At 43.0% G+C, this 144,179-nt stretch overlaps 1 protein-coding gene, 1 long non-coding RNA gene and 1 pseudogene across 12 annotated transcripts; 1 reads left to right on the top strand and 2 right to left on the bottom strand.

Moving 5' to 3' along the window:
- Positions 1-11,572: 11,572 nt before the first annotated feature.
- LOC116756274 lies at positions 11,573-13,096 on the bottom strand (annotated as a pseudogene).
- Positions 13,097-22,655: 9,559 nt separating this feature from the next.
- Positions 22,656-138,406, bottom strand: WIPF1 (WAS/WASL interacting protein family member 1). 8 transcript variants are annotated; one of them, XM_032637535.1, is made up of 9 exons: positions 138,255-138,393; positions 51,134-51,230; positions 48,059-48,147; positions 43,481-43,610; positions 37,955-38,083; positions 33,909-34,700; positions 29,987-30,199; positions 29,145-29,258; positions 22,656-25,756 (listed from the first exon to the last, which is right to left on the bottom strand). In XM_032637535.1, exons 3-9 carry the CDS (start codon positions 48,107-48,109, stop codon positions 25,701-25,703), a joined length of 1,485 nt encoding a protein of 494 aa, XP_032493426.1. In that variant the 5' UTR covers positions 48,110-48,147; positions 51,134-51,230; positions 138,255-138,393; the 3' UTR covers positions 22,656-25,700. The 8 variants fall into 8 exon arrangements, with proteins under 8 accessions (XP_032493426.1, XP_032493425.1, XP_032493421.1 ...); XM_032637534.1 differs by lacking the exon at positions 51,134-51,230 and adding an exon at positions 124,520-124,691 and having other exon boundaries at positions 138,255-138,325; XM_032637530.1 differs by lacking the exons at positions 51,134-51,230; positions 138,255-138,393 and adding exons at positions 49,163-49,249; positions 94,553-94,587.
- On the top strand, positions 94,680-116,730 carry LOC116756685. 4 transcript variants are annotated; one of them, XR_004350735.1, is made up of 5 exons: positions 94,680-94,805; positions 104,352-104,963; positions 105,845-110,981; positions 112,036-112,178; positions 116,552-116,730. It is a non-coding gene; the product is annotated as an uncharacterized LOC116756685 (long non-coding RNA). The 4 variants fall into 4 exon arrangements; XR_004350736.1 differs by lacking the exon at positions 116,552-116,730 and having other exon boundaries at positions 105,845-109,823; positions 110,460-110,981; positions 112,036-112,335; XR_004350737.1 differs by lacking the exon at positions 116,552-116,730 and having other exon boundaries at positions 109,707-110,981; positions 112,036-112,335.
- Positions 138,407-144,179: the final 5,773 nt, after the last annotated feature.

Here is a 144,179-nt window from a genome sequence, read left to right as displayed (position 1 = left end):
TTCTCTGTGTCTGCCTCTTTATTCCTACCCTGCAGCTAGGTTCATCAGACCATTGTTTTTTTTAGATTCCATGTATATGTGTTAGCATACGATATTTGTTTTTTCTCTTTCTTACTTCACACTATAGGTACATCTGTACCTATAGTAGGTACATCCACCTCACTACAAATAACTCAATTTTGTTTCTTTTTTTTTTTTTTTTTTTTGCAGTATGCGGGCCTCTCACTGTTGTGGCCTCTCCCATTGTGGAGCACAGGCTCGGGACATGCAGGCTCAGCGGCCATGGCTCACAGGCCCAGCCGCTCTGCGGCATGTGGGATCTTCCTGGACCGGGGCACGAATCCGTGTCCCCTGCATTGGCAGGCGGACTCTCAACCACTGCGCCACCAGGAAAGCCCTCAATTTTGTTTCTTTTTATGGCTGAGTAATATTCCATTGTATATATGTGCTACATCTTATTTATCCATTCATCTGTCGATGGACATTTAGGTTGCTTCCATGTCCTGGCTATTGTAAATAGAGCTACAATGAACATTGTGGTACATGTCTCTTTTTGAATTATGGTTTTCTTAGGATATATGCCCAGTAGTGGGATTGCTGGGTCATATGGTAGTTCTATTTTTAGTTTTTTAAGGAACCTTCATACTGTTCTCCATAGTGGTTATATCAATTTACATTCCCACCAACAGTGCAGGAGGTTTCCCTTTTCACCACACCCTTTCCAGCATTTATTGTTTCTAGGTTTTTTGATAATGGCCATTCTGACTGGCGTGGGGTCATCATAGTTTTGATTTGTATTTCTCTAATAATTAGTGATGCTGAATAACTTTTTATGTGCCTCTTGGCCATCTGTATGTCTTCTTGAAGAGATGTCTATTTAGGTCTTCTGCCCATGTTTTAACTGGATTGTTGGTTTTTTTTGATATTGAGCTCCATGAGCTTTTTGTGTATTTTAGAGATTAATCTTTTGTCTGTTGTTTCATTTGCAAATATTTTCTCCCATTCTGAGGGTTGTCTTTTTGTCTTGTCTTTGGTTTCCTTTGCTGTGCAAAAGCTTTCAAGTTTAATTAAGTCCCATTTGTTTATTTTTGTTTATATTTCTGTTACTCTAGGAGGTGGGTCAAAAAAGGTCTTGCTGTGGTTTATGTCAAAGAGTGTTTATCCTATGTTTTCCTCTAAGAGTTTTATAGTGTCTGATCTTACGTTTAAGTCTTTATTCCATTTGGAGTTTATTTTTGTGTATGGTGTTCAGTAGTGTTCTCATTTCATTCTTTTACATGGAACTGTCCAGTTTTCCCAGCACCACTTATTGAAGAGGCTGTCTTTCTCCATTGTATGTTCTTGCCTCCTTTGTCATAAATTAGGTGCCCACATGTGTGTGGGTTTATCTCTGGGCATTCTATCCTGTACCATTGATCTATATTCTGTTTTTTGTGCCAGTACCATACTTTCTTGATTACTGTAGCTTTGTGGTATAGTTTGAAGTAGGCGAGCCTGATTCCTCCAGCTCTGTTTTTCTTTCTCAAGATTGCTTTGGCTATTCGGGGTCTTTTGTGTTTCCATATGAATTGTAAGATTTTTTTTTTCTAATTCTGTGAAGAATGCCATTGGTAATTTGATAAGGATTGCATTGAATCTGTAGATTGCTTTGGGTAGTATAGTCATTTTCACAGTATTGATTCTTCCAATCCAAGAACATGGTATATTTCTCCATCTGTTTATGTCATCTTTGATTTCTTTCACCAGTGTTTTATAGTTTTCTGAGTACAAGTCTTTTCCCTCCTTAGGCAGGTTTATTCCTAGGTATTTTATTCTTTTTGTTGTCGTGGTAAATGCGAGTGTTTCCTTACTTTCTCTTTCTGATTTTTCATTGTTGGTGTATAGGAATGCCAGAGATTTCTGTGCATTAATTTTATATCTGCAACCTTAACCAAATTCATTTAGTTCTAGTAGTTTTCTGGTGGCATCCTTAGGATTTTCTATGTATAGTATCATGTCATCTGCAAACAGTTTTACTCCTTTTCCAATTTGTATTCCTTTTATTTCTTTTTGTTCTCTCATTGCTGTGGCTAGGACTTCCAAAATTATGTTGAATAAGAGTGGTAAAAGTCTTGTTCCTGATCTTAGTGGAAATGCTTTCAGTTTTTCACCATTGAGTGTGATGCTTGCTGTGGGTTTGTCATACATGGCCTTTATTATGTTGAGGTAGGTTCCCCCATGCCCGTTTTCTGCAGAGTTTTTATCGTAAATGGGTGTTGACTTTTGTCAAAAGATTTTTCTGCATCTATTGAGATGATCATACGGTTTTTATTCTTCAGTTTGTTAATATGGTGTATCACATTGATCGATTTGCATGTATTGAAGAATCCTTGCATCCCTGGGATACATCCCACTTGATCATGGTGTATGATCCTTTTAATGTGCTGTTGGAATTTGTTTGCTAGTATTTTGTTGAGGATTTTTGCATCTATATACATCAGTGATATTGGTCTATACTTTTCTTTTTTTGTGATATCTTTTTCTGGTTTTGGTATCAGGGTGATGGTAGCTTTGTAGAATGAATTTAGGAGTGTTCCTTCCTCCGCACTTTTTTGGAAGAGTTTGAGAAAGATTGGTGTTAGCTCTTCTCTAAATGTTTGATAGAATTCGCCTGTGAAGCCATCTGGTCCTGGACTTCTGTTTGTTGGAAGATTAATTACACTTTCAATTTCATTACTTGTGATAGGTCTGCTTATATTTTCTAATTCCTCCTGGTTCAATCGTGGAAAATTGTACCTTTTCAAGAGTTTGTCCATTTCTTTGTGGTTGTCCATTTTATTGGCATATAGTTGTGCATAGTAGTCTCTTAAAATCCTTTGTATTTCTGCAGTGTCATTTGTGATTTCTCCTTTTTCATTTCTAATTTTATTGATTTGAGTCCTCTCCCTTTTTTTCTTGATGAGTCTGGCTAAGGGTTTATCAATTTTGTTTATCTTCTCAAAGAACCAGCTTTTAGTTTTATTGATCTTTGCTTTTGTAGACTTCGTTTCTGTTTTGTTTATTTCTGATCTTTATGATTTGTTTCCTTCTACTGACTTTGGGTTTTCTTTGTTCTTCTTTCTCTAGTTGTTTTAAGTGTAGGGTTAGATTGTTTATTTGAGATTTTTCTTGTGTCTTGAGGTGAGATTGAATTGCTATAAACTTCCCTCTTAGAACTGCTTTTGCTATGTCCCACAGGTTTTGGGTTGTCGTGTTTTCATCGTCATTTGTTTCTGTGTATTTTTTAATTTCTTCTTTGATTTCTTCAGTGATCTCTTGGTTATTTAGTAGCACACTGTTTAGCCTCCATGTATTTGTGTTTTTTACGGTTTTTTTCATGCAATTGATTTCCAGTCTCATAGCGTTGTGGTCAGAGAAGATGCTTGATATGATTTCAGTTTTCTTAAATTTTCTGAGGCTTGACTTGTGACCCAAGATATGATCTATCTTGGAGAGTGTTCCATGTGCACTTGAGAAGAGAGTGTATTCTGCCACTTTTGAGTGGAATGTTCTATAAATATCAATTAGATCTATCTGGTCTATTGTGTCATTTAAAGCTTGTGTTTCCTTATTTATTTTCTGTTTGGATGATCTGTCTGTTGGTGTAGGTGGGGTGTTAAAGTCCCCTACTATTATTGTGTTATTGTTGATTTCTCCTTTCTTGGTCGTTAGCATTTGCCTTACGTATTGAGGTGCTCCTATGTTGGGTGCATGAACATTTATTAATGTTACATCTTATTCTTGGACTGATCCCTTGATCATTATGTAGTGTCCCTCCTTATCTCTTGTAACAGGCTTTATTTTAAAGTCTATTTTATCTGATATGAGTATTGCTACTCCAGCTTTCTTTTTTAAAAATTTTTATTTATTTATTTATTTATGGTTGTGTTGGGTCTTCGTTTCTGTGTGAGGGCTTTCTCTAGTTGTGGCAAGCGGGGGTCACTCTTCATCGCAGTGCACAGGCCTCTCACTATCGTGGCCTCTCTTGTTGCAGAGCACAGGCTCCAGATGTGCAGGCTCAGTAGTTGTGGCTCACGGGCCCAGCCACTCTGCGGCATGTGGGATCTTCCCAGACCAGGGCTTGAGCCCGTGTCCCCTGCATTGGCAGGCAGATTCTCAACCACTGTGCCACCAAGGAAAGCCTCCAGCTTTCTTTTGATTTCCGTTTGCATGGAATATCTTTTTCCATCCCTTCACTTTCAGTCTGTATGTGTCCCTAGGTCTGAAGTGGGTCTCTTGTAGACAGCATGTATAAGGGTCTTGTTTTTGTATCCATTCAGTGAGCCTGTGTCTTTTGGTGGGACATTTAATCCATTTACATGTGAGGTTATTATCGATACGTATGTTCCTATTTCCATTTTCTTAGTTTTGGGGGGTTTGTTTTTGTGGGTCTTTTTCTTCTCTTGTGTTTCCCACTTAGAGAAGTTTCTTTAGCATTTGTTGTAGAGCTGGTTTGGTGGTGCTGAATTCTCTTAGCTTTTGTTTGTCTGAAACGCTTTTGACTTCTCCATTGAATCTGAATGAGATCCTTGCTGGGTAATCTTGGTTGTAGGTTTTTCTCTTTCATCACTTTAAGTATATCCTGCCACTCCCTTCTGGCCTGCAGAGTTTCCACTGAAAACTCAGCTGATAACCTTATGGGAATATTCTTTGTGTGTTATTTTTTGTTTTTCCCTTGCTGCTTTTAATATTTTTTCTTTGAATTTAATTTTTGTTAGTTTGATTAATATGTGTGTTGGTGTGTTTTTCCTAGGTTTATCCTGTATGAGACTCTCTGTGCTTCCTGGACTTGGGTGACTATTTCCTTTTCCGTGTCAGGGAAGTTTTCAACTATAATCTCTTCAAATATTTTCTCAGACTGTTTCTTTTTCTCTTCTTCTTCTGGGACCCCTATAATTCGAATGTTGGTGCAATTAGTGTTGTCCCAGAAGTCTCTGAGACTATCTTCAATTCATTTCATTCCTTTTTCTTTATTCTGCTCCTCAGCAGTTATTTCCATCATTTTGTGTTCCAGCTCACTTATTTGTTCTTCTGCCTCAGTTTTTCTGTTATTGAATCCTTCTAGTGTATTTTTCATTTCAGTTATTGTGTTGTTCACCTGTGTTTGTTTGTTCTTTATTTCTTCTACATCTTTGTTAAACATTTCTTGTATTTTCTCAATCTGTGCTTCCATTCTATTTCCTAGATTCTGGATCATCTTTACTATCATTACTCTGAATCCTTTTTCAGGTGGATTGCCTATTTCCTTTTCATTTATTTGGTCTTGGAGTTTTTTACCTTGCTCCTTCATCTGTGACTTTTTTTGCCGTCTAATTTTTTTTTTTTAAATGAGTGGGATTGTGTTCCTGTCTTACTGGTTGTTTAGCCTGAGGCTTCCAACACTGGAGTTTGTAGGCTATTGGGTAGAGCTGGGTCTTGGTGCTGAGATGAGGAACTCCAGGAGACCTCACTCTGATGAGTATTCCCTTGGGTCTGAGGTTCTCCGTTAGTCCAGTGGTTTGGACTCGGAGCTCCCACTGCCGGAGCTTTGGCCCAACCGTGGGCTCGATAACCAAGATCCTGCAAGCTGCGTGGGGTGGCAAAAAGAGAAACAATATCAAAGTAAAAAATAAAATTAGACTAGGAAACTATCAGATATGTTAGAAAGAATGTAAAAATAAAAATATAGACAAATCAGGAACTGGAAGGTACATCAGTACCACAATAGGAAAAAAGAGGAGGAGGGAAAAGAAAAGAAAAAAAAAACAGGGGGAAAAGGCCTTGGCTGTGGAGGGTGGGGCCTAAGCAAGGTTGAGTTTTGGGCTGTGGGCAGGGCCAATGCTCAGGACCCACATGGCTGCAAAAGGCCCTGGGGACTGTGGGGGTTTGGGCTTAGGCTCAAGGAACAGAAGGTGCCCAGGCGAGACCCCCAGCCCTGGTGTCAGAGAGCAGGGGACCTCACTTGGGGCCCAGTAGGCTTCCTGGGCTTGAGTGGGCAGGGCATACTCCCTCCTCTCCTGCTCCTCTGGTCTGGGAGGGCCCCTCCCGGTTCCCTCTGCTGATCTCCCAGGCCTCCCTCCTATGCCCCCAGGACCAGTGCGGCCAGGGGGGAGGGGGAGGGCTTGGAGGGCCGGGGACTGGCCTGGGATCTCAGCAGGCTCCCTGTGCCCAAGTGGGCAGGGCAGTTTCCCTCCCTCCTCTCCTGTTCCTCAGGATGGCTCTTCCTGCCTGCCTCTTCTGATCACCCTGACCTCCATCCTATGCCCTCAAGTACTCACACGGCCTGGAGGGGGCCTTGGAGGGCCGGGGATCGACCTGGGAGCTCTGCAGGCTCCCCGGGCCCGAATGGGTGGGGCAATTGCCTTCGCTCCTCTCCCACTCTTTCCGGAGAGTTCCTTCCACCTGCCTCTTCTCATCTCCCCAGCCTCAGGGACGCCAATCCTGTCTGGCCTCCACTTTTCCTCCCCCCTCAGTGCCCCTACATCCTACTTGTTCACTTTGGGGTTCCTCCCACCTCCTTGGGCATCAGAGTTCCTCACCAGCGGCCGGCAGGCGCCCTAGTTGTGGGGAGACGATAACTCTGTGTCTTCCCACACTGCCATCTTGACTCCGCCTCCATTTTTAGTTTTTTGAGGAACCTTAATACTGTTTTCCATAGTGGCTGCACCAATTTACATTCCTACCAACAGTGTACAAGGGTTCCCTTTTCTCCACATACTCTCCAACATTTGTTGTTTGTAGACTTTTTGATGATAGCCATTCTGACAGGTGTGAGGTGATACCTCATTGTGGTTTTGATTTGCATTTCTCTAGTAATTAGTGGTGGTGAACATCTTTTCCTGTGCCGGTTAGCCATCTGTATGTCTTTTTTGGAAAAATATTCAGATCTTTCTGTTTTTTTGATTGGGTGTTTGTTTTTCTGATATTGAATTGTATTCTCTGTTTACATATTTTGGATATTAATCCCTTGTCAGTCACATCATTTGCAAATATTTTCTCCCATTCCATAGGTTGCTTTTCTGTTGTGTCCTTTGCTGTGCAAAAGCTTTTAAATTTAATTAGGTCTCATTTGTTTTTGCTATAATTTATATGGCAAAGAGTGTTCTGCCTCTGTTCTCTTCTAGGAGTTCTTTGGTTTTCATTCTTACATTTTGGTTTTTAAACCATTTTGAGTTTATTGTTTTATTTGGTGTGAGGGGATACTCTAATCTCATTGGTGGCTGTCCAGTTTTCCCAGCACCACTTGTTGAAGAGGTTGTCTTTCCTCTACTGTATATTCTTGCCTTCTTTGTTGTAGATTAATTGACTATAGGTGCATGGGTTTATTTCTGGGCTTTGTACTGTTCCATTGATTCACGGGTCTGTTTTTGTGCCAGTACCATACTTTTTTGATTACTGTAGCTATGTGGTATAGTCTGAAATCTGGGAGGGTTATGCCTCCAGCTTTGTTCTTTTTCCTCAAGATTATTTTCAGGGTCTTTTGTGGTTTCATACGAATTTTAGGATTATTTGTTCTACTTCTGTGAAAAATGTCATGGGTATTTTGATAGGGATTCCATTAAATCTGTAGATTGCTTTGGGCAGAATGGCCATTTTAACAGTATTCTTCCAATCCAAGAGCATGGGATATCTTTCCTCTTTATATCATCTTCAATTTCCTTCATCAAAACTTTTCAGAGTATAGGTCTTTCACCTCCTCCTTGGTTAAGTTTATTCCTAGGTATTTTATTCTCTGGTGAGATTTTAAATGAGATTTTTTTTTTTTTTTACTTTCTGATATTTTGTTATTAGTGTATAGAAATGTAACAGCTTTTTGTACATTAATCTTATATCCTGTGACCTTGCTGAATTCATTTATTAGTTCTAATGGTTTTTGGGTGGAAGCTTTAGGGTTTTCTATACAGAGTATCATGTCATCTGCAAATAGTGACAGCTTTACTTTTTTCCCTTCCAATTTGGATACCTTTTATTTCTTTTTCATGTCTTACTGTTGTGGCTAGGACTTCCAATTCTATGTTAAAAAGAAGTGGTGAGAGTGGGCATCCTTGTCTTGTTCCTGAGTTTAGTGGGAAGTTTAGTTTTCATCATTATGTATGATGTTGGTTGTGGCTTTGTTATAAATAGCCTTTATTATTTTGAGATATGCTCTTGTTATACCCACTTTGATGAGAGTTTTTCTCATGAATGGATGTTGGGTTTTATCAAATACTTTTTCTTGTCTATTGAGATGATCATGTGACTTTTATCCTTCCTTTTGTTATTGTGGTATATCATGTTGATTGATTTGGGAATATTGACCCTGGAATAAATCTAACTTGATCATGGTGTATGATCCTTTTTATGTATTGTTTGATTCAGTTTGCTAACATTTAGTTGAGGAACTTTGCATCTATATTCATCAAAGATATTAGCCAGTAATTTTCTTTTTTTGTAGTGTGTTTGGTTTTGGTATCAGGGTAATAGTGGCCTCATGGAATGAATTTGGGTATGTTCCATACTCTTCAATTTTTTTGGAATAGTTTGAGAAGGATATGTATTAGTTCTTCTTTATATTTTGGTGGAATTACCTGTGATGCTGTCCCATCGTGGACTTTTGTTTGCTGGGAGTTTTTGAATTACAAATTCAATTTCACTTCTAGTGATCATTATGTTCAAATTGTCTGTTTCCTCTTGATTCAGTTTTGGCAAGCCATATGTTTCTAGAAATTTGTCCATTTCTTCTAGGTTGTCCCATTTGTCGGCATGTAACTGTTTGTAGTATTCTGTTATGATTTTTTATATCTCTGTAGTATCAGTTGTAATTTCTCTTCTTATTCTGTTGGAGTCCTCTTTTCTTCCTGGTGAGCCTGGCTAAAGGTTTTTCAATTCTGTTTATCTTTTCAAAAACCCAGCTCTTAGTTTCACTGATCTTTTCTGTTGTTTTCTATCTCTCTTTATTTATTTCCTCTCTGATCTTTATTATTTCCTTCCTTTTGCTGACTTTGGGCTTTGTATTTTATTTTTCTAATTCTTTTAGGTGGTAGTTTAGGTTGATTATTTGAGATTTTTCTTGTTTATTTAGGAAGGCCTGTATTGCTATAAACTTTCCTCTTAGAACTGCTTTTGCTGCATCCCATAGATTTTGGAAAGCTGTGTTTCCATTTTCATTTGTCTTGGGGTATTTTCTGATTTCCTCTTTGATTTCATTGACCCATTGTTTTTTTAGTAGCATGTAGTTTAGTCCCCACATGTTTGTTCTTTTTCCATTTTTCTTTATGTAGTTGATTTCTAGTTTCATACCATTATAGTCAGAAAAAATGCTTGATATAATTTCTATCCTCTTAAATTTGTTGAGGCTTGTTTCGTGCCCTTGTATCCCAGTATGTTCTTCAGGATAGTATGTGGTCTATCTTGGAGAACATTGCATGTGCAGTTGAAAAGATTGTGTATTCTGCTGTTTGTGGATGAAATGTCTTGTAGGTAAATCTATTCAATCCAACTGGTCTATTTTTTTTTTTTTGTCGAATGGTTTTTAGTTTGCTTAAGTACCCCTCCATTTTTTTTTAACATCTTTATTGGAGTGTAATTGCTTTACAGTGGTGTGTTAGTTTCTGCTTTATAACAAAGTGATACAGTTACACATATACATATATCCCCATATCTCTTCCCTCTTGTGTCTCCCTCCCTCACACCCTCCCTATTCCACCCCTCTAGGTGGTCACAAAGCACCGAGCTGATCTCCCTGCCAACTGGTCTGTTGTGTCATTTAAGCGCTGTTGCCTTATTGCTGTTCTGTCTGGATGACCTGTCCATTGATCTAAGTGGAGTGTTAAAGTCCCCTACTATTATTGTATTATTGTCAGTTTCTCCCTTTATGTCTGTTAATATTTGCTTTAGGTGCTCCTATATTGGGTGCATATATGTTAAGAAGTGTAATGTCCTCTTCTTGTATTGATCCCTTTATCATTATATAATGCTCTTCTTTGTCTTTTGTTATAGCCTTTGTTTTAAAGTCTATTTTGTCTGATATGAGTATTGCTACCCCTGCTTTCTTGTCATTTCCATTCATGTGAAATATCTTTTTCCATCCCCTCACTTTCAGTCTATGTGTGTCTTTAGCCCTGAAGTAAGTCTCTTGTAGGCAACATGTTGAAGGGTCTTTTTTTTTTTAATCTAGTCAGCCACCATATGTCTTTTTTTTTTTTTTTTTTTTTTTGCGGTACGCAGGCCTCACACTGTTGTGGCCTCTCCCATTGCGGAGCACAGGCTCTGGATGCACAGGCTCAGTGGCCATGGCTCACGGGCCTAGCCGCTCTGCGGCATGTGGGATCTGCCCGGACCGGGGCACAAACTCGTGTCCCCTGCATCGGCAGGTGGACTCTCAACCACTGTGCCACCAGGGAAGCCCACCATATGTCTTTTGATTGGAGCATTTAGTCTGTTGATATTTAAAGTAATTGTTGATAGGAATGTACTTATTGCCATTTTATTATTTGTTTTCCACTTGTTTTTGTAGTCCTTTTCTGTTCATTTCTTCTTCTTTTTGTTTTTTCCCTTGTGGTTTGATAAATTTCTTTAGTAGTATGCTTCTGTTCCTTTCTTTATGTTTTTTTGTGTATTCATTGTAGGTTTTTCATTTGTGGTTACCATGGGGTTCATATATGTTGACCCATAATTATATCTAGTTGATTTAAACTTATGGTCATTTAAGTTCAAACACATTCTAAAACATCTACATTTTTTACTCTCCTTCCCCACATTTTGTTTTTTTAAATGTCATCTTCATGCTTATCCCTTTAACAGTTTGTTGTAGTTATAGTTGCTTTTACAATTTTTTGTGTTATAATCTACATACTGGCTTATTCAAGTAATCTTCAATTCTTGCTATATATCTGCCTTTCCTAATGAGATTTACCCTTTCCTCTAGATTCTTCTTTTCCATTTAGAGAAGATCCTTCAAGGTTTCTTTTAGGGTAGGTTTAGTATTGCTGAATTCTTTTAGTTTTTGCTTGTCTGAGAAGTTCTTTATCTCTCCTTCTATTCTAAAGGATAATCTTGCTGGGTAGATTATGCTAGGTTGCAGGTTTTTCCCTTTCAGGAGTTTGAATATATCATGCCACTCCCTTCTGGCCTGCAAAGTGTCTGCAGAGAAATCAGCTGATAACCTTATGGAAATTCCCTTGTACATGACTCTTTGGTTCTCTCCTGCTCTCTTTAGAATTCTCTTTATCTTTAATTTTTGCCATTTTAATTATGGTATGTCTTGATGTGGGTCTATTTGGTATCATCTTGTTTGGGACCCTCTGTGCCTCCTGTGACTAGATATATGTTTCCTTCTTTAGTTTTAGGAAGTTTTCAGCCATAATGTCTTCAAATACATTTTCTATACCGTTCTCTCTCTTATTCTGGAACCCCTATAGTGTGAATGTTGGTGGGTTTAATATTATTCCGGAGATCTCATATGTTACTTTCGTTTTTTTTCTTCTTCATTTGTTTTTCTGTCTGCTATTCTGATTGGGTGATTTTCATTATTTTATCTTCCAAATCACTTATGTGTTTTTCTGTGTCATTTAGTCTGATATTCATAGCTTCTAGAGTGTTTTTTTATTTCATATATTGAATTATCTATTTTTGATTGGGTCTTTTATATTTTCTAGTTCCTTGTTAAAATGATTTATGTTTAGATCAATTCTCTTCCCTAATTCGATTAGCATTTTTATTACTAATGTTTTGAACTTTTTTTTTAAAGGGACGACATATATTCCTTTTCCAGATGTTACAAGAAACATTGGAAGAAAATGGTTTTAGCAGCTAGAAAAAAAAAGGGTGGAAGAAAATGGTTTTAGCAGTTAGAAAAAAAAAGGTACACATCTGGAGTTTGGCCATTAAAAGTAATTTACAACACTGAGAGGGGAAAAAAAAAGACAAGAAATTGTTTCCCATTACAGACCTCCCCACAACCCCAAAGCTTAATACTTGCTTACCAAGTCAAAAAAGTGACAGTTGATTCACAAGCTGGAGGTTTGAACTTGAGTAAGGCATTTATAAAAACCCAGACAGGGGCAGTGTCCTCCCCAGCCCAGGGGCCACTAGGCACAGCACAAGAGATTACAAACTCAGCAGGGGAAGGCTGGACACTCAGGGTTTGGGAGTGTAGGCACCCCCACCTCTGGCTCAAGGATTTGGGGAGTAAACAAAACCTGCCTGGAAAAGAACTGGGGACGAAAACCAGCAATTGCCTTCTGCATGGATGGGGACAGGGAAGGAGGTAGGGCCAGGGGCAGGAGCATTTCACATCACTAACCTAACTTAGGAAACTGCAAGGGACCATCTTCAACTGCCCTAAGAGGAAGACCAGATGGATGATGGGAGAATCCACAAGAGGGAGAGGAGGAGAGGGAACGTGGCTAGGGGGCAACAGCCCCTTCCCTTCTGGGCACAGGAAGGCAACCAGGGCACCAGGTCCAGGCAGTGACCACAAGGACAGCAAGGAGAGCTTAGAGATCACCCATCTGCCCCCACCCAGCTACTCATTCTGCCTACCCGCTGGTATAGGGCCACTCTCCGGCCCGAGCAGTGGATGGCTCTGTGCCTGGGGCCCTGCCTCTTCTGTGTCTCCTCCCTTGGAGGCAGCACCAGCCTCTGCTCCTTTGGCCTGGGGCTCCTGGCTCTCGGGTAGCAGCAACCTTCCCTCCCTGGGCAGTGCCTTCCTCGCTGCAGGCACTGACTCCCCCCGCTCCTGCCCTTCCTCTGTGGGTGACGAGGCAGACAGATCATCCCCACCCCGGCTTCCAATTTCTCCTGAAGGCCAGGCCACTCAATTTGGAAGGCTTCTTGAAAGAGAATGTCTTCTTCTTCTTGGGAGTCTCCTCCCCCTTGGCCTCAGCGCCCTGGCTAGGGGGTGCTGGCTTGATGGTAGTGCCAGTGGCCCCAGCTGCCTCCTCTGTTCCATTCATGGGGGAGGGGGCGACTCCCCTTCACCTTTGCGGGATAAATCGCTGCTTTTCACGCAGCCGTTCTTGTGGCCGTTCTCCTGTCCATTGACCTTTGCGGGGGAAGTGCCTGCTGCCTTCTTGGCGGTTACATTGCCCTGGGGAGCCTTGGAGCTCTGGCTGCCCATGGTGGGGTTCTGCTGGAGGGGCGCCTGGAGCCACCCTGGGCTTGTGCCACAGGAGATAGTTTGGTCAGGTGGGCCTCACCGGTGGGGGGCGGGGATGGGGTGGGACTCGTGGCTGAGGGAAGGGGCCCCACTCCATGCCCCCCTCCCACTAGCTGTGCCGGCCCCACTCTGTGCCAGAATGCCACCCTGTTTTGAATTTTTTATCTGGTAAATTGTTTATTTCTGTTTCATTATTTTTTCAGGGGTTTTCTCTTGTTCTTTCAATTGAGAGTAGTTCCTCTTCCTTTTCATTTTACTTAACTTTCTCTGTCTATGAATTTAGGTAAACCATTACCTATTGTGGTCTTAAAGAGGTGTTCTCATGTGGAAGCCTCCCTATGCAGAGCGTGTGTGCCCAGTGCCTTTGGTGGGAAGGCTGGAAGTTATGTGGATGCCAGTCATGTCTTTCCTCAGGTTGTGCTGGTTGCTGTCACCTTGGTAGGCAGTGTGGCTGGTGATGGAGGAGCTAGAGCCTCACAGTTTGAGGTGAGACTTCCTCTCTGCTCGCTGGCTGTCATCGTCCTGTCAGGGGCGGGGTCTGATCCCTGGTTGCTGGAGCAGAAGCCCTGAGGGTCAGGCTTGCATTGGCTCTGTTCCATTTAAGTGTGTATTTTTCCTTCTCCCGCACTGGGACCTTTGCCCCGAAGGAGGGGAGTGCTGAAGCAGGTGGGGCTTGTGCTGTTCTAGAGGACCAGTGTGTTGCCTGTGTAGAAGTCTGCAGCTCTGCTCGATGCAGCCCATGATTGCATCTTTTCCCTGGTCTTGGCTGCCCCAGATCTAGTGCTGTGCTGCCATGGAGTGAGTGGGACTGGAGCGGGGCCAGAGCATTGGCTCAGCTTGGGCTGGGGCATGCAGTGAGGCAGCTGTGGAAAATCTGGACAGCCACGTTGCTGTCAGAAGTTTGAGCTGCTTCTGGAGTGCTGCTTTGAGTGAGCACCAACAGTGGCTGCCACTGCCCCACCTGGACTATGTCCTGGGCTGCCTCTAAGTCCTTAGCTCAAGTCTTTACCCAGGTCCTGACCACCCTAGATCCAGTGCCACACTGTGGAGTGGAGTGAGGAGGGTCAAGGTGTTTGCTTGAGTCTGTCTTTTTTTCTAAGATCAGGTCTTTCCTTGCTTTGGCTTATTAAAATGTCCTTGCTTCTATGAAATATAAGTATTTTTTAAAACTGGCAAAGAAAAAGTAGACAATGATATTATGTCTCCTCATTCAAATGTATTTACTCAGCCTTGAGTTTGACTTCTGGATCCATTCAAGATAAGTGGCTTGAGGTAAATTTCTAATTTTGATTTCACCACATGTAAAGTCACAGAGGTTCATAATAACACATGTAATATTTGCAAATAACATATGTAATATTTGCAAAGACCTTAGCACACTTTGTAGTACATAGTAGATGATCAATAATTTGTGGTAGTTATATGAAAAATAAAGACAATAGATAAGTGTCATCATCCAGATAAGTAAATTAAGAGGAGTGTCTTGATGGTATAAACTTACCATGTTTACACCACTGTGTTAGCTAAGTTTTTCCATTTTTCCACGGTGGCTTCATTTGGGACCTATCCATTCTTTTGGCTCCAAGAGTACGTCTAAGCAGTAAGCATCAAGGGGGAATTTTCCTTTCATGCACACAGCCAACCAAACAGACCTGTGTTAGCTGTGAGGAGCATTCCAGAACCAGTGGTAGAATGAAGTTGTGCCTACTGGCTGAAGTTCATGTTGGATCTAGAATTTAAACTCACCTCTTTGGTTCTAGGACTAGTATTTCCTATTGTACAATGCAGATCTTTGTATTTCCAATGCTTAATAAATCATAGTTTTTTTAAATTAATTTATTTTTGGCTACGTTGGATCTTCATTGCTGTGCGTGGGCTTTCTCTAGTTGAGGTGAGCGGGGCCTACTCTTTGTTGCAGCGCGCGGGCTTCTCATTGCGGTGGCTTCTCTTGTTGCAGAGCATGGGCTCCAGGCATGCGGGTTTCAGTAGTTGCAGCACACAGGCTTCAGTAGTTGCAGCTCGTGGGCTCACTAGTTGTGGTTCACGGGCTGTAGAGCACAGGCTCAATAGTTTCGGTGCACGTGGCATGTGGGATCTTCCCGGACCAGGGCTCGAACCTGTGTCCCCTGCATTGGCAGGCAGATTCTTAACCACTGCGCCACCAGGGAAGTCCAGTAAATCATAGTTTATCAGTGTTTGTTGATGATTTAAATGAATAAATATGAAAATGCACCTAGGGGAATACAGTAGGTCCATAAAGCATTAGGGTTTTCTCGATTATCTGCTGCTATTTGTTTCAGGGACCTATCTGAAATAGATAGCATTTTCACAGGTGACCTTTAACTTACTAACTTAAGAAAACAGAAAACAGGAAAAGGGTGGGAATTACTCTTGACTAAGACACATTTGTGTTAAGTCCATGATGGGTATTACAGGTATTCTGACAGGCATCTTCCTGATCAAGATTTAAGTTAAATTTGAGCTCGATGTCTAATAACATCCAGACTTGTTTCCCAGGCACCTCAAAAGTTGAACATGGGGGCCTCCCTGGTGGCGCAGTGGTTGGGAGTCCGCCTGCCGATGCGGAGGATGCGTGTTCGTGCCCTGGTCCAGGAGGATCCCACGTGCCGCGGAGCGGCTGGGCCTGAGCGTCCGGAGCCTGTGTGCCGCAGCGGGAGAGGCTGCAGGGGTAAGAGGCCCACGTACTGCAAAAAAAAAAAAAAAAAGTCGAACATGTTTTCCTAGATAGGTGACATTGTGGGACCTTTAACTGACAATAATGCAATGTGGGCAGTGCAATGACTGAATGATTTTAGAAATATTGATATCTATAGGCCACTCTATGAGTAGAGAGGAGGCAAACGCTTTTGCTGTCTCATATTTATCTGGGATTCTCATGTCACTCTTACGGAAAGCTGGTGGCTTAAAGTTTTTAAGACATCCACTTTGTTCAGGTTCTGCATCAGAAGCTAGGGAGAGTCATAATGCAAGGACAGATCCAGGTTTTTTTTTTTTTTTTTTTCAGATCCAGGTTTTGTGAGGCCTGAAGCTTTAGACAATTTAGGGTGCTCTATTGTTAAAAAAAACATACAATCATAAATTTAAATATTTGATATAAAAGTGAGTAATTAGAAGGGATCAGTCCTTGCAAGTAGAGGTCACAAAGCTGGTTTCATTAACTTCCTGTAAATGTGCCTCTGTAATACTGGAAGCAACATTTTAAGACAAAGGGATTTGTGATAGAATGTTGATGGGTGGGGCATTTCCAAACATTTACCAGTAAGAGACACATGTATATGCTAAATGTAGCTCCAGAGATAGACATTAAGTGCCAAGTGCTCAGAGTAGAGGGAAGATGGGTTGTAGGGAAGACAGCAGAGAAGGGGCCACTGTAAATTATGCATTCAGGAAGCCTTCAGTTAATTGGAATGCTTAGGGAGCTGGGAATCCTTGAGTTGACTTTTCAAATTAATCAAAAACAACAACAACAAAACCCCATCATTTATTGGCCATCAAAACTTTTTTAAAATACAGTCCTTTTCTTTTTTCCAATTTTCCTGTAGGTTTAAGAATTAAAAGGAAAAAATCAATCAATGTAATTTACCCACTGAGTTTAAGGAGAAAAGAAACCAAATAATTACTTAGAGGGGGAACATAAAGTATTCACTTCCCGCCTTAATAGAAAGTCCTCTGTTGCTTGGGTGACTGAAGTAGCACCCGTGCCTGGTGGGAACAGGAATGCTGGCCTCCTTAACTGCCTCTCAGAGATCATTTGACCGGTAGAATTATGGTGGGGACATTGGTTTGATTGTGGTGTAGCTGTAAGTGCTCAATAAAAATTCCTTGAATGGATGAATGAACCAAATGAATGGTTCCAGTTTGAACAGATAAGGACAGTTTTGAAAGCAGTTTTTATTCCTAAGAATTCTGTAATTAAATTTTATCAGACTCTTTTGAATGCACTGAAAATTCCTTCCTGAATATGGCCTAGGTTTGACAGCAAAAGGATTAGGAAATGGAACTTTCACTGAGTGCCTGACATATGCCAGATATTTTGCTGAGGTCTGTATATTTATTTAAGCCTTGTAACCATTTTGCAGTGGAGGAAAACTAGATCTTAGGACTAAAATAACTTGTTGGTGGCCTTCCAGGGAGCAAGTGGCAGAGCTAGGATTCAGATCCAAGTTTGTGTGTCCAGGGTTCATTCTCTGACTCTAACTTGTCATTTGACCTTTCCTTCCAGCAAATGTGAAAGACACATGAAACAGAGACTTTAGCTAGCGGGAGGAAGGATTATAAAGAAGGGAGTGTGGTGTGGTGCAGAGTTATGCTGCTTAGCCATTGGTAGTATGTGACTTGGGGTCTTAAATTACACATCTGTAAGATCAGAGGACTGGAGTTGATGACCTCTGAGTGGGGTGACCACATGGCCCAGTTTGCCAAGGCAGCCCTGATTTATACCAGTTGTACCAAGGTGACTATGATTAGCATGCCCTTCCACTTTCAAAAGTGTTCCACTGTGGATCGTAAAGTCTAAGGCTGCCCTATATATGAGATTGATTCCAGGTCTTAATTTCTATGATTTCAAATTGAATCTAATAGTTTCTTTGATTACTGAAGCAATAGGAATTTTCATTTCCCAGGCCCGTGAGGTGTGAGGGACTGATAGCACATCAAGTGACCTCTGTCTAGAGTTTGCTTTACATTTCTGATACAGATATTTTTTCTGATATTGCCCCTTTCCTTTAAAAGTACACTAGTTAGGGACTTCCTTGGTGGTGCAGTGGTTAAGAATCTGCCTGCCAATGCAGGGGACATGGGTTCGATCCCTGGTCCAGGAAGATCCCACATGCTGTGGAGCAACCAAGCCCGTGTGCCACAATGACTGAGCCCACGTGCCACAACTACTGAAACCTGTGCACCTAGAGCCCTGCTTCGCAACAAGAGAAGCCACTGCAACGAGAAGCCTGTGCTTTCCAACGAAGAGTAGCCCCTGCTCGCCGCAACTAGAGAAAGCCCGCACACAGCAACGAAGACCCAACTCAGCCAAAAATAAATAGTACACTAGTTCATCCCCTTCTGGTCAGTTTGGTTCCAGTTAATTTGGGATCATTATATAAATATTTATTTCTACTAATAGTGGCCATCACTTACTGAGTGCTTAGAATAAATCATTATTCTAAGCACTGATTACATTATCTCATTTAATGCACTTATAATATAGTTTCTCACCTTCTAGATAAGGAAATTGAGGCTTAGAGCAATTAAGTAACTTGAAGGAATAGGTGAAAGCAGGTATTCCTAATCTCTTAACCATTATACTATAGTAAGGTATGTATACAAACACAGAGCAGATAATTTAAAAAACTATCAGAGTTGGAGACACAATGGTGGGTAGAAGGACTTGAGCTCACCTTCTCTCATGAAAACACCAAAATCACAACTGACTGCTGAACAACCATTAACAAAAAAGATTCAAACCTATCAAAAAAGATATTCTTTTCAAAGACAAAGAAGAAGACACAAGGAGACAGTAGGAGGGGTGCTTTTGCAATATAATCAAAACCCATACCTGCTGGGTGGGTGACCCACAAACTGTAAAATAATTATATCACAGAGGTTCTCCCACAGGCATGAGAGTTCTGAGCCCCATGTCAAGCTCCCTAGCCTGGGGGTCTGGCATCAGGAGGAGGAGCCCCTAGAGCATTTGGCTTTGAAGGCTGGCTTAGTTTGAGTGCAGGAGATCCACAGGACAGGGGGAAACAGATTCCACCCTTGGAGAGCACACACAAGGTTTCATGTGCACTGGGACCCAAGGCAAAGCCATGATACCATAGGAGCCTGGGGCAGACCTACCTGCAAGTCTTGGAGGGTCTCCCGGGGAGGTGGGGGTCAACTGTAGCTCACTGGGGGGGCAAGGACACTGGTGGCGGACGCCCCAGGGAATACTCATTGGCGTGAGCTCTCCCAGAGGTTGCCATTTTAGCACTGAGACCTGGCTCCACCCAACAGCCTGCAGGCTCCAGTGCTGGGACACCTCAGGCCAAACAACCAGCAGGGTGGGAACACAGCCCCACCCATCAGCAGATAGACTGCCTAAAGTCATCCTGAGTTAACAGCTGCCTGACATGGCTCTGCCCACCAGAGCGACAAGACCCACCTCCACCCACCAGTGGGCAGGCACCAGTCCCTCCCACCAGCAAGCCTGCACAAGCCTCTGGACCAACTTCACCCACCAGGGGACAGACACCAGAACCAAGAAGAATTACAGTCCTGCAGCCTGAGGAAGAGAGACCACAAACACAGAAAGTTAGACAAAATGAGACAGCAGAGAAATATGTTCCAGATGAAGGAACAAGATAAAACCCCAGAAGAACAACTAAGTGAAGTGGAGATAAGCAATCTACCTGAAAAAGAATTCAGAGTAATGAAAGTAGATACGATCCAAGGTCTCAGAAAAAGAATGGAGGCACCAACTGAGAAGATACAAGACATGTTTCATAAAGAGCTAGAAGCTTTAAAGAATGAGCAACAGAGATGAGCAATACAGTAACTGAAATGAAAAACACACTAGAAGGAATCAAAGCAGAATAAATGAGGCAGAACAACGAATAAGTGAGTTGGAAGACAGATTGGTAGAAATCACTGCTGTGGAACAGAATAAAGAAAAAAAGAATGAAAAGAAGTGAGAACAGTCCAAGAGAACTCCGGGACAACATTAAATGTACCAACATTCGCATTAGAGGGGTCCCAGAAGAAGAAGACAGAGAGAGAGGGCCTGAGAAAATATTGAAGAGATAATAGCCGAAAACTTCACTAATATGGGAAAGGAAACACTCACGCAAATACAGGAAGCACAGAGAGGCCCATACAGAATAAACCCAAGGAGGAACACACTGAGATGCATATTAATCAAATTGACAAAAATTAAAGACAGAGAAAATATTAAAAGCAACAAGGGGAAAGCAACAAATAACATACAAGGGAATCCCTGTAAGGTTATCAGGTGATTTTTCAGCAGAAACTCCACAGGCCAGAAGGGAGTAGAACAATATATTTAAAGTGATGAAAGGGAAAAACCTGCAACCAAGAATACTCTACCCAGCGAGGCTCTCATTCAGATTATATGGAGAAAATCAAAAGCTTTACAGACTAGCAAAAGCTAAGAGAATTCAGCACCACCAAACCAGCTTTACAAGAAATGCTAAAGAGGGACTTTCCTGGTGGCACAGTGGATAAGAATCTGCCTGCCAATGCAGGGGACACGGGTTCGAGCCCTGGTCCGGGAAGATCCCACATGCCACAGAGCAACTAAGCCTGTGCGCCACAACTGCTGAGCTCGCATGCCACAACTACTAGAGCCCACGCTCCCCAACAAGAGAAGCCACTGCAATGAGAAGCCCACGCACCGCAACGAAGAGTAGCCCCTGCTCACCACAACTAGAGAAAGCCCGCGTGCAGCAATGAAGACCTGACATAGCCAAAAATAAAAATAAATAAATTTATAAAAAAAAAGAAATGCTAAAGAAACTTCTCTAAAAACCTTGCCGATAATCAAGTGTCCATAAAGACATGGAGCAAGAGGATGTCACATATGCTGCAGCATGGTAGAAATCAGTGCATCACCTATTAAAGTTGACCCGTCAATTCCATTCCTACACACTTATAGACACTAGCAAAATTCTTACACATGTACACCAGGAGACAAGTATACAATTATTTATAACAGCATTATGTGTAATAAATAAAAAGGCTGAAAACAACCTGAAATTTCCATCAACAGTGAAATGAATAAATGTGATATAGTCATAGCATGGACTAACAAATAGCCGTGGACAGCAGCATGAAGAAGTCTCAGTAATTTTTTTTTCTTTTTTAAATTTATTTTTGGCTGCGTTGGGTCTTTGTTGCTGCGTGTGGGCTTTCTCTAGTTGCGGCAAGCGGGGGCTACTCTTTGTTGCGGTGCATGGGCTTCTCATTGTGGTGGCTTCCCTTGTTGTAGAGCATGGGCTCTAGGCATGTGGGCTTCAGTAGCTGTGGGGCATGGGCTCAGTAATTGTGGCTTATGGGCTCTAGAGCGCAGGCTCAGTAGTTGTGGCACACGGGCTTATTTGCTCCATGGCATGTGGGATCTTCCCGGACCAGGGATTGAACCTGTGTCCCCTGCATTGGCAGGTGGATTCTTTTTTTTTTTTTTTCCGGTACGCGGGCCTCTCACTGTTGTGGCCTCTCCCGTTGCGAAGCATAGGCTCTGGACACGCAGGCTTAGTGGCCATGGCTCAGAGGCCTAGCTGCTCCGCAGCATGTGGGATCTTCCCAGACCAGGGCACGAACCCGTGTCCCCTGCATTGGCAGGCGGACTCTCAACCACTGCGCCACCAGGGAAGCCCAGCAGGTGGACTTTTAACCACTGCACCACCAGGGAAGTCCCTCAGTAATGTTGAGGCGGGTAAAGTAAGTCCCTGAAAAATATATTCAAGCAGTCAGCAAAAGATGAGATTTTGAAAACTGAGGAGTAAGTTAGACCAAGAGAAGAGAGGACATCATAGTCACAGAGACAAGGAACAGCAGATGCATACCACCTCCCCCACTGCATGTGTCCCTAATGCAGAATTCTGGTATACCTGAATTCACTTCTGGATACCTTTTTTTGAACCCTGAGAAATTCTCTAAGTGAATTAATTGCTTGTTGGGAATAGTTGCAGGAGAAGAGTGAGGTTGGAAAGCCAACAAAAGAGATAAAGTTAGGAAAGGAATAGAGATGTTTACAATTAATTCCTGTCTAGGAAGCCAGGTGAGGGAAATTATATCTTGTGCTTCTGCCTGCCCTCCAGTGGCATCCCCAAGGAAGAAAGGGGCAAAGGTCAAGTCAGTTATGCTTCAGTGTCAAGACTACCAAGACTGAAGGAAGCTACACTAACCTGGAGATTGGAGAGGGATTTTAAAAGTCAAAGACAACTAACTTAAGGTTTTCTCTGTGCTTTTTCCATCTCAAGCACTGAAGTAGGTTACTGTGTCTCTGAGATCACAATGGGAATGATCAATGGAGTTTTTAAAAGATAATTTTTGCGTCCAGAAAGAAAGGTTATTGTAGTAGAGCTTAGTACTGAATTTATTGAAGCTATAAATTAAGAATCTCAGTTTTTACAAATGTTTAAGTTCAGTTTGCAAATCATTTTTTTTTTATTTTAGAAATATAGTAATTGTCAAAAAAACCCCCCAAAACAGAAAAACTATCAGGCCTTCTAAATTCCCATTGGCCTTTCCTTATTTATCAGTGTCAGTGATAATCTTTGTAATTACATCTTCCATTGCTTCCACCATCCATCCTTTACTTCAGAGTAGAAGAAGCATTTGCCTCAAGTAAGCAGACTACAGATTTTGACTAAAATGCAAGTTCTCAGGAAATCAAGGGGATTAGAAAGTGGATGCACTGAATATTTACTTTGTGGATCTTCTTCTTCTTCTTTTTTTTTGAGTTTGTCTTTCTTTACCAGAGTATAAAGCAGAAAACAGACACTTGCTTTTTCATTTATTTATATTTGTATAGAGTACTTAAAATAAAACCCACCAGATGACAGTCTTATCATTCTGCATTTATTTATTGTCTGGCTAACTTACAAAGACACAGATGTCTAGGGTAGGTCCTACCCCACCATATAAACTACCCTGATGACATAGGTACCAAAATGTGCATGTTTACATAATGCAGTGGTATGAAAAACATTTTCTTTCTTTACAGCCCCTGACTATAAATAGGGAAAAATTAATTTCATGCCAGAAAATTTTGGGCACTTTAACAGTCATCACATTTCTGCTACTAAAATAACAAAATTGGTATTACAAGTTAAACTATAGAGGCCTAACAGTTCTTACAAATATGCAAATAATCTGCTACTTAGACATAAAAAGTCAATTTCTTGCAAATCACCAAGTAAGGCACCACTGGATTAAACATTTTTCTTGGTTTTTACTAAATAAAATGCATATTGAAATAAATACTGAACACTGAATTTTAATACTGTAATACATTTCATTATAAAATATGTGAATATTAAGATACTGTATTGCATCTTGAATACATTTATCTGGAAATTTTATGGAGAAAAAACATATGTAAGCTCTGGTTTCAGGGAAGTAACTATTAATTTTTGTGATCTGCCATAGTTGACGATTTTAGCATAGAACCTCATTCAAACTTTGGGATGTGATTAGGTTTCTAACTTTCAAAGAAAGGGTGTACATGTATTAATGGAATATTCACTTAAAAAATACATTTTAAAACATCTCTCTCCTGGATGAATAGCAACTTTGAGCTGTGACCCTGCTTCAAACTTAGGATGGTATCTGCAAAATTGGGATATATAAGGAAATTGGCCATACTTACTACACTTTACAAAATTCAGACCCATTTTCTTTGGGTCAGACTTTTCTCTGCCATATTTGCTAGGAAGGCCCAACTCCATCTTTTCTGAAGTGGGTCATTAGGCTTTATCATAGGGATTTTTACCAACTATTGATATCTGATCAAAGAATTCAAAATAAGATGATGCTGCTATATTACCAAAATATTAGAGATTAAAAACTTTTTTTGAAAATACTTTGCCAAGCTTGTTACACCTTTATGTTTCTTGATTTTCTTTGGGTAAAGGCCCCCAAGTGAACGTATGAAAGACAAATTAATGGTGGTGGGCGGGGAACCCAAATTCTCTAATGTACTTAATGTACTTAAGCCCAGGACTTTGGCAAGGAACGTTATAAAAATACAACAGATTCAAATGGGCAACTTCATAAGTTATTAGACATCCCATTATTAGAACTCTAAGTTCTTTTGCTTTTATATAAATGAAACATTTATTCTATAAATAGGAATGCTTCTTTCAAATTTTTCTTTGGATTGATTTCTTGTTAGCATCTCCCAGTAATACATGAACAATTCACTGAAACCATAATACAAAGTTTAGGTAGATATACATATACATATATAGCCGTGAACTTTAAAAAAATAAGTAATGGTAAATTTTAAACATAATTAACCATATAAAATATCTAAATGGAAATCTCTTTTTCCAAGTGTATAGCTAGATTTAAAAGTCCCAGTAAAGTTTTGTAAACAAAACCATACAAAAAGGGCAAGGCTGGCTCATCCCTATAGTCCTCTGGGGGAGCTTTATTTGCATAGATCCAAGGCAAATGATTCTCCCAGAAAGATTCAAAACAAGTTCCCTCCAATTTCCTGCAGCAGTCTCTTTCTCTCAACCCCATAATCACCAGATTTAGATTTTTAGAGTTTTGTCCATCAACTCAAAACTGTCCCCTTCTTCCACATTTCTGATTTGCTACCTTTCCCTGACTTTCCCCACAGCTATGGAGCCTATGAGCCTCCTGCCCTAAGGAGCACGCTGAGCTGGAGAGGAATGAAGCCACTTCCCATGCATAAGGCAGGAGGCCAACCGACAGATGAGCTCAAGGCAGCTGCTTCTAAGCCCCAGAGCCCCAACTGGCTTTCAGTTTCTCTCCAATGGCTTTATTCCACATGACTGTAAACCCTATTATATCAATTTCTGACCTTGGTACTGTGAAGCAACATCTGTATACAGATTTCCAGGGAAGAGGGAAAATAAGGGAGAAAAATCTAAGGAAAGCTGTTTGCCAAACAAGGTGTTGGGTCTTAACTTTATTTTTAGTTACCTCTTGAATTGCTAAAGCTCATCTTGCTTTTTTGCTTTTTAAACAAGAGGTTTTTGCACTAGCCTCTATCTTCTGGACCTGTGCTGTCCAACATGGAAGCCACCAACCATGTGTGGCTATTGAGCATTTGCAATGTGACAAGTCTGAATGGAGATGTGTTCTAAGTGTAAAATACATACCAGATTTTGAAGACTTAGTACCAAAAAAAGAATATAAAATATCTCATTAAAATTGTTATATTGATTGCAGGTTGAAATGATATTTTGGATGTCGGTTAAATAAAATATATTAAAGTTAATTTCACCTATTTTCCTTTTTAATGTGGCTACTAGAAATTGTAAAATTGTATATGTGGCTCACATTATATTTCTATTGGGCAGCTCTGTCCAAGACTGCCAAAGATTGGACAGCCTGTAACTGCAAACATTTCATATAAGCAACTTGCTTAGGTGGTCTGTGGTTCATGGAAACAGGAGGCCAAACATGCAAAAAAGGCATGGAAGCAAACAGCTCTCAGGGACCTTAATATCGTGATCTGTAGCAAAAAAGCAGTGAATGTTTGAATTTCATGGGTTGAAAGCTGGGACACAATTCATCGCTGCCTACTTGCCACAAAAGCCTATACTGATCCCCAAAGCAGCCAACAGGCTAGAGCTGAAGCAAGCAATAGCTTTAAGAATATACACAATATAAAAAGCGAGGTGCATTTCTTTACTGCATACACACCCTGCACACATGCATTCCCACATCACCTCCCTTCTTTCCTATTGCCATCATGAAGGGGACAAGGGAAGACAAGAGAAGGAGGGTGTGCGACTTGGACAGCAACAGCAGAAGGAGCTCTTGGGTTTGGGTGGAGAAGAGCAGGCAAGGATCACCTCGGGATAGGAGGAAGGGGTGGGGCACCCCTTTCTCTTCGGTTGGATCCACCTTGATGAAAAAATAGACAAAATATAAATTTTGGTTAGAAAGCTTATGTTCTCACTGTAAAACTTAAGAATGGCTGCAAAAGAACCCACTACACGGCCCCCGCCATGATCAAGGCTGTAAATAACCTGCACATGTGCATGAGAGATGAGGGGAAGAAGCAAGTAAGGATCTGAACAAATTTTACTAGAGAAGGATGACCTACCACTGGCTACCAAGTACTTGTGCGAACTTAAAGTTTTTAAAAAGTCACTTTTTTTCTCTTCACATAGTATGTGTGATTATACATTACATATAATATATATATTATAGATTGAGAAAATATGGATGAGAAAAACAAAACAAAAATTCACCAATGCTTTTACCACCCAGAGATAACCAATAACATTATATGTATATTTTCCATATATAAACAGTTCCCTTTTTCCTTCCAAAAACAGGATCATATATAGTCCATTTGAACATTTTTCAAAGTCATTACTCTTTACAAATATAATTAATTGTTAATGACACATTGCATTCTATTATATAAGTATACTGTAGTTTATTTATCTAATCATTCCCCTTTTTCTGGGCATTTAGGTATCTTCTCATTTCTAAACAATGCTTTTTTGATAGCAGCCATCCTAATAGGTGTAAAGTGGTAGTTTTATTTGTAGTTTTATTTGTGTTTTCCTAATGATTAGTGATGTTGAGCATCTTTTTATGTGCTTATTGGCAAACTGTATATCTTATTTCAAGAAATATCTATGCAAGTATTCAACCATTTAAAAAATTGGGTTGTTTTGTTGTTGAATTGTAGGAATTCTTTATGTATTCCAGATATTAACCTTTTATCAGATATATGATTTGCAAATATTTTATCCCATTTCATGGGTTTTCTCTTCACTCTATTGATAGTGTTCTTTTAAAAACTATGCATATTCATGGGCTGTCAGCATGCCATAATTAGGTTTAAAATCCATTCACAATTAAAAAATTCTTTTGTCCCATGCACATTTTGTTTTGAGGATCTAACTGGTGTTAGGCATGAAACCAGGTGCTCAGATGCTGTGAGTAGGTCTACCAGGGACTTGAGTCAATCAAGTAGGTCTGCTAAGGCCACAGTTCTGATACTCAGGTGGACTGGCATTGATGGATTCCTCAGCAGGCCACCACTTCCCTGACAGCAACCAAAGTAGCCCACTTAGGGATTCCTGAGTTAGAACAAATCTCTGAGCAAGGGGAGGAGTTAGAGGAAAACAGTGGCAGTCCATTACCTTGCCTCTTCCTGTTTTTATCCCAACCAAGTCTTTTCTTGGGCAGGGACCTGAGGAAAGACTCATCTGGATGTAAATCAGCTATCTGTCATGGAGACTTGACTGTCAATTGACACACCACAAATGTTGAGCAAAACAAGGGCTGGCCTTGTGCAAAGCTGCAATTAGGAGGCACTGTTCAGGGCTGTCTGGGTGCCCTACCAGGTAGTGGGCCTGGAGGCTGAGGCAGGTACAGGAGCAGGATAAAACCACTCCATAGTACTTTATTTGTGTTAGAGAGATGATCCATTATCATTATAAAATATTAAACATGCCCAATGCTAGAAATGTTTTTTTAAAGCTACAAAAACATTTTTGGAGGGCTGTGGAAATTAATTTACCGATCTAAGAAATATTTTTAAATGCTGCTGTATTTCAAGCTCTGTGCCATTTTCAGAAGATGCAGTAGTGAGCAGGGCCTAGTTCCAGTTCTCAAGCTGTGGACAGTCATAAAGACAGGAAGTTGGGGGGAAGGAATGTGTTCAGCTATTAAATTAAAAATCTAGAGGGGCTGGGGAGGATGGCTCTGTTATTGACGTAAATATACAAATAGCACAGAGTGGGGTGGGGGAAGAGAACTCGAGGATGCTGTTCCCACGTGAAGACTTTTTCACCAAAAATTTCAACCACCAACTCTTGTATGATAATTTTATTACAGTTATGCCTCTTTTATTAGGCATCATCTAGAATGCAGTATTCCACATAAATAAGTTTTTCTAGGAATTAAACTTGTCCTTTCAAGCAGCAATATTCTGTTTACTTCTGGCATTTTTTTCAGGGAAATTTTTCTAAAATATTTTCTGATCCTTTGAATTCTTCAACAGAAGCACAAAGCACAATTTGTCTTGTTCTTAATAACCCAACAGAAACAACTGTATTGTCCAGTGCTGTGATACCTAGCAGCGCTCTGTGTTCCTAGCTCCTCCTTTAACCCAGGACTGCCACCTATCTCTTCTCCCCGAAGTCAGTGATTTTGCTTCTAACCAACCTTGACTTCAGCTGATATTAATCTGCTCTAAGGCTGGGAACCAACCAAGCAAAAATTAAGAACTGTGTGTTAAGAAAGAGTCATTAGGCTCAGAGTACATGAAGGAGCTCTGCTGGGCAACGAGGACAAGGCTAGGATCATGTGACAGTTCTCTGACATGCTCAAACACTTTTTCTCCACTCATTTCTGGCTTGGGAGTTTGGTCTGAAGCTAAGGCTGTTACAAGATGGGGCCTCATCAGTGATATATGTATATTTCATGCTAATTCTTCCTTAGTTCTATACATTTATTGTGAAATATCAGTTTTTCTATTTCCTCTTCTTGTTCACGTATTTCTTTTCAGTAGGGGAAAACTGATTCACTTCTTTATGGTAGCATTACATCTATAAGGAAAAAAACAATCTAAATGTCCAATAATGGTAAACTAAATTATTATATGCTGACTTGATGGAATTCTGTAGAATAAAAACCATGTGATAAAATAGGGAAGTGTTTACTCAGCAATGTTATATAAATCTCATCAGCAAAACCCATACTCTATAATTATTAAACTATATAAATTAATCAGAATTAGATGGATAAAAATTAGAAGACAACCTAGTAAAATGAAAATATCTGTTATGTAGAGAGATTATGGGTATACTTAAAATTTTCATGTAATGTTCTGTAAAGTTATGATTATATTTAAACGATCAAGGCAGTTACAGTGAGTTTTTGTTATAATTAGACATTCTGCCAGTCTCAAAACTAGTAGGAAGAGAAGATGGCTCTAATTGTGCCATCTTAGGAAGATCAAAATGGGGAAAGATTGTCCAAACAAGCAAAATAATAAAATTTAACCTACTAGCAAACTAAAGGTATTTTGAGCTTGTAATGACACATTAAAATAATCATTTCTCATATGCATTCTGGATGTCTCCATTTTCCTCAATGAGTGTAGAAAGGGAGTTTACTAGAATTTATATGGTTCCAAATCCAGGACTGATTTCTCTGAAATCGCCCCACTCCAGGCAAGAGACCTGGATTTCCTATACAACCCTCAGTTGTGTATAACCCAGGCTACTCAAGTATGAAGGCATCCAATTGCCCTTGTAGAAATACTCACTCCGGCTTTCATTTCTTGCCAATTTACTGGGATAACTTTTGGTTGTTGGTACATATGGCTCTGGAGGTGGCAAATCAGAAATCGGATGGAAGAAGAATCTGCTTTCCCACTCATCTGAGGGAGAGAAACAAACAGTATCTTCAGTAACAGACCATCTTCTCTGAAGACTTATTATGTAACGAAAGGCACAGAATGAAATACAGAGAGAATGGCAGAGATCGCTTCTGGTTTTATGTCTAGAAGTCTAGAGAAAAGCCGGAAGTGCTACAAATGTCACTGATTAGCACAGCGATAAAATATAGTGGTCTGCATATCAAACCAAAGACAGATCCAGGTGACTTTAACTAGAGTGACTAGGACCCAGCCAGTCCCTCTCAGGAGCTGGGGACTAAGGTTTGGGATGCCTTTCTTAAGTATTCCTTCACCAGTGGAAGGAATAACTAGGACCCTCTGATAACAATGGCAGAGATAAGCTGCTTGATATCTGCAGGCCATTGGGCCTCTTACCCACCACGAACTGTTCAGAAAGGTAGGTACAAGGTTAGCTACAAAAATGGTTCTTTTCAGAATTCTGGAACCTCTGGAAAGTTAACCAAAATGAGACTCAAACAAGGAACAGAGAAAAATGATCTGCCTTTTTGGGGAGTCGAGGAAGGGGGATTACTATTTTTCATTAGAAATCATGGTGGGCCCTAGAGTGCTTAGATTAGTGCTGTGCAGTATGATAACAGTGAGGGTCACACAAACAAGAAATGTTAATGCAAACATACAAACACACCTGCCATTCAACTGCTGCCCTACTATAGCTTGTACATTTCCAAGGAGCCGGGACCACACCTCACCTTCACACGAAGAGTCTTGGAAGCCGTTTCTAATTGATGTCGATGGTGGAGGTGGGGGAGGCACCCCAGTGCCAGGCCTGTCGGGAGGAAGAGGAGGCCGGGGCCCACTTCTGGGACTGTCTGTTCCACTCCTGGATGGCAACTGAGGGGTGGCAGGCAGGGCCCGAGATGTGCTGCCATTTCTGTTCATTGGAGGAGGTGGTGGGAGAGGGCCTGGAGCAAAAGAAAAATGACATTTAGTGCTATACCTTACACTGTACATTACTATCATCATGGTCATCATCATGCAATTATTGAGTGCCTGCTGGATACATGCCCTTTTACTAGGGAATGTGGAGAAATGGTGGAGAGTTCCTAGGAGGTTTAGCCAAGAAATGATTAGACGCATAAAAGCACAGAAATGCACAAATGTACACACATACGTGGAACAAGTGCACATTGATAGCTAAATGGCTGTTTGGCTTTGAGTTGAGATTGGAGGTGATGCAGCTGCCAATGGTAATCATTTGTTTATATTGACAACTGTATACTTTAAAAAAACATTTAAAATTCCTTTTAAATAGCTGTTGAACTAATTACTGTGACATGTTACTTATTAAGTAAATGCTGTTTTAAAAATAAGATAGTTATGAACTTATTTTAGGTCTCCAGAGGGACTAAGTTCTTTAAATGCATAGTATTATTGCTAATTATACAAGCATGTTTCTGTGATGCATATGATCTATTTCCAGGCAGAAGCGGGATCAGGAAACCAAACATCAGTTATCCCGAGAACAGTAAGAGTTCCTTCTTGGTCCTTCCTCTCTGGGGAGTCAGATTAACAGAGGGAGTGACAATCAGCTAATCAATGTGCATGGCTATAAATGCTGGTGCAGTATCCTGACCCTGTGCAGGCTGGTTATCCTGTGGAACTTGATTTCCTGTCTATGAAAGAACACCTTTCTCACTGCACTGTTGCCAGAAATACTTAGTCAAAAAGCAAATAAAAAGTATTATATGGTATTTGAAACCATGTTTTAAAAATGCAGTGGTGTGGTATAATCAGAAAATTTTAAGTTCTTAGTAAGTAATTCAAAGTAAATTCTTCTTTTTGATAGTACGAAGGAACATATCTTGCTTTTCCCATCCTCCAAATGCAGAGGCTGTTTGGGTCATGAGTAAATTTTTAAAAAGAAAAAAAGAACTTGAGCATCTCTCATGCAAATCAAAATGGCCTTAGTAATTATTCCTGACCTTCAGTGGTGTGTTCCACTAGCAACATGCTGACATCTTTATGTAAACACAATGTCTTATGGTGCTATAAATATAAATATGTCTTGTTAATTACAGATTCAGAATCCAACTAGAGGACCTTAAAGTGAATGACCCACCCATCAAAGATATTCCTGTCTGGAAGTCTTGGCTCAGGTCTCTGATGGAGGTGGGAGGCATGCCCAGCCCTGGTTCGTCTCTCAAGGAGTCTTCAGTGCCTAATCTGGTAGGGTTTATTTATTGCCCCATCTGCTTCTCACTGCTGGAGTCCTAGTTAGTATGAGTAGATTTACTGGGGGGAGAAGTGGCTCACACGCTGTGGGCTTAATGGCAGTGGTAGTACCACCACATAACTGTCACTGAATGCAAACTAGACTTCCAATACTATGGGGCCTGGTACTATGTAACCTGATCAACTTGATCTCTCTCTCTTTTAAAGTAACTGTTCATGTTCCTTACTCTCCAACCTTCCAGCCCTCTGCTCCAAACCTAGGCAAGCATAACAAAAAACAGATTTCTATTTCCTGTTGGCAGTATAATAATGAAAACGATCATTTGTTGAATGCTACTACGTGCGGGGAAATAAGATAACCACTATACACACTGGTCTCATTTAATTCTTACAACAGCCCCGAGGAGCATCAGGACAGCAGGTGAGGCCTCAGAGGTGTTGGAAGGTTAAAGAGCCCAAATCAGTACACTAATGAGTGGAAGAATAGGATCTGACTCCATTCTGTCAAATTCTAAAACACTCCCCTAACAATGAAGCCAAGCCACCTCTCAAAATATAGATGGCCCTTGATGACTTCTCATAGGTTCCTTGTGGAAATGTAAATTGGTGGGAATTTTCTAGAGGCTAATTTGGCAATACCTATGAAATCCATAGTTTACTATGCACGTCCATTGTCCTAGAAATTCCATTCCTAGGAATTCATCCAAAAGAAATACACAGAGATGTGCACAAATATTTAGCTACAAGAATGTATCCCTGCATTATCTGCAATAGCAGAACTCTAGAAATGGCCTGTATGCCCACGTGACTAATAAATAAGCCAAGGTACTTTTGTGGGAGTTAATATCATGCAGCCATTAAAAGTCAGGTTGTAAAAGAAGAGTTAATCATATCAGAAAATAATGAGCTAAATTAAATAAAAAGAAAATTAGCAAACAATATATGTAGTATGATACTAATTTTGCAAACATGTATATATATGCATTTAAAAAAGACTGAAAGGGTATATAAACAATATTATATCTGGATGATGGTGGTGGCAGAATTATAGATGATTTTTATTTTCATTATACTTTTATATATTTTGTATAATAAACAGGTATGACTTAATGTAATTGAAAGAAACAACAAATATATATCACTGCCTATCCTATTTGGGGGAATATTTAATCTGTTGATTAAATCATTTGGTACAACCAAGCAAACAGCTCCTCAGCCATTTTGTGGGAAAATCCATACCTGTTGGATAAGAAGAAAATGATGCATTTCATTCATCTGACTACTTGTTCTTATTTGTTCATTGAAGCATACTTAATGAGATGCCACAATGTCTAGACTGAATAGACTACCAACTTTTTATATTTGTAGCTGACTCTCCCTGGCAAAGTGGTTTTCACTTTGTTACACGTTACAGTCACCGGGGAGCTTCCAAATATCCTGATGCCCAGTTTGTAACCCAGACCAATGAAACCAGAAATCCTGGGGTAGGAACCCAGGCATGGTGGTTTTTAAAGCTCCCAGGTGATTCCAGTATGTGGTCAAGTTTGAGGACTATTTTAAAAAAGTGTTTATTAGGTTCCTGAGGTCAGGGGGTCAAAAGTCAGTTAGCTTCTCACAGAGCAAAAAATGCCCATTTCCAGACATCCTGTAGGTATGGTAAGGTTAAATTCCAAAACTAGATAGTTCTTCTGAATCCATCAATAACAAACAGAAAACAAACAAGCACCTATTAAAAGTGGGAGAGAGAGTACAGACTCCTCACACTTCATTTCACACTGTGCAGGTTCTCCCCTTAGATCCAGGTTTCTCAGCCCTGGGTGGGGACACAGATGGGCTTCAGCAGGTCCTTCAATCCATGAAACAGCAGGCAATTTTGAGCTTATGAGCATTTTTATGGAGAGAAGGCCTTATTATATACCTTTATCTGATTCTCCAAGGGATCTATGTGTCAGAGATGTGAACAGACAGCAAAATGGACTCTAGTATGTGTCAAAACTTGACCGATGATGAGAAGTACAGGGGAAGTTCATTCACTCTTAAATAACTGCCCTTCTTGTTGGAATAATGGGCCCTCCTGCAGGAGATGGGTATTTAGTTCCCAGTTAAGACAGCAGAAATTCCCTTTCAGGAGATGTCAGGTAGAGTGGTGAGATGGAAGGTGAGTGAGTGGCCTGTTCTTTATTAACTCGCTTGGGATCATTTCACTTCATTGGTTACTTAGTCTCCTCACTTCTGAAACGTGGACAGAAGTATGGGTCCCACTCTCTTCAGAGGTTACGTGAGGCCAAGAGGAAATCATATGGGTTATGTGTCACTTCCAAGGTCAAAGCAGCCCGAGAGTTCACTTAAGCTTTTGTTGGGCTCTCTTCGTGTGCAGTTGGTAGTGACTTATGGGCTGGCTGGGTCACAGGGGCACAACTCACCGCGCTCTGGCCATACCTGATCTGCCCGGTGGGTCCCTCACTGGAGGAGGGGGTCTCTCGCTGGGCGGGGGAGGAAGAGGTCCCGACCGCCCAGGTGAAGGTAAGGGAGGCGCAGATGATGACGAAGACGAGGACGACGAGAGGGACAGGTTCCGCTGTGGGAGCCTCGGGATTTCGTCGCCGCCGCCCCCGCCACTGGACCCTGGGGGCACTGGGGGAGGGCCTGGCCGGCTGGGGGGCGGGGGCGGGGCCTGCGCGGAGGGGGAAGGCCGCGGGGTGGAGGGCACCGGGGGCTTGCTGTTCTGAGGAGGAGGCGGGGGGACGGCCTCCCTGTGGATGGAGGGCCTGCTGCCCACTGGAGGGGGCGGAGGAGGGGGTTTGTCATCCAAGGCCCTGCTCGGGGTAGGGGGGAGGGGAGGCCGGTTGGAGAAGGGTGAGGAGGAGCCTGATGGGGTCTGGCGGGTGGAGCCTCCCCCGAAAGCAGCCCCTCGGTTTCCGGGGAGAGGGGGAGGAGTCGGCCCGGGGCTGGGCTGCCTGGGGGCTCCGGGCACTAGGGTGGACCCCCGGTTGTGCAGACTTGACTGAACGGGTCTTGGAGTATTAGGCACTGGAGGCGGAATGTTATCAGGCTTCGCGCCCACGTCGGGCCTCGGGGGAGGCATTCGGTTCCTCTGAGGTTCTGGAGGTCCGCTTCTGTGGCCTGGAGAAGGCACAGGGAACCTCCCTGGGCCACTTGGGGGCGAGAAAGGTTTGGCAGATGTGGGTCTTCCTCCTGGTGGCAAAATCGGGGGTCGGCTCCCTCCAGAATCTGAAGAACAGAAAAAAAAAAAATCAAAGTTAGGAACCTTAAAGGCAATCAGAGAGCTAGAGTAAATTGCCAGCTCTTGGAAGCCCTTTCCTAGATGCTGCAAACGACAGGTAACTATTACTTATATAAACTAGGCTTTGTGTGTCCTTCCTGGAAGCAGCGGGACAGATCACAGCTCTCTGTTTCTCTTCTACTCCCAGATTCCACGACCCATCAGCTTTCAAAGGGATTCTGGAGAGCTCTCGGCATTATGGATGGACAAGAACCAGGATGAGGTTGGTAAGAGTTCTGGAGACATCCCTATTCATTACAAGAGGTCGAGAACAGGATGGCATTGGTACATGGGATTTCTGCTAATGATTTTCTTTTCTCCCCATCACTATCCCTGTCCCCCCACCCTGTACCTCTCAGGTTTGAAAAATAATGTAGATTTCTTAGATGAAGAAATTAGTTATCCCAATGTAAGTTTCTGTATGGGAGGGCTTACCTAGAACCTTTAAAGGTAAATTTCTAAGAGAGAATGGGAAAATATAGTGGAAGAGTTATGATTGAAATAAGAAACTGTCAAAGGAAAAAGAAACTGTCAAAGTTCAAAAGAGTTGACACCAGTGGATGGTCTTAATCTACAAACAAGTAGGCAACTATACAACGTTTTTCCCTACTAGGTCAGCTTCTACTTTAATACTGACAGGACAGAACAACCCTACTATTAATACATAATTAATATTCAACTACTTTGGTTCAACAAAGGGAAGAGCTAAAGAGGAACCAAAGTTATGGAAAAACCCAAACCACCACCCCAGAGTCTCTTAGAACCTAAACTAATTCTTGAAAAATGCTTAGTCTGAAAAAACTTGACCCAGTTCAACTATGAGCTAATTAATGTACCAAATATTAACCTGCTATACTATACGCCAGCCATTATTCTAGATGCTAGAGGCAGAGGAGTAAACAAAACAGAAAAGATCTGGCTCTCTTGTAGTTTATGTTCTTCTGGGGGAGATAAACAAAAAACCAGTAAACATAAATATTTTCAGATAGTTATAAGGACTAAAAAGAAACTAAAATAGGCTGATGAGATGAAGAATGCCCAGAGAGGCCAGGATAGATGGGGGTGGCCCTTCTGAGGATGTGACATTTGAGCTAAGGCCCACCATGGAGAGGAGGAAGAGAAGTGCTTCAGTCAGGGCCAGCAGGTGCAAAGACCCTGAGGTGGAAATGAGCTTCTAGCTCAAGTTAAAAAACCAAGGCTTTTATGTGTGTGGGGCACAGTGAGCATGGAGGAGAACCCTACGAAATGTAGCCTGAGTGGCTAGCAGGGGCCGGGTCATAAAGAGCCTTGTAGGCCAGAAGGCGTTCAGATTTTATCCAAGGCACAATGAGAGACATTTGGCTGGATTTATGAATAATGTGAACTCTAGAAAGAATTTTTTATTTTGACTTTAGCACTAGACATGAGCTATATTTTCCTTGACTGTGTGGTATAGTTCTATGTCACCAACTTGTGATAAGTTTTACCTTCCAAATTTGGATTAAAGGTGCAGTTACTATCCACATATATGTTACAGGGATGGGACCCATTATGCAGATAGTATACTATGCAAATACTGTAGCATTTTGTGTACTAACTTAAATTCCATCTTCATTTCGTTGTTTTACTTCCAGTTGTCTTTTGCCTGAATTTCTTCACCTACTGTTAAAAGTACTGAATGTATGCATTTGTCAGTTGCCTCAAGTCCTTTCAGTGGGTTTTAAATAAACAAATTTAAATGCAGGCCTGGCAAGATAGAATCTCTCATATTCTTGAGTCTCCTTCTAGATGTTGACAATCCAAAACTAAAATAGCCAGGTAACCCTGAGGATTCAGTGACTTTTTTTTTTTTTTTTTTTTTTTTTTTTTGCGGTACGCGGACCTCTCACTGTTGTGGCCTCTCCCGCTGCGGAGCACAGGCTCCGGACGCGCAGGCTCAGCGGCCATGGCTCACGGGCCCAGCCGCTCCGCGGCATGTGGGATCCCCCCGGACCGGGTCACGAACCCGTGTCCCCTGCACCGGCGGACGGACTCTCAACCACTGCGCCACCAGGGAAGCCCTCAGTGACTTTATCTTCATATGAATGTGACAGTTTCACACTTTCCCAGTGGACATTTTAAAAGACCATAGAATTAGAAATAAAATTCTTCTAACACAGTAAACATTAAAAAGTAAAGTTTCATGGGGAAATTTCTTGAGCTTCTGTCATAGTCAGGGGAGAGTCTCACACACTCTGTAAGGTTTTTTATTTAGGCATGACCAGGTTTAACTTTTTTCTGTGCCATCGTGTTCACAGACAATCCTGTAGGACTCATTTCCATGGCTTCCTGCAGAGAATACTTAGAATCACTAGCTCTGAAATGCCAAATGTCAGGCAAAACACCTTTTTAGATTTTGTGAGATATGTAATTATATTTCATATGACGTGCTCCATTGTGTATTTGAAAAGAGACCCACAAGTATTTACTACACTCAACAGGTGGGTCAGACTACCTCACAAAGAAAGCTGAATCTGCCAGGTCACCAGGCAGAGTTTCCAGGGGTGGCAAGTCCCATTTGCTCCTTCCTTTTCTTTCCACTCTAGCTTACCCTTTAGAAAAGTACAAAAAAGTACAAGTTACCCCAAGGACACTGGACAAGTATTTAACAGCTCGATGGAGCTGTCTGATCCTGATTTAAAAAGAAAAAGAAAGAAAAAAAAAAGATGCTAAATAGAGTCCCTCTTTTTGTAAAAAAATTATTTCATTTATTTTTGGTGGCGTTGGGTCTTTGTTGCTGTGCGCAGGGTTCCTCTAGTTGCGGCGAGCGGGGGCTACTCTTCGTTGTGGTGCGCAAACTTCTCATTGCAGAGCGGCTTCTCTTGTTGCGGAGCACAGGCTCTAGGTATGCGGGCTTCAGTAGTTGTGGGACGTGGGCTCAGTAGTTGTGGCTCGCAGGCTCTAGAGCACAGGCTCAGTAGTTGTGGAGAACGGGCTTAGTTGCTCTGTGGCATGTGGGATCTTCCTGGACCAGGGCTTGAACCCGTGTTCCCTGTGTTGGCAGGCAGATTCTTAACCACCGTGCCACCAGGAAAGTCCCTTGAGTCCCTCTTATAAAACAGTGTTAACATTTCAAGAAATCTAAAATGTTTCACAGGGCACAGTGCCTTAGAGGGGATGCCAAGTCTCAAAACCGCCAGACTCAGCCTGGTCTTCAGTAACTAAGGAAGGAAACTCTCCTTACCACTCTCCCTGTTGGCTGTGGATCTCAGCTTTGGCATCCCAGCCTGGAACAGTCCTCCCAAACCGGGTGGTCCACCCCCTCCAAAACTCCCACTGCCGCCTCCGCCACCACCACCAGCTCCTTTAGGTTCTGCAGAAGGAAGAAAACACAGCCTTTACACATGTATGAAGACACCACCAGAGAACTTTACCAGTCCTCGCCCAAGTAAACAATCACAATACAACAGGGAGCTGGCAGAACCTAAGCCCATGGTGGACACCTGGAATTTCATTAAAGGGTAGGACTTTAAGGATTCACCCTATCCTCCGTCAGAAAAGCAGAGAGTTATTTCTACTCCAGGGCAGTCGCAAGCCCAGAGGTAGAAGAATCAGTAATAGATAATGACTTTCCCCTGCTTGGCTGGCTGCCACATGAGTTAATATCTATTGTGTATCATAGGATTTGGTAAATGAAAGTATCTTCAAAGAAAGAAAGTCTTAAGGGAGGAGATGCAATAAAAGGTAAGAAGAAAGGAAACAGTAAAAATAAAGGAGAAGAAAATATAATATCCCATAATTTTGCTTCATTGAAATACCCACATTTTTGGTGTATTTTTTCCTGCCAGGTTTTGGTGGGTTTTGTTTTTTCATTTTACATATTTTTTCTCACGACCAAATTCACTACATAGTTTTCAGCCTGCTTTTTTCAGTCAACACTTTATTGTTAGCATTTCCCATGTCACTAAATATTTTTTGAAAACATGAGTTTAAAGGATTGCATTGTGTTTTAGAACACTGAATGTACTGTAATTTATTTATCCATCTACCTATTTGATGGCCTTCCAGGTTGATTTCAATTTTTTAATATCATAAAACCCAACAGTAGACTTTAACATTTTAAAAATTCTTTGCAACTTGAGACGATGCAAAGATTTTGTTTTATTTTGCATTTGTTGCCAAAAAACTGTGAAAGATTTCAAAATAGGCAAACAAGAAAAAAAAGGAAGAAGAAGAAAGAAGAAGATTACTAAGTATCCAGTCTAGCCTTCTGGGTTATTTCCCATTGCCTTTGAGCTAGTCTGCAACTCTATTAAATTGTACAAAACTGATAATAATGCAAATGATATTTGTCCATAGAAATGCATGTTGGTTGTGTTCAGTGTCATGCAATTGATTGACCTGTTTTGCACCTATCTGTAAATTCATTTCAACACTCACCTGCCTACATATGTGTGGTGCTTCGAATTCTCCTTTGAATCGATAACATTATATTAGTTCCCTCATTAATTAATGAGCTAAATAAAATCTTTGATATATGTTTATTTTATATCTGTATTAGAGCCATGATTATACCCTCTTTAAAAAATTGTCTCTTAACAATTTATGTATGTATATATGTTTTATGAGGTTAAGTCCTGTTTAAAGTTCTACCCCTGGAAAACCTTGTTGAGTCTTTAGTATTACACGAGATCTACAAATTAATCTGGGAGAACTGACACTTTCATGATATTTAGACTTTATGGAAACATGGTATATTTTCCCACGTCTTCTGATTTATTCAGTAAAGTTTTGTAATTTTCATGATGTGGGTCACCCATAGTTCTTTTAGAGTCACTTCAAATACATTTTTGTTTGCTGAAATTATGAAAGGAATGTTTTTCCTACTATATTTTGGACTTGGTTATTATTGGCATCAGGAAATTTCATTTGATGTCTAATAAATCACTTTCCTGCATTTTCAGAATTAAAATTTATTTTTTACCTTGGATTTTCTAGTAGACAAATGCTCTGCAAATAATAAAGGTAAGGTGTATGCCTTCTTTTCTAAGAGTTGTGTATCTTATTTCTGTTTTATATAAGAAATTACTTTGATGACTGAGCTTCCATAACAGTGTAAGTTATTAATGTTTTATTAATTTAAAGACAATTTATTTTAAAATAATTATAAAGAATATACATTTATATATTTATCTTAAACATAAATTATTAACGTTATTAGTATTTTAAAAATAAAGGAAATCATGTTTTGATTTTAATGAGAATGCCTCTAATGTTTCAAAGTTACATTTTTTAAAAAATAAATTTATTTGTTTATTTTTGGCTGCATTGGGTCTTTGTTGCTGTGTGCGGGCTTTCTCTAGTTGTGGCGAGCGGGGGCTACTCTTCATTGTGGTGCACGGGCTTCTCATTGGGGTGGCTTCTCTTGTTGTGGAGCACAGGCTCTAGAGCACAGGCTCAGTAGTTGTGGCGCACGGGCTTAGTTGTTCGGCGGCATGTGGGGTCTTCCTGGATCAGGGCTCGACTTCGTGTCCCCTGCATTGGCAGGCGGATTCTTAACCACTGCACCACCAGGGAAACCCCCAAGTTACATACTGACTGTTGGTTTGAAATAACTTTTTTTTCTAAGTATTCGTGGTTAGCAAGGATCCTTCCACTCTGGGTTTTTAAGACTTTCTTATGGCATGGAATTTTATCAAATGCCTATCCAGGATCTACTGAGATCATTATATGGTTTTCCTTATTTGATATGATGGATATACAGACTTTCTAACATTAAAAATGAGACAAACTCTGGATTTGGTGAATTATTTTTTTAACATACTATTGAATTAGAGTTTTTGGATTTTTAGTTAGTATCCTCTCGTCTGTGATCATAAGTGGTCTATAGTAGGGTTTCTTAGCCTTGGAACTACGGACATTTGGGGTCAGATAATTCTTTGTTGTGGGTGACCATCTTGTTCCCTGTAGAATGTTTACAGCATCCCTGGCCTCTACCCACTAGGTGTCAGTAGGAACCCTCCCTCACCAAGTTGTGATAAATAAAAATGCCTCCAGGCATTGCCACATGTCCCCTGAGACACTGATACACCAGCTTTCTTTCTGTATATATGCTGCCTTTGTCATGTTTTGATATTAAGATCATGCCAATCTCATTATACCTAACAGATAGCTTTCCATGTCTTCCTGCATTTAGGAATGATTTATATAGCATTTGAATTTGTTGTTTCTTACACTTTTTTTTTTTTTTTTTTTTTGCTGTACGCGGGCCTCTCACTGTTGTGGCCTCTCCCCGTTGCAGAGCACAGGCTCCGAATTTGTTGTTTCTTAAAATCTGAAATAATTTTCTGATAAAATCATCTGGCTCTAAAGCTTTTTAGAGAAAAAGTAATTTGATAAAGTTTTCAACTTTTTCCTTGCTCACTGAAGCTTCATGAATGATTTTTGGTAAATTTGTACTTTTCTTAAAAAGTTAAATTCTTTAAGAATAACTTCATTGTAGCATCCTTAATTTTAGAAAATCTGCTTTGAATCTTTTATTTAATCTGCTTTCTGAGCTCTATTTATTCATTTGTGTTTTCTTTTTTTCTGGGTTAGATTGATCATAAGTCTGTGTCAGCTCTGTATCTTTTCTAGGTGTGGAACTTTCTGGGATACTTATGGGAACTCTGCTGATAGAAGAAACAATCTGATACCGAACTCACAAGAATTACTTTGCCTAGTACGATATATCAAATTAGAATAACAATTTCTGGAAGTGCATGCAAAATTGCTTCCATACAAAATTTAAAAGTTTTACTCATTTAAATTATTGCCAATAATATTAATAATGCCCTTGACATTAAAACGTTATTGGTTGATGAACGATGCATTCTGCAATACTGCATTTCATAGGACACCTTTACCTGGTATTGAACATTCAAAGAGATCGATGAACTTGTTCTATCAGACATCGTCCACTAGTGTTCTTAACTTGCAACAGTTGTACAGCTTTCCGATAGAGAAGCTACACTAGTTGAGGACAGCTAACTGGCTCTAGGTCACTCTGCAAACAATTAAATTGGAGGACAAAGCTGACCTCAAGAGTTATATCCTGCATAACCATGGTCAACATTTTGACATAGAACCCAGGGAGGTTTCACCTGCAAACAAATACAAAATCATGGATGGACTTTGCCACTTGCAAAGAGCTTCTAACAACAGTGTTAGCGTCCAGTTAAGTTCATGGACAACAAGGGCATGCATTGGGTTGCATCTGGTGTCCACAAGGCAAAGTGCATTCTTAAACATCACTGAGCAGATGGGAGGGAGAACTAACACTCTTTTCCATTTAATGAGAGAAGTGTATCTTGAAGAATATAATGAACTTCCACTAGTGGATTCAGGACTAGGCCCCAGACTGTCCATTCTCCTTCAACATCTAGGGAATTCTCCAGAGCCTAGGCTCCCTCTCGTAGTGGAGAGAACCACTGGGCTCTGGTCTAGAGGTTGGCAGTTTGTGGAGTTCCTCTGGCCCCATCCCAGGCACCACGATTCAATGGCTATTGGACCAGAGCTCCCCAGAAAGAAGCGACTGGGCTGGGCAACCCCAGGGAGAACCTTGTGACACAGATCAGGAAAACTAAGCAATTGACTATACAATAACCACACCATTTTGTGGGCATTCTGACCCAGAGGTAAGACTTCGTCAAAAGTCAAAGACCCTCTAGTTCCACTGAGGTGTGGTGCATTCCATCTGCACCACCTTGCCTGGTAACAGAGCAAAACTCAAAGGCCTTTGTCTTGGTCTTCCTCTTTTCCACCTTCCTCCCTCACCAATGTTCTCACCCTAACGCTGATCTTTCTCTTCTACTCGTTAGGCACTTTTCCTAGAAATTCCTCCACTTGGCTAAAATCCTACATTGTTATTCACTTGTCTCCAAACTCCCTCTGGTGAGTTTAGGACAGTCTAATTCCTGTTGAGTCCAAGTGGCATCTGTGGTTGAGGATGAATTCTGGGCACATCTGGCTGGCAGTGGAAATGTGTGAGGAGTGTGAGATGATAGTCTTGAGGCCCAATAATTAACTTCCGGTAGATTCTAGCCATCTGTAATGTTTCATTCTGTTGTAAATGTTAACAAGTACCCACCTGTATGGTGGGTACTTGTTTGTTTACACATACCCTGCCTTGTTCCAGAAAGTATCTCAGATTTATGATGGGTCAATAAGCAAAGCTGTGATCTCATTTCCTCTCTCTCTAACCCCCTAATAATCATAACTACACTTGAATTATACATTCCAGGCAACAAAACACTTTCAGAAGCATTGTCTCATTTGATGCTCACAACAAACTTGTGAGGGTAGTAGAACAGGTATTATTCTCCATTTTACAAATGAAGACAAAGGGTTGGAGATGGTCAGGGCTCGAACCTACATCCTTTGATTCCAAGACTAGGGCTCTTTCCATATTTCATGCTGCCTTTTGCTCTGTGGTAAGATGAGCAAAGGGTTAATTTCCAGAAAGTGCTGTAAAGAGTTGTGAATAATTCAGAGAATTGCTGCTGTGTGTGTCTTGGACAAAGAATTATTATACTGGCTTCCTGCAGCATTAGAGGGAACCCAAGCCAGAGCCATGGCCTACAATGAGTGATACAGTCCCTTATTCTGCTAGCTTTGCAGCTGTTGTTAACCAAAAAAAAAAAAAAAAATTTTTTTTTTTGGTGGGAAGAGTAGAGTTGATTGTTAGGTCATAAACCATTTATCTCCATGGAAAATAACTTTTTTCACTTACTGTCCAATATCGGTGCACTTCTGTCATTGGTGACTGTCTTCTTTAGTTTCTTCCCTTTGTTGATGTCGGAGAGAAGAGCATTTCTCCCAGCCTGCTCTGACTTACTCAAGGTAGGCTTTTCTGTATTGGCCTGAAAGGAAACAGGCAAACTCGTATTCATCTTTTGAATTAAAATCATGTAGTACAACACTCGGTGGGGACAGCTAGCGCATCGGGAGCTTGTTATTAAGATTCTTGGCAATAGGCTGTAAATTCTCTACAAGTTTTAGACCCGATGTCACTCTTTTTAAGACCCAGACATTTGGGAGCAGATGCAGCAATACATTACATTCATTTTTAATGCAGGAAGAGTCACTCCCTGATAAAAGTCTCTGAAAATTCAGACCACAATCTGGCCGTAACCAACAGAGCAAGGGCTGGATAGCTAGAAACGAGAAGGGAATTTTAAGTCTGAGAGGAATTTGCAGGATACTGTGAGGCTTCATCCTCTAGAATGTTCTCTGAAGAACATCTCTTTCTTGTCTTTTGGAACTAACCTGGTGCAAGAGGAAAATTGTCTTTATCAAAAAGGGTCAGCTGTATTTTTTTTTAATCCAGCAAAATTTTAGAAAATAATTCCCTCTGGTTACACTGACAAGAGATTTTTTTCTTTTTAATTTAAGGCAGATTGGAGGTATAATTTACAAATAGTCAAATCACCCTTTTAGTGTACAGTCCTGTGAATTCTGACAAACATATACAATCGTGTAGCCACCGCCACAATCAAGATATATAACATTTCCATTACCCCCCAACTCCCTTCATGTTCCTCTGGGCTAAGGTGTTCCTGATGTTTAATCCCTTTAAAATTTTTTTTTATTTTTAAATTCTTTTCCATTATGGTTTATTACAGGATATTGAACATAGTTCCCTAATCCCTTTGAAAGCTTAGCCCACAGAGACTGCACAGCTGACAATGGTGCTGCTTTAAAACCTTTGGGGGGACTTCCCTGGCGGTCCAGTGGTCAAGACTCCGTGCTTCTACTGCAGGGGTGTGGGGTTGATCCCTGGTCGGGGAACTAAGATCCCACAAGCTGCGATGAGCAGCCAAAAAATAAAAAAATAAATAAAACCTTTGGGTATTTTCTATAATTTCAGAATTCCTGGGAAAGATTCTTACTGTGAAATTGGGATTTTGTTTTTTCAGGGTTCTTTTAGGGAGTGGGAACACTAAGACGCCAGCAAATGGACTCGGAAGTAGGCGTGTACCTGTGTCTGTCACACTTGGAAACTGGCTTGGTCTGGCCTGGTCCTGGGGAGAGTCGTCTTCCCCAAACCCAGTGGTACTTCTGGCAGCCGTGAGAGTCCTTTGAGGCTCGCCCCAGCCCTTCTGAAAGGCTCTGATTTCACAGATGCCAGCAAGGGCTACAAGGAGTAAACCTGGGCAAGTTTAGCTTGATACCTGACCCAGCTATTTATTAGAGGCAGAGGGAGAGCTAAGAAAAACCCTGAAGCAGGCTAAACAGAATCTCTGTGTATGAAACTGAAAGGGTCTTAATTAAATTACAAAGTAGTACTTGCTCACGATAATAACAGCTAACATTTATATAGCTTTTACTATGGGTCAGGCACCGTTTTTAGCATTTTAAGTATACTAATTCATCAACCCTGTGAGTCATGACTTTCATTTTAGAGTCAAGGAAACTGAGGCACAGGGAAGTTAAATCATCAACCCAGTTACCCAGCTGGTAAGAGGAGGAGCTCGGATTCAAAGCCTGGCAGCCTGACTCCGGAGCCTTCCCTATAACCTGACAGAAGGATAAACGCGGGGTCTAGAATGCCCTTCCCCGGAAATGGGGAGGTGTTAAAGGGTACAAACTTGCAACTAAAACATGAATAAGTTCTGGAAATCTAATGTACAGCATAGTGATTATAGTTAACAATGCTGTATTATATACTTCAAAGCTGTTAAGAGACCAGAACTTAGATGTTCTCACCACAAAAAAGAAATGATAATTATGTGATGTGATAGAGGCATTAGCTAAAACTATGGTGGTAATTATAATACATAAATGTATCAAATCAATGTGCTATCCACCTTAAATTTATACAATGTTATATGTCAATTATATCTCAGTTGAAAAAAAATTAATAAATAAAATGCCCTTTCCCCACTGGCCTCCAACCCTCCTCTGAAGCAAGCCTGTTAAGAGCTTCTTGGCAGTCAGTTCCAGAAAGGCTCTTTGCATATACAGTTCGCTTTTGCTAATGGGATCATCGTCTATTGCTCTGAAACTTGTTTTTATAACTTAACAACATGCCTTGGACATCTTAGAAAGAGCTTTTTGAATTACCTGTTGTCTTCGTTTTAAGGATGAAAAAACCTGAGGCGTCTAGAGGTTAAGTGCCATGTCCACGTTGGTTCTCTTTATGGTTTTGGATCAGCAACCCTCCCTGGCCTCCTGTTCTGCCTCAAAATTTATTTTGACACCTGACCTCCTTGGGTGCTGACTTATCTCTTGACTGTGCTGTTCCACTGGATGGTGTCCTACGATGGCCACCAACATTTCCCTTTTCTCATCTCTAGATCCTGTCTCTCTAGGATCTTGCTTTTAGTCAGGTAATAATGGATAGAAATGAGTGGATAGGATAAACCAGGGTGTCCCAAACTTCAACCATTCTGGTACAACTTTTGTGACTTTTGTCATCTTCTCATGCTACCTGTGTTATTATTTAATATTTTTCATTAAGTTAATTCACTATATTATTTACTATACTATTTCTCAGTGAACATTTCTTTTAAATTAACTCACTATTAAACCCTGGGTGTGCCAGTTATAACTTTTAGAATACATATTGGGGCTTCCCTGGTGGCGCAGTGGTTGAGAGTCCGCCTGCCGATGCAGCAGACATGGGTTCGTGCCCCGGTCCGGGAGGATCCCACATGCCGCAGAGCGGCTCGGCTCGTGAGCCATGGGCGCTGAGCCTGCGCGTCCGGAGCCTGTGCTCCGCCAACAGGAGAGGCCACAACAGTGAGAGGCCCGCGTACAAAAAAAAAAAACAAAAACAAAACCACTGCTAGAATACATATTAAACACAAGCATTAAAATTAAAAAAAAAAAAAATCAAGGCACATATGACTCAGCGGTGGTGCAGAACCTATACTTTTGGGTAAATATAAACTAGTCCTTCTATGTTAGCCAGATCACAGCTTTTCAAACTTATCTAAGGGAAGGACAAATTTTTTTTTTTTTTTTTTTTTTTTTTTTTGGGGTACGCGGGCCTCTCACTGCCGTGGCCTCTCCCGTTGCGGAGCACAGGCTCCGGACGCGCAGGCTCAGCGGCCATGGCTCACGAGCCCAGCCGCTCTGCGGCATGTGGGATCCCCCCGGACAGGGGCACGAACCCGTGTCCCCTGAATCGGCAGGCGGACTCCCAACCACTGCACCACCAGGGAAGCCCGGGAAGGACGAATTTTTAAGAAAAAAAATTCCAATCCGTCAGGGACCGATATTTTGTAAAATAACAATGACTTATTAGAAAAATGAATCAGTTTAAAAAAGACACACAAAATACAATCTTAGAAACAATAGACATAACACCACTATCAGATTGCTTTAAGTGTTTCTAAGCGCTTACTCTAAATTTCTGTACTTATTTTTTGGGGACTCTATCCAGGAGTTGGAGGATCACACTTGGAATAGCAATGAGCTAATCAATGGTCTCTTCTTCCAACTAGGTTCCAGCCTTAGCTGGGTTATAAAAAATGTGTACCATGGAAGCCTAGGCAAGAGACTTTTCCTCTCTGAGCTCCAGTTTCCTCAAGTGAAAAGTGAAGGCCCATCACAGGGAGGCTCCTTAGCAGCGAAGGCCTCACATACTGGGGGGGGGGGGGGGGGGGGGGTGCATCTGGGAGACCTTCCGTATCACTGCAGGGAGGGCTGCCGGCTTCCTGGAAGAGGGTGCACTAACTTCTGAGGATGGGTCCATCAGGGGGCCAGGATGAGCCCAGAGAAGAAATTCCTTAGGAAAGTACACATGGAACTGCGAGGATGGATTTAAAGGGCGAAGTAAGTGGGGGGGGGGGGGAGGAGTGGAAGATGGGGGTTATTTGTCAAAAACAGAGTGGGAAGAAAGATGGCGAAAGGCAGAGAAAAAGAAAGTGAGTCTGGAGGACACTTTAATGGATGCATTTTCAGACAGGCAGACTGGGTCTCTGGACTATCCTGCCCAGATGTTAAAGGCTAGAAGCTGAAAACAGTGCAGGCTGGGCAGAACCGCTCCTGCCAACCATCTTGGGCCAGCATGTTCAAATGAACAGGACGTGTCTCCTTGATGGACGAGGCAGAGGAAACCTAACTAATCCACATTCCATGCGTGTCCTATGCATCACATAAGACCATAGACTACAAAACATTTTCGTATTGTTATCTGCTGCATCTCAGGCTCTGGCTTATTTACTCCAGCACCTGGAAAGCTTACCGTATCATTCATATTTAAGCCAGAATGTGAATACACTGAAAACAAATACACGTGTGCCAGGTTCAAGTTTGTTTAGCTTGCTTCGTGCGTGGGCCATGGATGGGGAGAATCACTCACCAGAGAAAACGTGGGCGGTGGCGGGGGTGCTGGAGGGGGCGGTACGGGCATCCTGGATAGTTACGCTTTCAGCAGTCTGGCTGACAAATCTGTAAAAACAAAAAGAAACAAAGCACCATCACGTATTAGACTTCTTAGTAATACTCCATCCTAATCTTCCTTCCCGCTTTCCCGTCAAAGTGGCAGCTATTCACGAAGCCCACCTTTTATAAGAGGTGGAATTGCTTTATGGCATGGCTAGGATGTTACTATTCTGGAAGGAGGTCAGCGGGGAAGGCTTCTCAGCCAAAGTGCCTGGAGATACTGGAAGCAAAACTCAGTGCCTCCTGCTGCTCAATCCCACCACCACCAAAGCAGGTTGGGGGAAGGACCCTGGCCTGCCGCCCGAGTAAGCTGGGAGGTTATTAGGAAACGGCTAGAAACGTATCCTGGCCAAGTTCGATGTTCAAGTGGCTCCTCTTCCCTCATCTCCATGGCGCAGCCCTCCCGTTCTCCCCGCCCACTCCGTGCCCGCGCTTTTCTTCTCCAACATTCCTGACGTTTCTTCTCCACTCCGCTGCTTTTCTTCTCTGAGATTCCTGACATTTGTCTAGGTCTGGGTAGCACCCAGGAATGCAAAGATGAATCTATATTTCTATACTTGCCCTCAAAGCTCTTACAGTCCTCTGGGGAAAGGAGATGGGAATACGGGAAGATAAGATGGGCAAGGAGGCTGGATTCCTACCTCTATGCTACTTGGCATTTCCTTACAGGATCCAAGTGGGAAAAAAGAGGTGAAAAAAGAGAGGAGGAATCAAACCTCTGACTCTGGGCTGTTTACTACTAATAGGCTTCCTTAGAAAGGCTTTCTGCAGAGTCTGATTGCTCTGGGGACAAAGGAAAGGCCAGACTCCGTGGCGGTGAGACAGCGCAGGGAAGCCCTGGTGGGTAGCAGCGGCGAAGGGGGCAGCCTGGCAAACATCAGGGGCTGAAGAAACAACGGCGAGGACGTGCCCCCAGAGTTGTGCCAGCAATGAACCCTGTCTCCCTTTCCCCTAGTCCTCGGAGTCCCATCCCTGGGTCTAAGCAGAAGCCCCAGGCTGCAGCCCTCACCCACGTACTCACCCCTCCGTATACCAGCTTCTCCCACCCAGATCTTGCCACTCCTGGATCAGCAGCGCTCCCGGATTGGCAGCGGGGCATCACCCAGAGCTGTTAGAAACATCAAATCTCAGTCCCTCTGCCTGCACTGCATTTGTTTCAGCATTTTCACAAGATCCCTGGGTGATTCACATGCATTTGAGAAGCCTGGTGGTAGAGCCTTAAACCAAGTGAGCAGCCTGGAACACTGACCACCTGAATAACATTGTTTCTGTGGAACATGTGTCCTGAATTTCAAACCTCAGAATTATCTTTTATTTTCAATAGTCTCTTAATTGCAGAAAACAACCTCTTAGAATTTAAAGTATTAGGGAATTCCCTGGGGTTCCAGTGGTTAGGACTCTGCACTTCCACTGCCGGGGGCCCAGGTTCGATCCCTGGTCGGGAAACCAAGACCCCACAAGTCACGTGGCATGGCCAAAAGAAAAAACAATTTTAAGTATTAACTTAGTTCAACCACTGAAAGTTAACGTGGAAAACTTATACCTTGAAACAAATACAGATGACCCTTGAACAACGGGTCCACTTAGATGTGGATTGTTTTCAATAGTAAACATTATAGTACTACTATACCATCCATGGGTAGTTGAATCCGAGGATGCGGAATCTGGGTGCAGAGGACCCGTGGATACAGAGGGCTGACTGCGTGCAGAGGGTCGGTGCCCCTAACCCCCGCATCGTTCAAGGGTCAGCTGTTACTTTCTATAGAAGTTTTGCTGGATGGCTTGCTTTCTGTGACAGTAATGGAATGGAAAAGCTAGGAGGACATGGCCAAACTTGTCAAAGCTACTGGAAGACAGGAATCAAGAGAGCTTCTGACAGTTCTATTCTGAGTGCCATCTAGAAAATGAAATTTTAAAAACTCTAGAGCAGCAAGAGCTGCTCTCATCTATTAACAGTCAATTGGATGATAAAGGGCACTTTATTTCTGTCGTCTTGAATACTTATGACCACACTGCAAACTAGCATAATTCCGCTCATTTTACAGAGGAAGACGCTGGGACTCAGAGAAATTAATAACTCGCTAAAAGACCCGCGAAACTCATTCACATCAAGTCCTTTTGATCCCTGCTCTTCTTAGATAAGCATTTTTAGGCCGGTAAAGGGCTAACTAGTACTGCAGCTCACCTATAAACTCGGTCAGAATCCGGTTTTCAATAAGAGCCTGTCTCAGACAGGGGTTCTTTTAAAATCTGTTCCTTACATTGGTCTTTTCTGGGTGACACCAATCGGTCCCCCGTGGGGCTACGCGGGCAGTGTAATAAGGAGGGCTGGGGGGCCTGTGTTTGGAGGCCTATGAAGGGGGTGCTCCAGCTGCAGGGGCACCTCCAGAAGCCTCAGGGTTGTGTCCTAGGACCAGGAGGAAGGACGGGGATCTGAAACGGGATTCAGGCCCAACTAACTGTCAGAGCTGCTATGGCCAAAGCAATGGTCTAAACAGCTGAGGAGGGAGCTAACCAAGTAAGGGGTGGCCGGGTCCACCCAGAGGGCCCGAGAGATGGGCTCCATGGGACAGACTGTCCACGTGCTCAGTGGGTGAAAGGCCCCTCAACACTCCATTGTGTCAGGTTCTACACTCACCAGCTAACCTGCCATCCTGTTAATCCTAATACTGAGGAAGAAGTGGATTCTGATCAGCTACTGGGAACCTCTTACGGGTTTGGTTCTCATAAACAAGTCTGGCTGCAAAGATAAAATTGAACTTCTGTACGCCTTAGGGGCCAGATGATGGAACAGGGACACTCTCAGGGGACTGCCACCCTGTAAGGCCTCTTTAATCTAAGTATTTTACAGTTTTCTGTCGTTGCTATTATGGCTCTCTCTGTGCATTAACTGACTTATAAATAAACCTCTGGAGCACAGAGGCTGGGCCTGCCCCCGCCCCGCCCCCTCCGATAAACAACGGGGAGAGGATCTGCGGATGGGCGCTCTTACCGACACCTTGATCTTTGACTTCCGACCCCCAGAAATGTGAGATAACAAAATTCTGCTGTTCGAGCCACCCAGTCTGTGGTACTTTGATATGGCAGCCCTAGCAAATGATAAACACAGTTTTAACAATACACGTTATCTATCATGTCTGCTCTCCACAGTGAAAATTATAAGATAATAGCTTTTGAATAAAATCCATCAATTGATTTCTCACCCAAACTATCTCTGGATTCTCTGTCATACATTAAAGAAATTAAAAGTCAATCTGAGGGGGGACTTCCCTGGTGGTCCAGTGGTAAAGAACCTGCCTTCCAATGCAGGGGACGTGGGTTCGATCACTGGTAGGGGAACTAAGATCCCACATGCTGCGGGCCAACTAAGCCCGCATGCCACAACTACTGAGCTCCCCTGCCTCAACTGGAACCCACATGCCACAAACTACAGAACCCACATGCCCTGGAGCCCACATGCCACAACTAGAGAAGAGAAAATCGACGTGCCACAATGAACAGCCCACATGCCTCAACTAAGACCCAACACAGCCTAAATAAATAAATAAATAGGTAGATAGATAAATAAATAGATAAAACATATATTTAAAAAAACCTGAACCCTAGGGAACGTGAGTGATTACCAAAGTTTTATTTAATAACTGAATCCCTAAAAAAATCAACAAATTTTTGGTGGAAACTATTGAGATGAGGGGAGGGATCTACCAATAAACCTTTCATAATGGAATTGATTCTTTGGGTTGAGAGAACAGAGTAGAATATTTTACATAAATGACTTCAAAAATCCACTAATTGGGGCTTCCCTGGTGGTGCAGTGGTTGAGAATCTGCCTGCCAATGCAGGGGACACGGGTTCGAGCCCTGGTCTGCGAAGATCCCACATGCCGCGGAGCAACTGGGCCCGTGAGCCACAACTACTGAGCCTGCGCGTCTGGAGCCTGTGCTCCGCAACAGGAGAGGCCGCGATAAGTGAGAGGCCCACGCACCGCGATGAAGAGTGGCCCCCGCTTGCCACAACTAGAGAAAGCCCTCACACAGAAACAAAGACCCAACACAGCCATAAATAAATAAATTAATAAATTTTAAAAATCCACTAATTGGCTCTTCTTTGTCACCTACACACACGTACATATATGCACACAATATACATCAATATTTAGAAATTCTGGAATTTCCTAGTGCTGTGAGAGACATGGATGATTTTGTTGGTTTTACTACACTTCTAGTAGGTCAGCATCATGGTTTAATGATGCTGGACAGTGGACAGCATCACACACTGACCCTAGATCAACCAGGGTAGCTGGTGGCCCCGAGCCATCTGCTAAATGTGTAGTACTGGTTATGGGGAACACCTTGTGAGAAAGAGTGAATTGCTCCCCACCCTACTGTGACGTATTCCCCCAACAGCATGGACAACTAGACACTCAGTCAGAGCCCAGAGTTCAGTCCAGAGTTGCCCCAGGAAACTTATGCCTTCTTCTTCAATATGCTCATCTAAGAAAGCAGAATTATCTCTGAATGTAAAATGATCAAGAGAACTGGCAAGTTATTTAAATAAACTGTTTCTTAGTTTCTTCCAACCAATGTCAAATTCATTCTAGATTATGTCATGTGAGGCCCACACTATAGAATGACAGGAAGAGGGGAGAGATTTCCAGCACTGTCCAATGAAATAATCCTCAGAAGGCCGGCCTCTAATCCTGAAGACGTGGGTGTGAATCGGCCAAGTTCTAGCAGAGAAGATAAGAAGCAGGTTTATCCAGTTATGTTTTATCACAATTTTGGACCATTCAAAAATATAAAGCATTTTGCTATGCAAATCTTGCCAAAAGTCACCCTTAAATACTATTCTACCTAAAATGAATGGGAGAAAAGTAAACTTTTTGTTCAGAAAAGGTTGAATTCATCACTGTGTGTGTGTGTGTTGGGGAAAGGACATAATAGAAATAATACAACTGAAAAGATCCTAACGTTCAATGTTCTCTTGTCCTCATTACTTTCTATTCTCTATCTTATTTTTATTTATATTCCTTGATATTTTACTTTATATATAATGCTCTTAACTCCTTTTCATGTATATATTTCTTCTGTGCTCTTGGCGTCTTCAGGTTAGATTTTTGAGAATTTTTTTTCTGCTTCCAAAAGTAGCATATATTCATTTAGAAAATTATAAACAATATAAAAATACAAAGATGAAAATAAAACACGACAGTTGTATTTAACCATTGAAGGAAGCATTTGATAATAATTAAATATTAGGTGAAAAAGGGTTGGGGTTGATAATACCCAGAGATAATTCTTGTTAACTTTTTGATGTATATTTTTCCAGCTTTTATACACAAACACACACATACCTCTTTGTATCTATATAAATACACACATGCACAACTGTTTGACCAATAAATATTAACAGAAGGAAATTTATAATACATACAACTCGACAGTGTTTTAATAAGGAAAGGCCCTTAAATTCATATCGAGTTATTGCAGCCATAAAAAAAAGATTGCAAAGGCATTCATTATAAAGGTAATGAATCTACTCCAAGTTATACCGTTAAAATAAAATCATTTAGCAAAAACTCAAATTGCTGCTAACACTGGTAGTTTGGGGATTCCTACTCATTATTTTGGGTTCTATTCTTTAGAAACTCCTCCAAGAGACAAACTTAGTTGGATGTGTTTAAAATCTGCAAACCATCAGAACTAATTAAGATGAAGTTGGCTTTGTTCTTCAACTTCCTGTAAAAATGCTCAACAGGAAAACTGATGCTCACAGCAAACCACAGCCATCCTGTTTCTTTAGCAGTCTTTTCACAGCTGCAGTTGCCCGTAGTTTCTATTTTCTGATACCAGGCCCAGTGCAACAGCTCAGTGCCCCACCCCCAAGCCCGGCATGTCGTTTTTGGCCATTTTAGCAACTTTAATACATTTGCATAAAGTTTGTTTCTATTATTGTGACTCTTCCTCTCCTCAGTCCAAGCTCCAGAGGGCTGAAGGCAATGAGGCAATCAATGCAAGAGGAGAAGCAGAAAAGGCTGCTCAACCCAAGAAGAAGCCAAAGGTAGAGAAGAGAAACAAGCTTTCCTTTATAAGCAAAGCAACTGCCTCACCTAGTTCATGATCATTGTTTTTCTCAATCTGGGCTGTACACAGGACCCCTCATTTCTCAAAATGTACTTGCTCTTTTCTCCGTTGATCATCATTTAAGGCAATAGCTTAAGTGAATTCTGCTTACGGGCTGTCTTCTCAATGGTAAGGGTTTGTATCTCTGCTGTACTTGGAGGGTCCCTGGCTATTTCAGAAACACTTCTTTTAGATAAAGAGTTGGATGATTTGGGGAGTAGGGGGTATTTTTCAGAGAAGACATTTTGAAGCATCTACGATGTCATTACGATTAGAGGGGAGCTTGGACACAAACCCACAATTTTATTGTAAGAGTAACTGCTGGGGAAATAAAGGTTGCTATGAAGTAAAATTATTTTTTAATACACTGTCCTACATGTTTAATTGAAAAATTAGTGCAAATTCATAGACAGCTAAACCCTCTCAAAAAATGAGAAAATGAAGGTAAGTTGAATGACCCACCTACTTGTCCTTGTTTAACTATGGGAAAGGGAAGAGAAATCTTTTCTACTTTATCCACTTAACTAAAAAGTACCAATTTGCCTCCCACAACTTCCCATCTCTAACAAGTACTGGTGGTTGTTTTTTTTTTAGTACTCTCTTTAAGGGCCTCAAATCTCAAAACTACGTTTCCCTAAATCCTCAGCACCACATTTAGTTTTACCGGAGGATTAAGATCTGCCCCTCCCTGTTCTCCACTACACACACACACACACACACACACACACACACACACACATACACACACACACTCATGCACACATACTCACAGCATATAGGTTAACAAACTCAACATATTTTATTCATTTAACCATTGAACGTGTAGCCTTATAATATAAGCAGAAGAGTCACCACATTTACTTCTGAAAAGGTCAGAAGACTTAGAAAGGAAATGGTCTTACCTGAGATTATTCACTTAAAGATATTTACTGTGGCTGTGACATTTAAAACAAAGCATTTGTACAATCCCAGATTCTCGTGATTAGGAGAGGACATCTTGGGGCCTCCTAACTGTACTAACGAAAAAAGCTCTTGAAATTACAGTTAGTTGTTACTGGCCTTGGGCAAGCTGCTTAGCCTAAGTCCAGTTCCCATAATAAAATGGCGAGAAGGGTACCGACTCAACAGGACTATTCAAGAGTTAAATGAGGGGCTTCCCTGGTGGCGCAGTGGTTGAGAGTCTGCCTGCTGATGCGGGGGACGCGGGTTCGTGCCCCGGTCCGGGAAGATCCCACATGCCGTGGAGCGGCTGGGCCCGTGAGCCATGGCTGCTGAGCCTGCGCGTCCGGAGCCTGTGCTCCGCAACGGGAGAGGCCACAACGGTGAGAGGCCCGCGTACCGCAAAAAAAAAAAAAAAAAAAAAAAAAAAGTTAAATGAGGCAAGTGCTAAATAAGTATTACCATTTAAAAAAAAAAAAATAAGCAAAAGCCAAGAGCCTAACATACAGTGAGCGCTCAATAAACACTGTCTTTTCCTTTTTTTAACCATGAGAAAGAGAAACCACGAGCTGATGATGTAGCCTACATGTGCACACCCATGCAAACTTCTGCATTACAAATGAATGGCAAAGGGAGGTGCATGTAAAGTGCACTTTAAATTTCTCAGAAAAACACACTAACTAAGGCATTACTTATTCTAGTATTCTTTTTTTCAGTTTTAATTTTCAGGACTCAGGGTTGCAAAATACAGACAGAGAGGTATTTGATAGTCCAGCGGAAATGCTCTTTTCAACAATAAGTAAATGTATGACAATTTGGAAAAACAAAAATGAGTCAAACCTTAAAGCAGGAACGAATCACAATTTAAATAGCCAGAAACTCCCAACGAAAATGACGTGTTCATGAAATGTTAAGCAGACTTCAAAAGTGCGTAAAACTTGAAAGGTCCAGGAATTAGGTAGCTCACTTCCTCTTACATTTTTAGCACAGGTTGGGGAACTTCCAGCCTATAGGGAAGATCTAGAATTTGATTTCATCAACGATCAGAGTGAAATTGCTGCTGGACCCCAGGGAAAATTCTTCACCATGGGAAGGTCTCTGAATACTGCAGTTCATTCAGAGTATGTGTAATCCTTAAAAGTTTAGATATTAGAGTAATTGAAGAGCTGTGAGCAATTAACCAACAGGTGAACTTTTCAAAGAGCATCAGAAAACAACCTATGATTTTAGATAAATCATTTAACCTCTTTAGACTATAAAAGGAGAATTTCGACTAAATGATGTTCCAGTTCAGAAGCAACGTAACTTTATGAAGTTAACACATAATGCTAGACCCACAGCCCAAGTGACTAGTAAGGGTATGGTTTCCACACTAATGGACCTCAAAATCTTTTTCAGGCTTCTCATCTTCCTCTCTCACTATCCTGTCTTATTCTTTATCCTGCTCTCCCACTATCTTTCTCTCTACCAAGCTGTCCTACTTTTCTTAATTAGAACCCTCCTATAGTCTTTTCTTCGTTTTAACACTTGTCTGTTTTCTACTGTATACACTAGTTATGCCACTGAATTATTTAAAAGAACTTATACTTATTGACCAAAGTTGTGCCCTCTTAACTTTTTAAAGCTTTATTTTATATTTCTCCATGGGGTAAAAGGAATATAAGTCAAGTTGCTTTTTCATATATGCCCCAAAGGAAAAAAAAAAAGCATTTTTTTGGATACAAAAAAGTTTCCTTAATCCTGCTCTGTAGATCTCTGGGTACACCGTTTGAAATACGAAAATTACAATTATTTTATGTCAAAATATCAATCATATTAAATGTAACTAGTTACAATGAATGCTGCAGAATTTGATTAGCAATAGTGCATCGCACTGTTAGGATGTTGAACAGAATGATTCTAAAAGACAAACTGTCCTAAAAGACTCTGCTTAGAAATGGTTTGGGATCTGAACTTAAGTAACAGGTTTGTAGCAACAGACTGGCAAGAGCTTAGCTCCACGGTACTTTCCTTTGAAGCTTCCAGTGGCTCCTTTTGCTTGAAAAGCACTTACTGTTGTCGGCCAAAGTGACAATTCAAAGGCAGTCATGTGGACAATTGCACCATCCACCGAAAGGATACAGTTACTGACATAAACCCCCATTTTAAATGGCAGAAAAAATTCCTGTGGATCCAAGCTTGCCCAGTGGTCAGGAAAAATTCTCCTGAAAATCTCGCTTACATTTTGGTTCAAAACGCAAGTCCTAAATTGCCCACAATCACTATACCAGTGAAACTAGTCCTGTGTGCAACAGGACTCGACCACATGGTACTCTACTGAAAAATTAAACAACTTTATCTCAACATACTATGGTCCACCAAAAGCCATCGAGTCCTTCCCTCTAACTGAATAAAGGAAATACATTTAGTTTGAATATAATCTTTCTTACCGTTAAAGGCTACTGCAGGAAGGCATGATCAGGGACACAGGCAGACAGGGAGCAAGTAAGATATGAGAGAGAAAACCGTCCCTGAGAAAGGCATCATCTTCTAACGCAAACGTGGGGTCGTTTTTGGACAGCCATTTTGGACAAGCTCTGGCCTCTCGTTAAATGTGACACACTGAGTCAGAGGCAAACATCCTTCTGTGGTTATTCACTTCCTGCTGATTAATTTGTTGCTTGTTCCTCCTTTTATGCAGAAAAAGGCTAGATAGGCTTTACTTCAGAAGCAAGCAAGAAGAAACCCCTAAATTTGGAAAATTCGTTGTTTCTCCTTCCCACCAGGTGTAACATACCTTTTGGTACAAGAGGAGACAAGAGGGACAAGAGGAGATGAGCACCTCCATCTGGTCAACAGCCCAACTTTATTCTAGACACCTCCACAAAAACACCTGCTCACGGAACGTGAGATTCCTTCAAGAAATTCCATTTTAAAGCATCACTCTCGATATTGATGATAACATTTAGGATTAAGGGAAAGAGTCACTCAAGAACTAGAAGCTCTAAGCAGCACTAATAAATAACATAAGTGATCCTTCCTCATCTACAGAGCGGGGTAGGGAGTAAGTTATAAATGCAGGTGAAGAGAGCTAGTCAGGTGTAGGAAGGCAAATGAGTTTTGAAACGTGATTTTGGTGCCCAGGTCGGGATAAATGATATACAGGCAAACTCATTTTATTGTGCTTCGCTTTATTGTGCTTTGCAGATATTACATTTTATTTTATTTTTTTATTTTTTTTAAAGTACCAAAATTGTATTTATTTAAAATTCATATTACACTGAGAAAACTCTTACTTTCAAGGCATTTCAAATAATTTGGTTAATAACTTCAGTGCATCTCTTTGTAGTCCCACAAACTCTCATTAAATCCTGTCTCTCTCTTTAAACTGTTTGGAACGTGGAATTTTTAAACCTTGGCCCATCACTGGTTTGGCTCTATGGAAGTAATTTATTCTCTTGAGATTATGGTCTTCAGGGATTAAGTATGTCTAAGGACTTTCTAACAAAAGTCATAAATATTCACACACACAAATGCCCATTTTAATATTCTATCCATTATGGCTCTTGATATTTGTTTGTTTTCACTTCTACTGTTTGTATTGAGCAAAGTTATAAAAATCACTGGCACTTTATTGGTTTTGGCTTTCTTCCTCCAAACCTCATTATAAGGTAGAATATGGGTTAGTGTGGTTATTTGGTTCAATGTGTCTCTTTACATTTAGTGTCAAGCCTTTCTTTTTTTTCAGATTGTACATTTTATTATTTTTTAACAAATTGAAGGTCTGTGCCAACCCTGAGTCACGCAAGTCTATTGGCGCCATTTTTCCCAAAGTACTTGCTCACCTTGTGTCTCATTTTGATAATTCAAGCAACATTTCCAACTTCTTCATTATCATTATATTGGTTATGGTGATCTGTGATTACTGATCTTTGATGTTACTACCACGACTCGCTGAAGGCTCAGATGGTGATTACCACTTGAATGAAGTTTTTTAAAATTGAGGTATAGTTGATTTACAATAGCAATAAAGTCGTTTTTAATTAAGGTATGTACATTTTTTTTAGACATGATACTACTGCACACTTAATAGCCTACAGTAGAGTATAAGCGTAACTTGTACATGCACTGGGAAACCGAAAATATCGGTGTGACTTGCTTTATTGCGGTATTTGCTTTATGGCAGTAGCCTGGAATGGAATCTTCAGTATCTCCGAAGTAAGCCTGTACAGCTCAAGTCAGCTGAAGATCAGAGCTTTCTAAGCCAAAATGTTTCGTTTCCGTCCGCCACACTTAATGGGGTGACAATAACTCTCCCAGAGGATGCTTGACAGAAGCACAGAGATGATGAGTACACAAGGAGGAAACTCAGATTCCTCACTCTCAAAGGACTCTAAGAGGTGGGTAGGCAATGGAATATAGGCAAAAAATATTATACCGAAAGCTTGAGAAGTGTATAAAAATCTGAAATCGCTCATACTTTTTTCTCAATCCACCTGAAAGGTTCAGACTTATATTTGTGACACACACCATGTACCTCTGAGAAAACGGTATCAGCTGAAAGAATGAAAAACAGAGGCACATTTTGGAGAAGTACTGGGATAGCTGACGTCCAAGGTTCTTTTAACTCTCAACTCTTTGAGATACGAGTCTAGCCTCACAAGCAGTTTCATGATGCCAAGCCATGGCAGAATTCCTAGAAGTGGAGCTTCCAAGGATTAGTGACCTAGAGTCTTCTACTTTGCCTGGTGCCACTTGATGGTACAGACTTTATTCTTCTCAACTAACATAGGGCCTGGAGTCCAAGGGACACTCAATACACGAATAAATACATGCAGGCCTGAGGCTGGACAGAGGTGGAGGCCTGCAGCTATTATCTCCTTCGCTCTCCACTAACCTCGGGAAAACACAGAACTTGATCACCTACCAGGTAAATAAATGCCTGAGTGACTCTTTGGGGAAGTCTAACTATAGTTGGGTCTAAAAAGAGAACATGGGCAATAGGGTGATTTCTCTATGTATTTACAGAATCACTTTGAAGTTCTCTAATAAGTAATGTGCCCCAAACACACACACATACACACACCCTAGGACACTACAGTTCATGACTATTCTCACCCATTAGGAAAAACTCAACTAGAAGGGGGTATGTCACTTAGAAGTCTGGAGCCTGTGAGACACACAAGGGAGGAGTTGGTCTAGGGTTTGGGTCTATTTCATCTTTAATGAGAACTTGTAAGCACAGTCAACTTTGGATCCATTTATGAGGTGTCCACTATGCACCACAGGACATAAATCAGATAATGTTCCTCCCTGTTTAAAACCCTCCAATGGTTTCTCATTTCACTTTAAAAATCCAAGCTCTGCCTAGGCTCACAAGGACCCACAAGGTCTGCGTCCCCCCGCACACCCAGCTCTCTGACCTCATCTCAAGTAAACTCCCTCTTGCTAATTTCCTTCCAGGTCTTTCTGTTCCTTAAATGCACAAGCTCATTTGCATCCTGGCCCTGACACTTGTAAGCCCTCTCACCTGGTACACTCACCTCCCCGGTTCCTTTTCATTCTCCAGTTGTCAGCAAAAATGCCCCCTCTCATGTCCCATCTCTACTCCCATTTTCTTTTATACATTGCACATGTCACCACCTGACATTTTTTCATTTAATTGTTCATTTACTTGTACATCCCCTCCCCACTAGAATTCAAGCTCCATAGGACCTTGTGTCCTGCCGTCGCCTCAGCATCTAGAACAGCATCTGACTCCTGGTAGGTGCTCAATAAATATTATTTGTTGAATGAAAAAGAAAATCAATCTCTCTTAAAAATTCTACCAGAACATAACATTCGTTTAAGAGCCTAAGGCTGTTCCCCCTAAAGCAGTGACTAAGGAATGCCAAGGCTAGACTTGCACTTTCTTCTTGGGAAGGCTTAGGTTAAAGGGAAATCTGCCAGGGAAAGGACACTGGAGATGAGCAGTAAACCCTTTAGCCAACCGGGGGGCTTGGCAATGTGTGCAGAGTCTCATGCAGTGCAAGTGGCTCATGTCACTGGGCAGTGGGGAAGAGAAAAACGGGTCAGGAAAGTTAAAAACAAATAATCCAATCGGAAAGGAAGGGGAAGAAATTAAAAGATAAAGGAAATAAGGCAGGAAAAGATGGAGACAAAGGTGAGATCACATGGTGGGTGGGGGGCGGTTCCAACTGCATCACTGACAAAGCGGCCTCGGAGGCCACCCTCCACAGTGGGTGTAGGTGTTGGATGTGAAAGCGCTTTCTGCCCTTCCTCTGTGCCCAGGTGTTCCCAGATCTGCGTCAGTTTCTCCGAATAAGGAATTTTAGGGACGAATGAGACTGCAGAGATCAGAGTCCACACCATCATTTACAGAAGAGGAAACGGGGGTCCAGAGAGGTTAAGTGACCTGCCTCTGTCACACAGCAGGCAGCAGCAGAGCTGGTGCCAGAAGCCCGGTCTCTCTCTCCATGGTCCAGTGTCATTATGGCCTTAAGCCTCATTTTAAGTTCAGAGGAGGATTTCACTTAATTCCTCTCTATCAGCATAAGAAGAGGTGGAAGGAAGAGGGGTAGAGAGAAGGCTGTGATGTGGAGGGAAGCAGTTGAGGGTAGGGTTTGTGTTGCTGTTGGGGATGTTATTATAATCAAAGGCCGAAGAAAAGTGGATTGAGACCCCGAGGCGAATAAAGATAATTACAATCCTGGACTTCAAAGAGAATTTTAAATGCGTATATCACCCTATTCAATACATAGACCAGTCCCAGCCTAATGACAGAGTAAAACACTAATCAACAGTCTCCGGACCAATCAGATGAAGAATCCTCCATGTTAATCTACAGAAACAGAAAATGAAGGACGGACAGAGATTATAGTACAACACGGTGGTTCTCACCAGTCTGGGTAAAGCCGTAAAGAATCACAGCCAACGACCCTCCTATGGTGACCCCAAATCAACAGAGACTGAATAAGGGCAACAGTGACATGTATAAAATATAAGAACAATTGTTTTTTATAATTCTGGTTTTTCAAGTTGTGTTTCCATGACTACCTATTATGGTTCAGTATTTCCCTGTTAGTAGAAACATATTTTAGAATACTGTATTCCTTCCATTCTAAAACACCACCTTCTTCAATAGCAAAATACCCCCCTTATAGCTTTTTCGGGGGAAAAGGAAACCGTACCAAATTAAATGTATGCATTTATTGTAAGAGAAATTCTACGTGCAACTTGTTAAAATATGGGAATTATGTGATTTAAAAGAGCAGAAACAAAGGAATTAACTTCTTCCCCATAAACTTATCAGTACAGCTACATAGGGGGATGATCATTTAAAAATAATCTCAGAAACAGAGAAATTAAAAACAAATTTTGTACTATTCTATGTCCTGCTAATATAAATTGGTATAATTTTACTTGGGGAAATATTTGCAATACATTTCCTTATGTTTTGGCAGCTCAGCCTCCACTGACCCCACTTACAATGATGTCCTTCCGTTTTCGTTTGGAGACGCATCCCTCCCTCCCTCCCTCCCTCCCTCCCTCCTTCCCAGACCCTGTGGGTCCAGAGGAATTCACTCCCATTCCAGATACACGAAGAGCTGGCTCATAGGATCCTTGCATTCATGTGGCCCCAGAGACTTTTCTGGCGATGGCCTGTGACCTCATCAGAACCAAGGGAATTTGTGGCCAGAGGAGAGGACTCTTCCTGAGGGGTGAGACTGGAGTTGGATCTGTGAAGATGGAGGGGCTGGAATTGGCTCACTCATCCTCTCACCCGCATGGGGTTTGAAAATGAGACCAACAAAGTGGGGAGCTGGGGATGGAGAAAACCCAGCTGTTGACGTTGTTGGCTGAATCCATCTATACCTGAAGCTAGCTCTATTTTGGACTTTTAACTTACACTAGCAAATAAATTCTCTATTTTGTGTAAGCTAGTGTGATCAGGTTTTCTATCACTGGCAATACAAACACTCTTATGTGATACAGAAATCAGTACTAGAAGTGAATGTTGAATGTGATTAACCCTAAAATGTGCAACTGGCTGATTTAAGGTTGGACGACAGCTAGTGCAGGCTCTCCTGCGCTAGGAGGTTGACCATCCTGGCTGTGTGATGGCAACACTGCTGGTTATGGTGCCACCTATTGAATCCTGGGTCTAAGACCACGAGCCTCCTGAAGGTGCACCGTTAAAGGATTTGGAGATGAAATTTAGAAGGTTGGAGTGTGTCGGCTACTTGCAGCCTTCAGTGAGAGCCACAGGAAAGAGATAAACATAGGATGAAACTGATTGGAAGCCCAGAAGCAGGGTAAAAGGGCTTTGTTAATAGAGGCCTTTTTTTTTTTCCTGTGAGGTGCAACCAAGATGGTTGAAGAGTCAAATAATCTGGAGCTTTGTGGGTTTAAAAACCCAAATTCTCAACACTATGCTAACATTAGATAGAGCAAGGCCAGACGGTAAGAACAATATCAGGAAAGAAGCTTGAAACCTAGGAGAAGCCTGATTCCCCATCGTCTCTCCAAAGAGACTGTGGTCTCTCATCTGAGCAGAAGGCCCGTTACATTCATTGTGATACACTGGTTTCCATCTCAGGAGCGAGGAGTAAATTATTAGTGGCTTCACCACCTCAGGCCACTGTTTCAAACTGTACCTAATCAGAGGCCACAAAATTTGGGAGCAGAGGATGGTTCATTTGCTGGGAGACAGAAATGCCCAGGCTTGGCTTCACATTCAGAGAGTACGACTCAACGCAATCCTGAGTTTTGTTCACTAGCCCATGGAGTTCAGGCATTAGAGAATCCTACCACGTTTTTAAGTACTAGAGGATAAAGCCCCAGAATGGTCGAAAACAGTTTATGATTGCTCAAATCCTAAGTCAATCCCTAGATCCCCGAAGCCAGGAGAACAGGGTGTATGTAGGCCATGGAACAGGTGCAGCCCTGCTCTTAGAGACGGCTCTGAAGGCAACAGATAAGGAAGACCCACCCAGAGAGCAGGAGGTTAAGCCACTGGATGACCAAAGTCCTCGTTCTGTTGCCACACAGCTAGAATCTGTTCAGTGGGTTATAAAATATGCTAGAGTACAGGAGAGCAATGTCTCCGCTCCTTTCCCAAATGGAAGTTTAATTGTGAAATTCTTCTACTGCTCTCCCTCCACCATTGTATACTGGGTGTTAAATTTATAATTTAGCACTGGACCGTGAGATACTACATTCAGCACTGACGGATGAGACTGTGGAAAGCATGCACTCGGCGCTGGACTTGGACCTGGATTGGCCACCTATTTTGGGGAGGAGGGTGAGTGCGATTTATTATGTGGGAGCATTTTTGAAACTGTATGTGTGGGAAGATGTGTGTTGCATAGGTAAATAGAGTATACACTGGTTGCTTTGGGGCTGTCCAGCAGCCATTCTTCTGAATTACAGTAGAGCCTCAGATCTGGGGAGAGAGACATCCACTGATCTCTACCCCTGCTCTTCTGGCTTCAGTTGGGCTAACTCTACCCGGGCTCCAGGAATGGAAAGTGACCAGCCCTGGCCACTTAGAGCCTGCGGTTCCCTGGCTGCAGTGATTGGTTCAGAGATGAGCATATGACTACTTCGTACCAAGGAGATGCAATGAGACTTTTTCTAAGATGTGTGGGGCCGGGACTGGCGGTATGACAGCCACACTGTACACACACGGAGACTGAGAATGAAGCCCGTGCAGTGAACAAGCTGTGAGAGGAGCCTGAGACTAACGGATAAATTAGGAGTTTGGGATTAACAGATACACACTACTATATCCCACTCCTGGGCATATATCTGGAGAAAACTCTAATTCAAAAAGATACATGCACCCCAATGTTCACAGCAGCACTCTTTACAATAGTCAAGACATGGAAGCAACCTAAGTGTCCAGTGACAGAGGAATGGATGAAGAAGATGTGGTATGTATACACAATGGAATACTACTCAGCCATAAAAAAGAATGAAACGATGCCACCTGTAGCAACTTGGATGGACCTAGAGATTATCATACTAAGTGAATTAAGTCAGAGAAAGACAAATATCATATCACTTATGTGTGGAATCTTTTAAAAATGACACAAATGAACTTATTTACAAAACAGAAACAGACTCACAGACATAGAAAACAAACTTATGGTTACCCAAGGGGGAAGAGGGTTGGGGAGGGATAATCAGGAGTTTGGGATCAGCAGATACAAACTATTATATATAAAATAAAAAACAAGGTCCTATCTTATAGCACAGGGAACTATATTCAATATCCTGTAATATACCAAAATGGAAAAGAATATGAAAAAGAATATGTACATAAATATATAAAACTGAATCAGGGCTTCCCTGGTGGCGCAGCGGTTGAGAGTCCGCCTGCCGATGTAGGGGACACGGGTTCGTGCCCCGGTCCGGGAAGATCCCACGTGCCGCGAAGCGGCTGGGCCCATGAGCCATGGCCACTGAGCCTGCGCGTCCGGAGCCTGTGCTCCGCAATGGGAGGGGCCACAACAGTGAGAGGCCCGCGTACCACACACACAAAAAAATAAATAAAAGATTATTGCTAATTTTTAAGTATGATAATGTTATTGAGGTTATGTTGTTTTTTACAAAGAGTCCTTAAATTTTTCGAGATACATACTGAAATATTTGTGGATGGAAAGGTATGATGTCTAGGTTTGCCCTGAAGTGAAAAAGGGGGAAAATAGCTAAAGGTTTAAAGAAAACAAAATTGGCCAGAGATAATCATTCTTGAAGCTGCGTGAGGCATACGTGGCAGTTTGATATAATGTTCTGACTACTTTTCATATACATTTGAAATGTTTCTGTAATAAAAAGTTTAAACAGTAAAATAAAAATGACTCGAGGCTCACTCCCTTCTTCATCCACTAGAGGCTGTTAAAGGGGTTTGCTCACTCTGTTATAATCATGCTCAGACCTGGGAGTTACCGAAGTTACCTTTTTCTCCTCATAATGATCTCTTTGGTTGATAGATGAAATGGGACAGAGACTGAGGGCTCCCTTATACTGATTCAGAACCCAAGTAGCTCTTCCTAGAAAAGCATTCAACTCAAAATTGGAGACCCTCTTAATGGCAACAAAAAAGCAAAAATCTAATTTCCAACCAACCAACCAAAGAACAAAAGAAAGCAACGCTCCTCCTAGATCAGCACTGTGTAGTAGAAATAATTTGAGCTATATGTGCAGTTCTATATTTTCTACTAGCTACATTAAAAAGAAAGAAAGTGAAATACTAATAACATTTTATTTAACACCCTATTTCAAAAATATCATTACAACATGTACTCACATTAAAAAACCTATTAATTAGGCATTTTGCACTCTTTTTTCCTATTAAGTCTTCAAAAACAGGTGTGTATTTTACTATGGGTGACATTTCAAATGCTCAAGAACCGCTACCACACTGGACAACGCTTCTCTAGATGGTGAGGGCCTGGTGGGAAGGAGCCCCGTCTTATCCTAAATGATTTGATTAAAATGCATACATTTCCCAGGTGGTCACCAACATTCAATACAAGTGGCCCCCCAGGGGAAAAAACCACGTGAGATATAGAAAAATGTTTCTTACGACTCAAGGGGCCAATGGGTGGAAAGCCCTGTTTTTACATCCTGCCATGTATCTGCTTGCACACACACCCAGGGAGAAGCTGCTGGAATATGGATAGCTGTGTGTTCCTTCTGGCTGCTAATCTGGTTGCTAATCATTAGGTATGAAGCCCAGGATGGGGTCTCTATAATGATTTCTGGGGTGGGGACAACAGCTATATTGTTCCCTGTTCAGTCTTCTCTCCAGCCATATGGCTGGTTACTCAGTGTCTCCTGCTGGAGAATAGAACCATGTGGACAAGAAAGCCCTTCCCTGGGCTTCTCAGGAAAAAAGGCTCTATCCAGCTCTGCACCTTTGGGCCTGATGGCACTCATCTGAAGCCTGAAGGAAGGGCTCACTGACCCGAGACTCCCCCTGGTGCCCCCTGACTCCAAAGAAGCTGCGCCAGGCTAGTGCAGCTGCTATGTGGAGAAGCAGACCCAGATCCTCTGCACGGGGACAGGAAATGGGGGTGTTTGTGGGTGTCACAACAGGGAGGGCCCGTCTGGGATTCAGACCAAGGATGCTAGACAACCTGCAATGTACCAGACTGTCCCACTCAATAAAGAATTGACCCGCATAACCTACAGAGGTCCTGTTGGACACTGCTGTAGGTGAAAAAACTGCTTAGTTATCTGAGCCGAGAACTTAACTCCATTTTACACACAATTCAAAGTAATTATTGCACTGCTGTATTAGTCCCTGAATTTTCCAGTAATGCAACTGTCATATAAATGAAATACTATGTTTTGCTCAGCTTTTTACCCAGAGTTGCTCACCTCTGCTGAAAAATGTGTCCCAAGGTATCGCCACTTGCGGTACCTAAGTCTCTCTTACCCAAATTAGCCTGCAGTTACAGCTGTCCCACTCACAGTGATTATCAGTGTAGCTGCAAACCCATTTGCTAATCAGTTGTACCCGACCACTTACAAATTGAAGTTATTTTATAATAAATTACATTCCTTTCATTTCTCTTTTTAATTACAGATAAAGATTACATGGATCTGGGGGGACATGATGTGTGAGGTCAGATTATTTCCCCGGTGAAGGTTCACTGAAGCTTGTGAAGGGGGCATTAGAAAATACTGTTATTCAAAGTGAGCCCGGGGTCAGACAGGGCTGCAAGCCACCGCTTCTGTGCATACCCCTGACTGAGCTCCTTTAAAGTCAGGCACGGTAGTTTGATGGCTCTGCTTGTCCAGCCTGGGAAATAAAGAGAGGAACCCACGGGGACCGTCACAGCTGCTCACCTATAATCCTGGGAGGGAATCTCACACTTTGTTTCCCAACGGTCACAGCTGCATGTGGTGCTTCTTGCCCCTGTTTCTCAGCAGGCCCTGCTTCTCTCAGTGGCTTGGCTGAAACAATTTGTTCTACTCGAATGACCCCAGATTCCATCCGATTTTGCCACTTCAAGAACTTTCCGCCTCCCATTTGGCTGCTCTGGAATCTCCAAATGACTGACTGGGAAAACAGACTGTTGGAAAAACACCTCCAGGTTGTCTCTAAAGGGATGGCCGTCCTATCAGATGACGGAAATGCCTCCCGCTGTTCCCTCAACTCCAAATATAGGTCCAGGGGCAAGAGATCAGAAGAGGTGCGACCACAAGGTGATCTGCTCTACCATTTTGTGTGTGTGTTTTGCTTTATTGGGTTTTTTTGTTTTTGCTCAGTGCTGACTAAATGACTCTTTCCCTGCTGCATGGAAGCTGCTTAATTCAGTCTTGGATCATTTCATCCTGTTTGAGAACCATTCCAACAGAATGGACAGAATGATGGCTTACGTAAAAAGCAACTCCAGGACTATGTTTAAATATTGACTAGTTTGAGAAGAGCAAACCACAAAGACTTGAGGTGTAAAAACCACATGTGCTTTATGTTTTATAGGACATCCTCAGGAAGGTAAATGGACATAGTTAAAAAAAATCAAACTGGTTTCTCCCTCACCCTTACCTACAACCATTAAGAAATAAAAAACAAAATAAGACTAAACAGCAATTAAACAGAACCCAATCTGGGTGTTACTCTTGGCTTTGGGGTGGCAGCTCTGTCGAACAAGGCAAATATGTAGCTGTCTGGGTTCCACGGCTAAGGTCAAGCATAATGGCTGCCGGGGCCACAGCTCCTCCCAGCCCGGCCACCGCCCCTCTCGGTCATCACAGCTGCTTCCTTCCAGAGTCGCTTCTCCAACTCCAGCTCCTCTGGCCCCATGCTCAACCTCCTGGCCAGTCTTCTCCAACCAGAAAGAAAAACGCACAAAGAAGACTACTTCCTAGGAATCAATCTTCGATGATCTTTTACCTGCTCTCCCCATGTACCTGTCTCTGACCTCACGGCTGACTAGGGAGCCGGAACGCTGCGAGGGCTCCCAGGCAGTCACTCAACACTCAGTATCCACTGTGTGCCAAGTGCTGTTTTAGGTGTCGTGGACGCCACAGGGATCAGACAGGTGAGATCACACAGTGATCTCCACCCTCACAGAGCTCACGTTCGTATCTGAGTTGATGATGTGATGGAAGGAAAACAATTTACCCCCCGTTCCGTGCCGCACAGGTGTTACAGAGTACCCAGGTCACTGCCAGAGGAAGGGCTAATTCAGGCAGACTCTAGTGTAAACGTATAGTGCACCAAAGTCCTGGGGTAATCATTTCGATTTGAGAACCATTTCCATACAAACGTACTTGAGGGCGCACTGCCAGGCCAGCCCACAAAAGTCTATTTAATTCATAACATGACTAAACGAAAACTTTAGTTCCAATTCTTCAAGGGAGAGGACTCAGAAGTGATGCATGGGAGAGGGCTTCACGATTCTCTGCTGCGCCAGCCTCAGCCTCAGCCTCTGCCCCATCCCCAAGCCGGCCCTACACTTTCCCTTGACCGCACTCAGGACATAAGGGGCTCCTGTCCCTAAGTACTTCTTACCCAGAAGTCATAATTCCCCTCCACAGGGTAAGATGACCTCATCAAGATGTCAGGAGGAAATCGACTTGTTGCCTTTTATCTTTAAAGACAGAGGAGTTGTTAACCCAAACGACATTGAGTTAGTGGACATTTTGTTGAGAGAAAGGAAGCCATTTGGTTGGAGGGAGATGCTGTACAGTACAGTCACACTGTCTAGGGTAAACTTTCTTAAGTTTCTCCTACTTTTTATAGTTTTCTTCCTTCACTTAAATATATATATATTTTCTTATGAAAAAGTCATACATGAAAAGTTTAGAAAATAGGAATAATATAAGTTTTAAAGTGGCCCATTAGTACTCAGAGAAAACCAGTTACCATTTTGGAATTTCCTTCCAGTCTTTTTTCCTCTCTGTGTGTGCATCTGAAATGGAATCATCCTGTATATATATAGTTTCACACTCTCCTTTCTCACACTTCCCCGTGTTATTAAATATTATCCTAACACAATTTTAATAGTTGCATATTTCATTTTTATACATGTTCCATTACCTATGTAAATACTCTTCGTTGTTAGATATTTAAACTGCATCCAATTTATTATTACAAATCCTACTATGATTAATACACTTGTATCTAAATGTTTGTGGTCCTTTCAGATTATTTCCTTAGGATAAATTTATTAGAGTATAATTACTAGAATGGAAGATAGGAAGTCTTTCCTTTTTCCTCTTGATACATGTTGTTATACTGTTTTCTTAGTTTTTGCATTCATATTCTCACTAGCACCCATTTCATCTTTTCAACATTGCTTGTATCACTTTTCAAAATGTTCCAGTTTGATAGACAACAAAATTGTATGTATGAGCCATTTTAATTTTCGTTTCTTTGATTATTAATGAGGTTAACAATGTTTTATATATATTTATTGTCTTCTCCATTATTAGTATATCTTTCTCCATTAGTTATCTGGATTTTTTTTTTAAAGCACAGGGTTTTAATCTTTTCCCTTATTTCTTCCACTTTTGAATTTGAAGACCACCTAAAAGCTCCATGACTTTTCATAGACAAAATAAAATGTTCTGACCATTGGGGGACCGGGTGGATAGCAGTGACCATTTCTGTGTGTTTATAAATAAAATTTCATAAATCCAGAATCGCCCCTACTCCCAACAGATATACATTTACAAAAGAATTCCCTGAGATTGCAACTGTGGATAATTTTGTGCAGCCTCTGAGAATGTTCAACGTCTAAGAAATGTTTCCATCCCATACCGGGAGGAAGGAGCAGGACATCCGGGCACATCTGACCACGGTTCTTCCTGTCTCAAGAGCAGAAGTAGGAATACCCTGATTTATGCTACACACATGCAGACATGTGTAAACCTCTAAAGTCTGAGTACAGAAAACAACCATGATGACCCTGAGTGACCTTATTCCATTTTTCACAAGACCAAAGTTCCCAGGAACTAAGGAGTAATTTAGGCTGACCTAATGAGCATCCAAGCTTCTGTTATGTTTGCCATTTTCCTTAGTAATTCTGCAAATATTCTGAAAAAAGTAAAATCTAACTTAGAATTTTTTGATTGAAAACTTGGTGCTAAAAACCTTTCTGAGCCTAAGTCATTCAAAGTAACTACAGTTATCTATTTGATGATTCACCGGAGGACCTGGGCTGGAATGACATTCTCCGGTCTCCTTTCCACCTGTGTCTTCCCAAGTCAAGAGCTATTCCTTACTTGGTACAGTTTGCTCTCCTGGACTTAGAAGATGCTGGCACAACGCTAAACACTCAGCAACATCAGCTATCATTACTATTGTGAAGTGAGATAAACTTCTCCCCAGTTAGTGCTACTTGGTAAAAGAGGGAACACAACAGATGAAGTGGCTCTTTTTGTTTATAGAGGGATAATTCAATGTAATTTAAGAATAAAGAATTTACTCTGTGTCATAGTTGAGAAAACCTGGGTACTCGTAATTTCAGAGTCTCCATTTTATATTGGTTCTACAGCTCGTTTTCAAGTCTACTTAGGCCTATTTCAAAAAGATGGCATTGATCTACACAATTCTCTTTTATAAATGCCTCTGCTTTTTTGTGCAATTTCAAATATCACTAGACTTAATGAACACAAATTCAGAAAAAATGCCCCAGAAACTTCCTAAAAATACCATCTCTCCTAAAAGTTAAGGAGAAATAGGGATTCATAAATTGAGTTTATGTTCACTGCCTTGTTTTCATTTCACCTGGAGAGGCTCCCTGCCAACTCCAGGTGAGAGTTCCAGGAGGATGGGGACCCCAAATCCTCCACTTCAGAGAGCAGGCTTATCTTCAGTGCACTAAGAAAATGTCCCAAAGCCCTTGGGGACTGTCTCACCCAACTGGGAAATGGAAGAAAGAACTTCTTTTCCAGTCTGCTTTATTCTAGTGGTTGAGGAGTGCAGAAAGAACAGTAATGGTCTGTGAATGTTTTCAGAGGTGGCACATAATGAACTGAAAGAAAGCAGGCCTTGAGACGAGATCTGGGGTCTCTGAACAAGTGAGAAAACAAAATGATTGCTATCATTATGCCCAGGTTCAGCCACCACAAGATGAGGGACTCAGACGTGAAACACAGTTGTGCCCAGAGTCAAGTAAAGCTTCAGCAGAACTGAATACCACACAGAAAACGCTTTGCGGATCCAACTCTCGTTGGCAGGGAATTCACGGAAAATCAATATGAAGATCACCGGTGTGAAATTTTATTTTCCAAAGTACAGTACAGAACTTTCTAGTCGTCCTGGGTTTACTCCTACCTCGTGCAAAATACTCTGTAGGGGCACATTTCTAATACTCTTCATCAGTAGTGCCTACTGAATTCTCTTCAGCCTCTAATGCACCAATGCGGAGATTAGGTTTTCTTCCCTTGCTTTCCGCCCTCTCCCTATATCTTGCAAATACAGATGACAGTTTCTCAGAAACGCTGAGAGATACATAAAGTTGAGGTATCTCAAAGTCTTCATAGGCATAAAGACGCACAAGGTTGAACAATGGAGAACAACAACACATATTATACCCTGGATTCATTAACAATTACTTAAAAACAGTGTAAAAGGCAATGTACAATATATATTACTTAGGAAGTAACTGGGACCTGTTATTGCTTTGCTAGCATTTGGGCTTTTACAAAAATAAAGTCCACAGAAGGACTGGGTCAACTCAGTGGGTATTTTCCTTAAGTGTAACCCCTCCCACTCCCTCCCACACACAAGCAAGCAATTACATTTTAAAAAATATAAAATCAGAACTGGATGAAAGTCAAATCCGTTTTTTTTTTAATCCATAAATCTGGGAATATAAAATCACTATAAGTTTATCATGGTAATATATTTAAAATCTCTAGTTCTATTTTCCTCAGCATAAGTATAAAAGTACTGAAAGCTTTAGAATTTACTTGTAAGATAATGTAAAATATTACTGTCTTCATAACAAAAGAAATTCATGAATTTATGGAAAAGGGAATAATATTTATAAAACATGTTAGTAAAAGCACTTGCATATGTTTGCATATCAACATTTCAAAGTATTCAAAGGTCATTTATTTTAAAATATTGAGGACCTCCTTGGTGGTCCAGTGGTTAAGACTCCAGGCTTCCACTGCAGGGGGCGTGGGTTTGATCCCTGGTCAGGGAACTAAGATCTTGCATGCCATGTGGCGTATCCAAAAAAAAACCAAAAATTAAAGTATAATATTTAAAGTATAATTAAAGGAAAGTTAAGAATTGCTTTACTCAAACTTGCAGTTTCTAAAAATTTATCAGAACCAGAGAGCCCGGACGTATCAAAGATTAAGTAGAAACCCACATTCAAGAGAGTTCCATGGAATTCTCAGAAAGAGAGAGCAGGTAAAGGGTCATCTGAGGACATTATTTTAGCCTAAACTTTGAATATCATTCAAACAGGGGAGCCAATGCCTGATATTAACAAAATGCAGTTTTCTACTGGTAAGGTCAGGTGACAGCCCACCCTGTCTGCCAAAATTAGTGGATGAGGAATCATTTCATGAAGTCATACACAAAAATGAAATAGACTGTAAAGGTTTGCTGCCATCCCTCAATCATCGCTTTGCTTGGCTAGGCTGACTGCCGGCAGGAATACCTCCCTCTGCAAAACTGTTTCGAAGTAATGACTTGGAGGAAGTGGTGTGCTGATACCATGAAAAAAAAAATCCCTCAAACACAAAGATAGTTCAAAAAGCATCTGTATATGGCTCAGAGGAAACAAACAGCTCAGCTAATTTTCAACTCAAAATAAACCCAAGAGACCAGTTTACCTTGGCTATAACCACACACACACACACACACACACACACACACGCAGGAAAACTGAGGGTCAGCAATTATCCAGTGATTTTGTTCTATGCCAAAGGGAATGAAAGGGGAAGATTATCCATCCTGGGGCCAGGATGGAATAAGAGATGATACCCCACCCCACGTGGCTTCCCACACAGATTCACATGTATATAAGGGGACTTCACACCATTCTCTCCATGAGACCGGTGGGCCCTAGAATCTGACGTCCCTCCCCGAAGCCAGTAGTAGATCAGAAGCCATTCTGAGACTCTAACATATGGTCTCTCCATCACTGAAGCCTTTCCATGGGTTTTCCTTCCACAATGCTGTCCTTACAGAGCTAAGAAAGGAGCAGGGCACCTAAAACTTTTTTTTTTTTTTTGTCAACATTAGGCTGAAATACATCTACAATCTTTTAAAATGAACAATATTGAATTTTCAACTTTTGAGCATTTAAAAATATTCTTCAAATTAAGCCAACACATCAACAACAAAGATCACATTTATATTTGGTTTTGAAAACCATTTGGAATTTTCTGTAAAAGCAGCTACTTTTCTGACAGAATAGATGGAGATTGCTACCAAAATCTTAAAAAGATCCTTATTTTTATTTTCAAATAACTTTCATTTGAAAAGATCATGAGATATGTCAGCAAAAGTCTTTAAATTGTTTTTTCAATCCTGGTTTTGTACCACTACTTTGACGTCTTTCTTGCTGATAGGGTGAAGGAAGTTCCAAAAGCCCTTCAGCTCTGATCAGTTGAGGAAATTCATCTCACAGCTGAAGGCTTATTTATTTTATTTGATTTTCATTTTTGCGAGAGGAAGACAGGAAAAAGTGATTGAATTTTAATATCAGAAACGTGTCATTGACCGTCAACTAGGTAGTAAGATTTTTAGTTCAAAACTTTTAGTACCCAGGTCACATGTGGGGACAATGAAAGTATTTTAAAGGATGCTCTCCCTTCCCCTTCACAATATTCAGGCTGGGCGCAGGAAGCAGAGATTTTGTCTCAGCTCAGGAGCCCACCCACAAGAGCAGCTCCATGCTACAGTTTTCGACATTTGTCTTTCTAGGTGGAACACCCGTCAGCAATCCTCTGAAGCTCATAAAACCCAACATAACCTTTTGGGCTTCTCTGGTAAAAACACATTGAGTAATAAAGGACAGAATGCTTTCTGTTCATTTTCCTGTGCTATTCTCTGGCCAGAAGAAATATCAAATCATAGGCATCTGGAAAAGAGAGATGGCCCAGAAAAAACAATGGTCTTACACAGCCTGTGAGCGGTGACCCCCTAAAGGTTTGTCTCCTGCTGTCTGCTGCCTGTGGAGCTACAAGCATTGGAGCAAAGAGCCATTTCTATCAGACTTGACTCAAGTGATAGGGGGGACTTAAAGGGCAGTGGTCGACTTCTAGGGAGTGAAATGTTGTCTGATCACCGTGAGGATACAGGGAGTGGTGAAAAGATGCGGGTCCATGGCAGTGACAGTGAGAGAAGGAAGTGTGCGCCATGAGATTGCACACCATGTGATGTTAGTATCTTCCCTATGAGCTTTCCCAAAGGCATCATTCAGCTTTAGAAAACAATTAAAAGGCCCATCAACATCTCTATGTGTAGTTTACACATCATACGATGCTTTCTTGGCTGGTCCGTGGGCATAGAAAGAATTGAATAAGATCCCAGAAAGCAGACGAGCTACAATGTGAACTGATGCAGAGGAGGGAAGGGCATGACTTAGGAGGGCAAGGATTCAAAAAAGGTCTCTGAGGTTTCATTTCCACAGTTCTTAGTCACATAAATTTCCTTTCTGGATCTTACCAGTGACTAATGGGCCTTAGAAAATGAATGGGGTACTAGGTGGAAAATGCCAGAGGTCAACGGCTCTCTTCAACGGTGTTAAGCTTTTTTTTTAACACTTTCTTTATTCTAAAGTCCTCTTTTCAGAATAATTTAAAATTCCATAATTACAAGTGCTTCCCTTGTGCCTATGTTCCCCTTCTGAGACCAACTGCAGCTAGACCCACCCTAGCCATGGCCAGCTGGACGAGAGCAGGTCCCTGGCGGGGAGTGGCCAGTCTTCAGGCTGGAGAGCACACTGAGCCGGCCGGGCATGAAAAACTCTACTCACATAGGGCAGTCAGGTTCCTCCCAGTCTCAGAAGGATGAACTGGGAATCATGGAGAGGGAGGGGCAGTCAGCTGATGGCACCAGACAAGAGACAGAAAGGAACAGCTGAGCCAGTTAAGCAGTGGACATGAAGAGAGAGGAGATGATCCATCTCCTGGCACATCATGGTTTTTCAGGTCCCTAAACTGCATCCTCGTCTTCAACGATTTTAACAGTATTAACAGTAAGAAGAACAACAATACTAGCTAACATTCATTGCACGCTCACTTTACGTTAAGGAGCATTACAGGCCCTTTTACAAATACTAATCCAATCATTTTCACAATAATTTTATGAAGTAGATGATGATGATGATGTTGGCACTGAAGCACAGAGAATTAAGTAACTTGACCAAGGCTACACAGCTTTTAAGTGGTAGAGACACAACCTGAACTCAAATGGCCTGGCCCCAGAGTCCATGCTTCTAATCAACATGTGTCTCCCTGTGGGGCTAGTCCTGGGTGCCCTGTTTCCTTATTGACTTTCCTGCAATAAAGTCCCTCTGTTAGGGAGGCCTGACAGAGTGTCTATTTCTTGCTCCCCTATTGTCTCGAGATTAGCATTTTTCTTGGTGCCACTCATGAATCTCAGTAACTTAAGTATATATTTATTAATTCAAGAACCATTTAAGGCTTACTACGTGCCAGGAACTGCTATGAGCTCCGGAAGCTGTTCCAGCTCTCGGGAACCTTATCTTTGGTAGAAGGAGAGTTGGTCTGCAAACCCCACCCCACTAGAATGCGCTTCCACAGTGTCTACTCTGTAAGGTCACACTTCCATATATAACACGCATATATCACTTATGCATGATATGTATACTATGATATCCTATCTTTGTACATATTGTGTCTTATTTTTGCATAATACTATATTGTATCCTGAGCTCATTGATAAAATAATGTCTAATAAAAGCACATTTAAAAAATCACCAATCCTTGGGCTTCCCTGTTGGCGCAGTGGTTGAGAGTCCGCCTGCCGATGCAGGGGACACGGGTTCGTGCCCTGGTCTGGGAGGATCCCACGTGCCGCAGAGCGGGTAGGCCCGTGAGCCATGGCCGCTGAGCCTGCGCGTCCGGAGCCTCTGCTCCACAATGGGAGAGGCCACAACGGTGAGAGGCCCATGTACCACAAAAAAAAAAAAAAAAAAACACCAATCCTTAAAAAACTAAAAATAGAGTTACCATATAATCTTGCAATCCCACTCCTGGGCATATATCTGGGGAAAACTCTAATTCGAAAAGATACATGCACCCCAGTGTTCACAGCAGCACTATTTACAATAGCCAAGACATGGAAGCAACCTAAGTGTCCATTGACAGATGAATGGAAAGAAGATGTGGTACATATATACAATGGAATATTACTCAGCCATAAAAAAGAATGAAATAATGCCATTTGCAGCAACATGGATGGACACAGAGGTTATCATACCGTATTAAGTAAAGCCAGACAGAGAAAGACAAATATCATATGATATCACTTATATGTGGAATCTAAAAAAATGATGCAAATGAACTTATTTACAAAACAGAAATAGACTCACAGAAGCAGAAAACAAACTTATGGTTACCAAAGGGGATGGGGGAGTGGGGGTGGGGGAGAGATAAATTAGGAGTTTGGGACTAACATATACAAATTACTATATATAAAATAGATAACCAACAAGGACCTACTGTATAGCACAGGGAAAATATCTTGTAATAACCTATAATGGAAAAGAATCTGAAAAAGAATATACATACACACATGTATATGTATAACTGAATCACTTTGCTGTACACTTGAAACTAACATAATATTGTAAATCAACTATACTTCAACAAAAAAATGAAAAATAAATCACCAGAACAAAAACAGACATGTTGAAGATGGCTTCCCTCCTAGGATTTCAAACGTCCTTCCTAAGTTTCAGAGGTCTTCCCTTCCTAGGATTCCGGGTCAGAGGGAGCCTGTGGGGAGGGCAACAGTTATGCTCATGCTGGCTGGGACTCGCTCAGAATGAGTATGTGCCTGTAGGTGGGGCTGCCACGTTCCCCCAGACACTGCAGAGCAGCATCTCAGAAGTACGAACCACGGCCTTTTCTCCATCCTACCGAAGCTCAGGGTCGGCCACTTGTTCATGGTACGGGCCCCATCGCCGCTAAACGATGTTCATATATGTCTGTAGCACTTGCAAGGTGGGTGCTCCCAGACACCGGGTGTCACACTGTCTCATCTGTCGAACTCTACAGCAACCACAACCCTGCTCTGCATTGACAGGCCTTTAATACATTTTAAGTAATTGTCTTCCCCAAATTCCAAAGTCTACTGTGCAAACTGGTGAACATAAATAAGTTTAAAGAAGATCAATTACCTATAATCCTACTGGGTAGAAATATACATTTGTTAACTTTTTGGATTATTTCCTTCTGGCCTTGGTACATACATGAAATGTCTTAAAATTAGGATTGTGTTAACTTTTTGGATTATTTCCTTCTGGTCTTTGTACATACATGAAATGTCTTAAAATTAGGATTGTGATGTATGTAAGTTTGGAAACCAATTTTTGATTTTTAATGACTGCATGATATCCTACATCAAAATTTATTTAACATTCTTCTATTGCTGGTCATCTAGTTATCTCTTACTTTCCTTTTATAAGTGTGCCAATAACAATATCATTATATACAGATTCTTGTGCTCAGCTAGGATTATGCAATGGAATAAATTATAGAAACAGAAGTATTGGATCAAACAGTTTGAACAATTTAAACTCTCTTGATACACAGTGCATACACACATTGGGAAGGCTCACATTTCCTCCGGCATCATAAAGGAATGCCCCATTCACCGTACTCTTGCCAACGCTGAATATCACAGTTTTAGAAAAGCTATATCTTAATTTGGTTTCTTCAATGGGTCAGAACAGAGTATATATCGAAACTCTAGGCTCCAAAGTAAATTTCAGAAGAGCCACTTACAAACAAGAGTAAACTAAGCCTATGATCATCCGGCCCCAACTTCAAGCCCCTGGAGCCTTAAAATGCTGTCGAAATTTTATAAATGGAAATTACTTTAGGGATCAGTGAATAAACTGTTTTGGTTTATAAATAAGGTAACCAAAGCTCAGAGAGGTTAGGGACCTGGGCAATGTATTCGAGTTAGAACTAGAATCTAGTTGTCTTGCCCCATGAGTCATTTCTTTAGAACAGGTTGACAACCTAACAGAAGCAACAGAGTGAAAGTATAAAGGAAAAAAACAGCATACAATATTTGAAAAGGAAACCATTACTGATCTAAATTCTATTTTATCTTTGACATCAAGTCAGAATAACTTGTTTTATGGACAAAAGCAAAAGCTCACATCTAAGTACTACTCTGTTCTTAAGACCCTTGTTTAAATCTATAATAAGATTTTTTCCCCCACAAGCATTAAAATATTCAGCATTGATCTATTACCTTCTCATCCGACCAACATTCACTAAAAAGATACTGTGGCCAGGGGCTGTGCTAGGTGCTGGGGTAGCAGGGGGGGGAAGTGTCCCAAGGTAAGAAACGAGGGATTCATTCTTGGGGGGTGGGCAGGAAGACGTGAGCAAACAATCATAATCCACGTGACTGGGTGGTGACAGGAGTGCACGGGTGCTGTGGTGGTGGCAGAGCGATGGATGTGGAAGGCTTCACACAGGAGCTGGCCAGGAGTTGTGCTTGTACTTGAACGCAGTCTACTGAGTAGAGGAGGAGAGGAGCCTCCCAGGCAGTGAGAGAGTAAGGCTGCTGGTCAGATGCGGCTGAACCATGGTGACCTGGGGAGATGAGGCTGGAAAGGCATTCTGGGGTCGGGCAGTGTTCAGGAATTTGAACTCCCAAACTGGAGGTGCCTGGCCCACGAAAGACGTTTAAGCAGTGGTGCCATGGTCAAAGTTGTGCTTTATCAGCTCACTCTGATGGCAGCGAGGGGAAGGGCTGGAGTCTTGGAAGGCAGGAGACCTTATCTGCACTAGTCCAGCCCACAGGCTTTGAAGGTATAATTCAGGGAAGAGGCAGAGGAAACATAAAAGAGGACATGGAATCGAGTAATGCTGAATGTTATTTGAGAAATAACATGACACAGAGATTGATTAGACGGGGGTGCCATTAATGAGGTGGGGAAGGCAGGAGGAGGTCCAGGTTCTAGAGGGAAGGCATTTGCTCGCATTGACCTTGAGACCTGGCGAGATATCAGGTATACCCAGAAAGCAAATGGAAATACAATCTGGAGGTCAGGGAGGGACAAGCACAGGTCACAGGTCAGCATAAGCAGCATGGGCTAACCACCCCTCCCACTCCAACATCCCCCCACGTACACTCGCGTGCTTCCTCTCGCCTGCAGGCAGCACTGCCCGTTAGAAATATGCCAGCCATATACACAATCTACAGTTTTCTAGTAGACACATGAAAAACAGTGACAGGGGAAATTCACTTTAAGAATATGTTTTATTTAACCCCGTATATCTAAAATATCATTTCAAAATGAATCAATATAAAGATTACTAATGAGATATTTTACAGTCATCTTTTCATACTAAGTCTTCATATCCTACGTATCCTTTACACCTACAGCCCAGCCCGTATCAATTCCGATCAGCGACATTTCAAGGGGACTATATGCAGGACTAGATGGTGAACCGCAAGGGTGATTTAGGCACCAACATGACGTTTCTCTAGGCCTTGGAATTTGTGGAATTAAATTAAACAGAACTTAATTTTACAGATGAGAGAACAACGAGGAGCCTGTTGAGCCCCCCAGATCACTACCCACCACCCCCTTCTTGTGCTCTGAGAGGCAGTGGCAAAGGGGCAGCGTCACATGTGACGGAAGGTTGAAAGGGGTGAAGGATAGGGATTACCCCTCTAAACCTTACTTATTAGGTTATCAAACATCCGGGAAGCAATCTGATTGAACTCAGATCCACTTGAACTTGAACTGGTTATCTCTTAATCTGTATATGTGTCTGGTCTCCCAATAAGTTTCCTAAGGCAGTGGTTCCCAAATGTCAAACATTTGCAAACCGACTTCATAATTCTGGGATGGCTGCGTACCACCCAAATGGTATCATTTACTTAATATTTTTATTTAATTCAACTAACCTTAAAAAATTTGAATACATAATTTAGTGTCATCCTAAGTGACTAGATCCATGAAACCATGTATTTCATGTGTTGTTAGATATTTTTTCTAGCATACATGATAACTAGGGGAGAACCCACTTGCAAGCTCCCTCACATGTTGGCAGGACTCAGTTCCTCACTGGCTATTGGTCAAAGCCTCCCTCCATTCTGTGCCGTGTGGGTCTATGGGGGTAGTTCAGAACATGGTAGTTGGCTTCCCTCACAGCAACAGAGTGACAGAAAGCCCCCAAGATGGAAACCATAGTCTTTTATAATTAAATCTCAGAAGTGATATCCCATCCTCTCTGCTGCATCCTGTTCAATACAAATGAATCACTAAATCTAGCCCACGTGAAGGGGAGGGATTTAAATAAGGGTGTGAATTCCAGGAGGTGGGGATCCTTGGGGGCTATCTTAGAAGCTGCCTACCAGGTAATGATGTAAAATATCAATGACCTCTATTGGTGATGATGTCACAAGTGCTGTTAAAACGACTGCAGTTTGTTGGCTACATTCATACTTGTAGGACATGCAAATTTTCAGTTAGAGGTTCGTGAAAATAAAGGTGTATTATGTTCACAGACTTCAGCTTAAATCCCCTTGTGTTAAAGAACTCAGCATACCTCGCACCACCTAAAAATCAGTCTGATGCTTTGTGGATGGGCACAACGATTCCTCACATACCCCTGGAACCACCATGTGTGGGCATTTACCATGTTTGTGAAAGAATCCTTTTTTTTTTTTCCCTTAACCTTGTGGTACTGCTAGTCCAACTCAGAAATAAATCGACTTTGAAAACTGTTCCCACAGCTGCAAAAAGCAAGTGTTTGGCACTAATAAATCAGGATTAGTGGAGCTCAGCTTATAGTGAAACTTTCACCTTCTCTGGGCAGGAGGAGAAACATCTACTGGGACAAACAAGTCATGTTTCAAAGGGATAACCATTTTTCTAATGACAGGTAGGATCGGAGTAGAAAGCAAATAGAGGAGAGATGTTGTATTCCTAAAAAATCCGATCTTCTTAAACATGGGGCCCTCTGAAAACATGAATCAAAATTATATTTCTAAGGGCCCTGCCTGACCTCTGCTTATGACCTTTCCAGGCACAGCCACTGCAGGTATTTTCCTTCTAGATGGTGAAGAATAGCCCGGGCAGAGAACCAGTGACCTTTGTACACAATTATAGTTTCAATTTTGCCCTCCTGGACCCCAATCAAAACTCGTCATCGCCTGCTCACAGAAATGCCTAGGTGTTCCATTGTATTGGGGGTGAGACAGGAGTTATATTCAAAATAGTTAACAACCAATAAGGCACAGGCAATAACCAATCCAAACAATGTCTGATGCTGGAGCAGGGTCCCAGGGCACCCCCTGCTGTGCCAGGCATTAATCCTTAGTTGCTGAAATATGAGAGAGGTCTTAGGGGTGCTGGGGGTGTACTCGGGTGACTGAGGTTGGTGATGAGTCACCAACGGGTTTTGAAGCATCTCGGTATTTTAGTAACCAGCGCGGCTGCACCAGTGCTAACAGTCTGAATAGCATCTGCTGCAGTGGGGGGCTGCTCTTCCCAAGGGTGCCCATGGAGGGTTCCAGTGTGGGAGCTGACCCTATTGCCCTTCAGCGCTCTGTCTGGCCGGTACTGTGGGGACAGAGCCCAGCCCTTCTTTCTGCGCCTGGAGCTGAGGTCAGTGCCTCCAGGTCCTGGACCACTTCCAAGGCTCTCAGAACTCCCTGCTCATGTCTTCTCAGGGCTGGCTGGCTGCAGTCTCCCAGCTCCCAGGCACCTTCTAGGAGCAGCCTGGACAGCTGCTGGCAGCTGGCACCAATGGACTTCTACGCAAGAGAGGGCTGGGTGTTTCCTGTAAGTCTGACGGAGGGCATGTTCGTAGTCCACAGGCATCACACCACCCAAGCAGCCCCACCACCGTACGGGGCAGCGATGAAAAAAGAGACTTTTTTCGTGTACCCTCTCATTTCAAGGACTGGTTTAGCAACTACCTGAAATTCCTGAACGGAGCTCACGTTTCACTTTTTCATAAAAGAGGTCATTCTGCAGTGCCTCTTGGTCTATATTATTTTGCTAAAATGCTCTGGTTGGTCTACTTTGCTCTTGCTTCTGGTAAACAGAGTAGGGGAGGCTTTGGCTACAGGTAGCCCTGGGTCTGAATTCTGGCTCAGGGGACTGCAGCCCAGTCACTTCCCCTCTGAGGCAATGTAAAAACGTCTGTAAATGGGGCTCACACAGAGCCTGTCTTGTAGGCTGGTCGAGGGTCTGATGAGACAAAGACAAAACTGATAGATACTCTTATAAACTGAGCACAAGACTGAGAATAAAAACTTCTAGTCTCTGTTTGGGGTAGGAACTTCCAGTGTTACTCCAGTGTACCAATTTAAGTATTTCTTAAATAGGTCTTTTTTGTTCACTCAAGCTGACTAAAAAGCAGACAAAGGGCAAATTTAGAGGTCAAATGTATTCAGTAGGTTTGGCACAGACTTAGATCCAACCTATAAGAACTCAGCGTTCTCCCTACTGAATGAAGTTCACATACCTCCTTTGAAAACCAGGAAAATAGCTAACATACATTAATTCATTAATATTCGTATAACTAGCTAACATTTGTTTCAATCACAATAAATGCAATTTCAAATCAAGATAATATAAACATAAACATTAAAAGATGAAAAGAGAGAGGGTGTGGAGAAAAGGGAACACTCTTGCACTGCTGGTGGGAATGTGAATTGGTACAGCCACTATGGAGAACAGTATGGAGGTTCCTTAAAAAACTACAAATAGAACTACCATATGACCCAGCAATCCCACTACTGGGCATATACCCTGAGAAAACCAAAATTCAAAAAGAGTCATGTACCAAAATGTTCATTGCAGCTCTATTTACAATAGCCCGGAGATGGAAACAACCTAAGCGCCCATCATCAGATGAATGGATAAAGAAGATGTGGCACATATATACAATGGAATATTACTCAGCCATAAAAAGAAACAAAATTGAGCTATTTGTAATGAGGTGGATAGACCTAGAGTCTGTCACACAGAGTGAAGTAAGTCAGAAAGAGAAAGACAAATACTGTATGCTAACACATATATATGGAATTTAAGGGGAAAAAAATGTCATGAAGAACCTAGGGGTAAGACAGGAATAAAGACACAAACCTACTAGAGAATGGACTTGAGGATATGGGGAGGGGGAAGGGTAAGCTGTGACAAAGCGAGAGAGTGGCATAGACATATACACACTACCAAGCGTAAAATGGATAGCTAGTGGGAGGCAGACGCATAGCACAGGGAGATCAGCTCAGTGCTTTGTGACCACCTAGAGGGGTGGGACAGGGAGGGTGGGAGGGAGGGAGACGCAACAGGGAAGAGATATGGGAACATATGTATATGTATAACTGATTCACTTTGTTATAAAGCAGAAACTAACACACCATTGTAAAGCAACTATACTCCAATAAAGATGTAAAAAAAAAAAAGAAAAAATGCCATTTGCAGCAACATGGATGGACCTAGAGATTATCATACTAAGTGAAGTAAGTCAGACAGAGAAGGACAAATACCACATGCTATCACTTATATGTGGAATCTAAAATACAACACAAACGAACATATCTACAAAACAGACTCACAGACATAGAGAACAGACTTGTGGTTGCCAAGGGGGGAAGGGCAGGGGAGGGTTGGATGGGGAGTTTGGTACTAGCAGGTGCAAACTATTATATATAGAATGGGTAAACAACAAGGTCCTATCTTATAGCACAGGTAACTATATTCAATATCCTGTAATAAACCATAATGGAAAAGAACATGAACTTTGCTGTACACCCGAAACTAACACAACATTGTAGATCAATGAAACTCCAATTAAAAAACAAAACAACAGGCTCTGATTACTCCTCACCGTCACCTCTAGTGCTGCCACCCTGGTCCACGGCACCTTCATCTCTCACCAGAGTACTGGAATAGTCTCTCTCTTCAACTCTTACTCTCCTGTACGGTACTCTCAATACAGTAGCCAGAGGCATCCTTTAAAGAACAAAGCCAGATCATCGTCTCTCCATGGCTCAAAGCGATCCCAAAGCTCCCTCTCACTCTTTCTTTTTTTATGTTTTCAAATTCAGAGCCATAAAATCTCAAAATAATTGTGGCAATATGTTCTAATGTAAACCTTACTCAGCAGAATATTTTTTTTTTTTTTACATCTTTATTGGAGTATAATTGCTTTACAATGGTGTGTTAGTTTCTGCTGTATAACAAAGTGAATCAGTTATACATATACATATGTTCCCATATCTCGTCCCTCTTGCATCTCCCTCCCTCCCACCCTCCCTATCCCTCCCCTCTGGGTGGTCACAAAGCACCGAGCTGATCTCCCAAGCCAGAGTCCTACAAGGGCCTACCAGGCCCTCCAGGACTTCCCCCTACTTCCCTCCTCCTCACTTACTCTGCCTGGTCACACCAGCTCCTCCTTATTCCTTCAATATGCCAGGCTTGCTCCTGCCACAAGGCCCCTGTGCCTTTTCCCCAGTAACTGCAAGGCGAATTCTCTCACCTCTTCCAAGTCTTCACTCAAATGCCACCTTCTCCGTGACAGTCACCCTACCTGCCCCACTTAAATCCATACACCCACCCCTGCCTTGCCACTCTTCCTACCCTGCTGCACTCCTTCCACAGTCCTCGCTACTTTTAACCTTGTCCTATACCACGTGACGTACTATTTTATTAGGGTTATTGTTATTGTCCACATCCCCCACCTAGAATTTAAGATCTACATGGAAGGGGCTTGGTAAATATTTCTGAATTAAGTGAAAATGCCTCCCAAAGGGCAGATAAAAGACCCCATAAGATATCAAGAGTCCAAAAAAGGGCTTGTAATGTCCAACTGCAGGACCCACATATTATATTTCATTTTCTTCTTTTTTTCCTTTTTTTTTTGCGGTACGTGGGCCTCTCACTGTTGTGGCCTCTCCTGCTGCGGAGCACAGGCTCCAGATGCTCAGGCTCAGCGGCCATGGCTCACGGGCCCAGCCGCTCCGTGGCACGTGGGATCCTCCCAGACCGGGGCACGAACCCGTGTCCCCCGCATCGGCAGGCGGACTCTCAACCACTGCGCCACCAGGGAAGACCCATTTTCTTCTTTTCATAATGCTGTGGCATTTTAAAGAGGAGTGACAAAGAAGTAGGACTGACACTGAGGAAAGGATGCTGCTTGCCCAGGAAAGACCCTGTGGAGTGGCATTCCCGGGGAGGGGTAGATCACCACACTTCCATCACAGGGACTTCGCCATAGAGGTCCCCAAATCTCCTTTTTATCTGGGAGTCAGAGGGATCAGACTCAGAATGACCGACCCATCTTACAAATTCACGAGAGGCTCCCCGGCACACCAGAATTCACAAATGATGGCATTTCTTTCCAGTGACCATGGCCATTGTCCAGAATATACTCTTCTGAGACAGTGGTAGCAAGGAAGCTGATTTAATGTTCAGAAGGTGGTTCAGGGGTCTTGGAATCAGGGCTAAGGATGGGTAAGCCTCTTGAAGGCTGTTTAATCTGGGCCATGGTCACTGGAAAGGCTACTTAATCTGGGCCTGATCTTCAGCCACACTGCTCAACGGACAGCCCTCTCAATCCACAGTCATGTCCGCGAGATTGAGGGTCTCTTTTACTGGCCAATCCTGGGCAACTGCTGGGAATTTTTCCTTTCTGGGCTGTCATCTTCTTTGCTCCAAGGGGACCATCACCGTTCACTGCACACAAACTTTCTCCAGGTAGGACGGATTAGGTGTCTACTGGTAAGGTTACACCCATATTGCTGTGCCACCTTCCAGAAACAGAGGTCACTTGGCTGGAGTTTTGTGAGCTCATAAGCTCCTCAGTCGCTTGGCCTGCCCCTCTTAGGCATGGGTCTGGCCTCTGTAGATCCCAGAGGGGTAGAACATCCAGAGTCCAAGTCCTTGGGAGCTCTCAACATTGCAGCCCGTGATGGAGCCAGGAGCCAGGAGCCGTGACTGATGTTCACCACTCTCACTAATTAGCTCTTTTGGCCAAGACGAATCACCTAAACTTTCGGGGCCTCAGTTTCCAAATCTAAAAATGAGGGGAGGGTTACCCTGGTGGCGCAGTGGTTAAGAATCCACCTGCCAATGCAGGGGACACGGGTTCAAGTTCCGGTCCGGGAAGATCCCACGTGCCGCGGAACAACTAAGCCCGTGAGCCACAACTCCTGAGCCTGTGCTCTAGAGCCCGTGAGCCACAACTACTGAGCCTGTGTGCCACAACTACTCAAGCCCACACGCCTAGAGCCCATGCTCCGCAATGAGAAAAGCCACTGCAATGAGAAGCTCCTGCACTGCAACGAAGCGTAGCCTCCGCTCACCACAACTACAGAAAGCCCATGTGCAGCAGCGAAGACCCAATGCAGCCAAAACATAATTAATTAAAAAAATAAAAAAAGTAAAAATGAGGGGATTGAACCCTTGAAGATCCCTTCTATTTCTAAAAACCCAGAGTTCTATTTTTTACCTACCTCTTTAAGTTTTAAATAATGACAACAGCATCTGAAACCCTGTTTCCGAAACTTTTCCCAAGGCCAGATGTTCCTGGCACCGAAGTAGGAGAAAAAAATAGTTTTTGAATAACCTAACTATTTTGTCTTTTAGAGCAAATTATCCTCTGGCCTTTTCAATTCCCTTTCCCCTACTGCTACCTCCTTATGAATCCTTAAAAAAAGCTTTAAAAAGGGAAACTATCCACCCTTCCATATTCATCGGGATCTATCTCATAATAACATTATTCCCCCCGTCCTCCCCCCGCCAATTATTTTTCCTATGAAAAACCACACAAACGCTTTCATTGTGGCAACTATGCTCATCAGCCTTGATTTGTCCCTGTTTTGCAGGGAAGGGTATTAAATGCTCTGAGGAAGTGGAACACAAAGGTTAGAGGCAGGGCTGGGGGAGGAAGCAAGCTGTCCGCGCAGGTGAGTTCTGGTCTGTTTTCATGAGGTGATGGGCAGGAAGGGGGAACGCAAAGGGAAGGAGAGAAAGAGTGAAGGCACATGTTGTTTGCTTTGAAAGAGCTTTTAGGCGAAGCCCCGGTGGCAGCCCATCAAGAATGTTCAGTTGGTTAAATGGCTTCTGGAACTGGGACTTTCCTACGAAGTCACACCACAGTGAGAGGGCGGAGCTGGAACGCCAACTCCTGTCCTTTAGCAGCTCTCTCTGCGCATCTGTCTGCGTAGCAAGCTGGTGAGGTATTGGGCAGCTCCTCTACTGGTCCCACACCCAGTTTCCAGGAGCCAGGATCATTCTACAGGTCTCTAAAGCCTTTAAGGAAGACCACATCTTTCCGTAGCCATCCTGGAAATCAAAGATGCTCCAAACCACCACTTAATAACTCAGTGATTTATTGAAAGAAGAGCAATTCACTAGCAGACCCTCCAAACGAATCCATAGGTATAATACATGAATAACTGCCTAGCCTGAAGTTAGCAGCATATTCTAAATAATTGTAGGTGCCAAGATATCATCTAATGACTTTTAACTGACGAAGCATATGCCCTAAAGAATTTTTACGAGGGGTGGGTACATGCATGTGTGCAAACATGTATCCTACTATAAAAAAAAAAGTCTCTGTTTTTAAGTCACACTAGGATTACAAACCAATACAATGAGTGAACCTAAAGGTATGACATATTATTTAAACACAGGCAAAACAAAAGCAGAAAGCTGGCCTAATTCATACCAGAAAGTATCAAAAACAGACATTCTGGTAAGTATCTAGCTAATCTGACAGTCTCAAAGCAGTAACTTCGAATTAGTATGGAGAAATTACAATGTTGGTGTTGTATGAATACCTCTGGGTGGAACTGGCGTAGGACGTCATGTACACTAGGAAGAGGTGCCTCTGAAGTTTGTCGGTTTGTTGCATCATCACAGGGTTCCGCCTCCAGGACTCATATTTTCCCAGTTTATTCTGTTATTCTTTTCAAGACAAAGCTTTCTCTGTCCTTTCATCAACAAACAAATACACGCTACTGTTCTTGTCATTTCCTGATAGCTTGCTTTTTGGGGGGGGTTGTGGGAGAGGAGAGGAGGGACACTAAGGCTTTTTTTGCGGGGGGGTTGAAACAGCACCAACTTTGTAACTGATGAGGAAGTGGAGGGACATTGAAACGGCAGAGTGAAGAATCAGTCGGGCACACAGGCAATCACTTCCCTAACCACAATGATACTCCATTTAGAAGTAGCACCTCCAGCAAAAGCAGCCCTACCACAGCACTGTGCCCGCCTGTCCATCACATCTTCCCTACCAGTTCCTTCCTGAAAATCTGAAATCTACACAAATCCCCTGGCCACAGCTCCAGAAGGAGCTGTTCTTCGCTCCTTTTCCTGGGACAGCAGACCAAGTCCTCTTTGGGTCCTTACTACTCAAAGCAAAATACATTTTGCTTGAGGCATTCATGAAGGAAAATGATAATGGTTTCGTAATCTGAGGTGAATTCAAGTCTGTGGGTTTGGAGGGAGGGTGGTATAAGAAGACATAATTACTGGATGATTCTCAGAAAGTATGTTTCTTCTTGCACAGAGTCTAGTTTTAGTCAACAGAATTGAGGATAAGGCTTTCTCCTGACGTTTACATAGCTGAAAAAGTATAAATTATGGAAGGAATAAAAAGCATTACCCCAAGCTCTTCCCTTTCTTTTCCTTCTCTTCACCTTTGTCAGTTCTCAAAAACCAAACTGCTTATAAGCTGAAAATGACTGAGATTTTGTATAGCACTCCAGAGTTAGGATAAAAATCACACTGTTGGGAAAAAAAAAAACATATTATTGAAACTCATGCTCTTTCCCAAGGGTGTAGATCTCAGGAGGCAGCTGGTTCCTAGTAGATAATGTGAACATTAGAACCTGCACAAACAATACTTTAAAAATCTACAGTTCCCGGGCTTCCCTGGAGGCGCAGTGGTTGGGAGTCCGCCTGCCGATGCAGGGGACGTGGGTTCGTGCCCTGGTCCGGGAAGGTCACACATGCCGCGGAGCGACTGGGCCCGTGAGCCACGGCCGCTGAGCCTGTGCTCCGCAACGGGAGAGGCCACGACAGTGAGAGGCCCGCATACCGCATTAAAAAAAAAAAAAAATCTACAGTTCCCTAAATATTTAGAATACATAAAGAACCCTTAAAACTCAACAACAAAAAACCAAATAACCTCATTAAAAAATGGGCAAGGGGGCTTCCCTGGTGGCGCAGTGGTTGGGAGTCCGCCTGCCGATGCAGGGGACACGGGTTCGTGCCCCGGTCCGGGAGGATCCCACATGCCGCGGAGCGGCTGGACCCGTGGGCCATGGCCGCTGGGCCTGTGCATCCGGAGCCTGTGCTCCGCAGCGGGAGAGGCCACGGCGGTGAGAGGCCCGCGTACCGAAAAAAAAAAAAAAAAAAAATGGGCAAGGGACTTGAACTGACATTTCTCTAAAGAAGATATACAAACAACAAGCATATAAAAAGATGCTCAATGTCACTAATTGTTAGAAAAATGCAAATCAAAACTATATCATCTTACATCCATCAGGATGGCTGCTATAAAAAAAAAAAACAGAAAACAACACGTTATTAGCTAGGTTGTGGAGCAAATGAAACCCTTGGGCAGTGTTGGTGGGAATGTAAAAGGGTGTAGCTGCTATGGAAAACAGTATGGCAATTCCTCAAAAAATTAAAAATAGAACTACCATATGATCTACCAATACCGCTTTTGTATATATATACAGAAGAATTGAAAGCAGGGTCTCAAAGAGGTATTTGGACACCCACGTTCACAGCAGCATTAGTGACAAAAGCCAAAGGTGGAAGCAATGCAAATGTCATCCACAGATGAATGGATAAAGAAAATGTGGTCTATACGTATAATGGACTATTATTCAGCCTCAAAAAGGAAGGAGATTCTGACACACGCTATACCATGGTGAACCCTGAGGACACTATGCAAAGTGAAATAAAGCAGTTACAAGAAGACAAATACTGTATGCTTCCACTTATATGAAGTACCTAGAGCAGTCAATCTCATAGAAACAGAAAGTAGAATGTAGTTGCCAGGGGCTGGGGGAGGGCAAGTGGAGAGTTGTTGTTTCACGGCTATAGAGTTTCCATTTCACAAAATGAAAAAGTTCTGGAGTTTTACAACAACGTGAATATATTTAACGCTACTGAACTACACATTTAATAGTTAAGGTGGTCAATTTTATGTATATTTTACCACAGTTGAAAAAACCAAATCTATGGCTCCCAGTAAGCTAGTGATGTTAACAGTAACACCTCAGACACACCCAGGAACTTCTCTCTGAGAGGCCCAGAGGGCTGGCCTACAGACTTGCTGATGCCAACTCAAAAAGACGGCCGAGGATAAATTCAACTATATGGCTGCACTCATCAGAGTTTTATTTTTTCTTTTCTTTTTCTCCACTAACATGAATAGTTTGAATATCTCACCATTACACTCCTCTGAAACTCAGGCCACCCAAACATCAGTGGATGCTGATTCTGAAGTGCTACTCTGCATTATCTGGGATTCTGGGGAAAACAGGCCTGCCTAAATGTCAGGGTCCAGGAGAGGAGGGATATGTGAAGTCAACCCCCTTCCTCTTTTTTTTTTTTTTTTAAATTAATATTGTAAATTGGCATTCTGGTGTATAAATCAGGTTCCTCTGTGTTTGCTTAATATGAATTAGTTCCTCAAAGTTGTTTATTAATTAATTAATTTATTTTTGCTGTGTTGGGTCTTCGTTTCTGTGAGAGGGCTTTCTCTAGTTGTGGCAAGCGGGGGCCACTCTTCATCGCAGTGCGTGGGCCTCTCACTGTCGCGGCCTCTCTTGTTGCGGAGCGCAGGCTCCGGACGCGCAGGCTTAGCGGCCATGGTTCACGGGCCTAGTTGCTCCACGGCATGTGGGATCTTCCCAGACCAGGGCTCGAACCCGTGTCCCCTGCCTTAGCAGGCAGATTCTCAACCACTGCGCCACCAGGGAAGCCCCCTTCCTCTTCTTATTTAGAGAATTCAGTAACATGCCCATGCAGTCCCTCCCCATAAAATTCAGCATCTTTTCTCCAGATAAAAGATGACCACTTCTCTCTTTCTACTTTTGACCTTCACACTGAACTGGCAGTACTTCCTGTCTAAGAATTACACGTGAGATTAATATTCCAGGTGTTCTCCACCATCTAACACGATCTACCACCTTCTGCCATTCTGAGACCTCTTCTTTTTGTCTTTTTTCTTTTCCGGAACCACTTCCAGATTGGGGGATCAAAGGCGCTGCATAATAATGACACCTTATAAACCTTCTCTTGCATCTCAAACACAAAGGAGCACAGTGACGGTAGGAAGCTGGAGAAATGACTGGGGAGAGAACAGATTCCCCCAGGAGAAAGGGAAACAGCTTTTGGAAGGATGTGCTCCAAGAAAAAAGATGTCAGGTCCATCTGGAAAGTATTTAACAAAATAAAAAGCCCTTTTCTGCTATGAGCAGCAGATTAGCAGAATACAAAACTCCCTGAACAACAAACCTCTAGGACCAATTAAAAATCAAAACAAAACCGAAAGAAGAGCTCCTTCTAGGGATGTCCAGCCATGGCTAAGTTGTAAGCCTCTTTCTGGTGCTCAGGAGAGCTCCTGGTGCCATGTGCAAGAGACCTTTCCACTGCAGTGCTCCTCCATGTGTCTCCTCCAGGCATTTATTTGTGCAAAGGGCTCCAAACATCAAATAAAGTCCAATCTCCCCTCCAGCTCCAACCCCCAGTGGAAACGTGGGCTGCCTCAGTCAGAGCTAGTGCAGGGTTTCTGAAACCACCTGGGCTGAGAATTCCAACTTATAATCCTCCCATAGTCTGTCAGCTTCCTCCCCATCTTCTTGCATAACATGGTAGCAAAACATGAAATAAATGTGGCAATCTGAGGACATCATCAACAATGATGTTTTTCCTCTTGCCTCACAGTTTTGGTTATTTTGCAGTACGGGGACATAAACAACACACGGGTCCACTAACCCCTCACCCCACTGTCGTTCTGTTTTCCAGCACAGACACTTTGTAGTACACTTTGGAATGAAGAGAAGGAAACAAGAAGCTCCCAAACCTGGGCTCTTCTCTGCCTTTCTCTCCCTGCCTCTGTTAACACGTGAACAGCCACAGAAGAAGGCTAGTTCGTTTTCAAATGGCCCAGAAAAAAGCTCGGCAACCTCTCTGGCTAACCTGTTTTAGTGCTTAACGAGAGCCCAAGAAGGTGGTAACTTCCTTCCTCTCACTCAGATTTGAGACATTTTCCTTTGTCATACAGGTCTGAAAGCGGCAGGCCGTTGTGTAAGAGCCTTTTACTGAACTTCTTTATTAAACTGTCCCTCGAGGACCACAGGATGAATAATCTTGGGCCCTTTAGCTGTTTCTGGGCTCTAATTTCCAATGCTTTAACCATCTCTTGGGCTCTTCTCTAGACTCCTCAAATCTTCCTTTCTAGAGGAAGAACAAGCTGAAGACACAAAGCTCTAGTGACAGACCTCATGGCTTCTATACACCCTGCACATGACAGCCCCAGGCTGTGCTCTGAAACCCTGGGGCAGGGGGGAGGCAGGGGACTTCCTCATCCCACGTTCAAAAAGAACACAGAAAGGAAGAGGGCAGAAAAAATATATAAAAGACAAGGGAACTTAAGAATTTATAAAGATACAAGAAATTATTTTAACAGGAAATACAAGCCGAAAGGTTCGTTCTGCCAGGCAAAAAGTGCCTAAAAACAACAAACTTTTGCATGCAGCCTTGCAGCGAGTTTGTCCACACACTATTGCTGCATTTTCTACCGCCCTCTGAGCACCCAGCGTCTGCCTCCAAACACAAAATGATGTGTCCCAATGTACGCTAATAGGTAAACTCGAGGAGAGGCTTAGCTGGATTCCATGAAATAAGTAATTTAATGACCATCTGAAGGTTTGTTTTTTAGGGTACAGAAGTTCTGAATAGGGAAGCGGGAGGTTCTGATAATTTCATTTTCATAATAATGGCTTGCTGCTGGTTCCTCTAATAACGTGGCTACCAGCTACGCCCTGGCTCTCACATCCAAAGCCGGAGCAATTTCTCCACATTGCAAAGAGTTAAAGACGGTTTAAGGAAAGAGAACCAGTTAGGTATTTTAGAATGGCTATGAAAGATTTTTCAGGGGGAGAAAAAAAAGGCACTAACCTGTGTTGTTTTAATCCGCTGAAATGACCCAGGTTCTCAAGTTCCCCCTCTGTCTTCTGGCCAGCTTCCTGTAAGTGTGGCATGTGACATTATACTTCCTTACTGCACCTTCTCTGACTCGTTCAAGGAGCCGTCAGAGGCATGTGATAAGACCATCTCCCTGCCTGCTTCACGCTGGGGTAATCCTGTGTCTGAAGAAATGCTGTGTCCTCGCAGGGGTCCCCAGCTGGCTTCAGGCATCCCTAGGGCTCAGGTAAAGAGGAGAGAAGCAAAGCGGGTGGGGAGCCGGGGACAGTAGTATCCGGGCTCCTGGCTCTTCTGACTCCACAAGGAGGGAGGGGGAGAAAGGGAGAGACAGAGACTCTTGGGCCCCAGGCTGCCCATCTTGGGGTAGGGGCGTCTGAGCTCACTGGGGCTTAGGCGCTGTCCTATCACCAGGACAGGCAGGCCTTGGTGCTACTGCCCTGGGAACTGCTGAGGAAGGGCGGCCGTGGTGCTGCACCCAGGGTGTCCCCAGGATGCTCTCTGGAGGGCACCAGCCCGGAGGAGCACACCCAGGGCCTGGCTCGTGGTTCTGCACCCTGCAGCGACAGGGGCCACTCACCCTGAGTTTCTGGGGACAGTCTCAAGTTCACATCCAGTCTAGCTAGTCCTGCTGACGGACTGTGTGCCCTAATTCTGGGCTCAGCAAACAAAGCCCCAGTACTTCCTGCCTCCCAGGGCTAAATAACTGGCACACACTTCCCCCCTGCTGGTCTCCAAACTATGCCAGCCTTTTGGTTTCCCCTGAAAGGGCTGACTTTGTCTTCCTGTGGGATGGTGGGGGGTTCCTGGTGGCACGTGAGCCCTGGCCACGGGGGACCCTGATGCTGGCCCGGCAAGAGCACCTGGGAGAGGCCTGGAGCGGGGAGGCCTGGAGAAGAGCTGAGGCAGGACCAAGCAAGAAGTCCAGGGCTGCCATTCTAGCTTACTTGTTCCTGTGGTCAGTACCCGCCTCTTTCCTTTTATAATTCCTCTAGCTCTCTGGAGGTCCAACACACTGGAATTTGTGGATGCAGGAAGTGGTACGTGGGAGTAAAACGATGTCCTGGACAGAGGGGAGTATTCTGCACTTTGTGCAACTTGACTCAGTGCAGAAACCCCAAAGTTGCTTCTATTTGGCTACGCTGGCGCAATTCTTTTTTTAAAAAATGCTTTTAAAGGCATTTTTCAGTTGTTTTTTAGGAAGGTAACCGTAGACAAGCTCACTGTTCCAAGTCTTGAAAATATTACCCTATAATTCCCTCAAAGAATTTTTCCATGTGAGTTTCTACCGAGTAAGGGAACGAACCCCGGGAGTCAGAGCTCTGGAGAACACTAAAACTCTGAAGTCTCACCACATAATTACATTTCTGGCTTTGAAAACATGCATAACTGTTTTTACCATTTTGACAGTTGATGGCTGGTTTTCTGATTGAACGGTACAGTTAGATTAGCCAGTTGAGTGAGTCAAGATGGCTGAAAGCACGGCATTCGCTTTAAAATAGGAATAATGGTAAAACTTTGCCATCTTGGAAAAACAAAATACTCCATCGATGATAAATAATAATGAGTCCATTTAAATTTATTTAGAAGTGTCACATTCTGGGCTAAGCTGCCAGTTCCATTTTTTTCAACTAAGCAGTTACATATGTTCTGCTTCAGCCATGCTCTGTGTGGAATTTTTAAAGGTCTCAACAAAATGCCTTATAACTTCCTCTTAAACTCTAGAATCTGGCCTCCTGTCCATGAATTTTTTTTTTCTTTCTGTTCAGGCATTAAAAGAATTTTAATAGACTTTATCTTTTAGAACAGTTGTAATTATAGAAAAATCAAGAAGATAGTAGGGTTCCCACACATTCTGTATCCAATCTCCCCACTATTAAAATCTTACATTTAATATGATAGATAATTGAGAAACCCAATATTGACACATTATTATCAACTAAAGGCCGTAGGTTATTTAGATTTCCTTAATTTTTTTCCCCAGTGTCCTTCGTCTGTTCCAGGATCCCATCCAGGACACCATATTACGTTTGGTCATCAAGTCTCCTTAGACTCCTCTTGGCTGTGACGGTTTCTTAGACTTCCCCTGGTTCTGATGACCTTGGCAGTTCTGAGTACTGGTTAGGTATTTTGTAGAATGTCCCACAATTGGGATCTTTCTCATGATACTGGGGTGATGGGCTGTTTGGAGGAAGACCACAGAGGTAAACTGCCATTTTAATCACATCAGATCAAGCACGTATACTATCAACATAATTTAATACCGTTGACGTTGGCCTTGATCACCCGAGGTAGTGTTTGTCAGGTTTCTCCACTGGAAGGTCGCTCCTTACCCGCTTCCATACCATACACTTCGGAAGGAAAAGCTTGAGGGTGGAGTATCTATATAAATTATTTTGAATTCTTCTTCACGCGAGATTTATCTCTTCTCCCCATTCAACAATGTTTTCAACTGTTTATTTACATCAGTATGGCCTCACAGGTATTCATTTTATACTTTGGGTTCTAATTCAACACTATTTTACTAATTTTGTTGTTCAAATTGTTCTACCTTTGACTGGTGAGACCTCTTTCAGTTGGCTCCTGTGCTCCTTTGACATTCTCCCACCAATATTTTGTTTCTTGGTTTTTGTTTTTGAGCATTTCATTATTTTCTGGCACTAAAATATGCTCCACGCTTATCACGTATAGTACTGACCCAACTGTCCATGGCTTATTTTGTCTTGACAAGAGAATAAAAGAAAATAAATCTATGGGCCTGAGAAAATTTAAATTTGCCTTCAATTGTCATTAGTTCTGCCCCATGTATTAGTGAACATTTTAAAATTTGTTTTTATAAAATTAGTCCTATCCTCTACCAGCAAGAAAACACCAAAACATCAACTGTGTGAAATTCTGCATTTCCTTAATTCCAAGATGCATGTTTGTGTCGATAGTGCTTTTTGCCTTCATATTCTAACATTTCTGGAACCAAAGTATACATTTAATACCATGTCCTTGCCCCCGCCTCCTCACCTGTCATAAAGTTGATGGTGTCTTACAGCTGATGGTGTCTTGGGAATGGAGGAAGTAGAGCAGTCGATTAATTCTTGTTTGGACCGTAGACGTCATTTAACTACCTTCACTGATATTTTTCCCCCACTGAACAAATATTTTGCCTAAAGTGGTTTGATGTGTAGCATCTGCAGATTTTTACCTACTCCCAGACACATTCTAACTTTACCTCAAACCACATATGCTCATCAAGCATTAAATTCTCTTCAGTTTTTTATGGGTTTACTATCTGATTCCTTTTATGTTTACCATGTCACTTTTTCAAGATCTCAGAATCCATCATCACGCCTGAGGAGTCTGATGCTGACACTAAACGGTTGCAAGAACGATGTCTCACTCTTACAGATGAGGACTAAAAGTGCTTACTGGTCAGAAGCAGATCAGGAAGGGCTCCTTGGTCCCCCCCTTTCCTACTTGGGGAAGCCATCTGATTACATAATGGCAAAACTGGTCATTTCTTTCTCTGTGGCCAGGAACTCATGAACTGCCGCTGCTTTGGGAGTGTCATGCTTTATAGACTTTTTTCTTTTAATGGACAGAGACTCGTTTACCTAATCACCACGGGCATATTTCAAGACAGTCACAGATAAAATGCCCAGTCTTTGCACCCAGGCAGATAGAACTTGGGTACTCTAAACATCATTATGTGTCCTACTCCTGTGTAAAATATACTAAGATCCTGACTGTGCCCTAACCATCTCACCAGCATCCAGAAGAGATTGGAAGAGATGCCACACTGACTTTTTTTTGGCAGTCCTTACCACATGCACGGAGTTGTCCCTTGGTATCTGCAGGGGATTGGTACCAGGACCCCCCCCCCACACACACACACCAAAATCCACAGATGCTCAAGTCCCTTACAGTCAGCCCTGTGTATCCGAGGTTCCACTTCGCTGGATACAGAGGGCCCAGTGTACTTCAATTCTCACAGCAACCCTTTGAGGTAGGTACTGTGATCCCCACTTCACAGATAAGTAGCCAAGTCAGAGGAGCTAAATAACCATCCAGAGGCCCTTGATAGGCTTGAAGCCAGAGACTCAGAGCCTAATGCTTCCCTTTGCTATAGATGGTTTACCATCTGTAACTCACAAACGGGCACTTTATTGAATACAGTCTTGTCCTCTAATTATTTTTTTGCACACGCTTTTCACCTCAGCCAAACCTAAGTGACAGTGAGGACAGGGACAGTGTCTTTTAGCCCATTAACTCAGATTTCCAGCCTCATTCCAGCAGCTTTCCTGTTAACTCTGAACTTTTGCCTAACTGCCAATCAAATTTTTTTTCTTATTGGTAAAAATTCACAATTTTTCTCATAAAGGTAAATAATATAACATCATAATTTCCCTCCCCCTACTTTGTTGTTTAATTTTGTTTTTCATTTATTAGCTTCTTAAATTTTAAGCTTATTTTCTTTTCAGTCCTTTAAATAAAAGGCTTAACTTTTTATCTAACTATATTTTTAGTACAATCCCCATAATTCAGCACACTGCATTTTCGTTGTTAATTTTAAAATAGTCTATAGTTGCAGTAGTGATTTCCTTTTTGATCCAAGAATCATTTAAAAGGACCATATCTTAGTTTCCAAGTGCTTGGATGAAGGTAGGGGCAGGAGCCATCCTGTGTAACTTTCAATGCTATGTTATTGTTATATGTCTAATTTTTGGTTAGTTTAAGTTTCTTTGTGGTGTAGTATTTCATCAATTTTTGAAAATGATCCATGGTCTTTTAAAAAAACTGTGTATACTTCCTATTTGTTGAGTTAGGTTAATAATAATAACTATGTTATTCAAATCTTCTGTTCCTACTTAATTTTATTTACTTGATAAAATTCTGAAAGTATTTTGTTAAAGTCTCCCACTATGATTATGGAAAAGTTTATTTACACTTTAAATTTTTAAATTTATTTATATTTTTATTTGCATTATTTTGCTTGTATTTTTAACAAATTTTACTTTAATTCAGTGCAATGAAACATAAAGTTTCATTGTTATTGAATCTTGTTTGATTTATATCTATTCTTTTATGTCTCATTCAATATTTCTTTTTACATTGAATCCCACACTTTTTAGAATTAATATTACTATCCCTATTTTTGTTTTGTTAGTTAGAATTCACCAACCTATCCCTTTATTTTCTGCCTTTCTGTGTAATTTTGGTATACAAAGATTCCTAAAGACAGCATTTAGCTGGATTATCTTTTTAATCAATCTGAGAGTCACTGATTTTAATATAGGAATTTAACCTAGTCACACTTATTGTTATATGTTTATCTTATGCTTGCTATTTTATCATATGGTTTTCTTCTTACTTTTTTTCCCTCTTTTCTTGACCTTTGCTGATAGACTATGGTTTTTATTATTGTAGCACCCCTAGCTCTGTGTGTGTGTTTTAATATCTAATGGTTTAGAAATCCTACCTATATTTTTTTCTAAAGATCAAATACATGTGACCTTTCTTGGTGAACACCAGAGAACTGCATAGTAGGACCCTGTTAATTGGTAAGGTCAGTCCATTGCTTTGGGAAATTTAATGGTAGATTCATGTTAGTAGCAATAACAGATTTTGTGTATATATGGGAATGACACTACATAGGTATTAGAAACCCTTCTAAAAGAGTATGTGACCAGATCTCCATTCACTTCCCTTCTCCCTTCCTACAACAAGGACTGGCTACTACAGCTTTCACAAATCTTGTGGATGAGTGTGGGGTAGAGGGGCAGTCAAGAACCTAGTGGTTGGGATACAGCCAGGAACATCATAAGGAATGCTTCTGCAAATTCTGGACTCTGAGACATACATGCACTTTGGAGATCTGTAGAAGTATCTGTAGAAGGGAGGCTGTCAGGGTGAGTTTCCTGCTACTTCACTTCCAGTCTCTAGAAGTCATCATCAGCTGAGAAATCTAATCTAGAATTAGGTAAGAGTGCAACAGTAAGATCGCAAGAATGTAAACATACTCTCTAAAGAGGTGAAGAATCCAAATGAGAAAATAAATGTTGCTAGACCTGCTTAGGAGGCTAGAATTCTGAGTTTCTTAATGTCTAGTTAAGAAAGCTCAGTTATCAACAAGAATCCACCTTTTTTTTTCCCCTAAAAATGAGGTGGTTTCCACTTTTTTAAAACTTTGATATAGGTGCAGGGGTGATGGAGAAAATTCTGGCCATAAAATACCTATGTATGTGTATTCTTTGTATGTGTTTCTATAAGTGCATGTGTTTGAATAAAGGTTAACATTAAAATTCCATATTTAATTTTTCATGGAGAATCCCAGTGGGAGGGAGGGAATAGGGATAAAGGTGAAGCAACTGTTTGAAGACCTGCCATTAACTCTCAATTTACTGGACTGAGATCCTGGTTTGGATCACAAAGAAGTGATTAAATACCTTAAAAGAGTGTTTCTGTTCTAACATATTTTAAAAATTAATTTAGCCACATAAAATTTTATGAAGTAAATCTTTTTTTAAGCATTCTCATAATACAAAAGGGGAGACTAAGGGATTCCAAGAGTTGAAGGGATTTGTTCAAACAAGTAAATAAGTAATAGAACTGGGATTTAAACCCAAAGCTTCTGACTACAAGTCCAGTGTCATTTCCAACATACACCAAAACTTCTGTTTCAGAGAAAGCTAAACCCATGCACACCACATGCATGTTTTGCAGAGAGAAATTGCAGCAAGGCACACCCTTGGCAGTCAGTGCTTCACCATGTAGGTCAAACAGTCCAGCCGGACCCCAGAGCAATTGTTTCTACACTGACCCTCAGGGGTTTGGGGAGCATTATGTCATGCCAAAGGCTTTCCTCATTAGCAGTCATGCAAAAAGACACCATGCACCACATTTCTGAGCACTTGGAACAGCTAAAAAGAAGATGAAAAGTCAAGAAAGTTCTCTTGATGATGCACCGCACTCTGGTACATTTGACTATGCCATTGTAATGTAATCTAAGCCAGAATCATCAAGCACTCTGGCCAGCTGTCTTTAAAGCCAGAGCCCTACCTGACAGAGTCATTCTTTGGCATACTACGGGACCTGAGGCCAACAACCAAACTGGCTGTTTCCAATTTCACACAGTTTAATTCCAAATAACTAGGCCCCTCACTCATCTTTGTTGTTGATCAAAACATTGAAAGCATATGACAAATTCCCTCGTTCAAAAAAAGACTGGCTAGGGGCACACAGAAAGCCTTGACATTCACCCAGGATGAGTTTTAAGAAGCCTCATAAACTCAGAACTCCAGAGGTTGTAGACAATATTGAGAACCAAGACCGTCTCACACATTTCTTGCTCCTTTCTTTTAGGCTGAATAGAGAAAAGAAGAATATAAGGCAATCTTACAATTCAGAAGTGAACCAAGGTTACTGGGAGAGATCATGAGTGGGTATTACGCAGATCTGTAGCCCTGATTCAGGATTTGTGTTTTTCTCACACGTATACATAACATGGGACCAAGAGAACAGCTAACTAATTGCCTGTTTTCACAATCTTCCTACTCAGATGCATCCCTCCCTTCCACATTTAAGAGCACATCGAATACGGTAGAATGGGTAAACAAGCTCATGTCATTCCTAAAAGGAAGGATTCTGGAATCAAACTACCTGGGTTCAAATCCCAGATCCATCACTTACTAATTGCAGTGAATTACTTTATTCTTTGGGTCCCAGTTTACTCATCTGTAATATGCAGATAACCTTCTGAGTATTGAGTGTGATGCTGCATTCAAAGAGCTTAGCCACTGCAGTGCATAAATGGTGGCTCCTGTTACTGTTAGTAGGTGGAAATTTTATTAGGAAATTCTACATTAGAATTTCTTACAAGAAATGCAATCAGGGACTTCCCTGGTGGCACAGTGGTTAAGAATCCACCTGCCAGTGCAGGGGACACGGATTCGAGCCCTGATCCGGGAAGATCCCACATGCCACGGAGCAACTAAGCCTGCGTGCCACAACTACTGAAGCCCACACGCCTAGAGCCCGTGCTCCACAACAAGAGAAGCCACCGCGATGAGAAGCCCACGCACCGCAACGAAGAGTAGCCCCTGCTCGCGGCATCTAGAGAAAGCCCGCACGAGGCAACGAAGACCCAATGCAGCCAAAAATAAATAAATAAATAAACAAATAAATAAATTTATTAAAAAAGAAAAAGAAATACAATCAGAGTGAGGCAATGGGCTTTACTTCTGAGGGTGCTGGGTAAACAGGAAATAAAAGATATTCAGAAATCAGAGGCAGTGGAGCTACAGGTCCTCCAGTCATTCTAGAGAGGCACAGTCCATCCAGGAAGTAGAACAGGAAATCCATCTGCATACCCTAACTTTGGAAGTGGTGTAGCATTTATGCTTCTAAATTTGGAAGAGATGGATGTATTTGTGTCTGATCAAAAAATTAGGAGGAAAATGGTTTGTGAATTATATCTCCATTAAGTTTTTTTGAATGATGAAGGGTTGCATAGCCAGTGAAAAACTGTGGATGAGATAGACAGAGAGGTTTAGCAGTGGCCATGAGTGTAGGGGGAGGGACAGATGGCTACACAGAATTTTGGAGAAATTGTTTATGTGGTGCAAACTGTAACACCTTTAAGCCATGCCTTTTAGAAAACCTTAGATGAAAGAGATACATTACTCTTCAAGGCTTTCTGGCTTTCTGATGTTTTCTTTGAATGAGACTCCAAGCAGGATCTGGACCATGTGGGGCCTCTAGATTTATTCAGGTTACAATTAGAGTGTGGGTCACATCCAGCTGAGCAACATCAAACCCAACCACATGTGTTTAACACATATTTTCTGGATTATGATTTGGATTTTGAAGTGGCTGCAGACAGGCTGAATTACATGATTCTATAAAAGAGGTAAACTTTCAAAAGATAAACATCTCTCAAGATTTTATTAATTACTCACAGTCATTCTGAATGAGTAACAATATATTTTATATATAATTACCTATTATTTTCTTCACCTAGAAATAACGTTGGTGCTCTGAGAGGTACCCAAAATAAAACAAGGTGCTATTTGCTAAATTACTGTTGCACATCTCTCAGTGATATGCTTACTGTACTGAAAGCAACATAGCAGCTACAACTTCCAAGGACAAACGTATGTACAAAAATGATCAAACATCTCTGCATCTAATAACATAAGTGTACTTATTTAAATATGTTTCCTGAACATTTTATATAAACTGCATTTTAACCTTAGGGGCACTGTGGATCATTAATAACACTGCTTAAAGTATAGGCAGAATAGGAGTTAATGGAATATTATGATGAACTGTTTTAATAAATTATACTTCCCTCTTTACTGGAAAATGAACACCATGAACTGCAATATTCATCAAAATACATTGACATTTTTAGTAACTAGACTTCATAAGTGTAAAGCCTTCCTAAGCAATAAGGAATATGCAGGGGGAAGATAAGCTGTAACAAGTAGTGTGCTACTAAATGTACAAATAAATGTATAAATTCAGGTTAAAAATAATTCATTTCGCTTGATTAAGGACAAAGATTTAGGGTTACAAAAACAAAAACAAATAAAGCAAGGCAACACCAACACAACCCTGGGTTGTCATTAATGATAGACTGTCTTGCAATCCAATTTGCTATCCAAACTGTAAAGAAAAAAAATCTAGGAACTCACGACCAAACTGTGCTAACGGCGCACAGACACATCTTAGGATTATGTTCCATATTCGCGCAGTTGCAATAACAGGCATATTTTACTTACAGAAATCCAACTCTTTATGCTTGAAGGAAAAAGAGAGAAAAAACAATATACACAGTGACAGCCATTTCACTCACCATTCCGCGCAATGAGTGCGCCCTGAGTCTCCTGAGATGAGGGATGTGAATCTGTGGTTGTCACGGGCATGCCACACTGGGTATAATGCCCATCTTCAAAAACACATATTTTTCACACACCAGGGCTCATAAATGGCAACCAGCCAGTTCATGTCAACCAAGGAGACAGTGATCAAGAGTAATTCCGAATAGAGTAAATTGCTACCTTAGCCACAACTGTAAACGTCACTGAACTGCACTGGACCAGATACTTCTTTATCTCAACGTGGTTCCCCATCCTGACAATGGCGGCTCAGAAGCTCTGCTGCTGCAGTGACTCCAAGGCTCAGTTATAAACCACCGTTCCTTCTGGACAGTCCCTCCCTCACGTTCTCCTTATGCCAAGCTGATGAAGGAAAGATTTGAGATGGATTTTAAAAAACCAACAACAACCTTTTACTGTTGTCCTGTACCTGTGATAGTTTCATGTCTCTCAAAAGGAGACGGGAAGTTTGGAACATTACTGGCCCTTTTAAAGGAAAAGAGGAGGCATACCCAGAGGTGAGTGACTGTCCTAACACATGAGAATGTGCTAATGACATGCTCCCCACCGCAGTCTGCTTTATCAGCCCTTACAAAAAGTCTGGAACAGTATGTAGCGAAACAAAGAAATTACTTTCCATCTCTCAGTACATCTCTGAAGTAAAGAGTGAAACTTAAGGCAAAAAGCACCTCAAGAGAGAGGTGTTCTGTCTCCTGTGATGCCAATCTTGGCCTTGGGCGAAGGTCAGCCCCTTCCTCCCTCCCTCCCTTCCTTCCTTCCTTCTTCCTCTCAACCCTCTCAGTAGAGTCTCACTCCTTCACTCCACTGGACCAGTCATCCCCTAGACCACTCCTTACCAGTCCATCTGGAGGTTAGGGGAAAGAAAGGGGCTTGGCACCTTGCAGGTGTTTACTGAATGAATGAACGATCACTGCCTCCCCAAAACACAGAGGAATTCCTCATTCTCAAATCCACAGTCCAGTTTACCAGTTTTATAAACGGTCCACTCTGTGTATGCACAAAGTATAAAAGCTTGAAAACGAAAAATGCTGATTCCAATTTTAAGTTAACCTGCCTAGTAATTTATAGATCTTAAGGTGAAACTGGATATAAAATTCCCTTTGTCCCTCTTTCTACAATCTCCTGTACTAGTGTTTCTTGGACCTTCTACTTTCACTGAATCATAACACCATCTCGACTGCTCTCCTTAGCAGTCAAAAAAAAAATGAAATCTCCTAGCTTTTCAGTTTTCTCTCTAGGATTAAACATAAACAGTACACCTCCTGACAGTATTTTTAACAGAGCGGTGTCCAAACAAGATAGAAAGTCTTTGACAAATAGAAAGCCACCAATCTATCTTCAGGCATACCTGTGCTAGTGATCTTTGTTCTGGTTCAAGGTGCCCATGGGCTCTCTTCAGAAGGATGGGCAGTGAGAAATGGCCAAGCAGGTGCCTGCCATGAGGACTCACGTGTGATGGCCACACAAGCACACTTGAGACTAGCACTACGGTGAACTTAACGTGTCTAGAGACAGCCTGGTTTACTGGCATTGCATTGTGCTGTGAATTCGCTACCCCTGATCTAGGAATATGCATTTTGACCCACAAGGAGCTGGCTTTCTCTGTTGCTGGCTGGGCTGAAAAGGCAGCGATTAGAAAAAATAAAGATTTCTCCACACAGCCTCTCAGAAGGGATCTGCCCTGTGATCTGCCATACCCTGATTTTCAAAATTCAGACTGAAATCAGACTTTTCATAAAAAGACCACTAAACTAACTCCAAATGTAAGTACTAAGACTGTTACTACGGTTCAGCTGTTTCTGAAGCACATGCTACCTCAGGCCCTAATAGCCTAATTCTCCTGTATATGCTCAGATTGCTTTGTAAATGCTCTTAATAGCACAAACTATTAGCGTTATCCATTTACCTAAAATAATTATGACATTAAGTGTTTATATGTATTAACAATGTTTTTCTTTAAAAAAAAAACAAAAACCAAACCCTAAGTGCTTTTTAATGCATTGCCTAATCCATCATCATTGAAGAAAGCTGTTATTTCTACTTTAGAGGTGGTGACACGGACTTACTGCTAAATGAAAAACAATAACATAGTCCTCTGAGCAAGCTCTAAAATTGCAGAAGAGCTTGGTTTGTCACCTATTACTGGGTCTCAGTTCAGTACATATCTATTAACTGATTAGCTCACTCTCCCATGTTTATCTTGTATGGAAAAAACCTAGCAATAATATGGTACATTTTGATGGGACCAGGTGGTTCTTACAGTCAAGATCTTATAAACACAATGATGTGATACTGTAACTACCCCAGCTATACAGCCAGCCCACCATGGTGGGTGAGTGCTCTAGTTATCTACTGCTGTGTAACAAATGAGCCCAAAACTCAGCTTTGTAAAACCACCATTTCATTAGCCTCATGGATTCTGTGGGTCAGGAATTTAGAAAGGTCATGATGAAGACAACTCGTCTCTGTTCCATATTATCTGTGGTCTTAGCTGGGATCATTGATAACTTGGGGGCGAGAAGGCTAGGGCTGGAGAATCCACTTCCTTGATGGTTTCTTCATTTATGTCTGATGCAAGGCTGGGAAGGCTAAAGGATGGGCTCACCAAGACTGTCCACCACAGCACTTACATCTAGTTAGACTTCTTGCTTGGTGGCTCAAGTCTCTGTGTTCCCAGTGAACACGGCAGAAGTACGGCCTTTTCTGACCTAGCCTTGAAAGTCACATAGGGCCACTTCTGTCTTACTCTCTTAGTAAAAGAAGTACAATCCCCTTCCCCCACCAGAGTCAAAGGAAGGGGACATAGACCCACCTCTCAATGGGAGAAGTGTCAACATATTTGCAGCCATGATTTCAAATACCTAGAGTGAGCCTTCAGTTTCCCGTTGTCTGGTGCACCAATATTTGGAACTTGAACTTTTATTGATCAGCATTTGTGTTTTCAGAATATCAACCATAAATGCCTGCAATTATATTTCTGGATAATCAGATTCTGAATTGCCATGGAGGCAATAAAATACCTACATGGATGTTAGGAAAATATTAATTTGGAAGAACAACAAAGTATACAACTGGTAGATTTGTTGGCCTGTATTACCTTTAATTTTATCAAAATTATTCTGTTGGGAAAAAATTTTTTTTCCCTATTTCCACTAAGGCTATAGAGCAATCAGATGCCCCAAGCTAAATTAAAACACCTAAGGAAACTTAGGGGAAACCAATTTAACTTTATAGAACTAACTATTCAGTTTGAGGTGGCAAATTCAAACTTCTATCAGAGCTGGGCAAGTAGAGAAGTAAAAGCCAATGGAAATACTGCGGACTGGGGTTAACTGGAGCACATGTGTCCTTTGCCTTAAGGTATCTGAATTTGATTTTTAAAAAATACTGCATTTTCCAGAAATGGCTCTTAGACCACAGCTTACGATCTTTGATTGAGATTACATGGTGGATATTTCTTAGGTTTACAGTTTTTGTTCTGGTTCTATTGGTCTATTTTGCACTCCTCTGAGACCAGAAAATAAACCCTCAATATATAATTATGTAGTTAATAAACATGTATTGAGCATTTACTATGTTCCAGACACTGAGCTAAGCTACTGACATTTGTTCCTTATTTAGTGCTCAACAGTCCTTTGGGGTATTACTGAACCCATTTTACAAATAAGGAAATGGTGCTTCAAGGAGGTTAATTAACCTGACAAAGGTGATAAAGCTCCTGAGTGGTACACAGTGGTTCACACCCAGACAGGTCTGACCCCGATACTTGTGCTCTTAGCCACTGCATGTTATAATATGGTGCTTTTGATGAATGTGGCTCCCCTAAACCACAGGTGAGTGGTGTCCAAGAAGGGGGCAAGCCTTGGTCAACACTTCTTTGGTTATAACCCATCCAGTTACTCTAATTTGGGGATAGAAATGGAAGTTTACCTGAGGCACTGAATATGCAGAGACAGTTCCTCCTACACAGAATACTGGAAGTTTAAGACTGTATAAGGTCACTGTACTCCAACACCCAGACCACGTCTCTCTGGACACGAGGAAAGAGATCTGGAGTCTCAGCCTTCTAGAAGATGGGCAGTGCCTCCACCATTGATCACCTGATAGAATCCCACCCACTAGCAAGGCACAACTCACGTATTTATCAAAGGAGCACAAGATACGGGATCATGGAAATTGGTATTTCTGTGCTCAACACCCTCTCTCGGCAGACCATCACATGATTTTCCTTTTAAAAAATCTATTTTGAAAAATCCCCTTTAAAAAAAGAAATCCTCCTCTATTTCCTAGAAAAGTCAAATAGAGTTCTCATACATCAAACATATGACAGAGGCAGTTTTTAATCATTTAAATTATTTATCCTTCATTGTTTAATGCTTTATACCACTCCTCAATGCATAATTTATTATACCATTTACGTTTATTAAAAATTGATCACAGGGACATGCTCTCTCCCCATCTTCTCAGGCTACAGATATTTTTCTGTCAAATAGCTTGAGAATAGACAATAATTTTTAAAAATTGACTTTAATGGTTTGTATGCATGTCCCTTTCTTAGGGTTCCTTTTCTTCCACAAAAGGACTAGAGGTTACCTTAGTGTATTAACTGCTCATTTCCCTTTTTCATATATTACAAGAAAGCTTATCTGAAGGCCCACTGAGGCTTTCAGGAAAAAGGCTTATTTTACTTTTCTAACTTTTAGAATGTAGATATGAAAAGGAGGCATGAAAGAACAAGATTCTAGAGTCTTCCATGACAGAGGTCATAGCTGTGGGGCTGCCTCTTTCTCTTTGCTTTTTCTATTCTGTTCAGTATTTCCTCCTCAGATGATTCATTTTCCTTGCCGTAACTGGTGTATTTTTTTTTTTTCTCTTCTCCTTTTCCCAATTTTGTCCTAAATCCCCTCACCTTTGCACTTCTCAACCCTATGACCTGAGTTGCTCTCTGTAAGCTGCCTACCTCAAATCCTATAACTCTCCATCACCAGTGTTTCCAACCCACTGCCCTCAAAGTGAAAGGTTCAAGAAGGTGCCATCCTTGGACACTCCTGCTTCAGACCTGGTCATTCTACTCTTCCCCGTGGGAGGAAAGGAGAGAAGCAGAAAGCAACACAGTGGGTGAGAGAGGTGGGGGAGGGAAGCAGAAGAAGCAGGTTCTAATAAGGTTCTCACAACATGTTAGTCTGAAAAAGGTTTGCAGTGGACTAAAACCCAAAGGAATCAAACTTGGTATATTCCAGTTGGCTCTCCTTGCTACTTCCAGCCCACCTCGATGGGATCCAACCCTGCCTCTCTTCCAGGGCTCCCTACTGGAGCAGATGAGACTATCACTGGCCGCCCAAGCCAAAAACCTGAAGGTAACCCTCGCCTCTTCCCTCTCATTCACTCCTATAACCAATCAACCGATTACCAAGACTTGCAGATTCTACTTCCTAGTATCTCTGGACTCGTCCCCTGAGCCATCCACCACTCTCCCCTGCCTGGCCCCAGAACAGTTTCTTGGGGTCTCCAGGCCCAGGTCCTTCCATTCTCCATAGCTTCCATGATGTAGCTATGATCTCTCTGAAAGGCAAATCTGCTTAAAATTCTCTTCCTGTCACAACTGAAATCAAGTCTAGTCCAAACTTGGCTTACCAGGCTCTCAATAAGTGAGGAGGCTCCTGCTTAGTTCTTGGGCTTTTTGTTTGAACCCGAGGTGTGACTCCTCCCCTCCCCGCACCGAACATACCCACGCAGCTCTACCCTCCACACTCCACTCGCTAGCCACACAAAACTTCTTCAGCTCCATGGAAGAGCCATATTTTCTCTTGTCTCTTGGCCAGGGAGCATGCTGTTCTTTTCCCAGCAGCCCTCTCAGCCATCTCCACAGGATGCCTCCTCTGTCTTTCCATGAAGTCCAGGTGTGCTCCCAGGGCCCCTAGCATTCCTCCCATCCCAGCACTCAGCGCTGGCATGGTAATTTTCTGATTCCTCATTCCCTGTGCTCCCCACAGACTAATAAACTCCATAAGGGCAGAGACAAGGCTTTGCTTCTTCACCATTGTATGCTCACTGCCTGGTGCATGACATGCACTTGGTAAGTGTCATGTGATTGAAGAATGACTGTGGGGTAGTCTGTTCTACTGCTGGCCTCCAATGAAGCATGCCTCCTGGTATTCACACCTTGTGTAGTCCCCTCCCCTTGAACTGGGCGGTACCTGTGACTTGATTTAAAAAAAAGAAAGTGAAGAACCTGCTAGTTCTGGGCCTGAGCCTTAAGAAGGCCTGGCAGCTTCTGCTTTTCTGATTCTAACTACCATGTAAAAAGTCCAGCAATCCTGCTGAAGAGACCATATAGAAAGACTACTTGGAGAGGCCACTTGGAAAGTGAAAGGTCCTGACATTTCCTGGAGAAAAAGAGAAGCCCAGCTCAGTCCTGCCGCAGCTAACCTGCCATCTGAATGCAGCCCCAGACTGACCACAGGCAAGAATGGCAGAAGAGCTGCCCAGCTGAGCCCAGCCCAGATTGCAGAATTGTAAGCAATTAAATGATTGTGTTTTTAAGCCACTAAGTTTTGGGGTGGTTTGTTACATACCAACACATAACTATAATAAATTCAATATATAAATAAAATGGAATACAAAAATCACAGAATAACTTTTATGCAAAGACAAGTCGACGTTCCTAAAAGGCAGATCTAAGAAAAGAGCAACAGCATTAAAAGGATATCGAGGGCTTCCCTGGTGGCGCAGTGGTTGAGAGTCCGCCTGCCAATGCAGGGGACGCGGGTTCGTGCCCCGGTCCAGGAGGATCCCACATGCCACAGAGCGGCTGAGCCTGCGCGCCCGAGGCCTGTGCTCCGCAATGGTAGACGCCACGGCAGTGAGAGGCCCGCGTACGGCAAAAAAAAAAAAAAAAAAAAAAAGGATATCGAGGAACTCATACCACCAGCTTCCGCCTAAAATACATCACAATTTTCCTCTGTCGTTTTCTTTGGTTTTAAGATATTTTCCAATGAAAAGATTTCCCTACTTTGTTTTCTTAAAGGATTCCTGGTCTGACATTAAAAATTAAGGAGTCCAACCAAGGATGCAATGTGAACATTAAGACACTAATGGAAACTAGCAGGTGACCAGCCCATCCTGCTGTTCCACTTCCTCTTACTTACCAGTAGGGTAGATCCAAAGCTGTGGATGAGGGCATGGGGGCTGCTGTGTTCAGGGCAGACTGGAACATTGTAGGGGCTCCTGGCTTAGCTGGACTGAGCATCAGATGTTCAGTTCAGTGTGAAAAGTCACCCAAAGAACAAAACGGCCAATTTTGACTAGAAACTAAAATGATCATCACAAGTAAAACAGACAGCTACCCATGACTTTAGCCCAGGCATCCAATCACTTACACAAACACATACACACACACACTATACTGATGTCCCATGGAGACAGCTGAGGCACTATTACATAATCCAGGATATGGCTAGATTCTTTTTAAAGACCCACGGAGATAGGCAGAATGAAGAGAAAGTGCTAAATTTACAGCGGTTTGGTGGAACTTTGGATTGATGCTTCTCATAATTACTTCTCTTTCAGAAAGAAAAAGGATCATCGTAAAAGAAACACGGTCTAAGCTAAGTATCTGTCTTTCACAAAAACCAAAAAACAGAATGTCAAAAATATTTTCTAACAGTTCATACTGGACTAATGCTTTGACGTTTCTGAATGATCTATAGAAGGTAAGATTATCAACGTATTTTTGAGAATATATCATGTCTTCTATTTTATCATTATTTTTGGCTGCATTGGGTCTTCATTGCTGCATGCGGGCTTTCTCTAGTTGTGGCAAGCAGGGGCTACTCTTCGTTGCGGTGTGTGGGCTTCTCATTGTGGTGGCTTCTCTTGTTGCGGAGCACGGGCTCTAGGCACACGGGCTTCAGTAGTTGTGGCTCACGGGCTCTAGAGCGCAGGCTCAGTAGTTGTGGCACATGGGCTTAGTTGCTCCGCCGCCTATGGGATCTTCCCGGATCAGGGCTCGAACCCGTGTCCCCCGCACTGGCAGGCGGATTCTTAACCACTGTACTACCAGGGAAGTCCTATCATGTCTTTTAAAACTATCTCCAATTAATAAATCTTATCTGGTGGAGACTGAAGAAGTAGATTTAAGAAAAATCTGGCAGTATGTATGCTGCATGTTTTGAAAGAGAAGGATCAGTTCCCAGTGTGTGCAAAGCTCCAGACTCTAGGCAAGAGTAACAGAACCTTAAGCATAAACATAAACCTTCAGCATTTATTACATGTCCTGTCAGTTGGTGAGACTGGGCATTTAAACGCTGCTGAGAGAGAGCAAAATCTAGACTTAAAAAATAGGAACTATTTCCTGCTCTTTTTTTTCTCCTAGATAGCGGGGCTCTGTGAATAGAAGCCACTTAGCTGCTCCCTGCAACCCAGCAACCTCAGAGAATGGAAAGCTTGTTCTCTAAATTTTCCTCTTTTGGGGGGTAACTTCTGGTGGAGGCACACACTTGTGCTTTGACTGTGGGGAGAGGACAGGATACGCAGGCCATGACAATAAGCCAAGCACCCCATTTTTACCTTCGAGGGAAGAGAAAAGGCTGGCATAACAGCAATAGCGTTTCTCAAGAGACGGGACCTGGGAGATTGTCATGGGGAAGCCAGTCATCTCAGATACAAGGAAATGAAGGGGTACCAAGCTTTGTGGTAGGGATGGGAACTCATTTTCCTTATGTGCCAGTTGCTAGGCTGGGCCTTTTCACATGATTTTATTTAGTATGTACTTAATGTGTTTATTGGGTGGGTGGATGAATGACGAAGGCAGGCAAGTCCTATCCAGAAAGGCCACAGGAGTCTGTGAATGGTACAGGTGGGACTGGGATTCCGCAGAGCAAGGTGGAAAAACAGGGTGGAGAGGTTTATAACTGAGCCTTGGGGATTAGGGGAGGGGGGCGGGAAGGAGGCAGTCAAACCTCCTAGCAAAGACCGTGTCCGTGCAGCTGACACAAGCCCCCAGATGTTTGACCAGGTGACCGAGAATCACGGTGAAGCTTATTAAATGCAACAAGTTCATGTACAGTGAAACTGTGCCGAACCCCACAAGCACTCTATACCCTAGAAAAGGGCAAAACAGTGTGAGGCACCTTGGAAAAGTGCAGGGTTGTTCAAGCCATGCTCTGTGCGGGTTGCGGGGACCCCCTCACAGAGCACCATGGAAGGCACATACACTCGACTTTACCCAGAAAAACTTCCTTTCTTCTTGAAAAAAATGAGTTCTCTGCTAAAAAACTCAAACAAAGTGAGAACTACTGGTGCAGCACAGAAACTCTTAGATAAGGATCCTGCAGACGTGAATGTGAGTTGCAGCCCTACCACTAACCAGCTGTGCGCCCTCAGACCAGCCATTTCGTCTCCTTGAGCCTCTGTTTCAATATCCGGACAACAAAGACGACACCTATCTTACACGGCCATTTTGAGGATCTAATGTGATAAATTATGTGAAAACACTTTCAAATTATTTCAGAGGTACAGGTTTTAGGGAACAAAAAAGGCTTTCTTTCTTTTTTAAAAATAAAGAAATTTCTCAGTAAGTCAACAGGCACTTTCCTTGGAGGCCATTTTCTATCTCCTGTGTATCGACAAAATCCATGGCTGTCTCGGAGGAAAAGCATTATTTAAAGAAGATAATTAGTGCTCAGCACAGTTTCACTGACACCCCCAGAGTAGACAAGATAAGGGGATCTTACTCTCAAAATCTCCCTCTGGGGTTTGGCAAATAAGCTGGTAGAAGAGCTGCTAAACTGACAGAAAATGGGTTAAAACCTTCAAGTTCCATGTTCATGGCTTCAAAGTGAGAACTTAGACCTTTGCTTGTGTTGGGAAGGCTGACGTGGGATCAGAGATTTAGAACTAGAAGGGACTCCCGGGTGATCAACCTCTATTTCACAGACAAGAAAACAGTGAGCGTGAATGGGAGGTGACTCATCCAAGTTCACAGTGACAACTGTGGGACTTGACCTTACATCCAGCAGTTTTCCACTGGAAGAAGTCTGACTAATGGCAGACTCCTGAAACCTGATGTCCCATCAATAACGTATCTGTGTAAAGTTAGTTCAACTTCCCGATAATCCGCTTGAACAGAATGCTCAGAAGGCATGCCAAGTGGTGGCATTTCTGCTGTGGCCCGGGGGTAGGGAGAACCACTTCCTGGTTTGCCCAGGACAGTCCACATTTATGCCTGTTGTCCCAGCATAATTATTAATTGTGCTCCCTCGCCTCTCACAAGTATCTGGATTTGGATGGAGAATTACAAAGCACTCTTTGTGCTTTTCTGGGAGAAAGAAAGGGACTCAGGGTAGAACTGCTCCCTGAGAGCTTGGTGTGGTGGTTTGGAACCAAGAGAGATGTGATAGTTGTCTTCAAATACTGACAGGTCTGTCTTATGTTAATAAAATTAGACCATTCTGTGGGGCTTCCCTGGTGGCGCAGTGGTTGAGAGTCTGCCTGCCGATGCAGGGGACACGGGTTCGTGCCCGGTCCGGGAAGATCCCACATGCCGCGGAGCGGCTGGACCCGTGAGCCATGGCCACTGAGCCTGCGCGTCCGGAGCCTGTGCTCTGCAACGGGAGAGGCCACAACAGTGAGAGGCCCGCGTACCGCAAAAAAAAAAAATAATAAATTTAAAAAAATAAATAAGAATTGTACTCTGAAGGGTCTCCAGAGCCAACCTGCCTGGGTTCAAATCCTGGTTCTGCCATTTACTAGCTCTGTGACCTTAACCAGGGTGTGCTTTAGTTTCTCCATCGGTAAAATAAGAATTCCATAGGGAGTGCTCCGTAATCACTTGCTCCTATTACTATTCCTGACTGTTACTTGGCAGGTGGTGGATGTGCCCAGAGTGGGGTTTTCACAGGTGGACGAGGAAAGGGCTGTTGGGCTCCTCCTGGAGAGGACAGTCAGCACTGGCTTGGCTGAGGTTGGAGGTGCCGCCCTAACTCGGTGAACTCAACGGGTCTGCTGACGGCTTGAGGCTGAGTGTGTCAGCAGGGGGCATCTGGTGTCCCCAGTGAGGGCAGCACTCTGGGCTGAGCACTCTGGAAAAGGACCTCGTTCAGGACTGTCAGGCGACTGGGAAGGAACAGCCATCCCCACTGCATGTGGCAGTGGAATGTAGTGGTTTAGAACATGGGGCTATCAGACCATCTGCTTTGAATCCTGGCTCAACCACATGCTAGCTGGGGACTCTGGAAAAGTTACTTAACCTCTCTGTGCCTCAGTTTCCTCCACTGTAGAATGGGCATGACAACAGTGCCAGTCTCAGAGGAGTGAGTGTGATACAAGTACAGCCCAGCACAGAGGAGTCTGTCCAAGGTCTCACAGCCCAGTCAGCACCTCGCTCTCTTCTCTGCCCAGCGCTCAGTCCAGCTCGGGGAAGACTGACTCACCCACCCTCTGAATCCCCAGGCACGGTTGGTCAATTGGTGCTGGGGCTGCAGAAGTGACGGGCCTGAACGCGGGCAGCGGGCATGGGAGGGCCAGAGCCGGGCCAGGGCGCGGTGGGCAGAGCTGAGGGCACCCTAACCAACAAGCAGGGGTGAGTCAGGGTGTGAGGCCACGAGCTCAGAGCTGGGTGGAGATGGGATGGAGGCAAGAGTGATTTTCTTGAAACACAGCAGGCGGCATCACTCGATGGGATAAAACCCTATTAGATTACAGTATGGTCCTTGTAGAGTACCTGGCCAGGCCTGCATCTCTGACTTCGTCCCGTCCCCCTCTCCTCACAGCCCTCCTTCTTTCCCTGGGACCTGTCCAGCTTGTTCTCACCTCAGGGCTTTTGCATTTGCCATTCCCTCTGCCTGATGCACACTTCTCCCCAGATCTTCACGTCTGGCTCCTTGTCATTCATATCTCAACTCTCATAAACTTCCCTTAACAGCTGTACCTCAAGTAGCATCCCTACCATTCCATCCCATCATCCTGTCAGCCTTGTTTCATAGCCCTTATCACTACTAATCTACCTAAGTAATTAACTAAGCATTAATTATTGAAGCATTCATTAATTTGTCTGAGTTACTTGTTTGCTGTTTCTCCCTCCTAGAACATACATTCCACAGAGACAGGGAGCCTGCCTTCTGCAAGCTTCAACAGTGAGCACTGAGCAAATGTTTGCTGAGTGAAGAGATGAAGCAAAAACAGGCTGCAGGGCTTCCCTGGTGGCGCAGTGGTTGAGAGTCCGCCTGCGATGCAGGGGACACGGGTTCGTGCCCCGGTCCTGGAAGATCCCACACTGGGCCCGTGAGCCATGGCCGCTGAGCCTGCGCATCCGGAGCCTGTGCTCCGCAACGGGAGAGGCCACAACAGTGAGAGGCCCACGTACCGCAAGAAAAAAAAACCAAAAAAAACCCACCAGGCTGCAGAGTAGTAAGGAGGTTTGGGGGTGACCAACCTGGAGAGGTGGGTTCAACTGTATTGCTCAGTGAGAGCCTGGGGTCTGGGTGGGTGTGTCTGTGGCTGCATTAGAGACAAGAGGTTGCCTGGGAAGGGGAAGGAATCCCCGGAGGGAACGGACAGATGAACTGAATGGTCTTCACCTTCTCAGCAGAGCAGGGAGTGGCATCACTCTGGCTGGCACAGGTACCTAACCTGGCCCCGAGTTAATACTGCACATGTGTGTGGCAGGAACAGGCCTGCACTCAGTAACTCTTCTCCTGGAGTGTGGTTTCAGGCCCTCAGCACCTAGCACACAAGAGGCAGGTCGGTTGACGTTTTCTGAATAGGGCTGAGGAGAATCTAGCACAGAGTCCTGCAGAGATGGGGCTTAAAATAAACATTCCTGATTATGGTTCTATAGAGCGGCAAAGTTTAGCTGCTTTAAAACAAGCAAGAATCCCATGGGGGAAAATCTATGTGTGGAATCACCACCCTATTCACAGCCAAGCAGAGCTAATCTGAGCGTCCTGAAACAGGGCAGCCAGGCATGTGAGGTTCCCGCAAGTGTTTCTATCTTCACGTCATGTTTGATTTCTGGCCCTCCAGAGCAGCAATCCCAGATGAAGCAAACCAGAGCCGTAAACATGCTCTCTGAAGGGAAAAAGACGGCTGCTTTGACCAGAAGGCTCTAAGCTGGAGACCCAGCAAGAACAACAAAAAAGAATGTGGCTCCTGCTAAGAGTCTTTCGGCATTCATCAGCCTACTGTCTTGATTTTGAGAGTTTTTTCCAGAAAGTTATCTGGAGGTGGTACCCTGGATTGTTATGAGAACATACGAGAACATCGATGCGACAGTTTTAACAAGCGTTAAACGTTTATAGAGCTCTAATTACTCGAATTTCATACCTAGGAAGAATATCACTGCTTTACAGATTAAATTTTAACGTTGGTGGGGGATTGGGCAGTAGAGAAGTTAGAGACAAAATGAAAGGGGAACAAAAAGCACTTCTCTATAAACATGTCCTTTTCAGTAACCTTCTTTCCCAGGAATTAAGGTCAAGGGTGAGAGAGAGGAGGAGGAAATAAGGGTCTTAGGAACATCTATGGGGACCAGGACCACAGATGAGACTTTCTGAATAAGGTCGTGCCCTAGAAAAAGTCACTCTCCTGACCTAAATTCAGGAGCAAATGCCCCGTGCCTCTGGTTTACAGGTGAAAGAGCTACCGTTCAACCACTACCAAAACCCCTGAAGAGTTCAGAAGAGAAAGGTAAGTAAAGGGTTGGGCAGAAAAGGAACTAATCGAACATTTTCCCCTTCAAAGCACTTGGCTAATGTTTGCCAATTCAACTTCACAGAGAACCTTGAAAGCAGCCATTAATAGTCCTTATCAACAGACCGGAGAGAAAGATTACCATAAATGTGGGAACAAAACTCTGGAATTTGCACTCCTCCCCAGCCTCCGGCCATAAGCTTCCAGAGGGGAAAGGCAGAGGCCTTCGGCTTCAGGGGAGAAGCAGTGAACTCAACCCTCATTTAGTTTTGATTTTATCTGTGGAATGCCCCAAACCCACTGGCACACCCCTGAGATAGCACAGATAGGCAAATTGCATGGGGGATTCCAGATGTGAAAGTGTACGTAGGTAAGAGAACGCACACAAGGTTTTTTTCTCTTTTTCCACTTTCCACTGCCGAGCTCCTCTGTTTTGGTTGAGCTCAGCGGCACAAGTGCCTTGGATAATCTAGAAATTGCTTCCATATGTGGGCACAGGAAAGAATGTACTCATTGGCTGCCTGAGAAGGAAGCTCTGGCAGCCTCTCTCCTGCCAGAAAACGTGTCTCGGGCTGCAGAGAGCCACAGGGTGTTTGAGCTGAGGGAGATCTGAGGAAGTATCTCCAAATCCCCACTCCCCCTCAATTTACCCATGAGGACTCTTGAGGCCCAGTGTCACACAGACAGGGACAGAGCTGGAGCTAGAACCTGGGGCGCCGGGACTGCCTTTCTTATTTTTAATGCTCTTTTGCATTTAGATTTGGTTTTATCCAAGAACGTTTTTTATCTTAAATAGGTGTAAATAACTAGGCAAATTATTAAACACAGACGGAGTTTGCTAGGTGTACCTGCCATCCTGTGAAGCCCCTCACGCATCCAAGGTCCCAAGCCCATATTCAAGCTCCAGGGACAAAGGGCTACCTATTCTTTGTGACTGGTTCCTAGTTCCCGGTCATCCCTAACTATTCTCTCTGGGGTCGGGTCATGTAAAACTTGAATGAATGTCTAAAATGGACAGCAGTCACCCCGAGGTTAAATTTGTCTACTTTTACGGGTGTCTCCTTAGTCCAAGCTCAAGTGAGGTGACCTCATTTGGATGGAAACCATCCTTATTCAAGTATTTTTCTCAGGTCACATGTCTTTCCCTCTCCTCTCCTCACACCCCTGCTTCCCTGCCTACTCCCCACTCCCCCACTCTTCGCCCCACAATTGCTTGAAAGAAGGACCTGTAGCTAATTCAGTGTAGCAGCAGGATGGCAGGTTGGGGTCTAGACCAACAGGCCCAGCTACATACTGAAGGCTGGCCCTAGGGGCTGGACCCTTACAGGAAGCTCAGCTCAGAGGGCGCCAGGGAACTCCTCCCACTGTACAGTGGCACCCACACTAGGGTCTCCATGGGTCCTGACCACTTCAGAGCCTTAATGCCCGGTTAGTGCTGGGTTGGTCCAGAACTTGAAACAAAGACTCCATTTAGGACCCGACAGAGAGTGGTCTGCAAGCATCTTCCTCTCTCCAGAAACCTACCACCCAGAACCTTGGGTGATTTAGGCCTGAATCACATCATCTTGAACTGCTTGACCCGAGTGGGCAGACGCAGCCGTTTCAGATGCGTAGGGGTGGAAAGTCAGTAGGCACTCCTGCCTGTGTTCCCTGCTTGGCCAGGGGCAACTTGCGCCTCACGGCTTTGACTTCTCACCTCCAGAGCAACTTGTCCCAAGACCCACCAATGAGTCGCCCACACCTACAAGTCAGGGCAGAAAAACCTCAACTTTTTAAAGGCTTGCTATGCGGAGGACCTGAAGCCTGGGTGGGGTTCAGCAGTTCTGCTCTTTAACCTCAACTTCTTGGGGTCTTTTTAAACTGTCCTGTCCCTTCTTATGCTCCATTATGAATCACGTGTCTTAAAGTGCCCTTCAAAAACGTTTTCTTAATATTACCATAGATAATTAGGATTATTACTAGTCTCATTGCAAGTATTAATTAGATAACATGGTCTTTCAATAAATATTTATTGAATACTTATTATATGTGAGACACAGAACTAGGGATGTAACACTGAATATACCCTTCCCTGTAACATGGCTCCTCCATTTAGGGAACTCGGAACGAAGGGACTTCAGCTGCCCTGTATCATCCTGTTTATGCTTCCATTTCACTATAAACCGTGTTGGATGGTGATGAGTGTACACTTAATCAACTGTGAGCACCCTTACAGAACAAGCAGGGTCTGTCTTATCTGCGCCAGGACAAGGCATCAGGGACACTCAGTGTTCTCTGTATGAGCAGAATTAAAACTCAGCTTCGTCTCCTCCCTTCCTTGGTCCTCCATCTCCATCACCATCTCACCAACTTCCAGCGATTGGAAGCGCGAGGAAAACCTCTTCAAGGACTACAAGGCCTGTTACTGGATCTCCTTCTGCAGAGATCTGCCAGAGCTACAACGAGAATTGGTTTCTACACGCCTGATACATTTCTGTTTAAATCAGTATTTTTCAAACTGCAAATTGTTGCCTATTCTCTGGCTGTCAAATCCATTTAATGGGTTACAACCAGCTGTTGCTTCTTTTTAAAAAATAGTAATAATATACTGCACATGGTAAGGATGGGAATTGTTTTATAAAGCTTTGTTTCTATTGTCAATCTATCTATCTATACTGGATCTCAAAGAAGAATACATTTCTTACTGTGGGTCACGGTCAAAAGAGGTTTTGAAACGCTAGTTTAGATAATGCTTCTTTACATGGAGTACTCACTGTTCACAGCGAGATTTCTTTTCAAATATCGCCCAGATGCCATCTGGCATCTGATATTGTGATCTGTCACATCTGTCATTCAAGGAATAAGGCACTCTAAGCATGCTTCTTTTTGCTGTTTTTTTAAAATTTAAACCACGTGTAGTCTCTTAAATTCCCAGACCCCAGAATCTTCACAGTACAAGGTTCCTGCCTGTGGCTTCTGTACTAGGACCGAGTTTAGTCGTGTGGCGCTCATGCCTTGGGCCCTTCTGAGGTACCTCATGGGGGGGAAAAGGAGGAACTCCCTGGGCTGACTTACTGAACAGGGTCAGTTAAAGCACACACTATCCTCTAGTTCCTCCTGGCAAGCAGGCCACTGCTGGTTTCATGAGAGTTCATCAGTTTACACTGGAGCTGGGATGGTAAGATCAGGAGAAGGTGGGTCTCACCTGCACCCACCCGAGCTGGCCCACAGCAGTCCCCTCCGTACCCCGCGACCACGCAGAGGGAGGGCCGGAAGCCACTTTCCCACTCTGCACACCATCCAGGCTTGAGGAGGGGGAGACGCAGCAACGAGGCAGCAGCCCGCATGTGCCAGGGAGGCAGGACGGGGGTGGCTGCTGCTCGCACAGCACAGCTCACCAAAACTGTCGTTCTGGACTTCCCTGGTGGCGCAGTGGTTGGGAGTCCGCCTGCCGATGCAGGGGACACAGGTTCGTGCCCCGGTCCGGGAGGATCCCACATGCCGCGGAGCGGCTGCGCCCGTGAGCCATGGCCGCTGAGCCTGCGCGTCCGGACCGCAACGGGAGAGGCCACGACAGTGAGAGGCCCGCGTACCACAAAACAAACAAACAAACAAACAAAAAAACTGTCGTTCTAACCAAGCCAAGGCACAGAGACCACAGAACTGGGCAGCACAACCTTCTAAATTTGAATCGTAGTTCTGCCTCTGGTTTCTTCCTTAATTCTATAACAGAAGGGTTCCGGGTCACATCAGAAAAACACGAAGATCCTGTTACCCTCTGACCAAGAGCAGTGACCTATGGATTTGAGGTTGGAAAGGCCCCTTAGGGCTCAGAGCAGCACACCTCCCTGAAAAGCTTCCCACATCGGATGGGGCTTGAGAATGGAGCGGGTTTTGTTTTACCTCCTGCTCTCTGGAGAGCTCTTCTATTCTGTCCTTCCCTGGGCTTGATGAGATGGCCAGATAAGCGGCCAGCGGGGCCTGAAGGAGTAAAGCAGCCCTGCCCCTTGGGGAGGGGACCTTTAGGGACTGCTGGTCCCAGGCTCTGCAGGCACTGTGGAGAATGCCCCTCGATTCCCCCCAGATGCTTCTGCTGAGGGTGGGATCACACTGACCAGGGCTGAAATCAGCCCTGACAATTTTACCTTACAGCCCACTTTGGGCTTATTTGGAGGCAGTACAGCCCAGAGGTGGGGAAAACAGCTCTGGATGCCCTTCCAGGCCTGGGTTTCTGTCTTTATGTGACCTCCTCTCCATTCTTGCCTGTGGGGATCCCTGGGTCATTGCTCTGCAGGTACGAAGGTGACCTGTAGTTGTCCCTGTCCGCAGAAATGGCTGTCGAGCCCTGTGGTCCTGGCTGCAGACAGGGGCAGGGCTGCCCAGAGCCCCCTGGGCGGGCCTCCGCAGGCTGCCTGAGCCTCTTCCAGGAAGGGCTCGATGTTCTCCATCCCAGCAATGGAGCAAGAAAGAGCCCTGTAGCGGGCAGGCCTCTCGGGCCCCAAGGCCAATATGGCCAGAGCTTGGCTAAGGCCTGGCTGCCTGACAGCAGCAGGGTTTTGAGAAACATTTTTCTCTATGGATAGGAAGTGACCATTTCCTCTTCTCCCTCACGTCCCTCACTGAACTCGGCTATAAGCCGAGTCAGTTTCATTCCCTAACCTCCAAAAGAGACTTGAGCAGAGGGTACCAGGGACCTTCTAGAAGGCAGAGGCTCAGTACTGCAAACTCCCAGGGAGCAGCTGCCACTGGAACCCTGCCTTGCCTTTTCCTCACCTGGGCTTACTGCGTCCTGTACCTGAAGGAGGTGTCCAGCTGCATCCCTCACATCTTTAAGTCAGTGTTAACCTTGGCCCTGCCCAGCAAAGAAATAGACCATTCTTTGTTTCATCTGTAATTTAATAAGAAAATCACTTACAGAATATTTTATACAGTCTCAGGCAGAGGAAAGAGAACTGGACTGGAACTCAGCAGGCCTGTTACCAACTAGCCATTGGCCTTGGGCAAGTCACATAACTTCTCTGGGGTTCTCCTTCTACCGAGAGGTTAGGCAAAATGGTCTTCCTCTTCACTTGGCTTCCCATGTCCAACATTCTGGGATTTTATGAAAGATTCTACATTTTATAGTTGAATATTATACTCCTTCCCCACAGGTTGAATGTCATTCATTTATTCTTTTTTTTTAATTTTTTTAATTTTTTTTTTTTTGGCTGTGTTGGGTCTTTGTTGCTGCGCACGGGCTTTCTCTAGTTGTGGCGAGCGGGGGCTACTCTTCGTTGTGGTGCACAGGCTTCTCACTGCGGTGGTTTCCCTTGTTGTGGAGCATGGGCTCTAGGCATGCGGGCTTCAGTAGTTGCAGCACTTGGGCTCAGTAGTTGTAGCACTTGGGCTCAGTAGTTGTGATGCACGGGCTTAGTTGCTCCGCGGCATGTGGGATCTTCCTGGACCAGGGACTGAACCCGTGTCCCTTGCATTGGCAGGCAGATTCTTAACCACTGTGCCTCTAGGGAAGCCCCTGTTCATTTATTTTTGAGAACATCACGTGTCACTACTCAATGATACTAGGCAGCATTTGTGACACTCTAGGAAGATTTTCTTCTTCATTAGAGACTGCTGAAGTCTTAGGGGTCATTTAGAATGTATGGCTGTGACGGGTGTCAGGTGTTAAAGTGGGTGATTCAGAGTAAAGCTAACGTGGTACTCCAAACACCATGAAAAGAGCAGGCCCTTCTGCTGACAGGTCAGCTGTTGGTCTTTATTTTTTCTGGCTGTCCTCTTTGCAATGCATTGGTGACACTAACCCAGAAGTATGCAGAGAAACAGGAAGTCCAGGTTACTTCCCCAGAACAATGGATCAATGGTCAACCATCTACATGAAGAAAGCTGGGGCCACCTAGGTCCTTTACAACTGAATGTCCCTTACTGAAGGGGCAGGTGGGCACTGTGGTTCAGAGCAGGCTCTGAAGCCACACGGACTCGACTGAATCTCACCTCTGCCAAGTTAGCCATGTGAACTTGGACAAGCTGACCATCCTCAAATTCCTCACCTGTAAAATGAAGATAATAGTGTCTGCCTCATAGGGTTGTTATATGGATTCAGTGAGTTAATTCAGAGCACTTAGAACATTACCTGGCACATACTAAGCAATATCTATGTTATTAGATGCTATTATTATTACTCCTTGTCCGAACATCATTACTAGAAATCTGAAGAGGAATAATTCATTCCTGACTTCTGTCTGTAAGCGAGAGCAGGCAGGCACCCTCTTGCTTCTGTTTCCTAATGACTTCTTAGTAAGGGCGGCCACCGCTTAGTGCAGCTCACCACTTTTCCCTGCACTTCCAGGGCCCCCACCCAGCAACCTCCCTAGGTCAGGAAGCTTCTTACCCTGCAGAGGACGCTTAGGATCCGAGTCCCTTCACTCCCACTGCTGAGGCGTCTCCCCGTAGCTCAGGACCACCGGATCCTTTCCCTGTTGTCACTGCTGACCTCTGTACTCTCTCCACCACCAGGAACATCCTCCCTTTTCCTTCCTCTCTCTGTGTTGCTGGGGCCAGAGCTGAAGGGAACAAAGGGGAAGTTTCTACTAGGCCTCCATCCTTCCATGGGCATCTGGTTTGGAACTCAGAAAGCATCTTCTCCTAGTCACAACCTTATCTACAAATGGTGGTTGGGCTCCCTCGGGCACCAGTCCTAAGGTTCAGTTTCCGGGGTGGCCAAGTTTGTCTAACGTCTCTGTAAAGCAAAGAGTCCACAGGGGTACCATTTACCAGTGTGTTGGTCCAGGATCTTTCTATGCACAACTGGAGACCCTGTAATGTTAGCACCAATCTCAAGAAGCAAGAGCAGTGTGCGGTTTCTTGGATGCCATCCAAGACGGTCTGCCTCTGAGCCAAAACAGCAATGTGCTGTTCCTCAGACCAGGATTAAGAAACACAAACAAGACACTCACCCAGCGATGGTCACAACCACCAATCAATGGTCACTGCAGAACTCCCAAGGCAAAGCCCCAAGTGGGTATTTTTCTCCACCCCCGGGAATCCCCACCATCGTAGCGAACATCCTCCAAAGCGCACACTTACAGTCACCTGCATTTGGTGTTTGGTCTGAGACTGTACAAAGGGCACATTAGTGAGCAATGACCTCTGCTTTCTAAGACACTGCAAAGGCAGATGTGTACAAAACTCAGCAATCCATGTGCTTTCCCAGCAACGTTTAGAACTGGTACTTCCTGGCTCTATCTGAAGTGTTCTTTAAAAGGGGTAAGCCAATGACATGTGTGTGCACGTGTGTGTGTGTGTGTGTGTGTACACATGCACCTATGGGTGGTAGATGATGAGGACACAGGGTTTCAGGGTTGGGACCATGTGTGCACTAATACAGAATAAAAGTGAGTATAATGGATGTGTGTAGGTACACACGAGCTAGTGTGATTTTCACTGGATGTAAATAAAATAAGATCTGCCAGGGCTTCCCTGGTGGCGCAGTGGTTGAGAGTCCTCCTGCCAAGGCAGGGGACACGGGTTCGTGCCCTGGTCCGGGAAGATCCCACATGCCGCGGAGCGGCTAGGCCCGTGAGCCGTGACTGCGCGTCCGGAGCCTGTGCTCCGCAACGGGAGAGGCCACAACAGTGAGAGGCCCGCGTACCGCCAAAAAAAAAAAAAATAATAAGATCTGCCAGGCATACCTGGACTCACCTGGTTCACGTCTCACTCCCACAAATAACATTACAAGAAAATCTTGGGATAATAGCTAATGGTCTTTTTTCAAGCATACAGTAAGATTCAAGTATTAATGAAGAACCCTGTGAGTTCCACGTCACACAGCCACACTATTTTAGCTAAATGAGGAATGAGATAAACATCTATTTCTCTCCCTTATTTACCTAATACTTAGTCAAAAACAGGTAAAGTAACATTTCGGACTTATCAAATTTCTGACTGATAAGTTAAACTGTTAACAACTGCATTGTTTAGACAGTGCCTTATCTGGAGATGTCCGGTCTGTCCCACCACAGGCATCACAGACATCCTAGCCTCAGCCTTCTTCCCATTCTTACAAATTCCCCTACTCTATTTTTGCACAGTGTTTTATTGTTGTCAAGGTCATGTGACCACTAGGCAGCAAAGCTGGGATTACAAAACAACGGTAAACTCCTAGTCTACGGCTCTTCTGCACTCACTTTACTACTCTACCTTTAGCAGAGGATTCAGTGCAAAAGGAATTAAGTAAATAAGCTGGTTGATATCAGGTCTTAGACTGAAAGTGACTTGACTTTCAAGAGTCTATTTCTGAGGACTGATGGACATCCAAAACCAGGGGCAGAGTGAAAGTGAAGGCAGGGCAGAGGGGACACATGCCCTCAGGCAACAGCATATGAGGCCCCAAGAAGCTGAGTGTTTGCAAATCCCAATGCCAAAACTAGGGTCCGTGCCCAGTTCCCCCTGGGCACTGCTTTCCCTCACTGCCACTCTCTGGCTAAAACCTAATACAGCTATGTAACAAGGCCAACCTGGTACCCAGAACCCAGTCCAGACAGGACTCTGGCTAGTTGAGGGCCAGTGGATTTCTGGCCTTGAGAATAACCTGTTTTTTTGAGTGGTGGAGAGTTCAGTCCTGCAGGACTGGGCCACCCATGGAGACTCAAGGTCTAGAGATTTTCCTGTTCTCATCAGACCTCCCATCTTACTGCACTAAAGTCTCCATTAAGACTGACTGCGGGGCTTCCCTGGTGGCGCAGTGGTTGAGAGTCCGCCTGCCTATGCAGGGGACACGGGTTCGTGCCCTGGTCCGGGAAGATCCCACATGCCGCGGAGCGGCTGGGCCCGTGAGCCATGGCCGCTGAGCCTGCGCGTCCGGAGCCTGTGCTCCGCAACGGGAGAGGCCACAACAGTGAGAGGCCCGCGTACCGCAAAAAAAAAAAAAAAAAAAGACAGACTGTGAGAGCATACGGACAAGGCTGCATTCTGAACTCACTCAGCTCCCGTGGACCTCAGGGTTCTGCACAAGAACACACGTTCTGAGGAATTCCTCTGGCTCCATTATGCCAGGACTTCAGCCTCAGTCTCGCCTGGAACCCTGTGCCTCTCCCTGCTTTGGCCTGGCTCCCTCCAGGCAGACACGTCAGTTTGCCCGTCTAGTCTGTGGCCTTTCCCAGCAGGAGGCCCTTGGCTTGTCGCAGCCCCGACAGTTTGGCAGGAGGTACAAACTGATCTTTCCGGGGACACTGATCTGGACAATTCAGCCTCATTCAGGAGATCCAACTCTCAGAGGGTCCAACTCTGATGTGTTCTTTCTTAAACAGGACATCCCTTTACGAAGCTTCCTAGCCTTTAAAACACTCACATTAAAAATAGAGCAACATTTTATTATGGCAGATATCAAGGACTCACAGGGCTTCTTAATTTTCAGTTCCAACGTCTGCTGCCCAGACACAATCTTTTTGCCATCTGTGTCAGGTTAGTTACAAAGCACTGTTATTATTCTGGGCTACACAATGTTGGCCCAACCTACCCAGATACAAGAAATTTTGCAGATTGATTTAGTTATTCTGTTCATATAAATGAATACAGTTGTACAGCTGTTTCTGATTAACCAATGTACTGCTGGAGTTATATACAAATAATTTTATAGTGAACTCAGCAACTACAAGGACAGGAGCAGTGGAATCTAGTCTCACCTCCCAGAAAAACAAGCGGGAGCAACAAGGACAGGGGCTTTCAACCACACTCCAGGTTTAAATTCCTATCTGCTATGATTCACTTTTTCCTCTTGATGTAATTCAGCATAACTTATAACTAATGCTCCTCAAAGAATGTTTGTCTTCAGACTTAAGATTCAAGAGGGAAACCCAGTTAGCTGTGCAAGCTTAAAACTCCTTTAAAATTTCCCATCTTTGCGTTTTATAAGTTTCCATTTTTCCTGGTAAGACATTTATATTTCTTGAGACATTTCTTATATAATATACTTCAGAAAGAGAAAATTGGAATCAAAAGTTCTGTATCTACTTTGTTATATGTAGATATCAAGTGTTTGTTTCATTTCAATACAGAACAATTAAGCTCAGTGAGCTTAGGCTCAAGTTTCTCTTCTCCAGGTCTAGAAGACAAACCATATGCACATTAGAAAATTAAGGAAAAGACAGGGCATGAATAATTCAAATGAATGGAATTAAAAAAGAAAAAAAGGTAAAGAGAGTGACAAGTGCTCCCTAAAGAAATCATGTGAAACAAAACAGGAAAAAGAGATTAGAAAGTTTATACTTCTAAAATGAATTACACTGGCAAAGATGTGGGGAAACAGATATTTTCAACAGATATTTTCAAATAGTTTTAGTAGGACTATGAATTACTACAACTCTTAGAAAGTAATACCACTTTAGGGACTGTGACAGAAATCAAAGCTTCTGTATGCTAGTATGTTCTGAACACACGGATATTCGGGGAAGAACTGTAGTAGCACAAAACTTGAAATAATATGAACGGTTAAATTACGGAATATCAATCAGCCATAATATAAATGAGTTTTTAATTTGGAGAGAATGGCTATAATGTTTTGTTATGTTAAAAAAAAAAAAATCTTGGGACTTCCCTGGTGGCGCAGTGGTTAAAACTCCGCCTGCCAATGTAGGGGACATGGGTTCAATCCCTGGTCCGGGAAGATCCCATATGCAGCGGAGCAATTAAGCCCGTGAGCCACAACTACTGAGCCTGTGCTCTACAGCCCGCGAGCCACAACCTCTGAGCCTGCATGCCACATCTACTGAAGTCCACAGGTCCTAGAGCCCATGCACCGCAACTACTGAAGCCCACGCACTCTAGGGCCCGCGTGCCACAACTACTGAGCCCGCATGCTTGCAACTACTGAAGCCCGTGTGCCTAGAGCCCATGCTCCGCAACAAGAGAAGCCACTGCAATGAGAAGCCCACGCACCGCAACGAAGAGTAGCCCCCGCTCACCACACTACAGAAAGCCCACGCGCGGCAATGAAGACCCAACGCAGCCAAAAGTAAATAAATAAATAAAAAATAAATCTTGTGGATATCAAAAAAGATATCTTCACCCCCATGTTTATGGTAGCATTATTTACAACAGCCAAGATAAGGAAACAACCTAAGTGTTCATCAATGGATGGATACAGAAAATATCTCACACACACAAATATTATTCAGCCAAGAAAAAGAAGGAAATCCTTCCATTTCTGACAACATGGATGGATCTTGAAGGTATTATGCTAAGTGAAATAAGTCAGAAAAAGACAAATGCTGTATGATCTCACTTAAATGTAGAATCTAAAAAAGCTGAACTTGTAGAAACAGAGATTAGAATGGTGGTTACCAGGGCCAGCGTAGGGTGGGGGGAGGTAGGAGAATTGGGAAGATGTTGGTCAAAGGGTACAAACTTGCAGTCAGAAGATGAATAAGTTCTAGGGATCTAATGTACAGTATTGTGATTACAGTTAACAATACTGTTTTAAATACTCGAAAGTTGCTAAGAGACTAGATCTTAACTGTTCTCATCACTAAAAAGAAATGATAATTATGTGACATGTTGGAGGCTAGCCAATCTATGGTGGTAATATACTACAATATATGAGTGTATCAAATCAACTTGTTGTATACCTTAAACTTATACAATGTTTTGTGTCAAGTATGCCGCAATTAAAAATCACGTAGCCTAATGTGTATAAGGTTTCTATTTTTAATAGAAAAACTATATATGTGCATATATAGTTGTACATAGTTTTATAAGCAAAGAGAAAAGAAGGGCACACCCCAAACTGGTAATATGGATTACCTCGAGTGGTTAGATTTGAGAGACACAGGAGAAAAATTAACTTTTTCTTTGTATATGTCTTTCTCTTCTGTTTTATTTATATCAAGCACATAATACTTCTGTAATCTCAACAAGGTAAAAACTATAATTTAATTTTTTTTAAGTGATAAGAGTCACATTTTCAGCAAAAACAAGGAAGCAAAGACTGAATTACAAAGACTGAGCACCTGGCTTGGTGGTTGACAAAAGGGACATGTTTCTTCACAGCAAAGTAGAGATGATGTATGCAAAAATTCTGACCAGAAAGGAATGTTGTGGTTAAAGTAATACCATAATACCCCATGCACAGTCCTTTAACCAACTGAGAATTGTTTTCTCTTTTTCTTCTGCCAGTTCCTCATCAAAGGGAGAGGATTAAGGGGGGAAAGGTTTACAATGTTTAATTAATAAGGTTCTAGCTCCAACATCTTTGTAAAGTACCACGTAAAGTAATCCCCAATTTTAACAATGATCTAATTTTTTATTTTGTCTCAAACAACACGTGAGGCTTTTTTTTTTAAGCAGTGCTAAAACTCTAGGGAAAAGAATAATGTGGAATTTTACTCACAAAACCTGGGATTATTTAAACTGATGCTTTGGGTTAAATTTTAAACCATGTGCGGCAATCAAATTCTAGCTCTAATAGATAAGAATAGGCACTGCTAAAGTAAACTACTACTTTTTAAAGATTTTTAAAAAGACTTCAACTACTTTGCCTTTTTCTAGGCCCTCAAAAATTGAATTAGAAATGTCAGTACCATCTGAAAACTTGTCTTAGTGTCCCCCAGCCTGCCTTCTGGGACCTGGGAAAGATAACTGGTTTCGTCTTGTTGTATTCTCCCTGCCCCCACCCTTTTCTCTCAATCCATCACCCCGGTCCTTCCTGAAAGACCCTCCCGCAGCAAATACATGTGCTCCTTACGTTACATGAGCCTGCTCAAGAATACCCATTTCTTCCCCTTATATGTCTGGCTGATCTGTCTCCTCTATTTAAATATCCATCCCCATAACACAAGTCTATTGTGGTAAAGACACTGACCTCACTGTTTACATTTTTTTAAAAAAATAGCTAGGGTACATGTTTTCTCAAGATCTTCTCCAAGGTCTAAAGGTTCTCTGCTTTCAAAATCTATCCTGCCTAGGGCAGAAAACAGTCTCAGAGTTTCCTGAAATATTATTTGATAACATGTTCAACACTTCAAAATTGCATCAAAGAAGTGGCCAGATTTCTTTCTTGGTCCCTCCCAGGCCTAAATTCTTAGTCAACAGACCTAATCTCCTGCATAAGTCTATAGAAAAATGCTTGGGAAGTTTCAGAAGCGGGCTGGGTGACACACAAGTGGTTGAAAAGCAAGAAATTCAACCAACTGCCCATTTGGTCTGTGTAAGCCAACTAGATGATTATATTGGCGCTGTCACTGAATTGGTTGGTTGTCTGACTTGACTCAATGGACTAGTTGTCTGGGCATCATTAGCGAGAGCTAACAGATGAGAAGATGGTCATTGAACAGGAAAATATATCCAGCCGGACAGCAGAATGCCATGCAACTATTAAGAACACAGTAGCAATATGTCCAAGAAACGCTGAAACTATCAGGCAAGCAAAATGCAAATAACCCAGTCTCAAACATGTGGGGTGGAGGAGGGAGAATAGGAGGAATGTAATCAAACTGTGTTTCGCTGTTACAACGAGGTAAGGTGTACACATTACATATTCAGTATTTAAAGTAACCAAGTATTGCCTATGAGAGAAAACATATATTTAAATAATGTAAATGTGTGTGTGTATATATAGATAGATAGATAGACGTGTATTGCCTATGTAAGAAAAATAGAACATATGTAAAATTTACTTTTATTTTAAATCGTAATTGACTCCTCTGGCCAAGGAAACTATTTGGCCCTCAACTTTCCATTTCATTCACCATTTCCTTCCTCCTGCAGACACCTCTTACCTGAGAGGACTATTTATCCTCCAAATACAAAGGAGTCTGTGGCAGTCTGGGGAGAGGCTAATGTCCTTCAATTTTGCTTAAACTCCTTTCTCAAGTTGTACATCACCTCTTAGCTCAAAGAAAAAGATGGAAAATCCGTGGGTGGGAGAGCCTGAACACTCACTAACGTGGAAGTGAACCACATACAGGTATTAGATCAGGAAATGTTACTTCTTAGGTTCTACAATAATAATTTCCACATTCCCCACAAGAACACAAAATCCCATTCCTTTATTATTAGGATCATTGTTATTTTTCAATTTGGAAGAAATAAAGATAAACAGCATTTAAAGATAATTATGTGTGTGATGAAAAGTAATGTATTATACATATCAATCATGGTGAAGGATGAAATCACTCTTAGGATGAAACTTGTTTCCCAGCATCTTCAGAAGCCAACATCAAAATCGACTTTGCCTTCGTAAAAAATTCACTCACCTCAAACCTTACAACCAGAGTGGTAGAAATAAACTGTCATTCAACAAACATTAATTGAGAACCTACTGTTTCTGAGAGAAGGTAAAAAAAAAAAAAAAATTAAGTTATTTCCTTCAAAGAGTTTACAATCTAATGAGGGAGAAAAAAAACACATGCAAGTGACTCCAATACAGAATAGACTGGATTCCGAGCCACAGGTGAGGCCCAAACAGACAGCAATGAGAATTTACTAAGAAGAGGGATGAATCGGCTCCAGAAGAAGACGGCGTTTCGACTTTTCTTAAGAAGCATGTTTTTACAATGTGAACCATGTTCATCGAAGCCACTGAACTAACAAAATTTGTAGGTGATTGTGTCTCCTGTTTCTTTTAGCTGTATTCTTCTCTTATTGAGTATTAACAAAGTCTGCTATTTTTCTTCTCAACAAGTACTTGTGGCCAACATGAAGAATCTATAGGATTCAACATACAAGTGAGGAGAAGGGCAGTGTCAAGAGAAGAAATGGCAAAGCAGAGGCATACAGATGGGAATGGAAAAGAATCTTTGGCTGGAGTCCACAGCAATGAAAAGTCGTGTATAATACAGCAGAAGGTGAAGTTAAGGGTTAAAAGTGCAGAGCTTGGAATCAGACTGCCCCAGGCTTGAATACTAGTTCTGTCACTAGCTGTGTGGCCTTGGGCAAGTTACCGAACTTCTCTCAGTCTCAGGCTCCACATACACGTATAGAATCTACCTCATGGGGCTGTGTGACTATTAAATGATTCAATTAAATGACACACAGTAAGTGGTAATGTTAAAGAAAGGAAAGAGGGAGGAAGGGAGGTAGGAAGGGAGGGAGGGAGGGAGGGAGGCAGGGAGGGAGGAAGGAAGGCAGGAAGGAAGGAAGGAAAGGAAGGAGAGGTTTTGTAAAGCTTGGGCCAGATCACAGAAAGCTTTGAAAATCTGATTCACTTAAATTAATATAACTAAGCAATAAAAGGAAGTTAAAAGGAAGTTACTGAGTTACAATGGAAAGATGGCTTATTAGAAGAGAAACAATATATCCCTCGTAGGCAATGCTAAAGTGTTATAGTCAGCAGATTTTTATACATCTGCAGATTTTGCTATCCACAGGGAGCCCTGGGCCAATGCCCCTCGGACACCAAGGGATGACTACTTGTATAACATCACAGCAACATGGTTTTACAATATGAACCATGTTTCTGAAGCTTCTAAACTAATGAAAATTGTAGGTGATTGTTTTGCCTGTTTATTTTAGCTACGTCCTTCTTTTATTGAGTATTAGCAAAGTCAATTATTTTTGACTTCTCACCAAGTATGGATGCCTGACCTGACGCCTGCAATGCTGAGCAGGCTCCCCAGGAATCAGCCAACGTTTCTTGACTCCTGGCCACCAGAGAACACGAGAGCAGAGCTGCTCCCATCAGGTGGGCGTGGGCGCTCTACCTGTGACCAAAGCAGCTTGGCCTGGGACAGGCGGTCCCCCTGGTCACCCCACACGGATGAGGGCCACTGTGCGACCACCACAACATGTTACCCCAGCACTTCCTGGTGCCAAAGGGACAGGAAAGTAGCACATCTTTCTTCCCCTGGCCCTTTATCTGCCCTGGTCGTCTCAGCAGAGTAGCTTGATTGGCTAAGCAGATACCACAGGCCGGTAGCCCTCCCCTCACCCCCCACACTGATGTTCTCCTCTGTGATATCCCTCCTCCTCAGCTGTTAAGAGAATACGTGAGGTGATCAGTGTGAAATGCTCAATAAACTACAGACAGCTGAGGGATTATTATGTGTTAATTTATATACAAAAGCAGTTCCTACGTTTAGGCTCTTTTTTCATTTCCATATGGAAAGAAGAATACCTACACAGTGTTTTGCACAAATTAACACCGATAATAACAATGACCCACAGTCTCGGCCTTGGCGCCATCTTCTGAGAAACCTCCGCACCACGAGAGCGAAGGTGAGCAGTCCCTGCCGGTGGGCTGAGGCTGTAAGAACTGGAGATTGTGGCAGTAGACGTGGCAAGGGAAGGCCGCCATCGTTCTGGATCACTGGGTCCTCAAGGGTGCCCAAGAGCTGTTGGGAGAGGAAGGATAGTTTGGGGAGAAGCAGAGGAGGTGGTGGTGGAGGAAGAAGCAAAGGCGCAGGCTGAAGCGCAAGAGAGATGGGGCAGAGGTCCAAGTAAACTCGTACACCCATGGAAGCCACGGGAGCAGAAACAACGGAAGCCAGAGGCCAGGCACGCTGGTACAAGTCGTCGGACTGCATGCCAACTGTCTAGAACTTGTCTCAATGGATCCGGAACATTTATGGCCATTCCGATCGCCTCGACCACCTCTGAGAGACCCATCTTACTGGTATCAAAACGGTCCCTTTCAGTCCTTTGCCCTGGACTTGTGACATTCTGGACTAGTTCTGTTCTCAGCTGTGGCTGAATGTAACATGTGTACAATAAATCATCTCTTTTGCTGTCTTAGCTGAAGAAAAATAATAATAATAATGGCCCACAAATACCTAGCAGCAGCATGTCCTGGATAATCCGCCAAGTGATTCACATCCATGACTTCATCCGACCCTCCGAACAACCCCGTAGGTACAGGTGGTTACAGTACTCTGATTTTAAAGATAAAGAAACAGAAGTCGCAGAACATGTGGAAGACAGAGCTGGGAATGGAAGATCTGCCTGACCTCCTGGCTCACGGTTTTTACCTTCAGGGACTCTGCAGGTGGTAGTACGTCAGTACCACCTGCGGGGGCTTTCAAAAATAGATTCCTGGGCCTCACCCCAGCCTTACAGAATCAAGCCTTTTTAAGTCACACCCATGACTAAGGACCAGCGTACTTCAATACTGGTTAAAGCGTGTTAGGTAGATAGCGTTTCTCAACTAATTGAAGGTATTCTGGGGAATATGGTGAGCCTCAGAGTTTTTATTACTTCAAAGTATAAAAGGCAGAGTTAATTATTCTAACCTGACCGTAATCCCTACAAGGTGAGAACAACTGATAAATGTTGGGCTGGGCAATGAGGCCGGTAAGGAAGTATTCATTTCTCCCAGGGAGGAGGAAACTGAACTGTTCCTCAGTTGGAGCAGGGAAGATGGAACACAATGTACATGTGCCTATGAATCTTCCCATGCCTGGCACATGGAAGACACTTGGTAAATACTCGTTAGATAGACAAATGAGGGAAGACTGACTCCCTCCAGCTGGAAGTAATTTCACTCTCTAAATTCCCTGTATTTGCTCTGTACCTTTTTTTCATCGTATTTACCACATTCTACCCTGAATTCCTGCTGTTCCAAACCATGTCTCATCTCTACCAGGAGGTAAGCATTCAGGGACCAAACCCCATCTGCTTCTGAGCTAGGTCTCCCCTTCTACCCTGGCACAGGGCACAACAGTGACCCCTAAAAGGGACCCTCAATGCCAAATGAGCATGTTGCTTGATTTCAACTGTGAGCCGATTCACATACGTGGGTCCTGGCTATTCACAAGGCCTAACAAACCGTCCAGCACTGCAACATAATTGTGGATTGCTGGGTCACAGTGGCAGAGAAACCTCTGTATGAAAATCATTAGGAATTTGGTAGACCTCACGGGAGGGCAGGCTTCCGGAAGATGACGCCTCTGGGACACACAATCCCAAATAACAGATGCTGAAAACCGAAGGGGTTACAGCAACAACAACAAAAGGCACTTTTCTTTAATTCTGTTCTCCTGAGGTGCGCTGTAAAAACCATATATGTTCCTAAAATTACAACCGTAGTGAGGAACACCCTGAAATATCTAAGACAGTGACACAGACCCAGTAACAAATACTTCCCACAAAAGCGGGCTCATCCCTGGCCAGAGCAACTAAGACAGTGCGTTTAAAAAGTAAAGGCATCCCACCTCCTCACTGCCCCTGTCCCACAACTTTAGCCCTTTATTGTGTCTGTGTGGCCCTCCAATGCCCTGTGCTGTGCTGCTTTTTGCTGTTTCACACGCCATTATCCCACCTGATCCTCACACGATGAGATGGAGGAAGAGCAAAGGTTATCAACCCCATTTCTTGGATGAGATAAGTGAGGCTCAAGGTACACAATATGCATGATATGCCTAAGGGGCCAGAAAGTGGTTGAACACACAGTAGACACTTAATTGCTGAAATGAACAAACAAATGAAAGAAGGCATGAATCTCTCCACCTGGAAGTAATCTCATTGTCTCTAAATGTACCAGAATCTGATTTTACCTTGCTTACAAATCTCTCTGTTCTACATCACACAAACCTAAGAGTTTATGTGCTGCTCAGGGAGCCAAAATTATGGCAGAGGTTGGGTAGGTCCCAAGGAAGAAGATGATATTAAAATGTTTTAATAACATCTGCAGAGTCTAGTCTGCACAATTCCACTCAACAGGTAATGGGCTCCTACAGGTGGCGGCGGATTTGGTCCCTGAGAAACTCAACCTTGTGGGGATGTCAGGCAGGTAAAGATACACAGCAAGAGTGAAGGCAGAGTTGTAAGCACTGTAAAGAGGGATTAAGATGTAAATATTGCTGGCCTATGCAGGATCTCTCACCTCCGGAAGTCAAAAAGTATTTTATGCAAACTGAAAAGGAAAATTCTTCGGAGTTATTTTATCCGCTAGAGAAAAAGTCATTTTTTTGAGGAGGAAAAAATATGCCAATGACTCAAAATGAAGCTGCAGTATTGTTTTGGAATTGCCTTGGGAAACGCAAAAGAAAACCCACCTAGGGCGGGACTCTGTCCAGGGGCTCCGCGGCTGCACCGCCTAAAGCCTGGGACTACCCACGGCCAATGATTGGGGGTGGGGTCCAGTGACCATGTAGGGGACAATAGTGACACGCAATTTTCAGAAAAAGGTACCAAGTCCATCCAGTCACTGCTGACGACCTGAGAGGCTTCCCAGAGAACTGAGATAAAGTCAGGAGCCGGTGGCCCAGGAAGGAATATGTATTCCTCCGGGACTGAGCAGGACCAAGGACCTGGCCAGGCTGGGCCCCTCGCAGAAGCACCCTTTGTTAATCTCAAAGAGTTCAAAGTCTAAACACGAGTTGAAGATTTAGGGTCCCCCTGACTGGGTCAGCTGGTTTCTCTTACCCTTGCAACTTTCTTTAACTGTTCTATTTTAAAAAGAAAATGTAGAGGGAGTGAGACTGCAGTGAAGCTGTCCGGAAAGTTCGGGAGAGGCCCCAGGAGAAAATCGCTGACGGGGACTATAAGTCCTCTAAGGTCACTGCACACATCGAACGCGCGCGTCTACACCGCCCACTGCGCGAGCAGCAGCCTGGGGCACCCGGCGGGAAGGGAGTTTGGGAAGCCGAGTTGCGGGATGGGTACGATTCCCCAGCGAAGAAAGCGAAGCGGCTCCAGAGCAGGAACTGGCCCGGAGATGCCCGAAAGTCCCCATCCGCCGGCGCTGGGGATGGGAGCAAGGGGGAAGACGCGCCCCAGCGCATCCCCGCGAAGCCCCCTGCCCCGGGTACCCACAGCGCGAGCGGGGCCGAGCCCCCCCGGGCGGCCCCAGGCTCGGCGGAAGCCAAGCAGCGCGCCCAGCCCCAGAGGCGCCTGCGTCCGGAGCCCATCGGTCCGCGGCCCCTTCTTCCCCCGCCCGTCGGCCAGCCGGCAGGACGCGCGAGCCGCCGGGCCCCGAGTCGAGCCCCCCAAAAGACCACGCGCCCGCGCCCCCGCCCGCAGCGGACGCAGCCCCGACGTCCCCGCGGCCCCCGCCCGTGCCCACCCGGCGCCGAGCCGCGCCGCGCCGCCCAGCCCCTCCCCGGGTTCCCCGGCGGCTGCCAGGGTCTCCACGGGCGTTGCCCTGAGTCCCCGGAACCCGGTCGCGCCCTCGGTGGCGGCGGCAGCGCGTCCCTTACCGCGCAGCGGCTCCGTGGGGCTCCAGGGCCTCGCGGCGCGCCGGGCATTTTTTTCTGGTAAACTTCTCCCCAGTCCGTAGGGCTAAGCAACCGGGCAGGAAAAGTGCTCAGCGCCGGGAGGCTGCGACCATCCGGGAACTTCGCTGCGATGTAAACCCTCCCCCTCGGCTCCCGGTCCCCACCCCCCTGCGGCCCTGCCACATGTGGACGCGCGGCGAGGCAGCCGTCTGCCCTTCGCCCTCCTGTCTGCGCGCCGCGCCCGCGCTGCCCTTGCCGAGGTTCTGCGCCCCGCGGCCTCGGGACCCTGGAGGAACGTGGCAGTAGTGGGGCGGTTAGGAGTCTGGGGCTCGTGTGTCGCTCCGTCTCCCTCCCCTGTGTTTGCAGAGGAGCGGGAACTGGAAGGGGTGTCCAGCCGAGGGCCCTTTCCCCCAAGGACTGCAAGCTCTCCAGCTTCCCGCTGCCGGGGTTACCCCCCAACCCCGAGGGAAAGCCTTTTCTCATCGCCTTCTCCTCTGTTCTCAAAAGAAGGGGCCTGCTTTGAGACATCTTAAATAGAAATTCATCTTAAAAATAAATTTTAAAATGGAGTGGCGCCCACAGAGGCCCAGGGTCCATCCACATCTGTCTTCCTGAACACTGCATGGGGACAGCACTGCTACTCCTCTCGTGTAAAGATGCCCGCCCCTCCCCCTCCCCCCTCCCCCTCCCCCTCCCACCAGCGCCAAGAATTGGCTGGGATTGAATGGTTTTGCTCCTAGTGGGGATGGATTTGTCATCAGCCACCCACATTCTCAAATACGGTGGCATCAACAGCACACTTTTGGAGAAAGCTGAAGCTCTACTCTGTTGTCGGAGCTGTTACTGACCGGCTCTGAAAGCCGCCATCTCCAGGCTCCAAAGAAAAGTTAATACACACTAAGACGACACAGATGTTAGAACGTGTGCGTTTGAAAAGAACAAGTTACGATCGATATAATAACCATTTAATCATATTGTTAAAATATCAAGGCTGCGTATCCCCTTAAATAAAAGCAGAAAAGGTGGGAACATAGGCACTTCAGAATTGATGTCCTAGGCTGAAAAGGTGGTTCATCCTTGACTTTAGGCTGTCTGCTCCTATGCCAGTTTCCATGTGCATACTTGGACCTTGACATGCATGCTCTTAACAGATACAATAATTCTTCTGGGAAAGAGGTCGGTAACATGGATAAACTTCCCAGTGACAAAATTTGTCCCTAAGTGTACCCATCTTTTAAAGGTTCATTACGTATTTCATCATTAGAAGCTTTTCTTTTTCAACCATTTCTATCGTGATATGCATATGCTTGCTGTGTTTTATATAAAATGAAGACCATTGATTTCATATATCAGTATATTATTCCAGACTTGGAAAAAAAAAGTCAGTAGCACTTACCACTGTGTATCATGGAGGTTAAGTCCAGGAGCTGGCTCCTATCAGCCCTCTAAGCCTCAATTTTTGCTTCAGTCAAATAGGGATGACAATCGCTCTTACCTCTTAGGATTGTTGTAAGGATTAAATGTGATAATCCCTCTAAAGATGAGCAGAGTAGCGGCACACAAGTGGAACAGGAATTTTTACTTATCTTTAATTCCCCAAAGCCCAGTAGAGCTCCTGGCAACTTTTAAGGAATTGATTAAATGTTGGTTGGGATAAGAACTCTCTGGAGTGTGTGTCTTTCAAGAATCCATATAAATTTTGCATTCGTACACAAAAAAGAAAATTAGGAAGATAAAATATATGTCCGTTCCCATTATTTCATCATTGGAAGCCAAAAATAAATGGTATTCTGAATTGTCTACTGTTTTAAGTCACCCATAAAGTCAGTGATCAGTTGTCCAGAGTGCCCTGGCTCTCTCTCCTCAGACAGCATTTCTCTCAGTAAGGTCAATACCTGAATAGTATTTTATCAGTGGTAATTTTCTAGTTTCCGTGAGTGGGCTATGGTTATGTTAGATGTTAACATTTAGGAAAGCTGAGTGAAGGGTACATGGAAACATTTTTTACTATTTTCACAACTTAGTTGTAAGTTTCAAATAATTTCAAGTTGAAAAAGTTAAATTTTCATCTTAAAAAGATCAAAACCTAAAATTCTACAACAGATACCTTCTTCCCTTGCGTGATGTTAAATTATACCTTAAAATTAAGATACTGAGGGAATTCCCTGGTGGTCCAGTGGTTAGGACTCTGTGCTTTCATTGCTGAGGGCTGGGGTTCCATCCCTGGCCGGGGAACTAAGATCCCGCAAGCCACAAAGCTTGGCCAAAGGGGGGGGGGGGGAAGATACAAAATGAAGAATGAAGTTAGGGGACTTCCCCGGTGGCACAGTGGTTAAGAATTTGCCTGCCAATTCAGGGGACACGGGTTTGAGCCCTGGTCCGGGGAGATCCCATATGCCACAGAGCAACTAAGCCCGTGTGCCACAAATACTGAGCCTGCACTCTAGAGCCTGTGAGCCACAACCATTGAGCCCACACTCCTAGAGCCCATGCTCCGCAACAAGAGAAGCCACAGCAATGAGAAGCCCGTGCACCGCAATGAAGAGTAGCCCCCACTTGCCACAACTAGAGAAAGCCCGTGTGCAACAATGAAGACCCAATGCAGCCAAAAATAAAAATAAATAAATTTATTTAAAAAAAAAAAAGAATGAAGTTATTACCAGGCACCAGGCAAAGGTATCATGCTAAACCTCTGCAGTCATGGGCACTTTGAAATGAATGAAGAAAAAATGACTTCTTGAATGCTGCTTGAAGGCAAAGTTAGGCTAGAAATATTTTAATGATCTTGGGAAAGAAGGAAAAGGGAGGGAGATAGAAGGACATTGAGACTGGCAAAATTAAGACAAATTTACCAGAACCCAATATTATTGATGATATATATGTGCTTATCATTTCAGAGCTACCATTTTGGGACTCACCCTAACCTCTAAACTAGGCCTGTGGTGTTTTAGAACTTCCCCTCTTATAACAATTATTTGTTTATTCCAATTCTTTTTAAATGCCTGTCTCCTCACCCCTCCCCCAAGGCAGTAGTCCCCCTTTGGGGGGAGGGGCATGTGAAAGCAACTGGTTCACCACAGTACTCCCAACACCTGGCACATTTCTAGTACTCATGACCACTGGATGAATGAATATACCAGGCATTAAGCTAGGTCCTTTTACATATAGTATCTCATTTAATTCTCAAGGCAAATTAACTGAATAGATATTTGTCGCCATTTTACAGATGAGGAAACTGTGACTTAAAGAACTTAGGCAACTGCCCAAGATCACTCAACTTGTGGACATCAGAATCCAGATTATTTTGACAGCAACGCCCTGACTCTAACTACTGTGCATACTGTCTCTTGACCCTACTTCTTGTGTTTGTTCCACCTCTGAGCTTCTGCTGGTGCAAATGACCTGAATTGACTAGCATCCAGGTTCCTTGGGGCCAAATAGCAAAAGAAGAAAACTTATTGAACTTTGAACAGACTTATCGGGGTTCAGGTATATCTGGTTAAAGGCTCTATACTGACAAGTGATTTGGGTTCTCTCTTCTGGCTTAATGCAGGGAAAACATAGAATGTTATGTGGGACAAGAGCACCAGGCTAGGTCAAGGGATGCTGCAGAGAATCAGGGTGTACTTAGTACCACACCTTATTCCAAAAAAACTTAAGACAGTGAGAATTGAATGTGATGAATTTAAACCTTAGTCCAAGCTAGCAAATATAATCATCTTCTTTCCTTATTAAAAATATATTCTCATTCTAAATAATTCAGGTATTCCATAAGCATAGGTACGGAAGGCTAAAGACTCCTGCAATCCCATTCTCCAGAGATAACCACTGTAATAGTAGGTTATATATTCTTCTCCATATTTTTTCCTATATATCCTTAATTTTTAAAAAAATCAACAAATATTTATGAAAAGCCAAATAAATGGGGCCATGCTACACATTTTCTTCTGTAATTTGCCTTTCTTTTCCCACTAAATAATCTATTGCATTGTTTTTCGGTTGCTGTATAACAAACTTCCATAAATTTAGCAGCTTAAAACAACATCCATTTATTATTTCATGGTTCTGTAGGTTAGAAGTCTGGACATGGCATGACTGGGTTCTCTGTTCAAGGTATCACAGTCTGAAATCAAGGTTTCAGCCAGGGCTGAGTACTTCTCTGCAGGCTTTGGGGAAAATCCACCTCCAAGCTCATTCAAATCATTATTAGCAGAATTAAGTTCCTTATGGTAATAGGACTAGGGTACCCATTTACTTACTGGCTATCACCAAGTGGCTGCTCTCAGCTCCTAGAGGCCACCTGCATTCTAGCTTCCTCCATCTTCAAAGCCAGCAATGGAGAATTCCCTCACATTGAATCCCTCTCACACTTTCAGTGTGTTTTACCAGGAAAAGCTCAATCCTTTTTAAAAGCTCAGCTGATTACCTTAGGTCCATTGAGCACAATCTCCCTATCTTATACTCAACTAATTTAGGGCCTTAAGTACATCTACAAAATCCCTTTACAGCAGCATCTATATTAGTGCTTGATTGAACAACTTGGAGAAAATATGTGTGTACTGGGAGTAGAAATCTTGGGACCATCCTAGAATCCTACCTACTGTAGATACATAGGTTTATCTTTCCATTTCCCTAAATATAAATCTACTTCATTCTTTTTAATAGCTATGTAGTCTTTCACTGTATGATGAATCATAATCCAACCAAATCCCCTATTAGCAGACATTTATGTTGCTTCCAGTTATTTGCCTTTTAGAAGTACACAATAAAGATTCATGCTCTTAAATGCCGACACACCTGTGTCCTTCTGTAAATTAGCATCCTAGAAGTGGAGGTGCAGGGTGGAAGGGTTTGCACCTTTTGATAGATCCTGCCAAATTGCTCTCCAAAACGTGATACCAATTTATACTTCGAATGACAACATCGAAGAATGGAAATAGCTAATTCTTATAAACACTTAAATTCCCGTCATACACTGTTTCATCAGGAGGCCATAAGTGTAATGGTTAAGTGCACGGACTCTCTGTCAGGTTTTTTTGTCTTGACTCTTTGATTTCCTAATTACATGAGCTGGAGCAGGTGGCTAAGCATTAGTTTCTGTATCTCTAAAGAGAGGATAAAAATGGCATCCCTTTGTATTAGTTATCACTTGCCGTGTAACAAATTACCTCAAAACTTAATGACTTAAAGCAACACACACTTATTATCTCATAATTTCTAGAGGTTAGAAATCTGGGTGCAGCTTAGCTGGGTGTTTTGGGTTAGGGTCTCTTGCAAGGATGCCGTCATCTCAAGACTTGATTGGAGGAGGATTCACTTTCAAGTTCACTCACTGGCTGTTGGCTAAAGACATTAGTTCGTTGCCACGTGGATGTCTCTATAGGTCAGCCCACATCGTGGCAACTGTTTTCCCTCAGAGTAAGTGAGCAACGGGCAGCACCCAAGATGGAAACCACAGTCTTTTTGTAATCTTGAAAGGGACATCTCATTGCTCTGCCATATTCTAGCCATTTGAAGCAAGTCACTAAATCCAGCCTAGACTTGGGGTGAAGGTGTAGTACAAGGGTGTGAATATTAGCAGTCAGGGGTCACTGGAGTCATTAGAGGCCGCCTACCACTCTCCTCATGAAAGTGTTGTGAGGTTCAAATGAGTTCATGCATGTAAAAGCATACACATGGCGTCTGATTCTTAGCAAGCACTCAAGAAAAGTTCATTATTATTGCTGTTATTATCATCATCCTTGTTCATTACTCACACCCATTTTCCTATTTGACCCAGCATCACATCAAGAACAAAAGAATGGCATTTACACCACAGCTGCTGTTTGGACAGTACAGCAGGAAGTTTCCATCAGGAAACAGAAATCTTCTCAAATGAGGTAATATAGGAAAGCTTAATCAAGGAAT

The sequence above is a fragment of the Phocoena sinus genome, chromosome 7 (assembly GCF_008692025.1).
Source record: "Phocoena sinus isolate mPhoSin1 chromosome 7, mPhoSin1.pri, whole genome shotgun sequence".
Taxonomy (NCBI): Eukaryota; Metazoa; Chordata; class Mammalia; order Artiodactyla; family Phocoenidae; genus Phocoena; species Phocoena sinus.
This window is presented reverse-complemented; position numbering and strand designations above follow the sequence as displayed.

Coding starts and splice junctions, on each gene's coding strand:
- WIPF1 (XM_032637531.1), bottom strand. CDS start 48,109: ATGCCCGTACCGCCCCCTCCAGCACCCCCGCCACCGCCCACGTTTTCT. Junction 38,084..43,480: donor AAGTGCACCGATATTGGACA/GTAAGTGAAAAA, acceptor TTCCTTCTGCAG/AACCTAAAGGAGCTGGTGGT. Junction 34,701..37,954: donor CACAGCCAACAGGGAGAGTG/GTAAGGAGAGTT, acceptor TCTGTTCTTCAG/ATTCTGGAGGGAGCCGACCC.